The following is a 114,136-nucleotide window of genomic DNA, read 5'->3' on the forward strand; positions in this document are numbered from 1 at the left end:
GAGGGGAGAGGCTGAGTGTCACGTGGGAAGAGAGAGGAGGCAGCTGCTGGATTGGGGTGGGGGGGAAACAGAGAGAAGTATATAGAAATAAGTAGGCTGGACGGAGGGTAATAGAAGAAGAGCCTATGGATGGAAGGGGGAGGGGGAGAAGCTGGATAGAGATAGAGATGGAGTTGTTTGGCTATGAACATACTGGGTCCCTAGTGCCTGGCAAAACCCAAAGAGTGGCAACATCCCCCTCGGGGGGGGGGGGGGGAGCGACGGAGCTGTTCGCAGAGGCAGTTGGGAAGACGGACGTGGCCCAAAATGGGACAGTTGCAAGAGCTGCCCCGCCTCCTTTCAGTCACGTGACGGCCTTCTTGGCGGCTCCTGCGACGGTTGCGGCTCGCGCACAGCGACGGGGAGGCCGCGAGCGAGCATGGCGGCGCCTCTGGTGAAAGACCCGCTCACGCGCAAGGTTTCGGCGGCGACGGTGAGAGGCGGTGCGGGGGCGGCTGTGCGGGATTTGCTCGCTGTGTGTTCTCGAGACACGGTAAGGCTTGGCCTGGCGCCTCCATCAGCCCTTCATCCCAGGCCCCTACTCCCCACCCACAGATTAGCCCTTCCCCTTAACTGTATCCATGACATCCTGTCTGGTTAGATTGTAAGCTCTTTGGAGCAGGGACTGCGTGCGTCTGGTAGCGCTATACGAGATAGTAGTAGTGTGAAGAGTTTCAGTCTTTGGGAAGCAGAGCTGAGATTGTGATGTCACAATGCCTCATTCCACCAATAAGAGCCAACCTCATCAGTGATGTCACAATGGCTCGATTGTCCTGTACTCCCCTATGTCCTCCAACCCAGCCAGCAGATTAACCCTTCCCCTTAACTCTATCCATGACATCCTGCCTGCTTAGAGTGTAAGCTCTTTGGAGCAGGGACTGCGTGCGTCTGGTAGCGCTATACGAGATAGTAGTAGTGTGAAGAGTTTCAGTCTTTGGGAAGCAGAGCTGAGATTGTGATGTCACAATGCCTCATTCCACCAATAAGAGCCAACCTCATCAGTGATGTCACAATGGCTCGATTGTCCTGTACTCCCCTATGTCCTCCAACCCAGCCAGCAGATTAACCCTTCCCCTTAACTCTATCCATGACATCCTGCCTGCTTAGAGTGTAAGCTCTTTGGAGCAGGGACTGCGTGCGTCTGGTAGCGCTATACGAGATAGTAGTAGTGTGAAGAGTTTCAGTCTTTGGAAAGCAGAGCTGAGATTGTGATGTCACAATGCCCCATTCCACCAATAAGAGCCAACCTCATCAGTGATGTCACAATGTCTTGATTGTCCTGTTCAACCCAGCCAGCAGATTAACCCTTCCCCTTAACTGTATCCATGACATCCTGTCTGGTTAGATTGTAAGCTCTTTGGAGCAGGGACTGCGTGCGTCTGGTAGCGCTATACGAGATAGTAGTAGTGTGAAGAGTTTCAGTCTTTGGAAAGCAGAGCTGAGATTGTGATGTCACAATGCCCCATTCCACCAATAAGAGCCAACCTCATCAGTGATGTCACAATGGCTTGATTGTCCTGTTCAACCCAGCCAGTAGATTAACCCTTCCCCTTAACTGTATCCATGACATCCTGCCTGCTTAGAGTGTAAGCTCTTTGGAGCAGGGACTGCGTGCGTCTGGTAGCGCTATACGAGATAGTAGTAGTGTGAAGAGTTTCAATCTTTGGGAAGCAGAGCTGAGATTGTGATGTCACAATGCCTCATTGAACCAATAAGAGCCAACCTCATCAGTGATGTCACAATGGCTCGATTGTCCTGTACTCCCCTATGTCCTCCAACCCAGCCAGCAGATTAACCCTTCCCCTTAACTGTATCCATGACATCCTGTCTGGTTAGATTGTAAGCTCTTTGGAGCAGGGACTGCGTGCATCTGGTAGCGCTATACGAGATAGTAGTAGTGTGAAGAGTTTCAGTCTTTGGGAAGCAGAGCTGAGATTGTGATGTCACAATGCCCCATTCCACCAATAGGAGCCAACCTCATCAGTGATGTCACAATGGCATGATTGTCCTGTTCAACCCAGCCAGTAGATTAACCCTTCCCCTTAACTGTATCCATGACATCCTGTCTGGTTTGATTGTAAGCTCTTTGGAGCAGGGACTGCGTGCGTCTGGTAGCGCTATACGAGATAGTAGTAGTGTGAAGAGTTTCAATCTTTGGGAAGCAGAGCTAAGATTGTGATGTCACAATGCCTCATTGAACCAATAAGAGCCAACCTCATCAGTGATGTCACAATGGCTCGATTGTCCTGTACTCCCCTATGTCCTCCAACCCAGCCAGCAGATTAACCCTTCCCCTTAACTGTATCCATGACATCCTGCCTGCTTAGAGTGTAAGCTCTTTGGAGCAGGGACTGCGTGCGTCTGGTAGTGCTATACGAGATAGTAGTAGTGTGAAGAGTTTCAGTCTTTGGAAAGCAGAGCTGAGATTGTGATGTCACAATGCCTCATTGAACCAATAAGAGCCAACCTCATCAGTGATGTCACAATGGCTCGATTGTCCTGTACTCCCCTATGTCCTCCAACCCAGCCAGCAGATTAACCCTTCCCCTTAACTGTATCCATGACATCCTGTCTGGTTAGATTGTAAGCTCTTTGGAGCAGGGACTGCGTGCGTCTGGTAGCGCTATACGAGATAGTAGTAGTGTGAAGAGTTTCAGTCTTTGGGAAGCAGAGCTGAGATTGTGATGTCACAATGCCCCATTCCACCAATAGGAGCCAACCTCATCAGTGATGTCACAATGGCATGATTGTCCTGTTCAACCCAGCCAGTAGATTAACCCTTCCCCTTAACTGTATCCATGACATCCTGTCTGGTTTGATTGTAAGCTCTTTGGAGCAGGGACTGCGTGCGTCTGGTAGCGCTATACGAGATAGTAGTAGTGTGAAGAGTTTCAATCTTTGGGAAGCAGAGCTGAGATTGTGATGTCACAATGCCTCATTGAACCAATAAGAGCCAACCTCATCAGTGATGTCACAATGGCTCGATTGTCCTGTACTCCCCTATGTCCTCCAACCCAGCCAGCAGATTAACCCTTCCCCTTAACTGTATCCATGACATCCTGCCTGCTTAGAGTGTAAGCTCTTTGGAGCAGGGACTGCGTGCGTCTGGTAGTGCTATACGAGATAGTAGTAGTGTGAAGAGTTTCAGTCTTTGGAAAGCAGAGCTGAGATTGTGATGTCACAATGCCTCTTCCACCAATAAGAGTCAACCTCATCAGTGATGTCACAATGGCTCGATTGTCCTGTACTCCCCTATGTCCGCCAACCCAGCCAGCAGATTAACCCTTCCCCTTAACTGTATCCATGACATCCTGACTGGTTAGATTGTAAGCTCTTTGGAGCAGGGACTGCATGCGTCTGGTATCGCTATACGAGATAGTAGTAGTGTGAAGAGTTTCAATCTTTGGGAAGCAGAGCTGAGATTGTGATGTCACAATGCCTCATTCCACCAATAAGAGCCAACCTCATCAGTGATGTCACAATGGCTCGATTGTCCTGTACTCCCCTATGTCCTCCAACCCAGCCAGCAGATTAACCCTTCCCCTTAACTGTATCCATGACATCCTGACTGGTTAGATTGTAAGCTCTTTGGAGCAGGGACTGCATGCGTCTGGTATCGCTATACGAGATAGTAGTAGTGTGAAGAGTTTCAATCTTTGGGAAGCAGAGCTGAGATTGTGATGTCACAATGCCTCATTCCACCAATAAGAGCCAACCTCATCAGTGATGTCACAATGGCTCGATTGTCCTGTACTCCCCTATGTCCTCCAACCCAGCCAGCAGATTAACCCTTCCCCTTAACTGTATCCATGACATCCTGACTGGTTAGATTGTAAGCTCTTTGGAGCAGGGACTGCATGCGTCTGGTATCGCTATACGAGATAGTAGTAGTGTGAAGAGTTTCAATCTTTGGGAAGCAGAGCTGAGATTGTGATGTCACAATGCCTCATTCCACCAATAAGAGCCAACCTCATCAGTGATGTCACAATGGCTCGATTGTCCTGTACTCCCCTATGTCCTCCAACCCAGCCAGCAGATTAACCCTTCCCCTTAACTGTATCCATGACATCCTGACTGGTTAGATTGTAAGCTCTTTGGAGCAGGGACTGCATGCGTCTGGTATCGCTATACGAGATAGTAGTAGTGTGAAGAGTTTCAATCTTTGGGAAGCAGAGCTGAGATTGTGATGTCACAATGCCTCATTCCACCAATAAGAGCCAACCTCATCAGTGATGTCACAATGGCTCGATTGTCCTGTACTCCCCTATGTCCTCCAACCCAGCCAGCAGATTAACCCTTCCCCTTAACTCTATCCATGACATCCTGCCTGCTTAGAGTGTAAGCTCTTTGGAGCAGGGACTGCGTGCGTCTGGTAGCGCTATACGAGATAGTAGTAGTGTGAAGAGTTTCAGTCTTTGGAAAGCAGAGCTGAGATTGTGATGTCACAATGCCTCTTCCACCAATAAGAGTCAACCTCATCAGTGATGTCACAATGGCTCGATTGTCCTGTACTCCCCTATGTCCTCCAACCCAGCCAGCAGATTAACCCTTCCCCTTAACTGTATCCATGACATCCTGACTGGTTAGATTGTAAGCTCTTTGGAGCAGGGACTGCATGCGTCTGGTAGTGCTATACGAGATAGTAGTAGTGTGAAGAGTTTCAGTCTTTGGAAAGCAGAGCTGAGATTGTGATGTCACAATGCCCCATTCCACCAATAAGAGCCAACCTCATCAGTGATGTCACAATGGCTTGATTGTCCTGTTCAACCCAGCCAGTAGATTAACCCTTCCCCTTAACTGTATCCATGACATCCTGTCTGGTTAGATTGTAAGCTCTTTGGAGCAGGGACTGCGTGCGTCTGGTAGCGCTATACGAGATAGTAGTAGTGTGAAGAGTTTCAGTCTTTGGGAAGCAGAGCTGAGATTGTGATGTCACAATGCCTCATTCCACCAATAAGAGCCAACCTCATCAGTGATGTCACAATGGCTCGATTGTCCTGTACTCCCCTATGTCCTCCAACCCAGCCAGCAGATTAACCCTTCCCCTTAACTCTATCCATGACATCCTGCCTGCTTAGAGTGTAAGCTCTTTGGAGCAGGGACTGCGTGCGTCTGGTAGCGCTATACGAGATAGCAGTAGTGTGAAGAGTTTCAGTCTTTGGGAAGCAGAGCTGAGATTGTGATGTCACAATGCCCCATTCCACCAATAAGAGCCAACCTCATCAGTGATGTCACAATGGCTTGATTGTCCTGTTCAACCCAGCCAGTAGATTAACCCTTCCCCTTAACTGTATCCATGACATCCTGTCTGGTTAGATTGTAAGCTCTTTGGAGCAGGGACTGCGTGCGTCTGGTAGCGCTATACGAGATAGTAGTAGTGTGAAGAGTTTCAGTCTTTGGGAAGCAGAGCTGAGATTGTGATGTCACAATGCCTCATTGAACCAATAAGAGCCAACCTCATCAGTGATGTCACAATGGCTCGATTGTCCTGTACTCCCCTATGTCCTCCAACCCAGCCAGCAGATTAACCCTTCCCCTTAACTGTATCCATGACATCCTGCCTGCTTAGAGTGTAAGCTCTTTGGAGCAGGGACTGCGTGCGTCTGGTAGCGCTATACGAGATAGTAGTAGTGTGAAGAGTTTCAGTCTTTGGGAAGCAGAGCTGAGATTGTGATGTCACAATGCCCCATTCCACCAATAAGAGCCAACCTCATCAGTGATGTCACAATGTCTTGATTGTCCTGTTCAACCCAGCCAGCAGATTAACCCTTCCCCTTAACTGTATCCATGACATCCTGTCTGGTTAGATTGTAAGCTCTTTGGAGCAGGGACTGCGTGCGTCTGGTAGCGCTATACGAGATAGTAGTAGTGTGAAGAGTTTCAGTCTTTGGGAAGCAGAGCTGAGATTGTGATGTCACAATGCCTCATTGAACCAATAAGAGCCAACCTCATCAGTGATGTCACAATGGCTCGATTGTCCTGTACTCCCCTATGTCCTCCAACCCAGCCAGCAGATTAACCCTTCCCCTTAACTGTATCCATGACATCCTGCCTGCTTAGAGTGTAAGCTCTTTGGAGCAGGGACTGCGTGCGTCTGGTAGCGCTATACGAGATAGTAGTAGTGTGAAGAGTTTCAGTCTTTGGAAAGCAGAGCTGAGATTGTGATGTCACAATGCCCCATTCCACCAATAAGAGCCAACCTCATCAGTGATGTCACAATGTCTTGATTGTCCTGTTCAACCCAGCCAGCAGATTAACCCTTCCCCTTAACTGTATCCATGACATCCTGTCTGGTTAGATTGTAAGCTCTTTGGAGCAGGGACTGCGTGCGTCTGGTAGCGCTATACGAGATAGTAGTAGTGTGAAGAGTTTCAATCTTTGGGAAGCAGAGCTGAGATTGTGATGTCACAATGCCTCATTGAACCAATAAGAGCCAACCTCATCAGTGATGTCACAATGGCTCGATTGTCCTGTACTCCCCTATGTCCTCCAACCCAGCCAGCAGATTAACCCTTCCCCTTAACTGTATCCATGACATCCTGCCTGCTTAGAGTGTAAGCTCTTTGGAGCAGGGACTGCGTGCGTCTGGTAGCGCTATACGAGATAGTAGTAGTGTGAAGAGTTTCAGTCTTTGGGAAGCAGAGCTGAGATTGTGATGTCACAATGCCCCATTCCACCAATAAGAGCCAACCTCATCAGTGATGTCACAATGGCTTGATTGTCCTGTTCAACCCAGCCAGCAGATTAACCCTTCCCCTTAACTGTATCCATGACATCCTGTCTGGTTAGATTGTAAGCTCTTTGGAGCAGGGACTGCGTGCGTCTGGTAGCGCTATACGAGATAGTAGTAGTGTGAAGAGTTTCAGTCTTTGGAAAGCAGAGCTGAGATTGTGATGTCACAATGCCCCATTCCACCAATAAGAGCCAACCTCATCAGTGATGTCACAATGGCTTGATTGTCCTGTTCAACCCAGCCAGCAGATTAACCCTTCCCCTTAACTCTATCCATGACATCCTGCCTGCTTAGAGTGTAAGCTCTTTGGAGCAGGGACTGCATGCGTCTGGTATCGCTATACGAGACAGTAGTAGTGTGAAGAGTTTCAATCTTTGGGAAGCAGAGCTGAGATTGTGATGTCACAATGCCTCATTCCACCAATAAGAGCCAACCTCATCAGTGATGTCACAATGGCTCGATTGTCCTGTACTCCCCTATGTCCTCCAACCCAGCCAGCAGATTAACCCTTCCCCTTAACTGTATCCATGACATCCTGTCTGGTTAGATTGTAAGCTCTTTGGAGCAGGGACTGCGTGCGTCTGGTAGCGCTAAATGAGATAGTAGTAGTGTGAAGAGTTTCAGTCTTTGAGAAGCAGAGCTGAGATTGTGATGTCACAATGCCTCTTCCACCAATAAGAGTCAACCTCATCAGTGATGTCACAATGGCTCGATTGTCCTGTACTCCCCTATGTCCTCCAACCCAGCCAGCAGATTAACCCTTCCCCTTAACTGTATCTATGACATCCTGACTGGTTAGATTGTAAGCTCTTTGGAGCAGGGACTGCGTGCGTCTGGTAGCACTATACAAGATAGTAGTAGTGTGAAGAGTTTCAGTCTTTGGGAAGCAGAGCTGAGATTGTGATGTCACAATGCCTCATTCCACCAATAAGAGCCAACCTCATCAGTGATGTCACAATGGCTTGATTGTCCTGTTCAACCCAGCCAGCAGATTAACCCTTCCCCTTAACTGTATCCATGACATCCTGTCTGGTTAGATTGTAAGCTCTTTGGAGCAGGGACTGCGTGCGTCTGGTAGCGCTATACGAGATAGTAGTAGTGTGAAGAGTTTCAGTCTTTGGGAAGCAGAGCTGAGATTGTGATGTCACAATGCCTCATTCCACCAATAAGAGCCAACCTCATCAGTGATGTCACAATGGCTCGATTGTCCTGTACTCCCCTATGTCCTCCAACCCAGCCAGCAGATTAACCCTTCCCCTTAACTCTATCCATGACATCCTGCCTGCTTAGAGTGTAAGCTCTTTGGAGCAGGGACTGCGTGCGTCTGGTAGCGCTATACGAGATAGCAGTAGTGTGAAGAGTTTCAGTCTTTGGGAAGCAGAGCTGAGATTGTGATGTCACAATGCCCCATTCCACCAATAAGAGCCAACCTCATCAGTGATGTCACAATGGCTTGATTGTCCTGTTCAACCCAGCCAGTAGATTAACCCTTCCCCTTAACTGTATCCATGACATCCTGTCTGGTTAGATTGTAAGCTCTTTGGAGCAGGGACTGCGTGCGTCTGGTAGCGCTATACGAGATAGTAGTAGTGTGAAGAGTTTCAGTCTTTGGGAAGCAGAGCTGAGATTGTGATGTCACAATGCCTCATTGAACCAATAAGAGCCAACCTCATCAGTGATGTCACAATGGCTCGATTGTCCTGTACTCCCCTATGTCCTCCAACCCAGCCAGCAGATTAACCCTTCCCCTTAACTGTATCCATGACATCCTGCCTGCTTAGAGTGTAAGCTCTTTGGAGCAGGGACTGCGTGCGTCTGGTAGCGCTAAATGAGATAGTAGTAGTGTGAAGAGTTTCAGTCTTTGAGAAGCAGAGCTGAGATTGTGATGTCACAATGCCTCTTCCACCAATAAGAGTCAACCTCATCAGTGATGTCACAATGGCTCGATTGTCCTGTACTCCCCTATGTCCTCCAACCCAGCCAGCAGATTAACCCTTCCCCTTAACTGTATCTATGACATCCTGACTGGTTAGATTGTAAGCTCTTTGGAGCAGGGACTGCGTGCGTCTGGTAGCACTATACAAGATAGTAGTAGTGTGAAGAGTTTCAGTCTTTGGGAAGCAGAGCTGAGATTGTGATGTCACAATGCCCCATTCCACCAATAAGAGCCAACCTCATCAGTGATGTCACAATGGCTTGATTGTCCTGTTCAACCCAGCCAGCAGATTAACCCTTCCCCTTAACTGTATCCATGACATCCTGTCTGGTTAGATTGTAAGCTCTTTGGAGCAGGGACTGCGTGCGTCTGGTAGCGCTATACGAGACAGTAGTAGTGTGAAGAGTTTCAATCTTTGGGAAGCAGAGCTGAGATTGTGATGTCACAATGCCCCATTCCACCAATAAGAGCCAACCTCATCAGTGATGTCACAATGGCTTGATTGTCCTGTTCAACCCAGCCAGCAGATTAACCCTTCCCCTTAACTGTATCCATGACATCCTGTCTGGTTAGATTGTAAGCTCTTTGGAGCAGGGACTGCGTGCGTCTGGTAGCGCTATACGAGATAGTAGTAGTGTGAAGAGTTTCAGTCTTTGGGAAGCAGAGCTGAGATTGTGATGTCACAATGCCTCATTCCACCAATAAGAGCCAACCTCATCAGTGATGTCACAATGGCTCGATTGTCCTGTACTCCCCTATGTCCTCCAACCCAGCCAGCAGATTAACCCTTCCCCTTAACTCTATCCATGACATCCTGCCTGCTTAGAGTGTAAGCTCTTTGGAGCAGGGACTGCGTGCGTCTGGTAGCGCTAAATGAGATAGTAGTAGTGTGAAGAGTTTCAGTCTTTGAGAAGCAGAGCTGAGATTGTGATGTCACAATGCCTCTTCCACCAATAAGAGTCAACCTCATCAGTGATGTCACAATGGCTCGATTGTCCTGTACTCCCCTATGTCCTCCAACCCAGCCAGCAGATTAACCCTTCCCCTTAACTGTATCTATGACATCCTGACTGGTTAGATTGTAAGCTCTTTGGAGCAGGGACTGCGTGCGTCTGGTAGCACTATACAAGATAGTAGTAGTGTGAAGAGTTTCAGTCTTTGGGAAGCAGAGCTGAGATTGTGATGTCACAATGCCTCATTCCACCAATAAGAGCCAACCTCATCAGTGATGTCACAATGGCTTGATTGTCCTGTTCAACCCAGCCAGCAGATTAACCCTTCCCCTTAACTGTATCCATGACATCCTGTCTGGTTAGATTGTAAGCTCTTTGGAGCAGGGACTGCGTGCGTCTGGTAGCGCTATACGAGATAGTAGTAGTGTGAAGAGTTTCAGTCTTTGGGAAGCAGAGCTGAGATTGTGATGTCACAATGCCTCATTCCACCAATAAGAGCCAACCTCATCAGTGATGTCACAATGGCTCGATTGTCCTGTACTCCCCTATGTCCTCCAACCCAGCCAGCAGATTAACCCTTCCCCTTAACTCTATCCATGACATCCTGCCTGCTTAGAGTGTAAGCTCTTTGGAGCAGGGACTGCGTGCGTCTGGTAGCGCTATACGAGATAGCAGTAGTGTGAAGAGTTTCAGTCTTTGGGAAGCAGAGCTGAGATTGTGATGTCACAATGCCCCATTCCACCAATAAGAGCCAACCTCATCAGTGATGTCACAATGGCTTGATTGTCCTGTTCAACCCAGCCAGTAGATTAACCCTTCCCCTTAACTGTATCCATGACATCCTGTCTGGTTAGATTGTAAGCTCTTTGGAGCAGGGACTGCGTGCGTCTGGTAGCGCTATACGAGATAGTAGTAGTGTGAAGAGTTTCAGTCTTTGGGAAGCAGAGCTGAGATTGTGATGTCACAATGCCTCATTGAACCAATAAGAGCCAACCTCATCAGTGATGTCACAATGGCTCGATTGTCCTGTACTCCCCTATGTCCTCCAACCCAGCCAGCAGATTAACCCTTCCCCTTAACTGTATCCATGACATCCTGCCTGCTTAGAGTGTAAGCTCTTTGGAGCAGGGACTGCGTGCGTCTGGTAGCGCTATACGAGATAGTAGTAGTGTGAAGAGTTTCAGTCTTTGGAAAGCAGAGCTGAGATTGTGATGTCACAATGCCCCATTCCACCAATAAGAGCCAACCTCATCAGTGATGTCACAATGTCTTGATTGTCCTGTTCAACCCAGCCAGCAGATTAACCCTTCCCCTTAACTGTATCCATGACATCCTGCCTGCTTAGAGTGTAAGCTCTTTGGAGCAGGGACTGCGTGCGTCTGGTAGCGCTATACGAGATAGTAGTAGTGTGAAGAGTTTCAGTCTTTGGAAAGCAGAGCTGAGATTGTGATGTCACAATGCCCCATTCCACCAATAAGAGCCAACCTCATCAGTGATGTCACAATGTCTTGATTGTCCTGTTCAACCCAGCCAGCAGATTAACCCTTCCCCTTAACTGTATCCATGACATCCTGTCTGGTTAGATTGTAAGCTCTTTGGAGCAGGGACTGCGTGCGTCTGGTAGCGCTATACGAGATAGTAGTAGTGTGAAGAGTTTCAGTCTTTGGAAAGCAGAGCTGAGATTGTGATGTCACAATGCCCCATTCCACCAATAAGAGCCAACCTCATCAGTGATGTCACAATGTCTTGATTGTCCTGTTCAACCCAGCCAGCAGATTAACCCTTCCCCTTAACTGTATCCATGACATCCTGCCTGCTTAGAGTGTAAGCTCTTTGGAGCAGGGACTGCGTGCGTCTGGTAGCGCTATACGAGATAGTAGTAGTGTGAAGAGTTTCAGTCTTTGGAAAGCAGAGCTGAGATTGTGATGTCACAATGCCCCATTCCACCAATAAGAGCCAACCTCATCAGTGATGTCACAATGTCTTGATTGTCCTGTTCAACCCAGCCAGCAGATTAACCCTTCCCCTTAACTGTATCCATGACATCCTGTCTGGTTAGATTGTAAGCTCTTTGGAGCAGGGACTGCGTGCGTCTGGTAGCGCTATACGAGATAGTAGTAGTGTGAAGAGTTGGATTGACACTGGAGCTCCATAGATGGGCATGCATGGTTGCAACTTAGGCATCTACCATAACCAAATATGTGAACCATTGAGATTAGATGAAGGAATGTTTAATAGTGATATGCAAATACCTTCTAACATATTAATGTTAATGAAGCAAGCCATTGCGCTATATAGTTTGACAAGAGATGTGGATTTGGGAGCAACATCAGAATATATATTGTCAGAGAAAGGATGGTGTGGGGCAGTAAATTCAAGGGTCTGTGAAGAGGCAGCCAGAGGTTATCCGGGTCTGTGGGACCAAACTAGCAATTAAAAGGACAGTCTAGATGAGGCTTTTGCCTGTCTTTCATCACAGCCACATTTTGAGTATAAAAACTCATTTGTTGTGTGTTTCCTTTTGATTTCTAGGGTATTCCAGAGGCTAGTTTATATGTGACGTGTAATGGGCGACTGGTTGCTGCTGATCAAGACTTGCAGAATGGGCTGGTCTATAGTTTGGAGCCTAGACTGTGTGGTGGAAAAGGAGGTCTGTATATTATTTTTAAGTTCTCCATGGAAAACAAGATTTCTTCTTCTTTTTTTTTTGTAATTTCGTAAAATTTGATCTACTGCTTCTCAAGTAAAAATTATACTTCACGATATAGATACTAATACAGGATGTGGTACTAAAGTACTTACAAAATAAGTCCAGAAAGCAGTTGTAGAGGGTCATCATTCAAGTGGTGGTAGTCCCATGTAGTAACCTTTGACCTATCCTTCTTGAAACAAATGTCTTAATTGGCACATATAGTCGTAGTGTGTGCTTCGTGGAGCTATAGGCGTGGCCCAGGCAGCCTTTGTAACCTGCTCTCTACTGTGGTTAAAAAGATGGTGATTGTCAATAATAAAGAGCTGAATTACAAACAATACTGGACTATAGCAATCAAAGTCAAACCTGATATGGCTGCATCATTTTATAAATTTCTCTTAGTGTTAATAAATATTATGTTTCAGGCTTTGGATCGATGCTTCGAGCACTTGGTGCTCAAATTGAAAAAACTACAAACCGAGAAGCTTGTCGGGATCTCAGTGGAAGGCGACTTCGAGATGTTAACCATGAGAAAGAGTAAGCTGTTCTTCAAATTTCAATTAATTATAAAGTGCCTTGAGGTGCCACTTGCAGCACCTGCATTCAGTTTGTGTGTTCAGCTGTGACTACTATGGACCAGACCTTCTATGTATTCCTCCCCATATCACATCATGATCCCGTCCTTATCTGTGGCCAAGATAAATCTTCACAAGCCTGACTCTGTGGCCTTCCTTCAGCAGGGTCCCTCCGATGGAGTCAGTCCAGAGGAAGGCTAAAATGAATGATGATCTTCGTCATAAGGTGTATGAGGACAGACTTAAAGGTCTCAATATGTATACTTTGGAGGAAAGACGGGAGAGGGGAGATATTTATTTATTCAGATACTCAAGCCTTTTCCCCTGTGTGTCCTAGTGGGCTTACAATCTATCTAATGTACCTGGGGCAATGGGGGGATTAAATGACTTGCTGAGGCTGTAACCAATGCATTATGCGCTTCCAGAGGGCGTGATAGGACAGAGTACGGTTTTGGGGTTCAAGAAGGGATTGGATGATTTCCAGAAGGAAAAGGGGATAGAAGGGTATAGATAGAGGATTACTGATGGGCCACCATGTGAGCGAACTGCTGGACATGATGGATCTCTGGTCTGACCCAGCAGAGGCACTGCTTATGTTCTTATGTTCCCTAATATGATAAGAGATATTTAAATACTTACGTGGCATAAATGTGCATGAAGTGAGTCTTTCATTTGAAAGGAAGCTTGGGATGAGAGGGCATAGGATGAAGTTAAAAACTGATAGTGTCAGGAGTAATCTCAGAAAATACTTTTTTGCAGAAAGGGTGAAATAGTGTCTCGGTAAAGGTGGTGGAGACTGACTGTCTGAATTCAAGAAAGCGTGGGGCAGGCATATAGAATCTTTTAGGGAGAGGAGGAGTTAGTGGATGGCAGACTGGATGGGCCATTTATCTGTGTCATGTTTCTATGTTCCTATGTAAACTATATGTTCAAATGGCAATAGGTGAGACATTCTAGACAAGTGGGTCATGTCCCTATGGCCGCATGCCATCTGCAGAAGGAATGCACTCCGGATTTTTCTCTGTGCCTCTGTTGTAATTCACTGGGCTCCTTAGTTCCACCAAATTTAGCACCTCAAGAACATCCTTGCATCAAGTGGGGAGGGTCATTGGGATGGGCAGACTAGATGGGCCTGGCCCTTATCTGCCGTCTATTTCTATGTTTCTAAGTGTCATGTGGTGCAGCCAGGAGAGACGACACCGCCAAGCTTAGCCTCTCCCTTGATTAAGAAGGTGACAAAATGCTCAGCTAGCCCAGTGAGGTGGCCTTCTTTACTTTCAGGGCTTGGCACAGCTGCTAATAATAACTTTATTCTTTTATACCGCCATAACCAAAAGTTCTAGGCCAGGGTTGTCCAGCCTTTTGGCTTTCCTGGGCCGCATTAGCCGAAAAAAATGTTTCTGGGGCCGCACAAATGCGCAAACGCTGCAGCAAGACAGAGGAGGGAGCCGGCAAGACGGTAAACACCCAGGGGCAACAGAGGAAAACACTGTATCGCCCTCGACCGGGGCCACACAAAATACTTCACGGGGCCACATGCGGACCTCGGGCTGCAGGTTGGACACTCCTGTTCTAGGCGGTTTATACTATAAGAGCTGGACAATCAGCAAAATACAATAAAAAATACAAATATTTGTAAAATAGAATTTCAATAATAAAACTCACTAAGTAATAAACTTATCGAACAAAGTGGTCTTAATTAATTTCCGAAAACTGCAATAGGATATCATAGCTTGCTGAATACATTTACCTAACCAAGATTGTTGCTAGGGTCCTATCTAAGAAGGTCTTATATCCACACCCATTAATTTTTGGATAAGCAAATAAGTAGTAGTTTCTAGTTTGCATGAGTGCGAACCCTCCGCAGCCTAAGAAATGCAAAGTTCAGTCATCAAAGGGTGACTCTACGCCCCTGGAGCCGGAGGTTTCTCAGATTTTATTACACTTTTGTTAAATGTGTTTCAAAGTTGGCATTCTCCTATGCAGTACCACTCCACCTCTAATGCATCTCTGTGGCGTGTTGTTGCCTGCTTGATCTGGGAGATCCTTATGCTGATGACCAGGGGCAGGGCTTCCCAGGATGGGGGGTCCAGGGACTGTGTGCCAGATGTGCAGATCCCTCTGGGATTTTGGAATCTGGAGACAATCCCACAGTTCGGCATTTATTTAAGTCTACAGCTTTGCTGGGTCTTCTTTCTGAGTCTTTGCAGGAATTCCATCCATGACTTCCTCCTGGCTTTGTGGTGTGCGCTCGCAGTGTGCTACTTTCCCCTGGCACGCTGATACGAGCATTCTAATCTTGCTCATTAGGACTCTCCAACAGGTGCTCCTCTGATACCAAGAACCATGTCTCGCTTGTATCCTCCGGCCCAAGAGTGCCAGCGGCTTCTGGGTCAGCCTAGGATGGATTCTATGGTTGCGCAGGTGACTAAGCGCACCTCTCTACTCAGTGAAGGTAGTGTGGTACTTACAGATATGCAGGACCGCCGTGTGAATGTTGTCCTCAGGAGACTCTCTGATGCACCTGCTTTCGGCATAAAAGCTGCTTTGGCAGCATCCTTTGTCATATGCATCTCTGTCTCTCGGAGTGAGGCTGTGGATTCTCCTCCTTAACTGTTTTTTGACTGGGTCAGATTCCATTGCTGATGCATTGTATGACCTTATATGGGTTTTATCAAAAAGTGCCGGTGTTCTCCATTTCTGCCCGCAGGATGCTCTGGATCAGACAGTGGGCTGGTGATTCCTCTTCCAAGGCTGCTTTGACTAGATTTCCCTTTAAGGGGCAGTTATTGTTTGGCAAGGGCCTGGATGACCTCATGAATTCTGTGGGACTGTCACCCTAAGACCCTTCCTGATAGCAGAACCCAGGCCCTCTAGAGGTTCTGGTCGCTCTAATTTTCGTGGCTCCTGGCGATCCCATCTGTAGGCGAGTGCCATGTTGCAGAGATTTTCCCAGAGCTCCCAACCCAGGTATGCTGGCTACAGGTTATCCTAGCCCTCCCCCTCCCATTCTGCACCCTTTGCCGCAAAGGGACAATGACGCCAGGCCGGGGGATGCCCCTCTACAGATAGGGGGCAGACTCTTGGTATTTCTGCCTTCCTGGGCTCACATTTCATCCAGCCAGTGGGTCTTGGACATTATTCAGTCGGGCTATAAGCTGGAATTTGCCCGACCTCTGACTGAGTGGTTTGTGGATGTTCCTGCAGGTTGACTGGAAAAGGCGCTCAAAGTAAGCCACTATTCAATGCTTGCTATAGAGCTGGTGCCGCCCGAAGTTTCGGGCTCAGTCAGATACTCTATATACTTTAGTGCCACAGAAAGGCTCCAAAGATTGGAGGCCTGTTCTGGATCTTCAGCATGTGAATGTGGCTCTCGGGGTTCCATGCTTTTGCATGGAGACAGTGCGATTGGTCATTGCAGCGGAGGCCCCGGGAGAGTTCCTCACCTCTGGATCTCACAGAAGCTTACTTGCACATTCTGATATTTCCAGCCCCACTGCAAATACTTGTGATTTCATGTATTGGAGAAGATGATTCGGTGTATGAGACAGAGTTAGATTAGATCCTTACCAGTTCTTGACTCTGCCCTTTGGGCTGGCAAAGGCTCCCTGTACTTTCACCAAGGTAATGGTGGTCGTGACAGCTTACTTCTGAAAAATGGGTCTGCATGTACACCCTTACTTGGATGACTGACTGATCAGGATTCCCTTGGTGGCTGAAGGTCCTGGGCTGAATTATGACTTACAGAAAAAGTAATCTGACACCCACACAGTCTTTGGAATATCTAGGTGTTTTCTTCTGGCCACATCTATCTTGCTGAAGCACGCAGACAGAAATTGTGTGCCCAGATTTCTTCCTTTCTAGAACAGCCGGCTCCTTCGGCGTGGGACTATTTTCATGTCCTGAGGTCCGTGGCTGACATGTTGGATGTGTTTCCTTGGGCAAGGGCTCACATGTATCCTCTCCAGCATGCCTTCCTCTCTCTCATGACTTGATCGCTTCTCCTACAGTTGCTCTGTAAGTGCGTTCTGCAGATTGCATCTTGGATCGTGGTGATGGCAGATGCAAGCCTTCGGTGCTGGGAAGCCCACTGCAATCATTGTCCCATCTAGGGGTGTTGGACACCCTCTCAGAGGAAATGGTCAATCAACCAGTTGGAGCTGAGAGCCATTCGGCTGGCTTTGATATGGTTGCAGAAGACTGAAGGGCCAAGCAGTCAGGGGCTTCTCCGACATTGCATGGCAGTAGCTTATGTCAATCGCCAGGGAGGGACCAAGAGCACCCTTCTGGCTCTGGAAGCCTCCTGCCTTTTCTGTGGGTAGAATGCCACCTCCAGGTGCTCTCGGCAGCGAATGTGGTGGGAGTCGACAATGTTTAGGCTGACTTCCTCAGCAGACAGACTTTGGATCTGGGCAAGTGGGCCCTGTTCTCAGCGGTATTCCGAATGATAGTGCGGCACTGAGGTCAGCCCCATTTTGATCTCATGGCCATGGCAAAGAACAAGAAAGTGGATTGTTTATTCTGTCAAAGATCCAAGCCTGGAAGCGAAGGGTCTCTATGTTCTAGTGCAGCCGTGGCCTTGGGAGCTTCTCCTCTATGTCTTTCCTCCCTGACCCATAATATGCCAGGTCATTCAGTGGATCATGGTTCATCTGGACCGCGTCATTCTGGTGACTCCAGATTGATGTCTCAGACCATGGTACACAGATCTGATTCATCTTCGCAAGGATCGCAGCATTCGGCTGAGTCCCATCCAGACCTGCTTACACAGGGTCCGGTTTGTATGAAGGATCTGGGACACTTTGATATTAAGGCATGGCTCTTGAGCGCGCAGCCTTAGAACACTTATCCAGTCTGGAAAGTCTACAATTTCTGCTTACGCTAAGACATGAAAGGCATTCCAACATTGGTGCACTCGGGACCAGGTGAAGCCTTATTTGGCTCCTATCTCAGTGGTTCTTGCCTTTCTTCAGGCTGGTCTTGATAAAGGTCTTCCTGGGAAGATAATTGAAGCAATAATTAAAGATAACATTGTACAACACCTGGAAGATCACAACCTAATAAGAGCTAGTCAACACGGCTTCAGGAAAGGGAAGTCATGTTTGACAAATTTACTTCAATTCTTTGAGAAGGTGAACAAACACATGGATAGTGGACATCCAGTGGACATAATTTACTTGGACTTCCAGAAAGCGTTTGACAAGGTCCCGCATGCAAAGCTTATGAGTAAATTACTAAGTCATGGAATAGGAGGAGAAGTGCACAGATGGATCGGCAAATGGCTAGAGAACAGAAGGCAGAGAGTAAGCATAAATGGGAAATTCTCGGAGTGGGAGAAGGTGACTAGCGGCATGCCCCTGGGCTCGGTTCTTGGGCCCATCTTGTTCAATATTTTTTTAAATGACCTGGAAGAGGAGACAACATGCAATATAATCAAGTTTGCAGATGATACAAAACTATGTCGGGTGGTTGGCTCTCAAAGGGACTGCGAGGATCTTCAGAAGGATCTGAACCAGCTGGAAAAGTGGGCGATAAAGTGGCAGATGAATTTTAACACAGACAAATGCAAGGTAATGCATCTGGGAAAGAAAAACAAAGAACATGAATATAGGATATTGGGTGTGACATTAGCCAAATGCGAACAAGAAAGGGATTTGGGGGTACTAATAGACAGAACCCTAAAGCCATTGGCTTAATGTGCGGCGGCGGCGAGGAAAGCAAACAGGATGTTGGGCATGATTAAGAAGGGGATCACGAGTAGATCGGAAGACGTCATAATGCCACTTTACAGAGAAATGGTCAGACCACACTTAGAATACTGTGTCCAACACTGGTCTCCATACCTTAAGAAGGATATAACTCTGCTGGAGAGGGTGCAGAGGTGAGCCACGAAACTTGTCAGAGGTATGGAGAATTTGAGCTAAAAAGAACGCCGCAGAAAACTGGGACTGTTTACCCTCGAAAAGAGAAGACTACGAGGAGATTTGATAGAGACTTTTAAAATATTAAAAGGATTTGACAAAATAGACCAGGAAGCAGCATTACTGACATTTTCAGATGTGACACGGACAAGAGGTCATAGCCTGAAACTGAGTGGCAGCAGGTTCAGGACAAATGTCAGGAAGTTCTGTTTCACACAGCGAGTGGTGGGTGCTTGGAATACTCTCCCAGAGGAGGTTGTGGTGGAGACTACTGTTCCGAGTTTCAAGCGCAAGTTGGATGCACACCTTCTTGCAAATCATATCGGGGGATACGGGAAATCTGGGTCTCCAATAAGAAGCACCTAACTGGGCCTCCGCGTGTGCGGATCGCCGGACTAGATGGACCTAGGTCTGATCCGGCGAAGGCGTTTCTTATGTTCTTATGTAGTGTCTCTTTGGGTCCAGGTGGCCGGGCTCTCTGGTTTTAGATCCTGGGATCATAGTTCCTCTTTGGCGTCTCATCCTGATGTCGTTAGATTTCGGAAGGGGGCTCTTTGTATCAGATTGGTTAAGCTGCCATTCCCTTCCTGGGACCTCACCTTGGTGCTATTTAGCCTCATCATAGCTCCCTTTGAGCCCCTTTGTGAAGCTTCCCTCTTGGACGATGCTCAAGATCGTGTTTCTGGTCGCTCTTGCCTCTGCATGTCGTGTCTTGGAACACCAGGCTCTTGTAGGGAACTGTTCCTCTGCGTCTCAGAGACTGGAAGTTCCCTATGTACGGTTCCTTCCTACCGAAGGTGATTTTGGCTTTCCATGTTAATTAGAAAGTGCATTTGCCTGTTTTCCAGCCTACTGGTTCCAAGACACAAGATCGCCTTTTGAAGAAACTTGATGTGCGCAGAGTGCTTCTTCACTACTTGGAGGTCACTAATGGCTTTTGTCTCTCTGACCATCTGTTTGTGCTGACTCATTCTGTTAAGTGTGGCACTTCCAAGTCCCCGATTTCCAGTTGGATTCCTAGGGCCATTTCATCAACCTATATTCTTTCTGGGAAACGGTCTCCCATTTCAGTCAAGGTGCGTTCTACCAGGAGTGTGGCTTCTTCATGGACCGAAGCTAGAGCTATGTTCCCTGAGGAGATCTTCAGGGCGGCAACGTGGTCCTCTTTACACATGTTTACCAAGTTTTACAGAGTGAATATGGTAGCAAGACAGGACTCTGCCTTTGGGTCCTCGGTCTTATGGGCCAGCGCAGCAAGCCCATCCTAGCTTCTCGGGACTGCTTTTGTATGTCCCACTTGTCTTGAATGTCTCACCTATTGCAGTGGAAAAAGAGATTATGTACTTAACCTGGTAAACTCTTTTCCAGTAGTTAGGTGAGACATTCTAGACTCCTGCTCTATCCTTCCTGCACCTGCCTACTGTCTTAGTCTGTTTCTGTCTTTCCAAGTTGTTTCTTGGATGCATGTCAGCCCTTGGGGGCTGGGAAAAAAAATACTGTATATATGTTGCTTTTTTCTGCTGGAGTAGTTTCTAAGCTCCTTTGTGGCCTTTTTGTTGGCTGTTTGCAATTAATATTCTACTGTTCCTTCTTGAGCAGAACAGTTGCTAAGCTTGATTGCCATAGGTGTCTCTACTTTATGTTTATTTGGTGGTTCTCGGTGCTTCAATACTAATTGTAAGTGGAGCTAAGGAGCCCAGTGAAGTACAACAGAGGCACAGAGAAAAAAATCCGGAGTGGATTCCTTCTGCAGATGGCACGCGGCCATGGGGACATGAGCCACTTGTCTAGAATGTCTCACCTATCTACTGGAAAAGAGCTTACCAGGGTAAGTACACAATCTATTTTTCATGAGCACAGTGTGTGAGAAATAATGCAGTGATAGCTCAGATTTATTATCAGACAGCTTGTCATGTATGGACTGAGTGTTCCTAGAACAACCTATGGATTCAGAAGGCTGTTATGTTCTTGGTTTCACAATGCTTCTAGTATCGGTAAACATTTCACCCAAGTCAAGCAGTGTACATAGGTTGTTCAGGTTTGCAAGTGATTCTCCAAAGTTTCCCCTATGAACCATAATGGTGAAAGTGCAAAGAAAAACATAAGTTGACCAAAACCCAAATAGCAGATGTCAGGCTGCAGCAGTTCAGTGATTGTTTCATTCTCTGGAGAGCTCTCCTCCTTGGTTTTCATCTCCCTGCTACCTTTTTTTTTTAACAGAATGGCTGACTGGGTAAAGAAACAAGCAGACCGGGAAGCAGAAAAAGAACAAAGACGCCTGGAGAGATTGCAGCGGAAGCTCAGTGAGCCAAAACATTACTTCACTAATCCTGAGTACCAGCAGCAGTGCCTTGAGATGTCTGAACGCTTAGAAGATTCTGTCCTGAAAGGTAGGAAGATAGCAATGACTTATTTTACGGAGGGGGGAAGGGAGTACATTAAAAATTTATTTCAAAAGAAATTATCTGAATTGGTCATTGCAATGCAAGAAAACACTGGACTTGTTTAATGGCATAGTGACGATCCTACACTACTGTGCAGGAGACAGGTTTGATATCCAGCCGCTTAGCCAAGTAATAACTGAAGCTGTTGTAGAGCATGGTTCAGTCCACAAGTTTCAAGTTTTATTAAAAATTTGATATTCCGCCTATCAAGTTTCTCAGCGGAGTACAAATGAGTCTACATTAAAAGTAAAATCTTGGGGACAAGGACTATAAGACATACTGACATACTGGTACATCAATGTAAATAGTCCTCCCCTTTACCTTTGAGTTTCACAATACCAGTTCTTCACTTCCTCCTATTGCTAGCATATCTTTTTTTTTTTTTAAAGTCTTTGCTATTTTTCTTCCATTTGTATCTTTGCTTTCCTGACTACTTTACCAGCTTCTCTTTAGCTTTTCCAGATATTTTCACCTGTCTCTTTTCTAAGCTGAAATGCTCTCGTCACATTAGCCTTTCCTCATAGGGAAGTCGTCCCATATCCTCTTATTAATTTCATCACCCTTTTCTAATTCCCGCTATATCTTTTTTGAGATGCAGTGAGGGTACCAGAATTGTACAGTATATTCAAGGTGCAGTTGCATCATGGATCAGTACAAAGGCATTATAACATGCTAATTTTTGTTTCCCATTCCTTTCCTGATAATTCCTAATATTTTATTTGCTTTCTTAGCTTCTGATGCACACTGAGCAGAAGGTTTCTTTTTTTTTTTTTTTTTTTTTTTTTTTCTGTTTGTAAATCTTTATTCATTTTTTTGTGTTACAACAAGTGTTACAAATAAACTCAATAGAAACTTAAATACACACTTGACTAACTCATATATTAATATCAAGTTTAACATTAATATAATAATCCCCTGTCCCACCCTCCTTCCCAACCAATAATACATAAATCAATTTTATTGTACATTTTTTAAATATTAATTTAGTATGTAATAATCAAAATTGAACAGCCCACCCCATTCCCCTCTTTACAATTATCTTATCATGGGAAAAGTTCATTAGAGAAATAATGTTAACGGTCTTCAGATATTTCCAATTTTTATTTATAGGAAAAATTATCTTTCTTTACAAAAATCAGTTAATGGTCCCCATATTTTTTGAAATTTATTCATGTATCCTTTGTGTGTTGCAATAGCGAGTTCCATTTTGTATATGTGGCATACCGAATTCCACCAAAACATATAATTCAATCTATCATGTTGTTTCCAATTGGATGTAATTTGTTGTATTGCAATTCCAGTTAAAATAAATAAAAGTTTGTTATTACTAGATGAAATTTGGCTTTTTGCTCTCATGGTTGTTCCAAATAATATAGTATCATATGTCAAGGCTACCGGATTTTCTAACAATCTGTTAATTTGGGGCCAAATTGATTTCCAGAATGATAGGATAAATGGACAAAAGAATAAAAGATGATCTAGTGTCCCAATTTCAATATGACAGTGCCAGCATCTATTAGATCTTGAACTATCTATTTTTTGTAAACGAGTAGGGGTCCAAAAAGCTCTATGAAGAAGAAAAAACCAAGTTTGTCTCATGGATGCTGACACCGTACATTTTAGCCTCCAAGACCAAAGTCGTGGCCATTGAGATGCACTAATTTGGTGTTTTATCTCAATGCTCCAAATGTCTCTAAGACCATTTTTTGGTTTTTTATTTATATATCCGGATATTAATTTATACCACTGTGCGGCTTTGTGACCTATTGAGTCCATCTGGAAACATAAGAATTCCAAACTGTGATATTTAGCGAGATCTTTCCATTCAGGGAACCCTTCCTGAATAGATTGCTTCAATTGCAACCATTTAAAATATTGTGTTTTATTGAGACCAAATTTTTGTTGCAATTGTGAAAACTCCAGCAATTTATCATTTTTAATTACATCATCCAGAGTGCGGATGCCTGCTATCATCCAATGTTTCCAGATGACTTTAAAACCGCCAATTTTGATCTTGGGGTTTAGCCATATAGTTTGGTTGGTTGATTTACTAATTGGAATTTGAGTAAGATTACTTATGTATTTTAGAGTTTTCCAGGTATCCATAAATATTTTATGATCTTTGTATAACCTTGGCATCTTGATACTAACTACATGATTAAGACGTAATGGAAATATAAGCCTCCATTCTAGCCAAAACCAGTCTGGAATATTATCTGTGGGTTCTGGGAGGATCCAATACATACCATGACGTAAGATATAGGCTTGATGATACCTATAAAAGTTGGGAAAATTTACCCCTCCCTCCTTAATTGGTTTTTGTAATGACGCTAGAGCAATTCTTGGTTTTTTATTAAGCCATATAAATTTTGTCAAAGTCCTATTTATTTTTGTATAAAACGAATCTTGAAAGAAAACTGGTATCATCCCCATTTGGTAACATACTACAGGTAAAATCATCATTTTTACCGTTTGTACTCTTCCCCACCAAGATAAATGCAAAGGATTCCATTGCTCGCACATTTCTGTTACTTTTTGTAATAAGCATTTTTCATTAATTTTCATTGTTTCATCTACTGTTTTTGTTATCAAAATTCCAAGATATTTAATATATTCTTCCTTCCAAACAAAAGGGAATGTATCAAATAAACCTTTTGTACAATGTATATTTAGTGGAAGAATCTCTGATTTATTCCAATTAATTTTATATCCTGAAAAATTTCCAAATTTCTCAATCAATTCAAGTAGATGTGGAATGGTGGATTCTGGATTTTTCAGATATAGTAATAAATCATCTGCATAAGCAGATACCTTATATTCTTTATCTGAATGAGGTATACCCTGTATCTCCTTAGCTTGTTGGATGGCTAATATTAAGGGTTCTAAAACAATATCAAACAGCAAAGGGGATAAGGGACATCCTTGTCTAACTCCTCTCTGTAGATTAAATTTTTCTGAAAACGTATTATTAATATATAGTCTAGCAGAAGGGGAGCTATACATTGTTTGTATCATTTGTATAAATCCAGGACCTATACCAAACCATTCCATTGCTTGATACATAAAAGGCCATTCTACTCTATCAAAGGCCTTTTCTGCGTCTAATGAAATTGCAAAAGTAGGTTCATTCATTTTCTTTGTTAAATATAACATATGGAATGTTAATCTGGTATTGTGAGATGAATGTCTTTGAGCAACGAATCCTGTTTGATGCATACCTATTATATGGGGGAGAGCTTTAGCTAATCTTAGCGCAAGTATTTTTGCTAATAATTTTCCATCTACATTTATTAAAGATATTGGTCTATAGTTTGAGACCAAAGTGGGATCTTTATTGGACTTTGGCAAAACAATAGTCAAAGATTCTGCTATAGTGCCTTTAATACAACCTTTATTGAGCTGATATTGATAGAGATTTAATAAATAGGGTAGTAAAAAATTTTGAAATGTTTTATAAAATTCCACTGTATATCCATCACCACCTGGAGCGGATCCAACTCTAAGGGACTTCAAAGCTGTTCCTAATTCTTTTAGTGATATTGGTTCTTCCAAACTTCGTTTTATATGTTCAGGAATTTTTGGACCCTCTAACATTTTTAAAAATTCAAAACCATCTTTTTCTTTATTTGGATAATTTTCGGAAGAATAAAGAGATTTATAAAATTTCAAGAATTGTTTTAAAATAGGTTCAATTTGTGTATATGTATTTCCATTTTCATCTTTTATTGCTATTAATTTTGTTTTTCTTTTTTTCGCTTTAAGATAGTTTGCCAATATTCTTCCTGATTTGTTTGAATTACCATAATACAATGTTTGTTGAGAAAATAAATCTTTTCTAATCATCTTAGATGAGATCTCATTATATTTACCTTTTAATTTTAATAATTCTTGTTGAATAGAATATTCCCATTTTTCTATAAGTTTTGATTCTAAATTTTTAATCTCTTTTTCTAAGATTAAAAATTGTTTTTTAATTTGTTTTTTTAGAAAAGCCGAATAAGAAATTATTTGTCCTCTAATTGATGCCTTAAAAGCATCCCATAAAGTTTCTCTGTTAATATCATCATTATCATTTATTTGAAAAAATTCTTTCATTTTTGTTAGAAGATTTTCACAAAAGTTTTGGTCAACCAACAGTGTATTATCCATTTTCCAAATTGGTCTGTTATTATTTTGATCTGTAGTTTTAATTTTGATCCACACTCCACCATGGTCAGATAGAATAATTGGATCAATGGCTGCTTGTGTCACTTGATGTGCAAGATGATTTGAAGTAAAGATATAATCTATTCTTGAAAAAGAATTGTGAACATGAGAACAGAAAGAAAATTCCCGACCATCAAAATGAAGTATTCTCCATATATCTATTAAATCACAAGATTGAATTAAATTATCTAGTCCCATAGATTTCATAACTCTACTTGGGTTTTTATCTAATAAAGGATCCATTACAGCATTGAAGTCCCCTGCTACTATAAGATTTGAAGTAGCCAGTGGTGTGATCAGTTGTTGAAGAGTTTTAAAGAATTCATTTTGGTTCGAATTAGGGGCGTATATATTGATTAACGTCATGGTAGTATTTCCCATATTCATTTCCACCATTATCCATCTTCCATGAATATCTGAAGCTTTTAGTTTAAATGAAGCAGAGCATTTTTTATTAATTAAAATAGCAACACCTGCCTTTTTCCCTATAGCTGGTGAGAAAAAACACTGTTTGACCCAGCCTCCTTCTAACTTTTTAGATTCTATATGTGAAAGGTGGGTCTCTTGTATAAGGCATATATCTGCATCTTGCCTTTTTAAAAATGATAGTGCTTTTTTCCTTTTTATCATATGATTTAGACCGTTAACATTTAAAGACATAATTTTAATATCCATTTATTTTTAAATTTTCAGGTATTAAATTATGTATATTTTCCCAATGTTTTAAGTATTTCATTTCTCTTTTTTCCTTTATTCCCATGATTTCCTTATATATTTCCCTTTTATTCCCTCCCATCCCTCTTATCCCTCCCTTCCCCCCCTTATTAATTACGAAAACTTGGATACGCAGGTTGAGGTTAGATTTAGATAACTCCGACAAGCTATTAATAATTATCTAAAGTACTACCATTTTTTCATTCTTATGTATTGAAAGATTATTTTCTGTATTTGTATATTTTTAAATCCATAAGAATGATTATATTAAATCAATTATATCTAAGAACATTTCAATTACTATTCATTCCTTTTCAGGTGGTATATTATTTTTACTTTAAAGAGCTTTCCAATTTAGCCTTTTTCCTCAGAACTGTAACAAGAGTCTCTAGCACAGGAATCCTCCCGTCTCTTATATTCATTATTTTCTTATAATTCACGAGAGAGTTGTCAATTAAGAGAAGCTAACACTCCCATCAGTGTTTTGTAAGTTCTGTCTCAGTAGCATACTCTCTAGACATCTATGATTTTAAAGTATCTGAGGCCTGTGCAGACGAGAGTGAAGTCCTGTGCCAAAAACCCTTCTTTTATCTCCCATATATGATTCCCAGGTTGAACTATTGTGGATACTAAATTCAACTTAATAAATAAAAGAACATAATATTTGCGTTTCAGATTTATTCTTTTCATATATTTCGTATTTGAAATGCATTTTAATGTATCTGAAACGCAAAATTAAATCCGAATTACCACCTTCAACCGGAAATACAACAAACCAATTACTTCATTTTTAAAAATCTTCGTTGTGATTGAAGGATGATATTCTTTCTCACTATTACTCCGCTTTCAAAATTTCGCATTCAATCAGTACATTTTTAAGTTTGATGAAGAAACTTTCTTCGTCATCATTTGAGTTCGGAGATGTGTTTCAAATCATTTACGTTCCTGCCATTAAGTTTATTCTATTTATTCTGAGTAGAATTCTAGAATTTTTGTATTTTTAATATTTAATACATATTTGTACAAATGCTTCAAAGGTCATAACATAATAAAATAAAGAGGGAGACAAACGGAAAGAAACACCAAAGGGGAAAGATGGATACAAAAGGAACAGCAGTAAAGGATACATCAAATAAATTTTTAGGTGGGGGAAGGACAAACCAAAAGTTTCAAGTTTAATAAAGATTTGATTGATCGCTTAATCAGAATTCTAAGCGAAGTACATATTACTAAAATTACAAAATTTAGGGAACAATACAACAAATGACAAAACTAAGTCTTACAAGACTAATGAATAACTCTACAGACCCATGAAACACAAGGAGATGAAGGGGAAGGAAATACAATTTGCTTGATAGTAAATAAGACGTTCAAGGGAAAAACAAGAGGGATGGAAAAATCAGTATACTTCAAAGAAGCTATACAGTGAAGTTAAAATCTGGCCACAAGACTGGCTTACTGATTATAGGATAGAAAAGGCACATGAAGGGGCAAAGGGGTGAGCAAAGGGCCTCAAAAAAAAGGAACCACGCTGACAAATAATCATGGCTTGAAAACATACTTTAAATAATGAATGCATCTTGGAACAAGAAAGTTTTTAGGCCTGATTTAAATTTAGACACACAGTGTTCTTGTCTCAGATGGATAGGGAGGGAGTTCCACAGCGAGGGTGCAACAACGGAGGAAATGGTTTTACGTGTAGTATCGTGCACAATTTGACGCATGGAAGGGATTGCAAGGAGAGACTGCTGAGTTGAGCGGAGCATCCTTGAGGTAGAATAAGGGGTCAGAAATCTGTCAATAAAAGTAAGCGAGTGAACGGATTGAACTTTAAATTCCAGAAATAATGTTTTAAAGGTGATCCTATGCACCACTGGAAGCCAATGAGCATCTTTGAAGAGGAGCATTAGATCTCGTTAAACAGCAAAAGATATTGTGGACCTTGCTTTTCTGCAGGAAACGCACTTGATCTCTGATGAACATGAGAAATTTAAGTGTTGGTGGGTGGGTAAAGTGGTTGGAATAGCAGCCGTTCATCAAAAGGCCGGAGTATTTAATCTTATTTCGGAAGAACCTGGTTGTCACGGCGAGTAATGTCTAGGCGGATCCTTTGGGCAGGTTCGTTTTGGCTCATGTCATCTTAAACAGACAACCTCTTCTACTTTGCAATGTATACGCTTCAAATGTCTATGAGAAATCATTCCCCTTCTGTGTTCCTCCTTTGATCTTCTTTATGTATAACGTTTGCTTCATCCTGGTGAGAGAGACTATACTCACTTATCACAGGCTCACAGTTCCCAATCATGAATCGATTGCTAGTTGTTATCTAAGAGTTTGTTCTCTTGCACACGTTTGGCTGAGATAGGTCCTTATTGCGATTCAGATCACGCCCTTATTTGGTGTGCACTAGATGTAAGCCAGAGACCGTACCTATCGTTGGAGGTTCCTTCGGGCTTTATACAGAGATACTGGCTTCTTGGATTACTTACTTAATAGGTGGCGTGATTTCCAGGTCTACAACACGGTGCATATAGATGATCAAGGTTCTATTGGGAAACAGCAAAGGTAGTCTTAACTAGTATAAGCTATGATTTCCCCCCTTTTCAGAGGAGGGCTTGAGACCGTTGGATCCTTTGTTTGGAGAGGCTAGTGCGGGTGGACAGGATGTGGTACACCTGTCATCCCTGAATTATTAAATTCTAAAATATTGCCTATTATGGTCTCTACCTTTAACGCTTTCGTTCAGCTAGGGTCTTTACCATCCTCGTTACGAGAGGCCCACAGGCTGAGATCCAACTCTTCTATGCTTTTATTGCCTTATTTCGCTTTTGAATACAGAGGCGAAACTGTTTGTAAAGATCTTGGATAATCGCTTGGCCCGCATCCTTCCTCATCTAATTGCAGACCCACAGGTAGGCTTTGTTAGAGATCGTAAAGTACCGCGTAATCTTAGGAAGATACTCGCTTCTATAGAATATGTAGCGCATCATAGTCTGCCGTTTTTGCTCTTGAGCTTTAATGCGGAGAAGGCTTTCAATCAGGTTTCTTAGAGGTTTTTGATTGCCACTTTACAGAACTATGGTTTTACGGGACTCTTCTTGGACATCATTTCTGCACTTTATGCTTCCCCTTTGGCATCTGTTTGGGTCAAATGAGTACTATCTGATTCCTTCGAGATCAAACGGGGTGGTCACCAGGGATGTCTGTTGTCACCTCTCTTATTTTATTTTGATTTTGGATCCTTTGATATGTGATATATATATATATATATATTCTCTATTATCCTCCAGGTACTTTAGTTAGATTGTGAGCCTTCGGGACAGTAAGGGAATTTTTCAAGTACCTTTCTTATTTCTAATCTTAATGTATATTTTCTGTAAACCGCTTAGAACCTAACGGATGTAGCGGTATATAAGAAATAAATTACATTACATTACATTACATATATTACAGACTACCGATATTCGTGGGGGTTCGCATAGGTGCATCTAAATTCAATGTGTCAGCTTTTGCAGATGATCTGGTTCACCTTACTGACCTGGAGTCTTCTCTGTGCGCCTTGCTGGCGATAATGGAAGAATATGGAGATTTTTTTTTTTTTTTGGGGGGGGGGGGTCAAATTAAATCTGGATAAATCGCTGGCTCTTGTGACTAGCGGTGTGCCCCAGGGCTCGGTACTTGGACCCATCTTATTTAATATCTTCATAAATGACCTAGAAGAAGGAACAACCAGTGAGATCATCAAGTTCGCAGACAACACAAAGCTATGCCAAACAATCAGATCGCAGAAGGATAGCAAGGGACTTATGTCAGTTAGAGAAATGGGCAGAGAAATGGTAGATAAAATTTAATGTGGAAAAGTGCAAAGTAATGCATTTAGGCAGAAAGAACAAGGAACACGAATATAGAATGTCAGGTGTAACCCTGAGTAAGAGCGAACAGGAAAATGACCTGGGTGTACTGATAGATAAGACCCTGAAACCATTGGCACAATGTGTGGCAGTGGCAAAGAAGGCAAATAGAATGTTAGGCATCATAAAGAAGGGAATCACGAGTAGATCGGAGAGAGTTATAATGCCGCTCTGTAGAGAATGGTCAGACCACACATGGAATACTGTGTCCAACATTGGTCTCCCAACCTAAAGAAGGATATAAAACTGCTGGAGAGGGTGCAGAGACGAGCAACGAAGCTAATAAAAGGTATGGAGAACTTTGAATATGAAGAATAACTTAAGAGACTGGGATTGTTCTCCCTGGAGAAAAGGAGACTGCGAGGGGATATGATTGAGACTTTCAAGATACTGAAAGGAATTGACAAAATAGAGCAGGAAAACAAATTATTTACAATGTCCAATGTGACACAGACAAGAGGACATGGACTGAAGCTAAGGGGGGACAAGTCCAGGACAAATATCAGGAAGTTCTGCTTCACGCAACGAGTGGTGGACACCTGGAATGCTCTCCCAGAGGAGGTTATTGCGGAATCCACCATTCTAGGATTTAAAAGCAAACTAGATGCACATAGAGGCATAGAGGGATATGGGTGACTAAAATTACGCCAGGTGTACACCTGACTGGGCCTCCGCATGTGCGGATCGTCGGACTTGATGGACCGAAGGCCTGATCCGGAGATGGCAATTCTTATGTTCTTATAGATCTGTGCAGGAGGGTTGGGGTGGGCCATGTCTGTTGAAGTGGTCTGACCATTCCTTTCAATATCTTGGGGTTCAATTAACGCCTTCTACCTCACAACTTAAGGAGACTAACCTGACTTTGTTGATAAACTATGTTCCCAACATTTGGATAGCTGGACATTTCCTATTTCTCTCCATGATAGAATCCATCTATTCAAAATGATGATTTTCCCGAAATGGCTCTGTCTTACAACTCCTGCTCATCCATTTTCTCAGCCCCCTGCATCGAGAGAGGAGCGTGGGAGCCCTGCTCCGCCCCCCTCCCGACACAGGAAGCGGACCTTTTGAAGAAAAACTCCATCGGAGGAGCCTGTCCTCATTCTCAGCCCCCTGCATCGAGAGAGGAGCGTGGGAGCCCTGCTCCGCCCCCCTCCCGACACAGGAAGCGGACCTTTTGAAGAAAAACTCCATCGGAGGAGCCTGTCCTCATTCTCAGCCCCCTGCATCGAGAGAGGAGCGTGGGAGCCCTGCTCCGCCCCCCTCCCGACACAGGAAGCGGACCTTTTGAAGAAAAACTCCATCGGAGGAGCCTGTCCTCATTCTCAGCCCCCTGCATCGAGAGAGGAGCGTGGGAGCCCTGCTCCGCCCCCCTCCCGACACAGGAAGCGGACCTTTTGAAGAAAAAACTCCATCGGAGGAGCCTGTCCTCATTCTCAGCCCCCTGCATCGAGAGAGGAGCGTGGGAGCCCTGCTCCGCCCCCCTCCCGACACAGGAAGCGGACCTTTTGAAGAAAAAACTCCATCGGAGGAGCCTGTCCTCATTCTCAGCCCCCTGCATCGAGAGAGGAGCGTGGGAGCCCTGCTCCGCCCCCCTCCCGACACAGGAAGCGGACCTTTTGAAGAAAAACTCCATCGGAGGAGCCTGTCCTCATTCTCAGCCCCCTGCATCGAGAGAGGAGCGTGGGAGCCCTGCTCCGCCCCCCTCCCGACACAGGAAGCGGACCTTTTGAAGAAAAACTCCATCGGAGGAGCCTGTCCTCATTCTCAGCCCCCTGCATCGAGAGAGGAGCGTGGGAGCCCTGCTCCGCCCCCCTCCCGACACAGGAAGCGGACCTTTTGAAGAAAAACTCCATCGGAGGAGCCTGTCCTCATTCTCAGCCCCCTGCATCGAGAGAGGAGCGTGGGAGCCCTGCTCCGCCCCCCTCCCGACACAGGAAGCGGACCTTTTGATAAGAAACTTCTTCGGAGGTGCCTGTCCTCTACCTCAGCCCCCTGCATCGAGAGAGGAGCGTGGGAGCCCTGCTCCGCCCCCCTCCCGACACAGGAAAGCAGACCTTTGAAGAAAAACTCCATCGGAGGAGCCTGTCCTCATCTTCAACCCCCTGCATCGTGAGAGGAGCGTGGGAGCCCTGCTCCGCCCCCCTCCCGACACAGGAAAGCAGACTTTTATTGTTTGTTTAAAGACTACTTGTTAACCCTCACACAAGCTGCATGCTCTCTAACAAACACAGCAGCATACACAACTTACTATAATCAACAACAGTAACTCTCTCAATCCTCTTTAACTTAACTGATTGCTCTCTAGCTCCTTCCTTTCCTGTCCTTTGCTGTCTCCTAGCTATCTCCTTCTCTACTTGCTCCTCCAGCTGCCCCAATAACACTTCAGCTCCAAGCTCCTGATCTAATTTTATCAAAACTGACCCACCAAACTTTAACTCAACAATAGGACCAAACCAAGACTTGATAGTGAGTTTCCCTGATTCCCTCCAACCTAACGCCCCATTCTCCCATCCTGCCATGCCTCTAATTACCCAGGCCACCACCCCCCCCACCCCTCTGCCCACCACCTTACAATCCACCCTCCTGCCCATTCCCACGCCCAGCACTCCCACTACACTCCTTACAACACTATACTTCACCATCCCCATTATTACAGGCCAAGGCAGATACAGTGATATCTCCCCCCAACCTAAAAAAAGCCGCTCCAGAAACCCTGCCAACCTCATCCCCATCCTTCCCTCTCCACAAACCCCCTCTCACAACACACTCAAACTGGCACTCATCAATACAAGATCAGTCAACAATAAATCCTTCCTCCTACATGACCTCATCTGCGACAAGACTTGGGACGCCCTCATGATCACTGAAACCTGGCTCCAAGACAACGAGGGGATAACGCTAGGCGAACTATGTCCTCCAGGCTACCAAGCTCTAACCTGCTCACGTACCTCGGGGAAAGGAGGTGGAGTGACTTCCATTATCAAAACCTCCGCCACACCAAAATTAATAAACTCCATCAACATTCCCTCCCTAGAAGCTATTGCGTTCACCTTAGGCCACAAACAAAAAACCGCCCTCATACTCCTCTACAGATCCCCCAACTCCCCAGCAGATACCCTAGAAACCCTCCTCGAATTCATCACTGAACTAACCATCTCACACAAACACATGACAATCCTAGGAGATTTTAACTTCCCAGACTACCCCAACACCTCAGGACAAATTGACAACTTCCTCTCCTCCCTCTCCGACCTAGGATTCCACCAAGCTATAACCACCCCCACACACTCAGCAGGCAATATCTTAGACTTGCTCTTCACCCTCAGAGACCCAACGGCAGAGCCCCAGCAAACTTACACCTCCACACCTGTCCCATGGTCAGACCACCACCTCATTGAATTTGAACTCCCACTCGATACTGCCCTAACCCCACATAAAGATCCCACCCCCCCCACCCAACGTCAACTCCCTAATTCAGTCAACCCTCAAGATATGGCCGCAGGTATTCGCACCCTAAATAAATCTTGTACCCAACATCCCCTATCAATTGACCAAGCAGCCGCCACATGGCACTCTAACATCCAATCCCTCTATAACAACCTGGTCCAGACAAAAACAACCAAAATAATCACCAACAAACCATCTGCTCCCTGGTACACAAATGACCTCCGATCCATAAAACGATCCCTGAGAAAAGCAGAAAGGATCTGGGCCAAACACCCGGACAATGAAACCAAAACCCACTGGAAAAGCATATCCACCACATACAAAACTGCCATTCTAGAAGCAAAAAAGACCTACTACGCTCGTCTCCTACAACAAGCCCCTTCTAGATCTAAACAACTGTTCACCCTCACCAACCATCTCTTCACCAACGCCCAAAGGAATAATCAAACCAACCAAACAGAACTCGATAGCGAAACTCTCTCGGACTTCTTCCAGTCCAAAGTACAAAAAATCCGAGATAACCTCGACGTCAACACCAAACCCAATCCCACTCAGCTCCAGCCAATTCTATATACCCCTCCTTCCACCACTCTCTCCCAATTTCATCCTACCACTCATGCTGAGGTCCTCGAAACTCTGAGTGAACTCAAACCCTCCAACACCATCCTCGACCCCTGCCCGTCCAGCCTCCTACTATCTGCCGGAGACGCCATGGCAGAATCCATCCTCCCCATTATTAACACCTCTCTAACTACTGGAACTGTCCCCCTCAGCTGGAAATCAGCTATTATCAAGCCCACTCTCAAAAAACCCTCCCTTGATCCTAACGAACCTGGCAACTATCGCCCAGTCTCCAACCTCCCAATTGTCTCCAAACTCCTTGAACGACTTGTGCTCCACCGCCTACACCCTTTCATTGAAGAACAAGCTGCCCTATCCCCAGCCCAATCCGGCTTCTGTAAAGGCCACAGCACAGAATCAGTACTCCTTGATATCATCGACGACAGCTGGTCAATACTCGACAAAGGCAATGACGCCCTACTAGTCCTACTTGACCTTAGCGCTGCCTTCGACACAGTTGACCACCACCTACTCACATCTAGACTCCACGACCTCGGAATCAGAGACACAGCCCTCCAATGGTTCACCTCCTTCCTTCACCAAAGGACCCAAACTGTCCTACTAGGGACACATAAATCTAACCCTAAACCTATCAAATATGGTGTTCCTCAAGGCGCCCTTCTATCCCCCCTTCTATTCAACCTCTACATCAAACCCGTCATCGATATAGCGCAAAAATACAAAATCAAAATCCACTCTTATGCAGATGACATCCAACTGCTCCTCCCCTTAGGCGAAAACCGGCCATCCCAAATTGCCAACCTCGAACTCTGCCTCACTGACATGAAAACTTGGATGTCAAACAACAAGCTTCAACTTAACGCCTCCAAAACCGAACTCCTATGGATCAGAAACAAAAACACCAAATACCTACGACCTACACTAACATGGGATTCCACTCTACTAACAGCAACAGATCAAGTTCGCAGCCTAGGAGTAACCCTAGACGGACACCTATCCCTATCTGCCCACATATCCCAAGTAGTCTCCACCTCCTTCTACTACCTTCGCCAACTGAAAAGGATTAAACCCTACATCTCCACACCAGACCTCGCCCAACTCCTATACGCATATGTCCTCTCCAGAATGGATTATTGTAACTCCCTATTTAATGGACTAACCAAAAATAATATCAAACGCCTCCAACGGGTCCAAAATGCAGCCATCCGCCTCCTACACAACCTCAACTACCACGATTCCATCTCCCCGGCACTCCATGCTGAACACTGGCTCCCAATTAGCCAACGCTGTACTTTCAAAGCCCTGACAATTGCCCACAAGAGAATTTATTCCACCACCCCCTCCTACATAAAATCCAAGCTACCCATCTACAACCCCACTCGCACCCTCCGCTCAAAGTCAGAGACACGCCTATGCACCCCCCCCGGAAGATCCCTGCTCACAGAAACAGCCCACAAACGATCCTACAGCCACTTCATTCCACACCTTTGGAACCAACTCCCCCCCCAACTTAGACAACAGAACTCATTATTAACTTTCAGGAAATCGGTAAAGACCCTCCTCTTCAACTAAAGATCTCCTCTGTCTTCTCCCCCCTTACGCCCCCCTCCATTCCCCTTTCTCCTCCCAAAACTCCAAGCTAACCCTCTCTTACTCTCTCCACCAACAAATTGTATCTAAACGCATATAACTTTCCTTAAACTAAACTACTGTATTTCCCCCTTCTCTCTTTCTGCTATACTCTCCCTGTGCTCAATTCTCTCCAAAATCTATAAATCCAATTACTAAACCTGTTGTATTACTTATATATCTATTTACTCTCCACTATGTATGTTCATTGTAGACCGTTCTGAGCTACTGGGAGGACGGGATAGAAATCCAAATAAATAAATAAATAATAAAATAAATAAATTTGTTAAGAAAAGATCTTCTTGTTTTATATAGGCTTTTGTCTACATTTTTTGGAGGGAAAAGAAACCTCGCATGACCTTTCGTTTTTTGTTAGGATCATGATCCCATGACGGAATGAGTATCCCAGATATGAAGAAATACAATCAGGCCTGTTTACTTTAATATCTTGGGGGACTGTATTTCGGTTCAAGAGACATACACCTGCTTTGATTATGAATTGGCCTTTTATCATCCTTGGCATCTGAACTCTCTTCTACAGGCACCTAGGCCTTCTCTTTCTATTCACTTGCGACCTAGTTTACTGTTGGGTTCCCTGCAGGATGCCTAGAGAATTTGTGACCTTGATGGGGGGGGATATCGGACCAATTGCTTATTCAGGGTAATCTCCAATTTCTGCCAGGACATGAGAACCCAAGCTTCCAGAGGTGGGCCAAATTAAGCTTGACTTTATCTTGTAGCGTGGCCGGCCCTCAAGACTAGCGGTGACCGGCCCACGCTTATAATATTCTCTTAGCGTGCTTCCCCAAGAGGGAGGAAGACCCTGTTGTGGATAAACTATCCTGTATCCAAAAACAATATGGCTTCACACAGGTAGGTTTCAAAAGAAAGAACTCAAATTTATCGTTCATCCGAACAGGTCCAAACAAAAAAGGCATAAAAGGTAAAAGTCTCAAAAAGTCATGGCAATAATAGTGCAAACAAAATAATATTGTGCCTACCAGCCTGGTCTGGTTAATTCTCCCAGAGTTTTACTAATGTCCCAGGTAAGTTCTACTGGCAAGTAGTGAGAACAGTCCAAAGTATAGTAGAGTTTCTGGCAGCCTTTAACTCTCAAACAAAAAAAAACTTTGAGCAGTAAAAATGTAGCCGTGCTTCTCCCTTCCCTTCAAGCATACAGGAGCGGAAGGATATGAGCTTTACCAATACAGCTCCTTGGTACAGCAAAGCACAAATGAAAAATATAACCCCCCAATCATACTATCCGGCAGTCATGCAAACTTACTCCCAATCTTCAGGGTTTCCACAGTTCTCCCAGCAACGCTATGCCCATGTGGCTTAATTGTCCTTAAGCCAAGTTCCTGCAGCAAGTCACTCAGCACACAAAAAAGTCCATAACAAAACTCAACTCTGAAAAACACACTCCCAACCAGTTCAGCTTACTTCCATGGCTTCCGTACATAACAGCTCTGGAAGGGAACTGCAATCCATGTCCTCTGGTACCTGGGTCTCCTGTTCTTGCTGGTCTTCCGCTGGGTCAACCATTTCCACGTCTGTGGGCTCGAGAGAAGGTGGAGGTTCCTTCCACCTGGGAACTTCCTTTCCTTCCTTCCTCCTCCTGGACAGCCAGCTCTCCAAGTGTTCTAAGACTGCTGTGCCCCGCCCAGTCCTACTCAGGGGCCGGACTTCTTTCAGCTGAGGCTGCCTTCTGCCCTGTTTAGCCAGCCTCTTACAAAATGGAGGATTTAAAGGGGCCCTGCCAGTTTTCACCAGGCTATGTTCTAAAGCAGGTCTGAACACAGCCTGTGCTTCCTGGTCCTGTTCCTGTTCCTGCCTAACAGGGATAAAGTGGTTAGCCCGGACTAGTTTCAGGGGCTGTTTTTTAAGGGTCTTTACTAGCACAAGGCCGGCATTGGAATCGGGCTTGTGACAATCTCAAGTTCTCCGAGATGATGGATCGCTACAACCTTGGTTGGAACTATAGCAGACAGATGGGATCTTGGCTCAGGATTATTTCGCATACATGCAATTATGGCATTATGTGCGCCCTTTGAATGTTATTGGATTGCGATTTGGTTTGGGTATCAAGCTGAAGGGATTTTTTGATAGATTTGTCAATGAGGGCCTAACCTTTACTTTACAGCACAAAGCCTTGTATTCTCTTTCTCCTGGCAATCTTGGGAGGCCTTGTGTATCAGATGGACACCAGACATAGGCTTGTCACTGCAGGACTAGATGTGGGCTGTTTTCATCAGAAGTATTCCTATTCTTTCTGTGCCTACCAGAGGTTGTGATAAGAGCAGATAGCGTAGCTAGTTTTGAGAAAAGTTTGGACAATTTCCTGGAGGAAAAGTCCATAGTCTGTTATTGAGAAAGACACGGGGAAGCCACTGCTTGCCCTGTATTGGTAGCATGGAATATTGCTATACCTTGGGTTTTGGCCAGGTACTAGTGACCTGGATTGGCCACAGTGAGAACAGGCTACTGGGCTTGATGGACCATTGGTCTGATCCAGTAAGGCTAGTCTTATGTTCTTAGTTTACTGTTTCCACAGTGGCCAATAAAGGGCACAAGTACCTGGCAGAAACCCAGAGTAGCAACATTCCAGAACTGAGATTGAGAGCTTTCAAACTCATGCTGAGGGTGCTCCTTAATTTATAAATTTAAATTTAAGATTATTATGTTTTTAAGTGTGGAGGCTAGGAAACCATATTGCCTGTAATGCCCTAGGGCAGGGGTAGGCAATTCTGGTCCTCAAGAGCCGGAGCCAGGTCAGGTTTTCAGGATATCCACAATAAATATGCATGAGATAGATTTGCAATTCAAGGAGGCAGTGCATGCAAATCCATCTCATACATATTTATTGTGGATATCCTGAAAACCTGACCTGGCTCCGGCTCTCAAGGACCGGAATTGCCTACCCGTGCCCTAGAGCATACCCTGCTTACTTTATTGTGTCTTTTAAGTACCTGATTTTTTTCTTTGGGGCAATTTTTATACAGTTTTTACATGAACCAGGAGGTGCAACTCCCAGCCTTCACACCTATGGGAGTGAAGAAAGCAGCTAGTGTGTTGAAAGTTCTGGATGCACAATAAATTTTGATGTTACTTGGAGGTGACCAATGAGTTCCAGCTGTCTATTCACCTCTTCGTGCTTACAAATGTGACATGTTGGGAGAGATTGGCATCTAAAGTGACCATATCCAGGTGGAACAGGATGACCATATCTTCTGCCTATATTGGAAGTGGAAAGCAGTCTCCAATGGCAGTGAAGGTGCACTTCATTCACAGCATCACTTCATCTTGGGCGGAGTCTAGAGCAGTCTTACCTGCAGAGATTTGCAGGATGGCTATTTAGTCCAATCTCTACATGTTCACTAGATTTTATAGGGTGGATGTGGCTGCTGGACTGGACACCGCTTTTGGATTCTCAGTACTGGCTGCAGGCTCATCTATCCCACCCTAGGAACTGGAGACTGCTCTGATATGCCCTGATAGTCAAGACTACCAGTCCTGTTGCCCAAGAAGGAAAGATTAGGTTCTTACCTTACTAATCTTCATAGTCAGATGTCTTGTTTCTATTGCCTGCTTGATAGGGTCAGGAATGAAGAAGAATTCACTCATAAGAGCTACAGAACTATTGGTGCTAATGGCACACAGGTAGGTGGATCCTTTTTATTATCACCTTGTTTGTTTTGTTGTGGTTAATCAGCATTGTTCTTTAATGTTTGTATTTAGAGCAGAACAGACTTATGTAGTTTCAGGGAGTTTCCCTACACCTCTTAAGTTTGCACTCTAGGACTCACTAGAAGCTTTGCTACCGACTGGGGCCTAGATGCTCTAAAGTCAGCAATTGTCGCTAAACCAGTTTTGACTTGTTTAGCAATGATCACATTTGCCGACCTGTTGCAGAAAATGGCTCACCGTGTGGTTTTCTGCATGATCGTTCATTCTCCTATCCAGCCATGCAAATTAAGTCATTAATATTGAAATGCCATGCAAATTAGCAGAGTAATTGATGCTGTAACATTGCTTTGCGATACACAAAAAAAAGCAAACATTTTTAGTGATCCAAAAAAAGCAGTCGCTTAGGTGTCTTACTGATAGTTCAGCCCTGAAATTAATATATTTATAACCAGCACTGGGATCCCTTCCCTGCGCCAATGAAAATCAGCAGGAGGGATGCCTAAAGTGATGGGAAGTGGAGCATGAAAACAAAATAGTGGGCTCCCTACAATCCTCACGGTTAATGAGGGGTTTTTTTACCCGATGGTCAAGACTACCATTCCTGTTTACGAGAAAGATTAGCAAAGTAAGAACCTAATCTTTCCTTTCAGTAATTACAGAAACGTAGGATGTTTCTTTATGTACCAAATTAGCACTAATAGACCCCAACATATTTTTATTTAAAGTTTGAACAAAGAATATGAACAAAAAAATACATAAAATGTCAAATTTACCATATATTATAATGTTGTAAGTTTTTTTTTTAATTTTTTTATTTTGAAGCTGAAGTTAGGGATCAGTACATTTTTATTGACACAAACTCCACCCAAAATTGCTTCTGACCTCAATGCCAACTCCGCAGCCGTGGTTTAAAGCCCTGTTCACTAGGTTAGCCAGTCTGCTGTTGAAGATAACATCTCTGCTCAGCAGCCCATGGGAAATCCTTCCGTGATCCTAGAAGCTGAAATGCATGGATGTTAAGTGAGTGATCAAGGGCTCTGCCACACCCTCATTTCCTTACACAAAGGTGCATTGGCCAGAATTATCTCCCCCCCCCCCCCCCCGAGCTGGGTATTTATATTCCTCAGGTTTTGTTTTGTTTTTTTTTTTTTTCTCTTGTTGTGTTCTACTGCTGGAAACTGTCAGAACCTTCTATGCCAAGAATTCACAAACCTTATTTTTCGTAAAGGCACGCATAACTGCCAAGTACAATTTATATGCACCCTATGGTTGCATTTTAAAACTGTCTTGAAAAGTACCTTTGCATGGGGGGGCGTGGCTTAACGCGAACACAAGATGGAAGTGTGATCGCAACGCTCCTCTTCAACTAGGCAACGATTTAAAAATAATTTTATCCTCTTACTGCTGAATTCGGGGAAAAACAAGTCTAATTGAAACTTGAAATTGTGGCAACTGATATTGACCTCCTCCGCCGAAATCGGGACAGATCCTGAGAGAGGAGAGCCGAAAATAAGATTGCCGGTTTTTTTTCTCTCAGTGCTGGATCGGCGCGGCATCGGGCAGATAACTGACAGAGTGGAAAAAATCTATCAACGGAGACAATCTGATAATACAGCTGGTATTGAAGGAAGTCCTGAAAGGAAGGAGACAGTGAGGTTGTTTTTTGCCGGCTTTTCTCTGTATTGATGTGGCACGGAGGTGAGGAATGGCTGTTGAAAATTTGAACTGACAGAAGTTTATAGCTTTCTCAGTGCTGGAGCGGCGAGATATTGAAACTTATAAACATATCAGAAGAAATAATTTGAAAACTGCCGACACTGAAGAAAGGCTGAGGGGAAGGTAATTGCTTCTTTTACCGGCTTTTTACTGTGCTGATACGGCGAGGCAGTGAGGGCAGGCTGATAAAAATTGAATTGGCCAACGGAGGAAAAAGGAAAGTTTCAATGCCGTTTTAAAAACTAGTGCTGTCAATGCTACAACTGTGTAAGAAACTGAAACAGGAAGAAAATAAAAAGAAAATCTGTTTCTCAGTTACCGGTATTTTTTAACTGGAGTGACATAGCACAGAAGGCAAGTTACTGACAGTTCCACAATACTGAGGAGGAAACGGTTACAGTTTGAAACTACCTTCCTTCACAAAAACTGAAATAAAGTCCTGAGAGAAAGGAACCTAAAAAGATCTATTACTTCCTCACCGGATTTATATCTGTGCTGAAGACAAGCTCTTTCACTGGACAAAGTGGTTGAAAAAAAAATATATTTGCTGTGAAGAAGTAAAATCGGAAAAAAGGAAAAAAAGAGAATCAAGAAAGGTGCAGGAGAATGGCAAGCACCCGACAAGGAAAAAATGAAACCGGTATGTCTGCAAAAAGGCAGAAGCAGGATCAAATCACACCAAGTAAGATCCCGCTTCCTACTGAAGAATCTGAAGTACTGAGTAAAGCAGAAGTTATGGAGGAACTGAGACAAATTAAACAAATACTTAAGGAAAATGTGACCAATATGGCTGAAATGAAAGAAGAAATTCTAAATATTCATAGACAAATGGAAGTAAATAATAAAAGAACAACTGTCTTAGAAACTAAAATGGAGGTCATAGAAGGAGAAGCAAACAGATGTAAAAATGACAGTCTGGAACTGAATAAATTGAAAGATCAACTGGAAGACTATGAAAATCGAGGAAGAAGGAAAAATATTAAACTTTTTGGAATACAAGAAAATTTAGAAGGGAAAAATGTTATACATTTTCTAGAAAACTTAATTCCAAAAATACTACAACTGGATTTAAAACAACCACTGGAAATAGAAAGGGCTCATAGGATTCCAGTAAAAAATGTAGAAAATCAAGGCAGGCCAAGACCACTAATATTCAAAATGCTTAGGTACCAACAAGCATTAGAAATATTAAATGCTGCCAAGAAAGACAAAAATCTAAACTACAAAGGATCCAGAATATGGTTTTTACCGGACTTTGCTAAAAACACAGCAAATAAAAGAAAGAGACTATTAGACATGAGACCTCAACTAAAAGAAAAAGGTTTTAAATATGGATTATATTATCCGGCAAAGATGAGAGTATCATCTGGAGATAAATCTTTGTATTTCGAAGACCCAGAAAAACTAAAAGCCTTTCTTTCGAAATCAGAACCTATGATATTTTAACATAAAATATCAAGATTGGTTTTGATGATATTATGAAAAACTATAAAAATATGAGATATTGAAATACTGAAGAAAGAAAAACATGAACTAAAGAAAAGACAATAAAAATATAAGGAGAGAAAGTATAAGATATAGGAAAAATAAAAATATCATATTAAATATATGTTTAAAGATAAATCTTTATGATGTAAACTATAATACTATGGAAATATAAATTGATGAATGGATAAAGATACATTAATGAAATGTTAAAAGTAAGGAAAAGGAAAGAAAAAAAAAAAAAGAAAAAATGAAATGACTAAAGATATTAAAGGTTAATATAGATAGTTAAAAGGGGATATTGATTGAATATTGGTTGCCTAGAGAGGAGGGGAATGTTCGGGTTGCAGTTCCAATGTGTGATCTTAAGCAGTCATTATATTGGGTGGGAAGGGAGGGGAAAAGATGGTATTTATTAGAATGATTAAGGAGAAAGTAAATAAGGGATTGGATACTTCAAGGGTAAATATGTGTGTCATAAAGAATATTTTTTGGATTTTAAATATAAAAGAAGAAAGGAAAAAGATTATATTGATAAGTGTTAAAATATATAATGTCTTTTAAGATATATTCTATTAATGTCAATGGCCTGAATCATGTAATTAAAAGGAAAAAGGTATTAGCATTTTTAAAAAAGCAAAATGCGGATATTTACTGTCTGCAGGAGACCCATCTTAATACAAAAGAATCACAGAAACTAACGGGTGGGTGGGTAAAAGATTGTTTTTTTGCTCCAGCAGAGGGTAAAAAAGCAGGGGTAGCAATTCTTATAAATAAAAAATGTAATGCCAAGATTAAGGTAATAAATTCAGACCCACATGGAAGATGGATACATGTTGATATAGGTATGGGAAATAATGCCCTGATGTTATTTAATATATATGCCCCTAATTCGAATCAATCAGAATTTTTTAAAAAATTACAGAATATGTTATTACCACTGGCTACTTCTAATTTAGTGGTGGCTGGAGATTTTAATGCTGTAATGGATCCATTATTGGATAAAAAACCAAGTAAAAGTATAAAATCATTAGGTTTAGATAATCTGGCTCAATCATGTGATTTAAAGGATATATGGCGTATTCTTCATTTTAATGATCAGGAATTTTCATTTTGTTCACAGGTTCATAAATCATTTTCAAGAATAGATTATATTTTTGTTTCAACAAATGAAGTGCAACAGGTGATTAAAGCTTCCATAGATCCTATCATTATTTCGGATCATGCGGGAATATGGATAGAATTACAATTGGATAAATTGGAAAAGGGTAGACCTCTTTGGAGATTTGATAATGCACTGCTTGTGGATGATAAATTTTTGGAAAATTTTAAAACACAAATTAATGATTTCTTTCAAATGAATTTAGTAGAGGATACATCTATTGAGAATGTATGGGATGCATTTAAAGCAACTATGAGGGGTAATATTATATCATATTCAGCTTTTATTAGGAAACAGAATAAAATGCAATATATAGAATTAGAAAAAAAAATCAAAATATTAGAAGCTAAATTGATAAACAAATGGGAAAATGAGACATTGCAAGCTCTTTTGAAAGCAAAAGGTAAATATAATGAATTATCTTCAAAAATGATAAGAAGAGATTTGTTTTCCAAACAAGCAGTGTATTATGGAAATTCTAATAAAGCGGGGAGATTATTGGCAAATTATCTTAAAGCAAAAAAAAGGAAAACTAATGTTAATGGGATAAAAGATGATAATGGTACAATAACAAATCAAACAGATATAATTTTAAAACAATTTCTAAAATTTTATAAAGATCTGTATTCTTCCGAGCCTTATTTGGAGAGACAAAAAGATGGTAAAAATGTTTTAGATTTAATTAATGGACCTAAGGTTCCTGATCATATAAAACGGAGTTTAGATGAACCTATATCACTAAAAGAATTAGAAACAGCATTGAGATCTCTTAGAGTTGGATCCGCTCCAGGTGGTGATGGTTATACAGTAGAATTTTATAAAACATTTCAAAATGTCCTATCCCCATATTTACTAAATTTATATCAGACACAACTTATAAAAGGTGATATTAAAGGTACTATGGCTGAATCAATAATAATTGTTCTGCCTAAGCCAAATAAAGATCCTACTTTGGTTTCGAACTACAGGCCTATATCATTAATAAATGTGGATAATAAACTTTTGGCGAAAATTTTGGCTTTGAGATTAGCCAAAGCTCTCCCACATATTATAGATATGCATCAGACGGGTTTCGTTGCTAAAAGACATTCCTCTAATAACTCTAGATTATTGTTTCATATGTTAAATTTATCAAAAAAAATAGATGAACCGACTTTTACAGTTTCCTTGGATGCAGAAAAAGCGTTTGATAGGGTAGAATGGAATTTTATGTATCAAGCTTTAGAATGGTTTGGTATAGGTTCTGGATTTATACAAATGGTAAAAACTTTGTATAGCTTCCCGATTGCAAGATTAAATATTAATAATATGATATCTGATGGATTTCAATTGCGGAGGGGAGTTAGACAGGGTTGTCCTTTATCTCCTTTGTTATTTGATGTTATATTAGAACCCTTATTGTTAGCAATACAGCAAACCGGGGAGATACAGGGTATTCCATATTCAGATATGGAATATAAAATTTCGGCTTATGCTGATGATATTTTGCTTTATTTGAAAAATCCAGAATCTACCTTATCTTCTTTATTAAAATTAATTGATAAGTTTGGTAAATTTTCAGGTTATAAAATTAATTGGAATAAATCTGAAATTATACCCTTAAATGTTCATTGTGTAAAAGGATTATTTAAAGATTTTCCGTTCATATGGAAGGAAGAAGGATTTAAATATCTTGGCATTCAAGTTAAAAATACAATTGAAGATACCGTAAAAGAAAATGAAAAATTTGTATTAAAAAAAGTTACGGAGTTGTGTGAGCAATGGAACCCCTTACATATTTCTTGGTGGGGGAGAGTTCAAACTATTAAAATGATGATATTGCCTGTAGTTTGCTACCAAATGAGTATGATACCTATTTATTTTCAGGGGTCCTTTTATAAAAAGCTTAATAGCATTTTAACGAAATTTCTTTGGCTTGGTAGAACACCTAGAATAGCTTTAGTAACTTTGCAAAAATCAATTAAGGAGGGAGGGGTAAATTTTCCAAATTTTTATAGGTACCATCAAGCCTATATTCTACGTCAGGGTATGTATTGGATCCTCCCAGAACTTATAGATAATGCACCAGATTGGTTATATTTGGAATGGCGCCTTATGTTTCCCCCAAATTTAGTTCACCTTCCAAGTATTAACATGCCTAAAAGATACAGAGAAAATAAAATTTTAATGGATACTTGGAAAACTTTGAGATTTATAAGTAAATTAACACCTATCCCAATAAACAAATCAACTAATCAATCTCTATGGATAAACTCCAAGATCAAAATTGGCGGAGCTCAAATCCTTTGGAAGAACTGGATTATTGCAGGCATTAGATCTTTGGATGACGTTATTTCAGAAGGTAAACTGCTAGATTTTTCACAATTGCAACATAGATTTGGTCTTAATAAAACACAAAGTTTTAAATGGTTGCAATTGAAGCAGGCCATTCAGGTTGGGTTCCCTGAATGGAAAACATTGAATAATCAATATAGTTTAAAGTTCTTATGTTTTCAAGCAGACTTCCTAGGACATCAAGCCGCATTGTGGTATAAATTAATATCTGGATATATGAATAAAAAGCCAAAAAATGGTCTAAGAGATATTTGGAGCATTGAGATTAAGCATCAAATTAATGCATCTCAATGGCCACTAATTTGGTCTTGGAGAATAAGATGTACAGTGTCAGCATCTATGAGACAAACTTGGTTCTTTTTATTACATAGAGCTTTTTGGACCCCTACACGTTTGCAAAAATTAGACAGTTCTAAGTCCAATAAATGCTGGCACTGTAATCTAGAACCAGGGACTTTGGATCACTTACTATATCATTGTCCCTACATTAAAAGTTTTTGGAATTCAATTTGGCCACAAATTAATAAATTGATGGAAAATCATATATCAATATCATATGATACAGTATTATTTGGAATGATGATGAGGAAAAAAAGTCAAATTTCACCAGAAAATAACAAGCTTTTATTAATTATGACAGGGGTTGCCATTCAACATATAACCAATAATTGGAAGAATTATAATAACCTAAATTATACATTTTGGTGGAATACAATATGTCATATATTTAAAATGGAAAGAACAATAGCAATACAAAGAGGGACATATACTAAATTTATAAAAATATGGGGGCCATTGACAAAATACTACAATGAATAAAAAGTAAGATTTTTCTTCTTCTTTTCTTCTTTTAAATATCTTTTTTGTGACACACATAGAGGGGGGTAATGAAAATAATTTCTACATAATATGTTATAATATGTTATACAATAAGTAATGTATGAATGAAAAATAATAGAAAGATGGGGGGAGGGAGAGGGGATAAAAATATATATAGAATATGATGTATTAGATATAAAAGTGATATTGTGTATTCATCAATTGTTTTTTAATATTTTGTACACTTTATGTAAAATTTGAAAATAAAAAAAAAATATATGAAATATAATAGAAGGGTGGGGGGAGGGAGAGGGGGAAAAATATATTTAGAATATGATGTATTAGATACAAAAGTGATATTCTGTATTCATCAATTGTATTTTAGTATTTTGTACACTTTATGTAAAATTTGAAAATAAAAAATAATAAGGAAAAAAAAAGAAAAGTACCTTTGCATCATCCTAAGAAAAACCTTCTTTTTTTTCAGTTGTTCCAAAATGTCTAGTTTTTCTTCTGGCCTGTTTTTGTTTCCTGAGTTGTCATATATTCCCCAGCTGTCCTGAGAGCTGGAGAGTGAACCTCTCAACCCTGCTGTTGTGTCGTGAGCATTTGCAATAAAAGCAGCAGCTACTTTTCTCCAGCTCTGAGCTTGAGTGTGTTATTGCTATGACATGCCCCAGCTCCTGTGGACCAGAGTCTTGAGCCAGTATGTTCTAGGTCCTCGGTGGGGGGAAAAAAAGCTAGATAGTTTGGGGAGCTACCTTAGATTCTGAGTGGAGCCTGAATCTTCTAAGATGTTTGCTGGCCAGAACAGGATGGCATGGCAAATCTCTTATATTTGATGGGGTTATTGTGGCATACCAGAGCCTGTTTGGTGAGTTCTCTTAATACGCAACTAAGGCAGTGTTTGTTCTTCATTGCAAGGCCCTAATTTCCCTCCACCTTTTTCTTTAGTCTTGCTGCTGGCAGACATCCATAAGCTACTCTTGTTTTAATATCTGGTTCCTAGTGTGCTTCAGCTATGTTCTGCCTAAAATACCACTTTATTCTCACAAGTCTTAGGGAGCACCATGTAGTTCAAACTTACTGCAAGCTCAAAAGGTAGCACCACTAACAAGTCTCCAGAGAAGATAATGAAAAATTGGAGGGGAGGAGGGGTGAGGTTCACATGGTGCATGCCACTTTGCCTTGTGCCAGTCTTAGCTCTCACATTGAACTTTGCCAAATTGACCTGGGCATCAAGGAAATATATGACCTAATGAGACTGGAGTGAAGAAGAAAACCAATTAGTAGCTGTGCTGTAGTCTACAACTGTGACATCAGAAATGTTAACTTTGATAAACATTTGTATTCAGGTATGCAGGCATCTTCCAGCAAGATGGTATCACCCGACCCAAGCAATGGTCATAAACGCTTTAATGTATCCGAGCTGGAAGGAGTGAAGCCAGAGAAAAGGAAATGCATTTGGTAAGTGCTCTATAATCTCTAAATGGTCTGTGCATCCACAGGATTCATTAGGAATTTTCTGACAGTGTATATTTGCTCCACAAGGAGCTACCCTGAGATTTGAACCTGGGCCATCTAGTGTCCAGCTCTAATCATAAAATACAGCCTTCAGTTCCTGGTGAATGAACCGTAAAAATGCAATGTGAAAGTAAGGTTGAACCTATCTGTAGTCTCTTTGCTCTTGGCAGGTCAGGGGTGGAAGAACTGCAGAAATCTATAAGTTCTGATGATGGAAGTGACTCTGATGATGCTGAAGGATCAAGTTGTTCAAAAGATGTGCTTTGCTCCAGAAGTCCTGCTCAAAATGAGGAGGCCACCAAATCTGAGGTGTTCCCAAATGGTACTTCCACATTAGATACTTCTGAAAAGCAACAAGAATGTGTTGCAGACACGGTCAGTGACTCGCAGCAGAAAACAGAAGTAGAAGAAAATACTACAGACTTCCCTGCTGGAACACAGGTTGGATATAGAGTGACCAAAGTGGTTGAAGAGGGAACAGTGGAAAAGCATTCAGAGCCGGAGCAGCAACAGCTCCAGACCAATGTGAGTAGTGGGAGTTGGGGGCTCTCTCTGCTTGGGTTCCTTGCTTGTGACCTCAGTCTTCTGGTACCGTATTTCCCCCTGTATAGGCCATAGGAAATGCCAATTAAAGTTTTAAAACTCTTAGATAAGCTGCCCCATGTTACTAGCCGCAGCTTATCTAAGCGTTTTAAAATCTAAAACGGCCTATACATTCCCCCCCCCCCAGTAAATACCTTCGCTGGCTGCCTCCTGCCTCGTCGCAACCAGTGGTGCAGGGTAGGAGCATTCTTTTCAGCATCCAGCCAACGCCGCGCTGCTTCCTCAATGCCTGTGTCTGTTCTTCCCGCGAGAACTGGCGCAGGCATTGAGGAAGCAGCACGGGACCATCTGGATGCTAAAAAGATTGCTCCTGCCCTGTACCGCTGGCCGTGATGAGGCAGCCGTCCAGGATGGAGCTGCAGGTACGGGGGACTCCGCGGCTGATCTTCCAATGGGGCAGCTTATCTACGATGTCTTTAGATAAGCCGTCCCATATAAGGAAGCCGCACCCACTGCAGGGGATTGTAAAACCCGTGGTCTATACATGGGGAAATACGGTAGTAGTTTAGAATGGTTAGAAGCCTTGACAAGGGTCAAATGTGTATTTTATTTTCAAAGGTTACATTTGAGGAATGGGGAAATGCTTTTGCCCTCTATTTGATAACCTGGATTTCTACTGCGAAAGGCATACGAGTCTTGAACCAGTGGGTTATTCACCTCTGCTTGTGAGTTTATATAGAAGGTGTCATCTACATTTTACCGCTCCACCTCCCCTATGAGCACTGTGTTCTGCTCCTCAGTTTCTTCTTTTATATGCAACTTCTTTTATATGCAGTCTTTCTGACTGCTCTGCTTTCAGTTTATTTGGGGGGGGGGGGGGGTTGTCTCATTTTTAGAGACTTCTCGGTGCTACAGAGGTTCCCTGGGGCAGCTGTAAGACACAGACTGTCATAGGTCTGTAGCTAGGAGGGCAACCCTCTTTTTAAGGGCATCATTAGAGATGGGCTCCTCAGGTTGTTTTACCCCTGATTCATGCCAATTTGTGCTGGATGGCTGGCTGAGGAGTGTCCTTGTGCCACGGGGCACATGAGTGGGGAGCAGGAGCCAAGTACATGACTTTAGCAGACTTCCTGTAATATCTCTGAACCCAATTTATCTCGTTGACCGCATAATATAACAATCTCCACTTCATAGAATTACATAGGTTCTATAATTCATCTCTTCTACTTTTATTACTTTGCACTAACCTATGCTACCGATCTAGGGCAAGCAGTGGCTTCCCCATGTCTTTCTCAATAACAGACTATGGATTTTTCCTCCAGGAACTTGTCCAAGTGGATGTCTTCTCTCCTTCCTGCTCCTGACCCAATAACTTCCTTCCCCCGCGCAGGTTTGGCCTCTCTGACTGACACCCCCCTTCCCCCCCCCAAGTGGATCCAGTATCTCACCTACCTGTGGGCCTTCCCAAAGCAGCAGCGGAAACCAGCCAGCCAGTAGAAACTGCTGTGAACAGGCTGCTTGCAACCGGCCCTGCTAGGGCCTTTCCTCTGCTGCATTATCTGTTTTTGATATCATTTCTATAGACAGATCCTGACTTAGGGTGGCCGCAAGCAGCCTGTTTACAGTGCTGCCTCTGCCGGCCAGCCACCACTGCTACTTTGGAAAGGCCCACGGTAAGAGAGATGTTGGATCCACATGAAGAGGAAGGTCGGTCAGGGTGAGGAGTGAGGTGCGAGAGGCCAGACCCATGGAAGAGAAGGAAGGTAAGGGACATGGATGCTGGACCTGCACATGGGGAGGTGGAGAGAAAGGAAGTGACCCAGACTAGAAAGGGGGATAGGAAGGGAGGAAGAGATGTTTGGCCAATGGAGAGAAGGAGAAAGATGCCAGACCTTGGGGAGCGGGAAAGGAATTTGGGGAGTGAGCAAGGAATTTGGGGAGTGAGCAAGAGATTTGGGGAGTGAGCAAGAGAGGCTGTGGTTGGGTGGGGTGAGGTGAGGGGACGTGGATGCTAGACCTGCAAGTGGGGGGTGAGGGGGGTAGAGAGAGAAAGAAAGGGTGACCCAGAAAAAAAAGAGTGGGAAGGGAGAAAGAGATTCTTATCCAGTGGAGAAAGGGAGAGAGAGATGCCAGACAATGGGGACCAGGGAGGGGATTCAGGGTGCAAGAGAGAGGAGTGGGGTTTAGAGGGAGACAGAACCGCAGTTGGAGTGAGAGAGGGAACTAAGGAAGCTGGAGCCTGAGAAAAGAAAAGTCAGCAAGGGATTTCAGGCTTTAGGATGGTAGAATTCTACACAAAACACTTCAAATAAACTTTATAGAATTTTCAAATTTTTTGCACAGAATTCTCCAGGAGTACCCACCCATTCTCTATTTGTGTATAACACTCTCATCCTCTGTCTCATTAGCACCTTCTGGTCATCTTTGATTCCTCTCTCTTTCTCTATACATGTCCAACAGACTTCTAAAGCTTATTTCTTTCTCTCTAACATCATCAAAATTTGGCCCTTCCTTTCTAAGGACACTACCAAAACCGTTATTCACACGCTTTTCACTTCACACTTGGATTACTACAACTTGCTTCTCACAGGTATTCCACTAAACCATCTCTCTCCCCTTCAAGCTGTTCAAAATTCTGCTGCATGACTTATAACATAAAATGTTATTTATATACTGCAATACACCATGAAGTTTGATGCGGTTAACAGGGGTTAGAGGATCATACACAACGACAAGTAACATTGGAGTGTAAATAACAAAGGATGGTGGCAGGTCAGAGTCAAATACAATACAGGTGAGGCAATAAATGAAGAACTCAAGAAATAAACAGATTGGATCTCGGGACAAATAAAAATACGTCTTGAGGAGAATGAGAGATATACAAAGAGGGCACAGGGTTTAGTGCTCTACAATAATAATAATAATAACAGTTTATATACCGCAAAACTGTGAAGTTCTATGCGGTTTACAAAAGATTACAAGAGGTACAAAATGAGTGACTTGAAGAGAGAAAAGAGTGAGAAATAGATCAAGAAAACAGTTGTTGAGAGTAGAGAGTGGGTCAGTTGTCTAGGTACTTCAGGAATAGGTATGTTTTTAGGCGTTTCCTGAATTCCTCGTAAGTGGAGGGCGAGAGCAATTGTTTTAGGTCTTTGCCCCATAATGCTGCTTGATGTGAGAGAAGGAATTTATTGAATAGATTTGTTTTTAATTTTCGCCTGAAAAGCATGTATGACGAGGGAGTAGTTCCTGGCTGTAGTGAGCTGGTTGACATGATAGTAGTTTAGTCACATAGGCTTTTTTTGGTTTTCCTAGCAAGGAGGGGTAGGCGAAGATAATAATAATTTTATTCTTATATACCGTCAAAGCCATAGTAGTTTGAGGCGGTTTACAATAAGAGCTGGACAATCAATGAAATAATTACAAAGAAAGTCGTCGAATACATGTAGGTAGGTTAAAGAGGTAATTGGTGAAAGGGAGAAAGTCAGCATAATAGTCACAATGTAGGGACATCGAATACATGTAAGTAGAATACAGAGATAAGGCAGTGGCTGCTGCCAGAAGGATTCTGGGCTGTATAAAGAGAGGCGTAGTCAGTAGAAGGAAGAAGGTGTTGATGCCCCTGTACAGGTCATTGGTGAGGCCCCACTTGGAGTATTGTGTTCAGTTTGGGAGACCGTATCTGGCGAAAGACGTAAGAAGACTTGAGGCGGTCCAGAGGAGGGCGACGAAAATGATAGGAGGCTTGCGCCAGAAGACGTATGAGGAGAGACTGGAAGCCCTGAATATGTATACCCTAGAGGAAAGGAGAGACAGGGGAGATATGATTCAGACGTTCAAATACTTGAAGGATATTAATGTAGAACAAAATCTTTTTCAGAGAAAGGAAAATGGTAAAACCAGAGGACATAATTTGAGGTTGAGGGGTGGTAGATTCAGGGGCAATGTTAGGAAATTCTACTTTACGGAGAGGGTGGTGGATGCCTGGAATGCGCTCCCGAGAGAGGTGGTGGAGAGTAAAACTGTAACTGAGTTCAAAGAAGCGTGGGATGAACACAAAGGATCTAGAATCAGAAAATAAGATTAAATATTGAACTAAGGCCAGTACTGGGCAGACTTGCACGGTCTGTGTCTGTATATAGCCGTTTGGTGGAGGATGGGCTGGGGACGGTTTCAATGGCTGGGAGGGTGTAGATGGGCTGGAGTAAGTCTTAACAGAGATTTCGGCAGTTGGAACCCAAGCACAGTACTGGGTAAGGCTAAGAAGAAAAAATTAAAAAATTTAAATTGAATCAGGTTGGGCAGACTGGATGGACCATTTGGGTCTTTATCTGCCGTCATCTACTATGTTACTATGTAAGGCATTAAGAGTGCTTGGATAGGATGAGGAGTGCAAAAGGTGGGTCGGGGAGGGGTGAACTCAATAATTCAGTCGCCTAGTTTGGTAGGAGGGTATAGAGAGCTTTGTTCATGAAGCAACCTAGTTTGAATATAGATCAGGCCTCGATCGGGGAGCCAGTGTAGTTGCTTATATTAAGGCCTTCCACCGATGTCACTATACTCACAGAACCTCTCTTCAGTCACTTCATTGCCTCTCTATCTGCTTCTATATGCATTTCAATTCCTCTAACTGACTTACAAGTGCATTCATTTTTCAGTTTCTTGGTGTCCCTCCCTGAGAACCCTTCTTCATGACCACCTCTGGACTCTGTTCTTTTTAACTTGGTGTGCCGTCTACTTGGAATAGACTTTATCCCAGGACAAGCAGGCAGCATATTCTCACATATGGGTGACATCAACCACAAAGCCCCGATGCGGACAGCTTCATAAGCAGACTTGCTTGAAGAACTTTCAGAAAGTTCACGACTGCCGCACTGCACATACACGAGTACCTTCCCTCCCGATGTAGGGTGCACATCTCCTCAGTTCTAAGTTTTCTGTGGAGCCAAGAAGCCCTCATTTCGACGCTCTGCGTTAAGAGTTAGTTCTAACTCTTCACCGCGGCTCATGTACTTAGTTTATTTTATTTACAGGGTCGCTGCGTTGCACGTGGTTATAAAAAAAAAAAGTCTAATTTTTTCGGTATTGTCACAGCAGGGCCTGGTCCGCAGCCTCAGCATGCGAGCTTCGATTTCGCCGCTGCCGTGCTTCATTTATGTCCCGGCCGGTCACGGGATTTAAGAAGTGTAGCCGGTGTCAACGTGCAGTCTTCATCACTGACCCACATAAGTGGTGTGTACAGTGTTTAGGACCTGACCATCTTCCGGAGTCGTGCACTCGTTGTGCTACACTTCAAAATTGAGCTCTTAAACATCGTCAAGTTCAGATAGAAAAAATCTTCGGGGGAATGGATCTTTCTTCATCTAAAGCCTCGACCCCGATTGCGGCCTCGACTCCGTTGAAGTCTTCTGTGGGGGCCAAAGCTTCAACCCCAACCTCGACCTCACTGAAACCTTCCTTGATAGGAAAGTCCTCTTCCTTGGGGAAGTCAGCCATATCCTCTCCGGAGGGGCCATTATCCTCAGTGTCTCCATCAGGTAAGCTATCTAAGTCAACCCCTCAGGAGTCCCAGGCCATTCCAACAGCGACTCTGGTGGACCCGGTCACTTCGAGTCTTCCCAGGAAGTGTGTCTCAAAATCAAGGCAACACTCTTCCTCGAAGTCGTCTTCCTCGACTTAGCCACACCAAATGTACCAGCTCCAGTGGTCTCGGTGTCGACTTTGCAGAATATATTAGAAATTATTCTGGATCAGGAGTTTGATAACATGCTTGACAAATTATCTCCTGCCTTGACCCTGCTTCCTACAGTCCAGCCTGAGCACTCAGCAGTAATACAAGGATTCGAGTCCTTGAGAGTGCCTCGAGATCAATCTACAGACTCTATGCAAGGAGTTGAGTCCTTGAGAGTGTGCACAAGGGGCTGAGTCCTTATCAGTGTCTCGACTTCAATCTCCAACCTCCAGTCCTACACATAAGGCATTACCTTCTTCGAGGCACAGGGCGAGGACTCCTCGACATTCTTCATCAAGGCTGGATTCGAGATCACTACTTCGTTCTCCGAGGCACAGTTCATCTCCACACCATCTGTCGAGGCATTCACCGAGGCCCAGGTCCTCTTCTCGAAACAGACCTCGTTCGTCGAGGCATCAAGACTCCTCGAGGAAACCAGCTTCCTTGTTGAGGAAATCTACTTGCCAGTCAAGTTCTTCTGCGAGGTTTTCTTCACCAGCTGGTTCTTCTAAACGAAAGCGTTCTGCTTCTCCAGCTCATTAAGAACATAAGAATTGATGCTGCTAGGTCAGACCAGTGGTCCATCATGCCCAGCAGTCCGCTCACGCAGCAGCCCCCAGGTCAAAGACCAGTGCTCTAAATGAATCCAGCCTCACCTGCGTACATTCCAATTTAGCAGGAACTTTTCCAACTTTGTCTTGAATCCTTGGAGGTGTTTTCCCCTATGACAGACTCCAGAAGAGTGTTCCAGTTTTCTACCACTCTCTGGGTGAAGAAGAACTTACTCAAGTTTGTATGTCTACTTCTTTGCCTATGGATTCTGATCTGCACTATCAATATTCCAGAGAGGCTTCACTTTCTTTCTCTGCCATGAGGGGTACTTCGAGGGGGCTCTCGATCACCTTCACCTCAACAGGGCCATCCCTCTTTTGATCCGGTGTCCTTTTCAAAATTTCTATGCTAAATGAGTAAAGACCTCAACATCACTTTGGAGTCTGATTCAAAATACTCTAAGGAGTACTTGGAAGAACTGGGTATGCCTAATCCTCCTAGGGATTCCTTAAAATTACCCATGAATGGCATTCTTTCTCAAACTTTTAAAAGAAACCTTGATACACCATATTCCATTCCTGCTGTGCCAGCAAAAATGGAGTCTCGATATAGGATGGTCCACTTCAAAAAGAACTAATCCGGCCAAGGTTTATGCCACAGTCCCACCTGGCCGAGAGGGCAGGACCATGGACAAGTTTGACGTTCGGCTGTATCAAAATTCTATGATGACAAATAGGATTTTAAACTACAATTTTGTCTTTACATCATACCTCAAGCATTGGGTCAAAGCTGTGCTTACTTTCTTCAAGTATCTTCTAGAACATCGCCTGCCAGAGTTCCAGCATATGCATTCCACTTTTGGTCAACTTCGCATGCAAATGGTTCAGGCTGCATATGATGCTTTTGAGATGTCCTCCAGGGTCCCTGTGTTCTCAGTGGTGATGCGCCGTCTAGCCTGGCTCTGCACCATAGATATGGATCCAAATCTGCAGGATTGACTGGCTAACATCCTATGTCAAGGGAATGAGCTGTTTGATGACTCGATTGAGGCAGCTACAAAATGCTTATCTGAGCATGAGAAATCATTTGCTTCTATAGTTTGGCCAAAACCGAAGCCTTCCACTGCTAAGAGTTACAGACCTTCTCCATCTTATCAGAGGCTTTATCCTCAGAAGGCCTCCTTAAGAAACAGCAGCAGAAATAAAACAAACAGCGTAAGCCTCAGATTCCTGCTGCGCCCAAGTCTACTCAGCCTTTTTGACCATCTAAAAAAGAGCATAACTTCAATCAGTCTACCTCTGTCCTCTCCTCTTCCCATAAGGGGTCATCTCCATCATTTTTATCAACGATGGGAACTGATTACATCCAACCTCTGGGTCCTGTAGTAATCAGGGAAGGTTACTCTCTTCACTTCCTTCAGGTTCCACCAAATCTCCCCCCAAGAGAGTATCCTTCCAATCTGTCACAGACCACCATTCTTCTTCAGGAAGCTCAAGCTCTGCTTCGTCTCTGTGCCATCGAGGAAGTTCTTCTGGAACAGCAGAGCACGGAGTTTTATTCCCGTTACTTCCTTGTCCTGAAGAAGACGGGCGATCTACGACCTATCTTGGATCTCAGAGCTCTCAACAAATTTCTTGTCAGAGAAAAGTTTTGGATGCTGTCCCTATCATCCTTGTATCCCCTTCTGGATCACAATGATTGGTTATGCGCTCTGGATCTCAAAGAGGCTTACACTCACATTTCCATTCATCCAGCCTTCCGCAAGTTCCTCAGATTTCGAGTGGGAAATCATCATTTTCAACACAGAGTGCTGCCTTATGGCCTGGCATCATCTCCCAGAGTTTTCACCAAGTGCCTAGTAGTGGTGGCAGCAGCTCTGTGCAGCCATGGTCTCCAGGTTTTCCCGTACTTGGACGACTGGCTCATCAAAGATTCAACATCTCAGGGGGTTATTGTAGCACCCAACGGGCTATTTGGTTCCTCCAACATTTGGGATTTGATATAAACTTTCCACAATCCAAGCTACAATCCTCTCAAAACCTACAGTTCATTGGAGCGGTACTGGATACTGTGCAACTCAGAGCATTCCTTCCTCAACAGCGTCAGGATAGTCTCATGCAACTTTGTCTCAAAGTATCATCCCTCACTTCACTCTCAGCGAGACACATGATTGTTCTCCTAAGTCACATGGCCTCACGTGACTCCTTTTGCCAGACTTCACCTCAGAATTCCTCAGTGGGCCCAGGCTTCCTATCCACTCTCTCAGTACATTACAATGACTCCTTCGTTGAGACAGTCTCTCCACTGGTGGATGCTCTCTTCCAATCTCTCCAGAGGTTTACTGTTTCAAATGCCTCCTCTTCAGAAGGTCCTCACGACAGATTCCTTGACCTATGCTTGGGGGACTCATCTCGATGGTCTCCGTACTCAAGGGCATTGGTCCAGCACAGATCGTCGGAGCCACATAAATCTGTTTGAATTCAGAGCGATTTTCAATGCTCTCAAAGTTTTCAACATCTTCTTCACGATCAAGTAGTCCTCATTCGTACAGACAATCAAGTAGCCATGTACTATGTCAACAAGCAGGGAGGAACAGGATCCCTCCCTCTTTGCCAGGAAGCTCAGAAAGTTTGGAATTGGGCAATTCTTCACAATGTCTTTCTGAAAGCAGTCTACATTCAAGAAGAGAAAAACTTTCTGGCGGACAAATTGAGTCGTTCTACAACCTCACGAATGGACGCTCAATTCATCACCTCTCCATCACATTTTTTCTCAGTGGAGAACTCCTCAGATAGATCTCTTTGCATCTCCCCACAACAACAAGTTGCCTCAGTTTTGCTTCAGGAACTACTCTCCTAAACGCCTGGAGGCAGATGCTTTTCTTCTGGAATGGATTGTCAAATTCCTGTATGCGTTTCCTCCATTCCCTCTCATTCTGAAGACACTCGTCAAACTCAAACATGAACATGCCACCATGATTCTCATAGCTCCTCGGTGGCCCAAACTACCTTGGTTCTCCCTTCTACTTCAATTCAGCAGCAGGGAGCTACTACTTCTACCAGTTTTTCCGTCTCTGCTTACACAGAGTCGGCATCCCAATCTGCAGTCTCTGCACCTGACAGCTTGGTACCTTTCAACATAACTGCCAATCTACAGTTCTCTCAATCTGTCAAGGACATTTTAGAGGCTTTCAGGAAGCCTACCACTAGGCAATGTTACAATCAGAAATGGACTAGGTTTTCTGCTTGGTGCGCTCTTCATCACAAGGAGCCTCAGTCTTCCTCCTTGTCTTCAGTTCAGTTCATTTATCTCAATTAGGCCTCAAATCAACATCCATTAGAGTCCATCTCAGTGCAATTGTGGCTTTTCACCAGCTGTTGGAGGGGAAACCTTTATCATAGAAACATAGAAATAGACGGCAGATAAGGGCCCACGGCCCATCTAGTCTGCCCACCTTAATGTCCCTCCCCTACCTTTGCCCTGTGAATAGATCCCATGTGCCGATCCCATTTGGCCTTAAAATCAGGCACGCTGCTGGCCTCAATCACCTGTAGTGGAAGACTATTCCAGCGATCAACCACTCTTTCAGTGAAAAAGAATTTCCTGGTGTCACCTCGTAGTTTCACGCCCCTGATTTTCAACGGATGCCCTCTTGTTGTCGTGGGACCCTTGAAAAAGAAGATATCTTCCTCCGCCTCGATGCGGCCCGTAAGATACTTGAACGTCTCGATCATGTCTCCCCTCTCTCTGCGCTCCTCGAGCGAGTATAGCTGTAATTTGTCAAGCCGTTTTTCGTATGGTAGATCCTTGAGTCCCGAGACCATCCGGGTGGCCATTCTTTGCACCGACTCCAGTCTCAGCACATCCTTGCGATAATGCGGCCTCCAGAATTGCACACAGTATTCCAGGTGGGGCCTCACCATGGATCTATACAATGGCATAATGACTTCCGCCTTACGACTGACGAAACCCCTTCGTATGCAGCCCATGATTTGTCTTGCCTTGGACGAAGCCTGCTCCACTTGATTGGCAGACTTCATGTCCTCACTGACGATTACCCCCAAGTCTCATTCTGCTACCGTTTTTGCTAGGATCTCGCCATTAAGGGTATAAGACTTGCATGGATTCTGGCTGCCCAGGTGCATAACTTTGCATTTTTTGGCATTGAAGTTGAGTTGCCATGTCCTAGACCATCGCTCCAGTAGGAGTAGGTCGTGCATCATGTTGTCGGGCACTGAATCTTCGTCTGTTGTGCATTTGCCCACTACATTACTCAGTTTGGCGTCATCGGCAAATAATGTTATTTTACCTCGAAGCCCTTCTGCCAAGTCTCTTATAAAGATGTTGAATAGGATTGGGCCCAAGACTGAGCCCTGTGGTACTCCACTAATCACCTCCGTCATTTCGGAGGGGGTGCCGTTCACCACCACCCTTTGGAGCCTACCTCCAAGCCAGCTCCCAACCCATTTCGTCAATGTGTTACCTAATCCTATAGAACTCATCTTGCTCAGTAACCTGCGGTGTGGTACGCTATCGAATGCTTTGCTAAAGTCCAGGTACACGATGTCCAGGGACTCCCCTATATCCAGCTTCCCCGTTACCCAGTCAAAGAAGCTGATCAGGTTGGATTGGCATGATCTCCCCTTAGAAAATCCATGTTGTCGGGGAACCCGTAGATTCTCCTCATCCAGGATCTTATCTAATTGGTGTTTGATTAGAGTTTCCATTAGTTTGCTCACTATCGATGTTAGACTCACTGGTCTGTAGTTTGCTGTCTCCATCTTTGAGCCTTTCTTGTGGAGTGGAATGACGTTAGCTGTCCTCCAGTCCAACGGGACGCTGCCTGTACTAAGGGAGAGGTTGAAGAGCGCGGACAGTGGCTCCGCCAAGACATCACTCAGCTCCCTAAGCACCCTGGGGTGCAGGTTGTCCGGCCCCATTGCTTTGTTAACCTTGAGCTTTGACAGCTCACCGTAGACACTGCTGGGCGTAAACTCAAAGTTACTAAACGGGTCAACTGAGCCAACCCTTGTCTGTAGCTGAGGGCCGAGCCCTGGCGCTTCTCGGGTAAAGACTGAGCAGAAGTATTCATTTAATAGTTAGGCTTTTTCCGAATCCTTTTCCACATAGTCTCCGTCTGGTTTCCTAAGACGTACAATCCCGCCTGAGTTTTTTCTTCTATCACTGATATACCTGAAGAAGGATTTATCTCCCTTCTGGATGTTCTTTGCTAGAGACTCCTCCATGAGGAATTTAGCCTCCCTGACTGCTGTTTTGACGGCTTTTGATTTGGCCAGGTAGTCTGCTCTAGAGTCCTGCTTCCCTGATTGTTTGTAAGAGATGAATGCTTTTTTCTTCTCCTTGATCAGGTCTGAGATCTCCGCAGTAAACCACTGTGGCTTATTGTTCCTTTGCCGTTTACTTACTGATTTTACATAGCGGTTTGTTGCTTCTTGTATGGTTGCTTTCAAAGTCGACCACATGTCTTCCACGTTATCGGTTTCTTCTTGGCTTTGTAGCGCCTGGTGAACGAAGTCTCCCATTTCTTTGAAATTTGTGTCCTTGAATTTGAGGACTTTGGTTAGTGTAGTAGATTTAGTGAAACCTTTCCTGATATTGAACCATACCATGTTGTGGTCACTGGAGGCAAATGTGTCGCCCACCGAGACCTCTGTGACACTTTCTCCATTGGTAAGTATCAGGTCCAGTATTGCCTGATCCCTTGTCGGTTCCAACACCAGTTGCCTGAGGCTTGCTCCTTTCATAGAGTTTAATAGCCTCCTGCTGCTGCCAGAAGCAGAGGTAAGTGTAACCCAATCCACATCAGGCATGTTGAAGTCACCTAGCAATACTGTGTCCCCACGCAAGGTGATATTTTCTATATCTTCGATTATTTCCATATCCAGGTCATCCTGTTGTCTTGGGAGTCTGTAAATTACGCCAAGATACAAGCATTTGTCCTTCCCTCTGGCCAAATTAACCCAAAGGGATTCCCCAGTATACTGGACATCTGAGATTCTCGTGACCTTAATGTCATCTTTAGTATATAATGCTACACCCCCTCCCTTCCTACCCTCTCTGTCCCGTCGAAGCAAGTTGTAACCCGGTATGACCATGTCCCACCCGTGGGAGTCTGTGAGCCAGATTTCGGATATCGCCACCACATCCAGGTCGGCATTCCTTATTTCTGTTTCCAATTCCAGGATCTTGTTTCCTAAACTGTGTGCGTTGACATACATAGCCCTCCATGTTATATTTTTGTTATGTCTCAGTGGGGATATTCCTGTTTGAGCTATTTGAACACCTTTAGCATTGTTTGTGTTATTTGTGCTTTCCTGAGGCTCAGAACCACAATGTGTACTCCCCATATACCCAGAACTACAGTGTGTACTCCCCCTAGACCCGGAATTACAATGTGACCCATAAATATGATGTGACCCTACTCCCAACTCAAAAGTGTGTGCACTCACCCCTGACCCAGAATTTCGGTGTCTACTTTCCTCAGCCTCATAAATGTATTGGCATTTTAGTTCGCCTGGTATGTTGTTTGTGCCTGTACCCTCCCCCGACTTACCTAGTTTAAAGCCCTGTGGAGTAGGCGGGCTAGGCGGTGTCCAAGGACATTCTTCCCTCTTCTGGTTAGGTGTAGCCCGTCGTGTCCCTGTAGTCCTTGCAATGCTTCTCCATGGTGCAGAAACCCGAAGTTCATCTCCTTGCACCATCCTCGCAGCCAGTCGTTCGCCCTTTGTATTCGATCCTCTCTGGCTCTGCCCTTGCCCCTCACTGGGAGAATCGAGGAGAAGACTACCTGCGCATCCATCCTCCTCAGCTTCTCCCCCAGGGCCCTGAAGTCTTCAGGTATGCTGTCCGGGCTGCTCCTTGCGGTGTCGTTGGTTCCGAAGTGGATTAGAACCATGGGGAAGTGGTCTCGGGGCTTGATGAGTCTGTCAATGCAAGCATCCCATCCTGTGGCTTCCAGATTTATGAAAGGATTTTTCAATGTCAAACCACCTCCAGTGGTTTGGGATCTCAATATTGTTCTTGCAAAGTTGATGAAGCCTCCATTTGAACCAATGTCTTTGGCTCATCTCATATATCTCACTTGGAAAGTGCTCTCGCGTCTGCTCGCAGAGTCAGTGAGCTACAAGCTTTGGTAGCAGACCCACCTTTCACAGTATTCCATCACGACAAGGTGGTCCTCCGTACTCATCCTAAATTTCTTCCAAAAGTTGTTTCAGAAATTTCATCTCAATCAATCCATTGTACTTCCAGTGTTTTTTCCAAAGCCTCATTCTCACCCAGGAGAAACAACTCTTCATACTCTGGACTGCAAGAGTGCTTTGGCTTTATATTTACAAAGGACTAAGCCGCAGAGATCTTCTCAACTTTTTGTCTCCTTCAATCCAAACAAGTTGGGACATCCAATTTCCAAGAGAACCATCTCCAACTGGTTGGCTGCTTGCATCTCTTTCTACTATGCTCAGGCTGGACTGCATCTAGAGGGTCGAATCACAGCCCATAAAGTTAGAGCATGGTGGCATCTGTAGCTTTCCTCAGATCCACTCCTATTGAGGAAATCTGCAAAGCTGCCACTTGGTCCTCGGTTCATACCTTCACTTCTCATTATTGTATGGATTCTTTTTCTAGACGTGATGGCCATTTTGGCTAGGCAGTATTACAAAATTTATTCTCCTGAATTGCCAACACTCCCACCATCCCATTCTGGTTAGCTTGGAGGTCACCCATATGTGAGAATACCTGCCTGCTTGTCCTGGGATAAAGCACAGTTACTTACCGTAACAGGTGTTATCCCGGGACAGCAGGCAGATATTCTCACCACCCACCCACCTTCCCTGGTTGGCTTCTTAGCTAGCTATCTGAACTGAGGAGACGTGCGCCATACGTTGGGCGGGAAGGCACTCACGCATGCGTGGTGCGGCAGTCGCAAACGTTCTGAAAGTTCTTCAAGCGAGTCTGCTTGTGAAGCTGTCCGCGTCGGGGCTCCGTGGTTGACGTCACCCATATGTGAGAATATCTGCCTGCTGTCCCTGGATAACACCTGTTACAGTAAGTAACTGTGCTTTTTGAGTCAGTACATCATGCTCGATTTCTGGCCCTGTTCTAATCTAGGCTAAAAGCCCACCTTTTGAAGCTGCTTTTAACTCTTAACCTCTTATTCACCTGGTTATTATCCATGTTTGTTAATCATTCCCACAATAAATAACTCCCTGATCCTTTATTTGTCCATCTTGAGGAAATTGTAATCTCTGTCTCATTCATGTTTAATGTAAAGCATTGCATGTGTCTGGTAGATGCCTAATTTTAGGCTGTGGAGGTCAGCATTAATCATTTTGATTGCCATTAACATCTGCACTTTGTAATTAGATATACTGTATATTTATTGACAAGTAATTAGTTTTCTGTTGCCCGTTATCCTCTGTAGGAGCCAGAACCATTGGATTTGATGAATTTCAGCTCGGCTGCAGCACTGTCAGAGCTGGGACCAGAGAACCTCAAGCTGGAACTGATGTCACGGGGACTGAAATGTGGGGGCACATTAGAGGAGCGTGCAGCCCGGCTGTTTTCTGTCAGAGGCCTGTCCAAAGAGCAGATCAGCCCAGCACTATTTGCCAAACCTTCAAAAGGCACAAAGAAATAAAAGTGACCAACTGTCAATTATCTTTATGGGTCATACTTTGACAAAAGCATTTCAAGATTATACTGTGGAGCCAGTAAAGGTTTCAGCTCTAAACAGCTGTTTTAACATGACAGAAAATGGAGAGGCTTTTTTTTTTTTTTCTTTCTTTTAAGCAGAATATTTCCCTTTTCTTGTCAGTTTGCTTACACATATGTCTTTCCTTCTACCGGCCAAGCCCTAGACAGGATTTCTCAGTAGGGTAGAGGGTATGAGATGCTCCGGTTTCAGTTGTAGACTAGCTGTTAGCTATTGAATCTAATCCATAAACTAAAGGCAGCCTAGGTCTGTTAGAACAATAATCTGATGTGACCCTCAAGGAGAAATGCGAAGGTGCCAGAACAGGGCTCCTACTGCCCGAATCAAAGGCAGGATTTGAACTGCCACGTCAACATTTTCAGTAGTTTTCTAACTTCCTAAGGGACACTGAATTAGGAAGAAATAACCCCCTTCATTTTTAATTCAAGGTTCATGCTATGAAACCCATTGTCATGTAGAGGTCGAGAGAAAAGAAGAAATCAAATCATCAAGCTAGTTCTAAAACTAGCAGTCGGACCTAGTGGTCCTTTTTAATATATACACCATAGATTTCTAAAGTTGTGATTTCTAATATGAAGACTGATTCTATTACATTACATTGATGTCTTCTGTCCCGCCAATACCTTTCAGTTCTAGGCGGTTGCACTGAAAAATATATAAAATCTCTTTTCAATGTTTCAATTTAACGGATATCACCCCCTCTCCCCAATTCGTCTGTTTAACTGAGGGTTGACTGGATGAAGTTCCTAATAAACTTGTCTGTGCAGGATCGATCTATACGAATCTGTATTGCGTTCTTCGCAAGGCCCTCACGGTAAGATAGACATGCTCTGTAGGTCTTAAGAATGGCCATCCTGTGACAGACCGAAGGTCCATCAAGCCCAGTATCCTGTTTCCAACGGTGGCCAACCCACGCCCCAAGCACCTAAGTAGTACCAACAGATTTTATGCTGCTGATCCTATGATTAAGCAGTGGATTTCCTCAAGCCATTTTAATAATGGCCTATGGACAGGCAATGAAGTTACAGGGAAATACTTTTAAAACCAATAGGAGGAAATTTTTTTTCACTCGGAGAATAGTTAAGCTCTGGAACGCGTTGCCAGAGGATGTGGTAAGAGTGGATAGTGTAGCTGGTTTTAAGAAAGGTTTGGACAAGTTCCTGGAGGTAAAGTCCATAGTCTGCTGTTGAGAAAGACATGGGGGAAGCCACTGCTTGCCCTGGATCGATATCATGGAATATTGCTCCTCCTTGGGTTTTCGCCAGATACTAGTGACCTGGATTGGCTACCGTGAGAACGGTCTACTGGGCTAGATGGACCATTGGTCTGACCCAGTAAGACTATTCTTATGTTCTAGAGTAGAGCTGCAACTTGCCCAGTCTTTCCTCGTATGAGAGACCCTTGAGTCCGGAGACCATCCTAGTGGCCATTCGCTGGACTGACTCAGCTCGAAGTACATCTTTACGGTAATGTGGCCACCAGAATTGCACACAGTACTCCAGATGAGGTCTCACCATGGTTCTGTACAGTGGCATTATGACTTCAGGTTTACGGCTGACGAAGCTTCTATTGATACATCCCATCATCCACCTTGCCTTGGATGAGGCCTTCTCTACTTGTTTGGCAGCCTTCAGGTCGTAGCTAGTGTTTCTCCATTCAAGGTGTATGTTCTGCATGGATTTCTGCTGCCGAGATGCATCACCTTACACTTCTTTGCGTTGAAGCCAGGCTGCCATGTTGAGGACCAGTTTTCCAACTTGATCAGATCCTGCACCATACCATCCGTGAGATCGCTTTCACCTACTATATTACACAGTTTGGCGTCGTCTGCAAACAGCGCTACTTTTCCCTGAAGCCCTCGGGTCAAGTCCCTTATGAATATGTTAAAAAGGGATGGTCCCAGGACTGAGCCCTGCGGCACTCCGCTAGTCACCTCCGATGTCTTAGAGAGGGTGCCATTGACCACCACCCTCTGAAGTCTTCCACTCAGCCAATCATTGACCCATGCCATTAGTTTCTCACCTAACCCCATCGATTTCATCTTGTTTAATAGTCTACAGTGTGGGACACTGTCGAACGCTTTACTGAAATCCAAGTACACTATGTCCAGAGACTCTCCCGAGTCTAGCTTTCCTGTAACCCAGTCAAAGAAGCTGATAAGATTGGATTGGCATGACCTGCCCCTAGTGAATCCATGTTGACAGGGATCCCTCAGATTCCCCTCATCCAATATCGTGTCTAATTTCCCTTTAAGTAGAGTTTCCATGAGTTTACACACTATTGATGTGAGACTTACTGGTCTGTAATTCGCAGCCTCCGCTCTGCAACCCTTTTTGTGCAGAGGAACAACATTGGCAGTTTTCCAGTCCAGGGGGACTCTCCCCGTACTTAGAGAGAGATTGAAGAGCATGGCTAACGGTTCCGCCAAAACATCGCATAGCTCTCTGAGCACTCTTGGGTGCAGATTGTCCGGTCCCATGGCTTTGTTCACCTTGAGTCTTGACAGTTCTTTGTAAACATCAGCTGGTGTGAACTCAAACTTCTGAAATGGGTCATCCATGCTTTGCTTTGCATCCAGCCGAGGCCCGTGCCTTGGTGCTTCGCAGGTAAAGACTGAACAGAAGTAATCATTCAGTAGTTTGGCTTTATCGGAGTCAGTTTCCACATAATTCCCATCTGGCGTTCTAAGGCGTACTATCCCGTTTGTGTTCTTTTTCCTGTCGCTAATGTATCTGAAGAAGGATTTGTCCCCTTTCTTGATGTTCTTCGCTAGAGTTTCTTCCATACGAAGTTTGGCCTCTCTGACTGCTGTTTTGACCGCTGCAGACTTTGTCCTGTATTCAATGTTTGCTTCTTTTTCCCCGGTGCGTTTGTATGAGAGAAATGCTCTTTTCTTCTCCTTGACGAGGTATGATACCTCATCTGTGAACCATTGGGGTTTCCTTTTTCTTTGTTGTTTGGTTACCGATTTTATGTAGCGGATAGTTGCCTCATGAAGGGTCGATTTCAAGGTTGACCACATAGCTTCCACATTATCAGTTACTTCTTGAACCTGCAGCGTCTGGTAGACGAAATCTCCCATGCGTGCGAAGTCAGTTGCCCTGAAATTGAGTACCCTTGTTTTTGTTTGTGATCTAGGGAAGCCTTTCTTAAGGTTAAACCATACCATGTTATGATCACTGGTGGCTAGCGTCTCTCCCACCGAGACGTCCGAGACGCTTTCCCCATTCATAAGTACCAGGTCCAGGATGGCCTGGGCCCTAGTGGGTTCTGCTACCATTTGTCTGAGCCGTACTCCCTTCATGGACGTTAATATCCTCCTGCTATCACAAGTTGTCGCTGATAGTGTGTTCCAGTCTACATCAGGCATGTTGAAGTCTCCTAATAGAACAGCCTCCCCCCCGTAAGGTGATATTCTCAATGTCTTCAATTAATTCTGCGTCCTTTTCCTCCGATTGTCTCGGAGGTCTGTATACCACACCAAGGTACAGCCATTTTTCTCCACCTCTGGCCAAGTTTACCCAGATGGATTCCCCAGTATACTTGACATCTGTGATCCTGGTTGTCTTAATGTTCTCTTTGATATAAAGTGCTACCCCACCACCTAACTTACCCTCTCTATCTTGTCTAATCAGGTTGTATCCTGGTATGGTTATATCCCACCCATGAGAGTCTGTGAACCATGTTTCAGATATTGCTACTATGTCTATGTCTGCATTAACTATTTCTGTTTCTAGTTCTAGAAATTTATTCCCTAGGCTGTGTGCGTTAACATACATAGCTCTCCACTCTTTCTGTTTGCTAAGCTCCTGTTGTGAGCCCATTTGAGTCAAATTGTCTCCTAGCAATTTGTTTGCAGTAAAGGTACTTACCTCAGACCTAGAAGCGTAATGTTGGTTTGCTACATCAGGATTGTTACTTACTGCTCCGACTTACATATAATGCTACGCCTTCACCAATTTGATCCAATAGTTTGTACCCCAGTATGACAGTGTCCCATTGGTTATCTTCCTTCCATCAGGTCTCGGAGATGCCTGTTATATCCATCTTTTCATTTAGTGCAATATATTTTAACTCCCCCCATCTCGTTGCTTAGGTTTCTGGCATTTGCTTACAGACATTTCAAACAATGTTTATCATATTTAGGATTGCTTAGCAGTTTGCCCGGATCATTTGCAATCTTTAAAATCAGCCTGCTCTGTATTTAAGGAAACCTGGTCTCCCATGGCCTATAGTGCAATCTTGGTATTGGGATGCTCTGTCTTCCCGTTTATGATACCTTGTTCTGAGCCACTGTCAGCCTTTCCCTAGTTGTTCTATAGTTGGTTACTATTGATGTGTGTAAGTGTCCCCCCTAAATCAGCTGTGTTGTATTTTTTTGTTACTTCAATAAAATAAGTTGTTTTAAAAAAAGAAAGCAGTGTACAAAATTGAAGGGAGTCCTAGGCATAAGACCAAAGGAAGACTCTGTCAATAGGCAAGTTTTTTGTTAGAGACTCAGGCTAGTATTAGTGAATTGGCAGCTGTTGTTGAATTCTGGAGGTGGCAGCCAGGGATAACATGACACTGTGCCCCCTTGCCAAGTGCAGCCTCTAGGTATCCCAGGAGCCGCAAAGACCGGCAGTGATGAAAGAAAGCTCTCAGAAAGCACAGACCCATTTTCACTATTTCAGATTTATTTAGTGTTTAAAATTGTTTATTTAAAGCTTTTACACCACTAACTAATGACTATGCAGTCAATTCAGAGGTAGGTCTTGTCATACAGATCTGATCAATTTCTTTGACTGGGTGACCAGAGAATTAGATAGAGGGAGTTCAGTAGATGTGGTGTGTAATAAATAAACGGAGTGCAGTGACAGGCTGGGTCGGGAACTGGTTAAGTGGAAGACGACAAAGTGAATGGAGATCGTTCTGAGGAAAGGGATGTACCAGTGGTGTGCCTCAAGGTTCTGTTCTTGGGCCTGTTCTTTTTTCACATTTTTATAAACGATATTGCTGAAGGGTTGTCGGGTAAGATTTGCCTCTTTGTGGATTAAATCAAAATCTGCAATAGCGTACACATGCTGGATGGTGTGAATAATATGAAGAAACTTGAAGAATGGTCTTAAATTTGGCAGCTAAAATTTAATGCTAAGAAATGCAAGGTCATGCATTGGAGCTGCAAAAACCCAAGGGAAGGGTACAGTTTAGGGGATGAAGAATTTATGTGCACGACAGAAGAGCGGGACTTGGGTGTGATTGTATGTGATGATCTTAAGGTGGCCAAACAGGTTGAAAAGGTGATGGTGAAAGCTAGAAGGATGTCAGGGTGCATAGGGAGAGGTATGGCCAGTAGGAAAAAGGAGGTATTGATGCCCCTGTATAAGACTCTAGTGAGACCTCATTTAGGATATTGTGTACAATTCTGGAGGCAGCACCTTCAAAAAGATATAAAAAGGATGGAGTCGTCCAGAGGAAGGCTACTAAAATGGTGTGTGGTCTTTATCATAAGGCGTATGGGGACAGACTTAAAGATCTCAATATGTATATTTTGGAGGAAAGGCGGGAGAGGGGAGATATGATAGAGATGTTTAAATCACAAAAAATGCTACAAGCCAGAGATGAGCTTGCCTGGAGAGATATCAATTAATACAAAAGTGGAGACAAAGCCTCAAATATCACATATACGGACAGCAGTCCAAAAGGACTTCAAGCTGCCACACTGCTTGTCATTGGCATGGACACCCAATTTAAAACTTTATCTTAAAACGGGCAACCACCACCCACCACTGTGCACGGATGGAAAAAGGAAAAGTTTAACCTAGCTGAAGTAGAAGAATGGTGGCACTGTCCAGGAAGAACACAAGCTTAACTGCTTGAATTCACCAAACATTCTTCACGCACCTCCAACAAGAGCCTGGTTTCACCGTTAACCGGCTACCTCAGGGATTTAATACCAGCTAGTTTTCCTCCAGTCTTGTGGAATAGCCAACAGAATTGAGAAAAGTTTAAAATCACATTATTTTAAGCAAGCCATCTCTCTAGACTTACTCTGAATTCATAGGTATTGTCTGCATATAAATGTTCCTGATATGTCTGATTGAGCTTTCCTAGCTGAATGGAATTCTTTTATTACTATATTATTTTGTAAACCACTTTATTCTTATTTATAGTTTAAGTGGTATAGCAAGAATTTTCATAACCATAACCATCCTTCTAGGTAGGACAGGTTATGAATGAGTTTATACTTCCCTATAGTGCTGCCCGATTCACTTTCTGAGAAAAAAAATCTGATTCAGTGATTCCGACACCTCCAGGTCTCCTAAAGCAGCAGTGGTGGCCAGCAGGAAGAGGCAGTGTTTGGAATAGGCTGCTCCTGGCCTGCCCCACCAAGGCCTTCCCGCTCCTGTGTCACTGATGATGCGGCAGAAGGAAGCCCTGGTGGGGCAGGCCAGAAGCAGTCTGTTAAAGCGCTGCCGACCATCACCACTTTGGAAGGTCCGCATCTCAGATCTCGGTGCTGCACAGGGGGATGGGAGGGATGGCAAGCTACTACCTAGGGGGGATAAAAAGCTGCTGTGCATGGGAGGAGAGAGGAAGAACTGTTGGACACAGGGTGGAGGAGAGGGAGAGGTAGAAAAGGGTGAGAGGGAAACACGCATGGAGAAGAGAGAGAGAAATGTTGGACACAGGGTGGAGGTCAGGGAGAGATGATGCACACGATAATAGAGGGGAGGAAGAGAGAGGTCTGACCCAGGGCACAGACTGAAATATTGGATATGGCAGTGGAAGGAAAGGTACAGAGTTGGAAGATGGATGGTGAGCACAGAGGAGACCCTGGTGAGTGCGTTTACAGAAGACAAACAGAAACCAGAGCCTGGGGCCAACATGATTTGGCCAGACAACAAAAAGTAGAAAAAATAATTTTATGTTCTATTTTGTGATTACAATAAGTCAGATTTGAAATGTGTCTTAGACAGCGAGCAAGAGCTAGAACCTAAGAGAGAAAGAAGACAAGTCTTTTTTTATTTTGTTTACACCACAGCACTGGGGTGGGGGGTGAAGAGGCTACAAAATAAAACCGCCAGGACATGTTTCTAATTCCTCAGCTGAGCATCATAATTGGTTTGATTGGTTCAGTTTGAAAGAAATGACCTTTACAAGGTATTTTTGTTTTGTTTTTCCAAATTGCCTAAATTATAGCATTTGAATGCAATGAAATGATTTAAACACTGCTCACTAGTCTTTTTTTTCCCTAGTGCTTCACCTGTTGCAAAACACTATGTCCTTCTCCAGGTGAAGGCTTTACTTGCTCATCAAAAGCAGCATGTTTCATCCAGATGCTGAGTTTCACTTCTCTGCCTGCCCTGTGTCTCCCACCTGGTATTCTGCTGGTCCCTGGCTCCTTTTGCCCAGGGCTAGTGTCATCCTTTGTTTAGATGTGGATTGTGCGTTTACTTTCCCAGTCACAAACATTTTTAGCAGAGGAGCTTGAAAGGCTCCTCGTCAGACATTCTTTGCACCCCTGTGTGAGATGGACTTTCTGTGTGCCTGTGGCAACACAGATACAAACTGCAGTGCCAGTAAAGTTTCTTGAATCTGAAAGGTCCGTCAGACTGCAGGTCTCTGCAGAATGGTAAATGGGAGCAGGCTAGCCTCTGCAGATATGAGGGGCTTTGAAAGGGATTCCTTACTGAGTTTAAACAGGTCTTGTTAGATTGCAGACCAAACGCAGCAGTCTAACAGCACTGGCACAGAAAACCTCTGCAGGGCCCTGAAAGCAAATGCAGTATCACATAATTGTACAGCAGGACTGGATCAACGCTATACTATTTATCATTTATATAGCTCTGAAAATAGTATGCAATAGACAGTCCCTGCTCAGAAGAGCTTACAATCTAATTGCATATATAGGGTTAGGGAGTTTCTTGCAGAGAGAATGATAGGATGGACATAGGTAATTTTGTGGCGAGTGGGAGTTAGGAGTTGAAAGCACCCTATAAGAAGTGGGCTTTTAGCTTGGATTTGAAGACTGCTAGAGATGGAAGCAGGCATATGGTGCAGCAAGATAAAAGGGACGGAGTCTAGAGCTGGCAGTGGAAGAAAAGAGTATAGATAGGAGGGACTTGCCCAATGAACAGAGTTCATGGAGAAGTATGGAGAGATATTAAGAGACTGCAGAATGAGTGCACTTATAGGTCAATAAGAGAAGTTTGAACTATATTCAGAAATGGATGGAGAGCCAGTGAAGTGACTTGAGGAGAGAGATAATGTGAGTGTGGCGGCTCTCACAGAATATAAGTAATGCGGCAGAATTTTGCACAGATTGAAGGGGGAGAGATGGTTGAGCAGAAGACCTGAGAGAAGCAAGTTGAAGTTATCTCAGCGAGAGATGAGAGCTAAGATAAGGTTTTGGTAGGTGCCATTGACTTGTGTTTGAGTCCTAGAAACTTGATGAATTACAAATCTAAAAAGAGATTGGTTTTGTGCTGGTCCAGTAAGGTCCTCCAGCATCATCCCCATGGTTATTTTCAACATGTCCAGTCATCTGATTGTAGGTCGGCCTCTTCACCTGATTCCTTTGATCTTCCCAAACATAATGTCCTTCTCCAGTTATCTCTCTCTTCTGAAAGTGTGACCAAAATAAGACAATTGTAACTTCATCATTTCGGCTTCAAGTGGCATAGACGGTTTGATCTCTTCCAGAATCGATTTGTTAGTTCTTCTGGTGGTCCATGGCACACACAAAATCCTTCTCCAACACCAAAACTCAAATGAGTCCATTTTCTTTTGGTCTTGTTTCCATAGTGTTCAGCATTTGCATCTGAAATTGATCTTTATCTTGTTTATATTCAGTTCTAATCCCATATTATGATTTTCGGCTTTGACTTTTCTCAGTAAATACAGAATGTTTTCTTTGCTATCACCTCTTAACTTCATCCTATGCCCTCTCATTCCAGAGCTGCCTTTCAAATGAAAGAGACTTAACTCATACGCATTTACGCCACATAGGTATTTAAACGTCTCTACAGTATAATCTCATTATAACGGACTTCAAGGGACCTGGAAAAACAGTCTGTTATATCCAGAGTCCGTTATATTCAGAGTTGCATTTTTTTAAAACTTTATTTAGGTCAACTGAAACAACGTACACTCAGTGAACAACAGTCACTGCACAAGCAAATCAGCAACATCAATAACAAAATTCAGCAAACATTGATATGGCCCAAAATGATTGCAAAACCAGAACACTAAAAGATGTTCTAAAGCATTAGGTCGTACTGTCCTGGAAAGAAAAATAATCTGTCATTTTCTTCTATACTGCGTTTTGATTCTATATCACCAGCACGCCACGCACCTTGTAGATGGAGCCTGCATGTCCATTATAGCCTAACAAAACTACAGCTAAAAGCGGCTCTGGGGACCAAATTGGTTGTCCGTTATATCCGAGTCCTTTATATGTGATGATTTTCTGCATGTTTATAAAGGTGCACGGCCGGGACCATCAGACCTTGTCCGCTAAAGACGAGGTTCCGTTATAAGCAAGTCCGTTATAACGAGATTATACTGTATCATATCTCCCCCTCTCCCGCCTTTTCTCCAAAGTATACAGATTGAGATCTTTATCCCCATACACCTTATGATAAAGACCACACACCATTTTAATAGCCTTCCTCTTGACAGACTCCATCCTTTTTATATCTTTTTGAAGGTTTGGCCTCCAGAATTGTCCACAATATTCTAAATGAGGTCTCACCAGAGTCTTATACAGGGGCATCAGTACCTCCTTTTTCCTACTGGCCATACCTCTCCCTATGCAACCTAGCATCCTTCTAGATTTCACCGTCACCTTTTCAACCTGTTTGGCCACCTTAAGATCATCAAATACAATCCCACCCAAGTCTCTCTCTTTGGTCTTGCATATAAGTTCTTCACCCCTAGGGGCTTAAGATGATTCAGATTTTGTCATTCTATAATGTAAGCATTTTTTACAACTTGAGATACCTTATCTTACACTCACTGTATAACTCGGTGACCTGTCAAATGCTCGCAGGACATTGGCATGCCAACAATTCCACCCTGACATTTACGTGCAAGACAGATATGCACCACCCTATACCTTGCTGTTTGTGCTCTGAGGGGGTGTGGGGGGAACCTCCCCCCCCACTACACTTTCACTCGTTCAGGGTGTGTGTGTGGGGGACCTCCCACTACACTGACAACTTGCGCTCCTTCGCCCTATGCCTTTACACGTCACCTGGTTTGCACTCTGAGGGGGTGGGGGGGACCCCCATTACACTCGTGCTCTTGTTGAGGAGGGTGGGGGGAATCTCCCAATACACTTACAACTCGCACTCCTTCGCCCTATGCCTTGCCTTCACAAGTCCCCTCCCTTTATACTCGCACTTGTTGGTGTGTACAATTGACAGCAGAATTGTGAGTGCGTCAATATGCTGCACACTACTGATGGAGTCCCATGTAACTATGTAGCCTGAATTATTCTAGGTCATGATATGCCGTTTGCAACCTGCCTAGAACTCCGATTTGCGAGGATTCAGCAGGAAATATGATAGCACATATTGGAAGGTTCAGTTCAAATGTGCCAATGTAGTATTTAAGAGTCTATTTCTCCATTATTTCCCCTTTCTTTCTACTCGAGGCATACATCAATTTAAACTAGTATTCCCTTCTACTAGAGGAATTCAAACTTTAGGTAGACTTTCCCATTCTCTGGTGAAAATCTGGAATGATCTCCCTTCAGAAATGAGACTTCTTTCCTCTTTGACATGTTTACAAAAACCCTGAATATAGAGCTAGAGAAACTCGGATTTTGTGAAAAACTCAATAGTATGTCAAATACACTTTCACAAGAAAAATATAGAATGTCAGGTGGAACATGAACAGCACAGCTTAGGTTTGGATGTAATGTCTGAGGAAAAAGCCTCAGACTAGGACCCTCCCACCTCCACAAAGGTGGTTAACAGGTGGTTAGACGTTAACCTCATTGGCAAAAAACCTCCGTTGCACTCCAGAAAGTAAAAACCTTAAGAAGAGCTGTTAGTGCTGAATGATAGGAGAAATAACTTTCAACTTATCTTCTGTTGATCAGTACACCAACGGTGGCCAGCGTTTCACAAGTCTGCTGCCTCAGGGTGTAACGTATCCGATCAAGCTTCAATTGGGACGCCAAAACGCATCTCCTGCGTCAAAACCCTGAAGACATATCTGTTCAATAAATTTTTAGATGACAAATAAGAGATGAACTTTCCTGTCCAACTATTGTTCCCTAATATTACTTTGAGTAAACTTTTGTTAACCGGTTCGAGTCCCTCTGGGGAATGACCCGGTATATAAGACTAAGGATTAGATTGGATTAATAATTTGACATTAGTAATTGTAAATGTTATTGGAAACTAGTCTCAGCCATTGTGCAACAGTGACATCTAGTGATCTGATTTAGTACCTGCAATTGAAGAGTTCATGGTGCCCCACCCAGGGCTGTCACTATCATAGCACAGATAAATATGACTGGATGGGTGGGCATGAAGCTCTTGGTGGCAGGTCCCAGCATTAGTTCCAATGGCTATAGAAACACAAACACAAAGAAGCAAGAGGAACTGCGGGTTCAAAACTAGGGACCTGTGGGCTCACACTAGTTTGATGTGTTTCTGCACTCCCAGAATCCAAAGGCACAGGGTGGCAGCAGGGAGTTTGGAGAGGCAGGTGTGTGCATACAGAGTGGGAGGGGGAAGGAAGAGATGCCAAACGGGGCATCCTGCCAGTCTGACATACAAAATCCACAGCACAGCCCCAGTCAAAGGAAACATTTGGACAAAGAAAACAGTTCCTCTTTTGTGTAGTCAGATGCAGAGAGCAGTCCATTTGACCATTTTTAACACCTGCTTTTCAGACTCTGCCTTTCTGTCATTTCCATTCAACTGTTTGCAGGCACCTCACAGCTTGTGGGCCCCTTCCTCATTCAACATCACAGAACGTGACCGAGCATGTCCTGAACCTCCTGACTTGAGCTTTGTAGGCTCCCGTTTAAAAGCTCTTAAACAGAACAAAAGTAAGATATGCTAGGCTGGGTCAGCTCAAAAGTCCATCAAAGCCAGCAGTGGCCAATCTGGATCATTAGGAAGACGTCAAAGATCCTGTAACCATGATGGCAAATAAAGGACAAATGGCCCATCTAGTCTGCCCACCCATTAACCATTATGTCTTCCTCTCTCTGAGAGATCCCATGTGCCTATCCCAGGCCCTCTTGAATTCAGTCTCTGTTTCCACCACCTCTTCCGGGAGACTCTTCCACTCTTCTACCGCCCTTTCTGTAAAAAAGTATTTCCTCAGATTACTCCGGAGCCTCTCACCTCTTAACGTCATCCTATGCCCTCATTGCAGTTTCCTTTCAAACGAAAGAGACTCGACTCATGCGCATTTACATTACGTAGGTATTTAAACATCTCTATCATATCTCCCCTCCCCCGCCTTTCTTCCAAGTATACAAATTGAGATCTTTCAGTCTGTCCCCCATATGACGAAGACCACACACCATTTTAGTGGCCTTCCTCTGGACCGACTCCATCCTTTTTATCTTTTTGAAGGTTTGGCCTCCAGAATTGTCCACAATATTCTAAATGAGGTCTCACCAGAGTCTTAAACAGAGGCATCGATACCTCCTTTTTCCTACTAACCATACCTCTCCCTATGTTACCTAGCATCCCTTTAGCTTTTGTCATCACCTTTTTAACCTGTTTGGCCAACATAAGATCATCACATACAGTCACACCCAAGTCCCGCTCTTCTGTTGTACACATAAGCTCTTCACCCCCTAAACTGTACCATTCCTTCAGATATTTGCAGCCCAAATGCATGACTACATTTCTTAGCATTAAATTTTAGCTGCCAAATTTCAGACCATTCTTCAAGCTTTGCCAGGTCTATCTTCATGTTATTCACACCATCTGCGGTGTCTACTCTATTGCAGATTTTGGTATCATCCGCAAAGAAACAAATCTTACCCGACAATATAATTTATAAAAATGTTAAAAAGAACAGGCCTAAGAACAGAACCTTGAGGCACACCACTGGTAACATCCCTTTCCTCAGAGCGATCTCCATTGATCACTACCCTCTGGCCCAGCCCGTCACTTTAGGACCCATCCCGAGGGCACTCAGTTTATCAGATATCTGTGTGGAACACTGTGAAAGGCTTTGCTAAAATCTAAATACTGAACACTACATCTAGCATACAGATCCATTCCCTTCTAGGAATGAGCAGTAGCTTTCCAAGGTCTATTTGGCCGATTGTTTATAGACATCCACTCTAGGGATGTCTCCCACCTAGGCTGAATCCTTTGACCACTTCCTCTGGCGACACATCCCCAGCCTGACTTTTCATTGAGTGAATTAAAATATTTATATCGGCCTCCTGTTCATTTCAAGGAGTGTCCCATAGTCCTGGTGCACTTTGATGGCATAAGAACCGTTCCCTATCTGTTCCATCTCATTTGTGATTTGATAGAGCTCTATCATATCGCAGATAAAGACCCTCACGGTCCTACCAGTTTGCCCAGCAAGGTGGCCAGAGCTGCACCCGCCACTATAGTCATTCATGCTTAAACACTGGTTAGCAATTTGCCATCATGCCAACCACTTAAATATGAGCAGTATAGATTAGGGTTACCCTACGGCTCCAGAAAAGGGAGGACGGATTGAGATATTGATTTATTGAGACGTTTAAATTTATCACCGGCCGTATCGAGGTGGAAGATGATATTTTCTTTCTCAAAGGACCCTCGGCCACAAGAGGGCATCTGCTCAAAATCAAGGGCAGGAAATTTCATGGCGACACCAGGAAGTATTTCTTCACCGAAAGAGTGGTTGATCATTGGAACGAGCTTCCGGTGCAGGTGATAGAGGCCAACAGCGTACCAGATTTTAAAAGTAAATGGGATGCCCATGTGGGATCCCTAAGAGGGTAGCGTTAAGGAGATGGGTCATTAGGAGTGGGATCTCTAGAAGAGTAGACATAGGGGGGTAGGTCAGCAGAGTGGGCAGACTTGATGGGCTATGGCCCTTTTCTGCCGTCATTTTCTATGTTGTTGGGTTTTTTTTCTATGTTTCTATGTGTTTTACTTCCATTGTTTTCAATGTCTCAATCCGTCCTTTTTCTGGAGCTATAAGGCAACCCTAATTAAGATGTCTTCCCCCACCCCCCAAGAAGCACAGCACCCTCAGTCATGGCATATGATAATAAAGTGTTTACAATATGCAGACTTGAGAATGACAAATTTGTCCCCGCAAGTTTTGTCGCTGTCCCTGCCCCATTCCTGTAACCGCACAAGCCTCAAACATTTATGATTTTAAAGTGTTTGAGGCTTGTGCAGATGAGGACAGAGCTTGCAGGAATGGGGTAAGGACAGAAAAAGAACTCGCCAGGATGGAAAAATTTGTCCCCGTGGCGTTCTCTAATGCAGACTTACCCGTCTTTTGCCATTTGGCCTTAGTTACCAAAGCTCTTGCCCAACATAACACCTCAACAGCCATATTTGGTTTTCATCCTTTCTCCATTGAAGCCTCCCCTGTGTTTATCCCACACATTCTTTAATTCCCTCACTGTTTTTGTCTCTACCACCATCCAAGGAAGGGTAGTCCAGGCATCCACTACCCTCTTTTTCCTGGCATTACCCCAAAGCCTACCTCCCTGCAACCTCCATTCATGTCCTTAATTCAACCACCTCCACGTCTCTGGAAGAAGCTTGTTTGCTTATTTAATACCTTTGAAAAATGTATCTCTTCTTTATTCTAAGAAAGCAGTTCTCAAGTTTATTAGTTCTTTATATATTGCCTGTCAACGGAGGCTGTCTAAGTGCTTTTTACCTTCAGGTACTCAAGCATTTTTCAAGCAATGTGTTAGGATACATTAGTGTGCCATCAAGAGTTAGAAGGTGTGTCACCAAAGATTTGACATCAAACTTGTCTTAGCACCCATGTGTGTGGCAGGTTGGGGAGCGTCGATAACCTAGAAGTCAGGATTTGAAATCTTCATAAGTAGTCCTTATTTCTGCCCCCAGCCCCAGATGGAATTGTTGCAGGCCTCCAATCCATCACTCCTTCTTCTCGTAGTCACTACCATTGCTTCTATATAGCAGCAATGAAATGATATATAGGAAGTTAGGGATCAACTGTGAATGGTACAGTTCAGCATGTCACGACAGAAGAAAGGTTGAGACAGACAAGGGGGAAGCCACTGTTTGCTCTAGGATCAGTAATATGAATCTTGCTACTCTTTGGGGATTCAGCATGGAATGCTGTTACTCTGTGGGTTTCTGCCAGATACTGACCTGGTTAGGCTACTGCTGGAAACAGGACACTGAGCTTGATGGACCATTGGTCTGACCCAGTAAAGCTATTCTTATCTTCTTATGGGAGCCAAGTCTAGGACAGTGACGCCATTGTGACATCATTGCTGAGGTTGGCTCTTAGGCATTGGTGGAATGAGGCATTATGACATCACAATCTCAGCTCTGGAATGTTGCTACTCTTTGGGTTTCTGTCTGGCACTTGGGACCTGGGTTGGCCTCTGTTGGAAACAGGATACTGGACTTGATGGACTATTGGTCTGACCCAGTATGGCTGTTTTTATGTTCTAACCATTGCTCTAGGATAGCGTTAACAGATGTCTGGGTTTTCTCTTTTTGAGGACTGTGCCAGGAGTCTGGGCGGCTTTTTAATTTTTAACTTTTGGGAAACTGGACATCTAGTACCCTCTACACAGGTCACACACTTATCTGGAATCCTCCCCCCCCCCCCCTTGCAGGATCTGGTGCTTGCTTACCCAGCACTGCTGTAACTCTTCGGGCCATCAGCAGCGTTACTGAAGCAAACACGCTGCCTTTGGCTACCTGGAAGCTCCTCCTCTGCTGCTGCTTCCTGTCCCCACATAGGCAGAAAGCAGTAGTAGAAAGAAAGCTTTGCGTTTACGCTGCGGACAGCCCGATAGCATAAGGAGTCTTACAATTGCCCTGTTTGAAAATAGCCCCTTAGTTGGAGGTCTCCAGAATTGCACACATTATTCTAAATGAGGTCTCACCAAAGTCTTATACAGGCCATACCTCTCCCTGGCCATATAGATCATCAGATATGATCCCACCCAAATCGAAAGTTCTTTTTTGTAGCCCAAATGCACGACCCTGTATTTTTTAGTATGAAATTTTAGCTATGAAGTTTCAAGCCATTCTTCAATCTTTGCTAGGTCCCCCCTCCTGTTACCCCACCTTCAAGGATGTCTACCCTATTGCAGATTTTGGTATCATCTACAGAGCTGTCTATAGTATATGTTACCTAGAGCATTCTGCATACGGGGCCTAGTGTTATGCGCTATTTCTATGCTGATTATTTGATGTGGCAAAGCAAAGTGCCAAAACAGACCAAACACGGCAGATCTGCACGGAGCTACACTTTTGCGCCCAGTTATAGAATAATGCTGTGCAGATCTGAAAAGGGGGTGTAACAGTGGGAGGGACATAGGAAGGTCAGCAGCGTTCCCCTCAAATGTGGCATTAGGGAGATCCTTGACTGGTTTGCGCACAGGGAGTTATGCTTGGTTTCAGCTGATGTAAATCCTTGTGCCCCAAAGTTGGACACGGATTCCAGTGCTATGCGCCCATCCTTGGGTGCCCTTTATAGAATTATCAATATAGCAGCATATTTTTTCAAGTAATCATCGACAAAATTAAATTGTTTCTATGGTGAAAAGTGCTCAGACTTCTGCAAAAGGAGCTGCTAAGAGAACAAATTTTTTCCCAATATTGATATTTGCATACAATATGTTACTTCTGAATCGCTGCTACCTTAGTTGAAACAGAAACTGAAATTTAGTAGCACTTATCTCTGGTCGTGTTGTGAAAGTGTAACTGTGAAGCGGCTCACCAGGATATTTCTATTTTGCTTCAAAAAGTGATTCGTGTTCATAAAATATACATAACTCGGCTGCTCCTCTACTTCGACCCAAGTTTCGCCTGGTATGGCTTCCTCAGGAGGAGAATTAATAGTGCTGGAGCAAACTAACCGAATCGGACTCAGCGGCCATCACACACGTTGAGAAAATTGAGTGTCGGATCAGCTCGTAACAGAGCCCGACTCGGTTCACAAATAACTAAAGACCAGAACACGAGAAAGAGAATGCTAAAGTTAGTTCAGTAGGTCAGCCATGTAGATATTGTGTAAACAGCCTTTGCGAAATTGTTGGAGCTGACCTATCAATCTAATAGAGTCAGGAAGTCTGTTCCAAGTTTCTACCAGTTGGAAAGCAAAGGATTGGCTAAGCTTTGAGCGGTATGATGGTCCCAAATTTGTTCTCTTAGCGGCTCCATTTGCAGGAGACAAAGAGCATTGAGCACTTTTCACCACAGAAACAATTTAATTTTGTTGATTATTACTTGAAAAATATGCTGCTATATTGATAATCATATTTAGTGAAGCAGATTAGATACTGGCTTATACTCCTATTGATATCTAGCCCTTTAGCGCCAATCTAGCCTCATATCCACAGTACGGAAACACTGAGGAGGCAAAGCCATGATGTCAATGTTACAGTCGATTGCTTTACTAGTAATCTCCATATATACAATCAGAAACAAAAAAAACAACCCACGTCAAAGTTTGCAGGGCTGATATAGAAGTAAAAAATCAATCTATTGGACTACACTTCTCCCTCTATTCGCGGTTTCAGCAATTGCGGTTTCGATTATTCATGGTTTATAGCTTGCTGGCTCCTCACCCCAAATTACATCAGCATGCGTAGAGAAATCGCTGATTCCCAGCACTTTCTTCCCCGTGTTTTGCCTCTCTTTCAAGAACAGGCCAGGTCTCCCACCATGTTATTCACAATGGTTTTTAATAGAAAAGAGCAAATAACATTTGAAAACGTTATTTGTGCTTTTTCTATATTTGCGGTTCTGTTAATCCCCTATCACAGCAAATTCGGAGGGAGAAGTGTATTATGCTTTTGTCAACATGGCACGAGAATTGAATGCAAAAATAATATCCATCTTTTATTTATACTATGTACAAGTAAGTGCTAGGAAGAGCCCGATTCTGAAGCTAAATGCGCAGGAAATGCTGGCGATGCCTTCCGTCTTGATCATCAGTCGTGGGATCTCACCTCAGTCAGAATTACCGGCCCACTAGTTTTGCCTCCTATCAGCTTTCGATGCTCAGTGTGAACAGACTACATAGGATGAGCGATTGCTTCCAGATCCCCTCGTAGGGGATGGTTATACCACCGAGATGTTGTCCATGGTGCAGCCGCACTTTTCTACAATCATGTTTGGAAACTCGGCCACTTCAATTTCGGTGTAGTCTCCTTTCTTCACCAGGTACATCATAGGCAGGGGAGCACTTTCCACTACAGTGCAGGTCCTCTCCCCATAGCCAAAATGGCGTAGGGAGCTTTTGGGTTGCTTGCAGCTACCCACGCAGCGGAAGGCTTGGTATCCGGCGGGCTCGATAATCCAGTACTGAGTCCAGGTCAGTTCTCGAAAATTGATGAAATATTCCTGCCTGCAACAGATGTTGTCTTGCTGGGCTGCTTTCTCCTCACAGTCTCCACGAGCACTGCAGAAAGATAAAAGGTCCATGAAATGTCTGGGAATGGGAGAGGGAAAGACTCAGTTTCCAGCAGAGTTAAGTACAATGTATTCCTGCCTCCAGGAGCTTACAACATTCAAAATGACACAAATGAAGTATGAATCTCTCAGGCCACAAGAAGCTGTTTCTGCAGTCACACGATCATCGCTGGATATGTTCAGCACAGTTTGCAATATGTTTTAAGGATCCACTGTGAAAGGGTTACCAAATAACTCCAGAGGCATCTGGGTTTTGCTTCCATTCAAAGCAGGAGGACAGATTGAGATATCTAGGTTTTACTTTCACAATGGAAGGTCTCAATCTGTCCTCCTTTTTCTGGAGCACTAAGGTAGCCCTACACACTGAGGGTTTTAGTTAACTATGGTGAAGGGCTCTGCCCAGGGATTTTTCTATATTTAGTTACAATTCAGGTGGCAAATGCCTCACGTGTATAAAGTTGGGGTTTTTTCTATTCTGTTTCTCTTTTTTATCAGTCCTTTCCTTTTCTTGACATTTTTAATATTGTACGCTACCTTCCTATCATAATCCAATGCAGAAATGTTTAATAAGCCATAAATGGACAAATCTGATACAAATAAAAAAAGGGGGCTGGCAGGGGAGCAGAGCAAAGGTGGAACCAGCACCTGCACAATCTGGACAATGCCTGCGCAGTCTTGGTGATATTTGGTCTGCCCTCAGAATAACTTCCAACAGCACTAAGCCTGAAACTCACCACTATACGAATAATGTTTCCGGTGCCCTGCATCCAGACAACTCGGCACCAGCACTGAACATCAAAATTCTTTTACCCACTGGGACTGATGCCTTAAAGCAGGGGTGTCCAACCTTTTGGCTTCCCTGGGCCACATTGGCCGAAAAAAATGTTTCTGGGGCTGCACAAATGTGCAAACGCTGCAGCAAGACAGAGGAGGGAGCCGGCAAGACAGTAAACACCCAGGGGAAGCAGAGGAAAACACTGCATCGCCCTCAACCGAGGCCGCACAAAATACTTCACGGGGCCGTATGCGGCCCTCGGGCACAGGTTGGACACCCTGTCTTAAAGGAATGCTGCTAATGGAGGCTGAGCACTGACCCTTATGTATTCAGCAGCTAACTGGATAAACCAAGAGTGTAGCCATTGCCCCCCCCCCCCCAGAACTCTACTACCACCTTTTTTCTTTACTGGAGAGGATGTTGAGCGGCGCCCCACCAGCCAAATAACTCCAGTGTCACTGCTCCCGGCTGTTTCCTTTCTGCTCCAAGCATGCCGGAGCAGAAAGGACACAGTGCAAAATGGCAGCATTGGAGTTATTTGGCTGGTGGGGCTCAGCATCCCCTCCAGTAAAGGTACTGTTAGCGCACCTGTAGGGGGGGTGTGAGAGAGGAATATGTTGCTCCTCAATCCATCCTTGGACCCCTAAATTGCAGGGTTGGCTTTGCTACTGGGATAAAGTGCGGGCTACTACCCTTAGTGGTCTCATGCCTTACCTGGCCTTTTGGCCTAGTGGCAGTACTGTGACATTACTACCAGGGGTCACCAGCACCATTTTGAACCCTGTGCTAGCACAGTAGGAATGACTGACTGACTGCTGCTTCCTGGGTACCCCAAAGACACCAAGGATTTCTATAGGTAGTTATGGGGGGGGGGTCTTTGGGGAAGGATTTGTTGTGGGGGAACCTTGTGGAGAAGGGGAAATGCATCTCTTAATGCCCAGCCCCCTGAGGGTGTCATCTGATGTGGGAGTCACTAACCCGTGGAACCGAGATACCACAATTAAGTTACTCCTGCAGCAAACTAAAGCCTAATTTTTATTATACCTTAATAACTACCATTTTGAGTCCAATATGAATAACTCGAATCATATATAATAGTGACATAGGAAAGGAGCCTCCACATAACATCAAATAACTAGCATAAGAACATAAGAGCTGCCCTACTGGGACAGACCGAAGGTCCATTAAGCCCAGTATCCTGTTTCCAACAGTGGCCAACCCAAGTCCCAAATACCTAGCCAGATCCCATGTAGTCAAACAGATTTTGTGCTGCTTATTCTAGGAATAAGCAGTGGATTTCCCCAAGTCATCTCAAAAATGGCCTATGGACTTCTCTTTTAGAAAATTAGCCAAACCTTTTTTTAAACCCCGCTAAGCTAACTGATTTCACCACTTTCTCCGTCAACAAATTCCAGAGTTTAATTGCACGTTGTGTGAAGAAATATTTTCTTTATAGAAAACTGTCAAAATAAACAATACAAAAGCCATGCCTTAAACAGCTAAAAATGCTAAAATTGAACACTAATCTCGGAACAGAGCCTTGAACTGAAAGAGAGAGGAGAAACCCTGGCAGCCCCAGATAGTAAGACAGAGAATAACCCTAGTCTACCAACATTCAAAGACCCTTGTCTGGGCAGCAGCACTGGGAGCTGGAGCAATACCATTGATCAGGGCTGGACACTGGTTTGCAGACAGTTTCTCTGAAAATCCTTACAGACTGCAGGGTGTTCGATGGTTCTGAGGTGACATTTCATCTGTCTGAAGTAGGGGGATGAATAAGGCTGCCACCCTGATGGCCAGTGCCAGCCACTCTCTGGGGAGCAATGCTGAATATCCAATCTTTTATCCATCAGTGAGCCACCTTATTCTAACTCTACAAATGGAAAAAAATCAGAAGAAATCAATTTTAGAAATATTTTCTGGGGTAAAGAGGCTGTTGGATGGAATTTCAGCCTTGCTCACTCATTTATAGGGCTGCAAAACTACAGCAGAGTATAAAGATCGCACCAAACAACCCTAAAACAGACACAGAACACTGCAGGAGAATACACCAAATAAATTATTTGACATCATGTGACTGTTATATATGATTTGAGTTATTAATATTGGACTCAGAGGGGGGAAATTATTAAGGTGCAGGAGTTTGGTGTTCTAATGCACCCCCTCCCTCCCTTCCGAATCTCAACACACCCTTCTCTCTCCCTTCCTCCATTCTGTGCCTCAAGTATGAGCCTCCCTCCCACGGGTGTTTACTGTCTTCTGGCTGGCCCTCCTCCTTCCAGCCACAGTCATTTCTCTGCACAAATCCACAGACAGCGGCTCCTATGCGCATCCTTCAGATGTCAGAGGGAAGGCTTCCGGCTCAACCGCGGGACACACATAGGAGCCACTGCCCGCAGCTTTGTGCAGAGAAATGACTGCAGCTGGAAGGAGGAGGGAGCCGGCCAGAAGGGCGGGAGGCACATACTTGGGGCACATTGGGACAAGGGAGGGAGGGAGCACAAACTTCGGACAAAAGATGGAAGGAGGGAGTGAGGGGAGCATGAGCCATAGGATGGCAGAATGGAGGGATTGAGGGAAAGAGATGCTGAGGTGGGGGAGAGAATAGAAAGGGTGAATTGGGTGTCAGAGAGGTGAATTGTTGGGCATAGGGAGGGAGAAATAAATATTGGACATGGTGGTGGGAGAGGCATGAGGTACAGATACATGGGGAAGAGAGATGAGAGGGAGTAATGTTGGATGTGGTGGAGAGGGAAGAGTGGGATGAATGGAAAAGGATGCGAGAGGGGCTCAAGGAGGTAGAGAAGGTGGGAAGAACACGAGGATCCGAGTTACGTTCAAATTCAACTTAAGAACGGTTTAAAAGACAGAACCCGTTCTTAACCTGGGGACTGCCTGTAACTTAATTGTGGTATCTCGGTTCCACGGGTTAGTGACTCCCACATCAGATGACACCCTCAGGGGGCTGGGCATTAAGAGATGCATCTCCCCTTCTCCATAAGGTTCCCCCCACAACAAATTCTTCCCTAAACAACCCCCTTCACAATCCTAAAACAGATACGCAACACTGCAGAAGAATGAAGGGTTTAATTATCTATTTGAACTATCATTGAGGCAGGTTATCTGACCACTAACTTGTGCTATTTTCGTACAGGTCCCTTTTTATGCAATGAGACCTAGTTACTAATAACGGGTTAACAGTCAAATAATACGTCCTAACAGTAGGCCACATTGATAACTTTCCCTCCTTAATTACTGCCATGTCTAGGACAATCAAGCCATTGTGACATCACTGATGAGGGTGGCTCTTATTGGTGGAATGAGGCATCATGATGTCACAATCTCAGCTCTGGTTACGAGACTGAAAGTTATCAACGTGGGCCACCATTTCACGCAATGAGACCTAGTTACTATTAACTGGAGTTAACAGTCAAATAACATGTGCAAATGCTAGGTACATTCAGTTCCTTTGAAAGCCTTCAAACTCTCGTTTGGTCAAACTCTCGTTTGGTAGTCACGTTAACCTAGACTTTAACGTGTATATTTGATTTGCACATGGATAACATGTGGCCAATATATTAACCCTGAATGTGTGAAACAAATTTAAAAAAAATCCACCCCTGAATTGCACCTCCCCACCAAACAGGGACACCTACCCGTGTGCTTCCAAGTTGAGGGTGTAGAGCACCAGCTCGGGCTTCCCCAGGGTTTTATCCGAAGGGTCCTGGGACGTGAATCGCACCGACTTTGCCATGTCAGAAGCGTAGCTGCCGTGCCTCTCCCCCTCGATCCTGACCTCCAGGTGCAGAGCAGATTGGCGCGTGTTCTTCAGCCACGAATGCACGGCCTGGGTCACGTCAAAGCTCTTCCACCCGGATTCCATAATTGGAACCAACCTGCAAAAGAACGGAGAGGAATCCCTCAGTACCCTCGTTCTGCCAGCCTAGGACACAGCAGACAGACCTGCCTTAAAACTGCTATTTGGGCTTGGAATAGTGAAAGAACCAGGGGGAATAAAAAGGAAAAGAAAATCCACTTAAAGAAATTGAATTAATCGGATTAAACAAGCAGAGGTTAAGGTCAGCACATAAGCTGTAGCTGAGACCTTGTTATTGGGCTAAATGAATACATGTGAAACCCAATTTTGTCTGGGTCTCTGCAATTGAAGGCAGTGAGAGGCTTCTCCAGGCACTGATTTTGCATTTGAGCTGCTCCATCACTTCGCCACACCCACAGTTCAAACAAATAGAGACTCCAGAGCTGGAAAAAGCCTCCCAACACCCCCTTCACCTTTTCAGACCCCTCCAATTCAGACCCCCACCCCCACCCCTTTGTCTTATGTGATTCCACCTCATCAGCACTTGACTCCCCTTTTGTCCTGTGTGTCTGTCATAATTAGACTGTAAGCTCTTCTGAGAAGGGACCGTCTCTTACATGCACAATGTGCAGCGCTATAGAAATAATAAATGGTGGCTGCAGACGGTGCTTAGCCCTCCCCCAAATTGCCTCCTTTCCGGTGCTAAGCTCAGACTTGGGAGCCCTGTGCAAATGAAGCAACTCTTCCAGACAGATGGGGTCGTTTTCTAACAAAAGGAGCTGGAAAGGCAAAGTTGAAACCCAGACAAAGCCAGGACATTTTCCAATATGCGATTCAAAAAATCATGGCAGATGTGGAGGCCTGTGGGGACACATGCAAAGAAAAGGCTTCAGACCACTGGCCGAAGTGCTCTGGGGTACCTGGAGTCGATCAGGGATGTCTTGTTAGCGCCGTCCCCCAGGACCTCCATCCAGTAGATGCTGACCCGGGCGTTGTTGACTGGTCTATGGTGCCTCCTGTCAGGCAGGCTCAGGCGGTGGGGGGGCTTCTTGAAGAGCTTCAGTTCGGCCATGGTCACCTCGCTGTTTTCGGGGATCCTGCCCTGCATGTCAAAGTAGAGCTTCTGGCGGCTGGAGTCCGAGTATAGCACCTCCCCGGAAATGTCTGCACAAGAAAGGGAGAAAGATGGGGGGGCCGTGAGCGTTACCATAGGAAGAGGGGCAGAGGCCACCCACCCCGGTACCAGCTAAATATCTGTCTTATCTTTTTTTTTTTTTTATAATTTTGAATACATTACAAGATCCAATACTTCGAAAGAAAAAGTGAAATCCCATAAAACAATACATAATCAAATCATACATACATAATTCCCTTTAAGCCCACATTAATGGGGAATATACCTTGCTATTTCTAATTAAATAAAATTCAAACAAGTAAAGGACAATAATTCATGGTTCACCTATAGAACCCTGGATCATTCCTTAAACAATGGGATACTTTTATATTAATTCTCCTCACAATCTCAGCAGGGTGAAACAAATCTCATTTCTATTTCTATTTCAATTCTCTTGCCACTAAAAATTGTTGTAATTGTATAGGATCCCAAACTGAATACTCAATATCTTGTAACTTAATCAAACATTTGCATGGAAATTTCAGGTAAAAGGATGCATCCAGTGCCAACACTCTCTCCTTCAATTTCAAAAATTCTTTCCTCCTCATCTGAGTGCTTCTGGATATTGTCTTATAAACAGGACATCTCTTTCTAAATATTCTAAGTTGCTCCTTCTCCAAACACTCTCCTGCTGCTCACCTGCGTTGCCTGGGATGCCGCGTAGGATGCCCGCCAGGCTGGGCACTGCCCTCCTGCTCCTCCGTCGGTGCAGCTGCAGCAGGCTGGCGTACTTGCTTCTCAGGTGCCGGGGGATGATCAGGTTCTCTAGGTCTCGCTTCTGGAAGGGGGGCACCTCGGGGAGCCCCAGTTTCTTCAGCAGGGCATCCCGCACCTCCTCGGGCGTAAATCCAGCCACTGGGGCCAGGCAGAAGGCACAGAGCAGGTAGAAGACGTTCAGTAGCATTCCTGTCCTCATCCTGCTCCCTCTCAGTGGTTTCAGCCCGATGTGCTTCCCCAGACCCTTCACCTTGGCCTCTTATAGACGTTCCCCTCCCCCTCTGGGGACACGAAAGGTCACACCCCCACCCCACAGGGACTTGAACAAGCAGATCAACCCTTTCTGGCTGTGAGGGGCCCAGAGCAAGCTCATCAAAAGAAATGAAACAAAGAAAAGAAGATGATTGGACTCACTCAGTACCTTTTTCAGGAATTCAGAAGAGAGCAGGGTGGAAAGCTACCCAGGACTTGCCAGAAATGTCCTCTGCCTTGAAAAAGATATTGAAATGCCTCTAGGATATACAGTACTGGTACATAGTATATGATACTAGTATGAGTATATTGTGGTATAAATAAGTAGGATGGCTGTATATGTAGAGTGTGGTGCAGTGGTTAAAGCTACAGCCTCAGCCTCCTGCAGTTATGGGTTCAAATCCTCCCTTTGCCCCAGGTATATTAGATGGATTGTGAACCCACAGGGAAAATGCTTGAGTACCTGAATAAATTCATGTAAACCGTTCTGAGCTTCCCTGGGAGAAAATTGAATAAATAGTATGAAAAATTTCTGGTAACCAGAGCTGGTATTGTGATGTCATAATGCCTCATTCCACCAATAAGAGCCAACCTCATCAGTGATGTCACAATGGCTTGATTGTCCTAGACTTGTCTGACTTTAACTCCATTTTGATTTCTAGAGTGGTGCAGTGGTTAAAGCTACAGCCTCAGCACTCTGAGGTTGTGGGTTCAAATCCTGTGCTGCTCCCTATGACCCTGGGCAAGTCACTTAATCCCCCCATTGCCCCAGGTACATTAGATAGATTGTGAGCCCACCGGGAAAATGCTTGAGTACCTGAATAAATTCATGTAAACCGTTCTAAGCTCTCGGGAGAATGGTATAGAAAATGGAATAAATAAATATCCCGAGAGTTTGGTGTCCAAATTAACTGGAATATTGCCCTGATTCTGTGAATCAGAATGACTTTTTATAAGAACCAGAGCATTTTTTTAAATGTAAAATTTGTTTTATTAAAGAGAAATCACCAAAGAACAATGCAAGAGCATGGAAAGTATATATGAACCCCCCTGCCCCTCCCCCACCCCTGGTAGAATGGATGTTACAAAAAAAGCATGAAATAGAAGATAAAAACCAAAGGTCGATACCAAAATATAAAGCAACAAAATAAAGTTTCCAAATCAGCAACACCATCTTCCATATCCCCCGAACCCTCCCACTAGTACCAAACCCAGAGTCTAGAGAAGCATTTTGGAAATAGAACAAAAAAAGGGGATCACAGCAAAGTTAGAAGATAACAAAAAGCAGAGGGGGGAGGGGGGTCACAGGTTGACCAGAAAACTGAAAACTCAAGATCCATTGAAAACAAGACAATATTCAATGCATCTCCCGGCTTATTCAGTATTTGACCTTGAGATCTCGGTGCCAGGGATTGCAAGTCAGCTTCCCAATTAATCAGTTTATAAAGAGGCGCTCTCTAGGTCCAATGAGAGGGGGGGTTGTGAGGTGGCCCAGACCTGCAATATGCTTTTGTGACCCAATAGACTAAGTTCCGAATCCATGGTAAGGTTCCCTTCCTCCTTAGAGTAGACGCTCCTGGCAAACCCAATAACAGCTTGGCTCACATAACAACATAGGAGCTGCCATACTGGGACAGATTGAAGGTCCATCAAGCCCAGTCTCCTGTTTCCACAGTGGCCAACCCAAAGAGTAGTAATATTCCAGAGCTGAGATTGTGATTAGAGAATGACATGGGGAAAAAAATCTGTCCCCGTCACTGCCCTGTCACCAGACCACCGTCCCCTTCACTGCCCCGTCCCCTTCACTGCCCCGACCCCATCCCCACCATCCCCTTCACCCCCCGCAGCATCCACCCTTCCCTCTTGCCCTTCAGCAGCCCGAGAATCTCCCTCCCTCTCCCTTACCTTCGCGACATAAAGAAACTTAAGGGAGGGAAGGCGCGCGGTCCCTTCCCTCCCTCCCACCTCCAGCCAAATCTATCTCTCTCCCTCCCCCTTACCTTCGCAGCACTTTAGAAAAGAAACTGATACTGGCGAAGCCTGGCTGTGCCGCCCTGCAGTCACGTGTGTGTGGGCAAAAGTTTCTCCTCTGACAATTGTCATTTTATAAACACAAATAAAGCAGAGCAAGGTTCAACAAAACCCATCTCCCCTCCCTTTCACAAATATCCCCTCCACTATTGTGAAAACTGAACAAACCAAATTACTACAGAATGCTACATAAAAAATCAAGCTAACAGAATACTTCAGTCACACGGCTGGAATAGTGTTAGGGGAGTGCAACTAAGGCAACTGCCCCCTGATCAGAGAGAGAGCCCTAAGCCAGCTGGAAGCTAAAGAAGCACAGCCTGGGCTTTGCGTACCCCAGTTATGCCTAATACCAGCTCTAGCTAGATACATATTTCAAATCTGAAATATTCTAATGCACAAAATATAAAATACATTTTTTTTTCGACCTTTTGTTGTCTGGTAATTTTATTTTTCAAATCACATTGTTCGCAGGCTTTGGTTTTAGGTTCCTTCTGTCTTCATTGTGGCATGGCTAGCTCCTGAAGGTAAAATAGGTGCAAGAGGAGCTGGGGAGAAGATACCGTCTGACATGGGCGCAATTTTTTTTACCACAGGAGTAAGACTTTTCACTGCTCCCACGAAGCGGTAAAAAGTCTTGTCCCCATTCCTGTGGGGTGGCAAAAGGTCTTGTCCCCATTCCCACTGGGCAGTGAAAGGTCTTGTCCCCATTCCTGCGGTAAACCAGTTGCAAATGTCTCCATTCCTGCGGATTTACTGCGGTGACTCGCGGTTTACTGCGGTAAATAGTCCCCGTGTCATTCTCTAATTGTGATGTCATAATGCCTCGTTCCACCAATGCCTAAAAGCCAACCTCAGCAGTGATGCCACAAAGGCTTGATTATCCTATACTTGGCTCATGTAAGAAGATAAGAATAGCCATACTGGGTCAGACCAGTGGTCCATCTAGCTTAGTTTCCTCATTCTAACAGTGGCCAACCCAGGTCACAAGAACCTGGCAGAAACCCCATGCTACTGATACAGGGCAAGCAGTGGTTTCTCCCATATCTGTCTCAGTAGCGAACTATGAACTTTTCCTCCAGGAACTTATCCAAACGTTTCTTAACACCAGTTACTTTATCTGTTGTTATCACATCCTCTGGTAACGAATTCCAGAGCTTGAAGAAATATTCCCTCCTATTGGCGAATAGCGCAGTAAAATCTGAAGCCCTCCATCCCCGCCCCGCTCTGCTAGGCCCCAGCTCCACCCTTACCTCTGCTCCCAGCCCTGCCCCAGCTGCCCCTTCCCAATGCAATTGTGCCGGGTTTTGAAAAGCCATCCGGACCCCTGAATATGTCCTCAAAAGGAAGACATGTGCAGAGAAATCCGGATGTCGGGTAACCCTACGAATAGCTCCTTCCAACCATATTCTGAGGTTTCAGCTTGATTTAAAATTTGATTGTATTGCTTATAATGTACAGTTTAAAAATTTGGGATATAATATTACAAATCAATAATTATACCAGACCAGCAAAAGGACCATCATTCTAGGATAGAAGAAGCAAGGGAAGCTTCCTTTTACCTGCAGAAAGGGAGAACAGGTTCAGTGGGGTGGGGGGGGTTCACCAAGGGCACCCTCTGCCTTCTGCAGTGGCCTTTGTTCCTCTTCCATTGAAGCTAAACTAAAGCTTTTCAATCGGACAATTTGCATCTCTTTGGCTACACATTGGCTGAAATTGGCCTCTCCAGACACCACTGGGGTCTGTCTTGTTTACATGACCCTGCCGGCTTTCGCTAGATGTTGCCAAAGTAAAGCCGGACTAGTGTGCCAGTGGACGGCTGAACCTGAGACCTGACTCTGATGCCCTTTGCTGTGTATTCGGAAGCAGATTTAGGAGCTCTCTTAGCAAAATAAATTGAATGAGCAAACAGGCAAGAGAAGCTTGGCAGAAAAAAAAGGGAAGAGATGTGGATTGCAGACTTTTTCACAGGGTAGTGCTTATCTGTGCCAATTGCAGCCCTTCTGTGGCTTGTGGATTGGAAGCACATGGGGCATTGAGCTTGCCAGACGGAGATTAGAGGCTGGGACTGACAGTTTCAGTAGAAATGCTCTTCTATGAAACCTTGAGGGGCACCGATTGCAACGTTTGATCTTCTTTTTCACACCAGTTTAGGAGATTTTCTTGATTCTAAATGTAACACTGCATTACTTAGTCCCACTTGGATAAATGACAGAGCGGCCATTTCAAAGATTCGTTTTCTCTTAGGTTATTCTTTCATATTTCCTCTTCCCTTAAGTCTGTCCTTATGTGCTTTATGAGGAAGGCTAACCGTCGGCACAGTGCGCAGCGGCCTCTGAGAAGGCGAACAGAATGCTGGGTACTATCAAGAAAGGTATTACAACCAGAACGGAAGAAGTTATCCTGCCGTTGTATTGGGCGATGGTGCGCCCGCATCTGGAGTACTGCGTCCAATATTGGTCGCTGTACCTTAAGAAGGATATGGCGATACTCGAGAGGGTTCAGAAAAGAGCGACACGATTGATAAAGGGTATGGGAAACCTTTCATATGCTGAAAGACTAGAGAAGCTGGGGCTCTTTTCCCTAGAGAAGCGGAGGCTTAGAGGGGACATGATAGAGACTTACAAGATCATGAAGGGCATGGAGAAAGTGGAGAGGGACAGATTCTTCAAACGATCGAAAACTACAAGAACGAGAGGGCATTCGGAAAAATTAAGAGGGGACAGATTTAGAACCAATGCTAGGAAGTTCTTCTTCACCCAAAGGGTGGTGGACGCCTGGAATGCGCTTCCAGAGGGTGTGATAGGGGTTCAAGAAGGGATTGGATGACTTCCTGAAGGAAAAGGGGATTGAAGGGTATAGATAGAGGGTTACTTTACAGATCCTGGACCTGATGGGCCGTGAGTGGACTGCTGGGCATGATGGACCTCTGGTCTGACCCAGCAGAGGCACTGCTTATGTTCTTATGTTAGGAGCTGGACTGGATTGGAGTCTTTGATTTACCACTATTGACATAAGTATTTAGTGGTGTACAGTACAAATCTTCTTAAAATATAATACAATTACATCCCAGTCAATAAAAGAATGAAACAATCATTCAAATGAGAAGAATCAGGTCAACCATTGCAAGAACAGTTCTCTTCCACAATATTGCTGAAATCATTTGGTTTTTGATAACAAGTAGGACAAAGCATGCTCCCTGTAGTTTCATACAGCTCTTACTAGCCAGCGCCCCCTCCCTCTCTCCCCATATCCATAGCAAAAGCTGTTCACCCACTTGAGTTCTTCTTTTTTGCCAAACTACCTTACCATGATTATATTTGACACTGACCTTGTCTTGGCCCTAAGTTATTTATACTTTACCCTCACCTTTCAAGTACAGTCTTCTATTTAATTCCTGTTGACCACATCGAACTTCACAATGTATTGCAGTATACAAATACAATTTTATGTTATGTTATATTATTATAGAATTTGTCAAACAAAAAATTCCATATCGCAGGACCTACATAACATAAAGCTCTACTTCTCCTGAGAGACAACTTTATAATACCTAGGCCCAGGATTACCAGACATCTGGATTTCCCCGGATAGCTTTTCAAAACCAGGCCCTTTGTCCGGGTTTTGGGAAGCTTGGAAAAAATAATCACAACCAGTGGGGGCGAGGTTGGGGACGGGAAAATCTGGTAACCCTACCTAGGCCTAGGAACAGAAGTTCTTTGCTAGAAGAACACAGAGATGTCTATTGACGGTATCTGACCAACTTATTTACCAAATAAAAGGGAGATTTCAAATGCCATGCTTTCAATACTATACACAATAGGTGACCTCTAGACCAAGGATCCTCCATCCAGTCCTCAAGCCATAACCAAACAGTCAAATGTTCAGGCTACCCACAATGAATAAGTATGAAAGAGATTTGCATAACTGAGGTAGGGCATGCAAATTTATAGAAACATTGAATATGACAGCAGAAAAGGGCCTTCAGACCAACAAGTCTGCCCACTCAAATAACCCACCCCCCTAAGTTCTTCTTTGAAGTGAACCCACATGTTGATCCCATTTGTTCTTAAAGTCAGTCATGTTATTGGCCTCAACTACCTGAAGTAGAAGATCATTCCAATGGTCAACCACCCTTTTGGTGAAGAAGTACTTCCTAGTGTCACCATAAAATCTCCCGCCCCTGATTTTTAGTGGATGCCCTCTTGTTGCCCTAGGTCCTGTAAGGAAAAAGATGTCTTCTTCCACCTCAATACGGCCAGTAACGGATTTGAACGTCTCTATCATGTCACCCCTCTTTCTGCGTTCCTCGAGAGAGTATAGCTGCAACTTACCTAGACGTTCTTCATATGGGACATCCTTGAGTCCTGAAACCATCCTGGTGGCCAACCGTTGAACTGATTCTATTCTCAGCACATCCTTCTGATAATGTGGCCTCCAAAATTGCACACAGAATTCGAGATGTGGTCTCACCATCGACCTGTATAGCAGCATTACCACTTCGGGCTTTTGGCTGACAAAACTTCTCTGGATGCAACCCAGCATTTGTCTAGCCTTGGCTGAGGCTTTCTCCACTTGATTTGCTGTCTTCATATCTTCACTAATCTGGCCATCTGGAATACTGTATTCAATTCTGGAGGCCACATTACCGTAAGGATGTGCTCAGAGTTGAATCGGTTCAGCGGATGGCCACCAGGATGGTCTCGGGGCTAAAGGGTCTCCCGTACGAAGAAAGACTGAGCAAATTGCAGCTCTACACTCTCGAGGAGCGTAGGGAGAGGGGAGACATGATTGAGACATTTAAGTACATCACGGGACGGGTAGAGGTGGAAGATGATATCTTTCTTCTCAGGGGACCCTCGACCACAAGAGGACATCCGCTCAAGCTCAGGGGAGGGAAGTTTCGTGGAGACACCAGGAAATACTTCTTCACGGAAAGAGTGATTGAGCATTGGAACGAGCTTCCAGTGCAGGTGGTCGAGGCACGCAGCATCTCAGACTTCAAGAACAAATGGGATACCTATGTGGGATCCCTACGAGGTCATGCCAAGGGTTAGGGTCACTAGGACTGAATGAGCGGGTCAGTAGAGTGACAGTATAATTACAATTATTCTTTAGGGGGTCAGTAGATTTAAGAGGGTGGGTAAATAGTGTGGGCAGACTTGATGGGCTATGGCCCTTATCTGCCGTCATCTTTCTATGTTTCTATGTTTCTAATGATTACTCCCAGGTCCCGTTCTGCAACAGGAGGGGCCTAAGGCTCCCGGGCCTATTCTGATTGGCCCAGGTGCCTCAGGCCCCACCTGTGGGCGGGGTTTCTTCTGCCTGGGCCAATCTGGCCCCATTCTGGACCCGGCTGGCCTGCCGGACGGGCGGGCTTGGCACCCGTCCGTCTGGCTAACGTACAGGTACAGGGAAGGGGTGGGGGTGGGGGGGTCGTGGAGTCGGCCGGCGGGGTTGCGGGTCAGCGGGGGGGGGGTCCGATCAGGGGTTCTGGGAGGGTGGTCGTTGGGGGAGAGGGGTTGTGTCGAGGGCAGGAGGGCTTGGGATCCCTCCTGCACTTATTGTAGTTGGGGGTGGGGGGTAGGGGGTCGCCGGGGCCAGGGGGCTTGGGCTCCCTCCTGGCCCAATCCAGTAGGGGGGGGTCGCCGGGGCCAGGAGAGCTTGGGCTCTCTCCTGGCCCGTTGAATCGGAGGGGGGTCGCCGGGGCCAGGAGGGCTTGGGCTCCCTCTTGCCACAATGCCATCAGGGGATCGCGGTTCAACGAGACAAGAGGGCTTGGGCTCCCTCTTGCCCCGATGTTGTCGGGGGTGAGGGGGGTGTTCGCGGTTCGACATGGCAGGAGGGCTTGGGCACCATCCTGCCTGGATCATTGTAGGGGGGGATTCTATAACCGGTGTTGTTTTTGACAGACACCGGTTACAGAATCCAGCTTTTAGGCGAAGGATTGGCTCCTCCTTCGCCTAAAAGTCCTTCTGTTGGACGTTTGGGGCTTAGGCGTTTTTTTGGTCCATTATGGCCAAAAAGTGTAGATGTCGTGGGGGGTGTACTTTTAGACATAGTGGTGATCTGGGTGTTTAGTAGAAGCTGGCCATAACCAAAACAAGACGTTTGTTTTGGTTATGGACACTTTCCCTGCTTCTGCTTTGAACGTTTAAGGACTTAGGCCAAAAAGGGACTTAGACGTTTTTTTTTATTATGCCCCTCCACGTTTCTAGGTGTTTAAACTAGAAGGTGGGGGTTGTGTATGTATGAAGGACAATTATAGAGACACCCCCGGCAAAAGACAAGATGTGATGGTACAGTAGTAAAGATTGCAACACAAACAATATTAGCAACTCACTTCTTAGCATTGCAATGGAAAGTGAAACAAGACAAAAATCTATATGAAAAAGGAGATTACCGCTGAAAAATAGCTGGAAAGCGATGACCACAAATGCTCGCAGTCTAAGCAACAAAGTTCATGATCTGCAAGCCCTGATGTTAGAGACAGATCTAGATATTGTCGCTATCACAGAGACATGGTTCAGTGATTCCCATGGATGGATTCAAACATATCAGGATATGAATTTTTTAGGAAGGACAGAGATAGTTAAAAAGATAAGGGGTAGCTCTCTATGCAAAAATCAATATTCAAGGAATTGAAATGAAGGGGGGGGATCTGTGGAGAGGAAGAAGCGATATGGATCGCTCTGAAAAGAGAAGATGGAATTTCTATCTACATGGGTGTAGTCTACAGACCTCCGACTCAATCACAGCAAATTGATGAAGATCTGACTGCAGATATCTAAAAGTTCGGAACGAAAGAGGAAGTGCTGCTGTTTGGTGACTTAAATCCGCTGGATGTGGAATGGAATGTTCCATCTGTGGAATTGGAAAGAAGTAGAGAGATTGTGGATGCCTTTCAAGAGGCTCTGCTCAGACAAATGGTGACGGAACCCATGAGGGAAAAAGCAGTACTAGATCTGGCCCTCACAAATGGGGAGAGTATCTCTAATGTTCGAGTGGGTGCCCACCTGGAAAATAACGATCATCAAATGATTTGGTTTGATATAACGGCTAAAGTGGAGGGCGGCCACAGAAAACTGAAAGTCCTAGATTTCAAAGGTACAGACTTTAATAAAATGGGAGCATACCTGAAAAAAGAGCTGTTAGGATGGGATGACATAAGGGAAGTGGAAAAACAATGGTCTAAGCTGAAAGGAGAAATAAAAATGGCTCCTGACCTTTATGTGAGGAAAAGGAAACCAAAATGGTTCTCTAAACTTGTGGAGAAAAAAAGGCAAAAGAGCTGGCATCAGTGAAATATAAAAATACCCAAGAAGAGGAGTACCGAAAGGACTACCAGGTGAAACGGAAAGAAGCCAAGAGAGAGATACGTCTGGCGAAAACGTAAGCGGAAGAACAAATGGCAGGAATGTACAAAAGAGAGACAAAAATTTTTACAGATATATTAGTGAAAAGAAGAAGAAAAATGGAATTGCGAGACTAAAAGATGATATGTATCGATATGTGATGAGGAAAAAGCAAACATGTTAAAGAAATACTTCTGTTCTGTTGTGTTCATGGAAGAAGATCCTGGAGAAGGACCGAAATTGTCTGGCAAAGTTACACACGAGAATGGAGTAGATACCGTGCCGTTCACGGAAGAAAGTGTTTATGAACAACTTGAAAAATTGAAGGCGGACAAAGCGATGGCACTGGACGGGATCCATCCCAGGATACTGAGGGAGCTCAGAGAGGTTCTGGCGGGTGCATACTGTCATTGGTTAGAGGATGTTTCTGGCAATGTAGAGTTTAGGGGGAACGAGCAAAGCAATTGTCTAGAGCAGTGGTTCCCAAACCTGTCCTCGGGGATCCCCAGCCAGTCAGGTTTTCAAGATATCCCTAATGAATATGCATGAGAGAGATTTGCATATAATGGAAGTGACAGGTATGCAAATCTCTCTCATGCATATTCATTAGGGATATCTTGAAAACCTGACTGGCTGGGGGTCCCCCAGGACAGGTTTGGGAACCACTGGTCTAGAGGGTTCAGAACCACAAAGGGTCCCTTAGCACAGCCCAGAGGTGTCACGAGGGAGAGCCTCTGGTGTCTGGCACTGCCTGCCCTGCAGGTCCCAATGCTGGCTCTGGCTGCAGAGAATGCTCAGAGGGCACAAGCAGCAGAGAAATCCACCCACCAGAGATCAGCGCTAATCTTCTTTAAATGTAGGCAAACAGATATAAAAGAGGTCATTAGGTATTCCCTCCCAACGATCAGAGGAACAGTGCACAAAAAACCTGCTTCCAGCTCCGAGGTGGCATTAGGCTGATCTGTAAGTGAAACCGACAGCAGACTTGACAGGGAGGAAGGGCAGACTCACAGACTCAGGACAGCCTTTAGCTTCTGGGTCCGATTCATTTTGTCTTGAATCTGCGCCTGCTGTGAATCGCCTACTCCACCAAGATCCTGCTGAAGTTGGATCAAGGTGAGATGATCCCTGGCTTGTCAATGTTCCCTGGATAAGGGAGCGATTGGACCCCTATGGATAGGAGTGACTGCAGCATTGGATGGTTGCTGTCTGCTCTAGCGCTGGAGTTCTGAGCATCAGCTCATAGTTTCTGCCTTAGGCCTATTAGCCCTGCAACATCATTCGCTGCTCATTCTTTTGTGGGAAGTCATTGATTTTCTTTGCTAGTTTGGGAAATGCGACTCTCAGTCATCTTTCTCACAGGTTGCACTCCGATTTTTACCCAACCAAAACAGAGTGGGCCCGACACTCAAAAGTCCACGTTAAAATCCTGCGTGCTGGTAAATTTTCCAATTTCTAAACAATGAGCAATGATCAAAAAGCTTTGCATGCAAATGAGATTCATGGAAATTCCATTAGGCTGGTTGTTGGAGAAAGCGATCGACACAAACGCAGAATAGTTCATGGAAAAAGACACAAATGTGTGCATGAGCCAGGAAAAGCTTTAACTAGGACTTCAGCAGAACGAGATTTAGGAGTAATCATCAGTGCAGACATGAAAACTGCCAATCAAGTGGAGAAGGCTTCATCTAAGGCAAGGCAGATATTGGGTTGTATTAATAGAAGTTTCGTCAGCCGAAAGCCTGAAGTCATAATGCCGTTGTACAGGGCCATGGTGAGACCTTATCTGGAGTACTGTGTGCAATTCTGGAGGCCACATTACAGTAAAGATGTGCGCAGAATTGAATCGGTTCAACGGGCGGCCACCAGGATGATCTCAGGGCTCAAGGGTCTCTCGTACGAAAAGAGACTGAACAAATTGCAGCTCTACACTCTTGAGGAACGTAGGGAGAGGGGAGACATGATCAAAACATTTAAGTACCTCACGGGACGTGTCGAAGTGGAAGATGATATTTTCTTTCTCAAGGGACCCTCGGCCACAAGAAGGCACCCGCTCAAACTCAGGGGCGGAAAATTTCATGGCGACACCAGAAAGTATTTCTTCACAGAGAGTGGTTGATCATTGGAACAAGCTTCCAGTGCAGGTGATCGAGGCAGACAGCGTGCCAGACTTTAAGAATAAATGGGATACCCATGTGGGATCCCTACGAGGGTCAAGATAAGGAAATTGGGTCATTAGGGCATAGACAGGGGGTGGGTAAGCAGAGTGGGCAGACTTGATGGGCTGTAGCCCTTTTCTGCCATCATCTTCTATGTTTCTATGTTTCTATGTAGGCACACAGGAGCGTCAATCAAAGGCGAGCCTTATTGTAGTCCATCATAGGTCCATGTGATTAGCACCATGGGAGGCAGAGAACTACCAGGAAACCATGCAAATGTGAAAACACAAGATATTTATGCTTTTTTTTCTACACTGATGAATGTACAGGCAGTCCCCGGGTTAAGAATGTCTGACTTATGTTGGACTCGTACTTATGAACTGGGGTCCTGCCTTCCTGTGTCAATATGCCCCCTTTTCCTCCCCTCCTGTCCCAATGCGACCTTCCTCCTCCACTCTGTGTCCCAATGCACCCCTAGTCGTCCTTCCCTCCATTCTGCATCCCAAATTCGTGCTCCCCCTCCCTCCATGGGTGTTTACCTCCATTGGCTGGTTGCCTTCTCCTAACCCTGCACTGCTCTTTGCAAAGCCACAAGCAGCGGCTCCTGCATGTGGCCCACAGCTGAACTGGAAGCCTTTCCTCTGATGTCAAAGGGAAGGCTTCTGGGTTAGCCATAGAACATGTGCAGGAACCACGGCCACAGCTTTGCGAAGAGAAGTGTGGCTGGGAGGAGAGAGTCGGCCAGAGGAGGAAAACACTCATAGGAGGAAGGGAGGCATGAATGTGGATTGCAGAACAGAGATAGGGAAGGACTACGAGGGGTACGTTGGGTCACAGAAGGGAGAAGCTGGTCATGGGACAGGAAGGGAGGAAGAGGAGGTGTGTTGGCACAGGAAGGAAGGGAGGAAGCACAAACTTTGGACAAAGGATGGAAGGAAGGAGGGAGGGAGCATGAGATTGGGACACAGAATGGAGGGAGGGGATCATGAACTTGGGACATAGGATGGAAGAATGGAGGGAGTGAGGGAAAGAGATGCTGAGGTGAGTGGGGGGGGAGAATAGAAAGGGTGAATTGGGTGTCTAAGTGAGATGGAAAGAAATATGATGCACATGGGGAAATGAAGAAAGCCATGAATTGTTGGGCATAGGGAGGGAGAAAGAACTATTGGCCATGGTGGTGGGAGAGGCGTGGGGAAGAGAGAGATGAGAGGGAGAAATGTTGGATGCGGTGGTGGAGAGGGAACAGTGAGATGGATGAAGAACAAACAAAAGCAAGTGTAAACCTCCTCTCTTTCTTTCTATGTAAACTACAGTACTTGATATTTTTTAAGACTGTTTACTGTACAGGATCTGAGTTACATACAAATTCAACTTAAGAATGGTTCTTAACTCGGGAACTGCCTGTATCCACCTCTCATGCAGTCCCAGCCCAAACAATAGTGAAGCAAAACAATTGAACACAAAAGGTTCATAGAACAAACATTGATGCATCATATTCAACACAATATCAAGTATGTACAGGAGATAGTAACAGCAACAAACCCCCCCCTCAAATTGACTCATGGCAAGCGAGGCCAGAGTCGGCAGAATGGCCCTCCGAGGCCCTGGACTCTGATGAGCCCCGAAGAAGCCACTCCACCTCCCCCCCCCAACTCATCCCCAATACATAAATCTATGACTAAGTGCTAGAACCATACGACCCCCCCTTCCCTCCCCCTGACCCCCCCAACTCTCCACCCCACCCGGTATACACACTTTTAACACACACGGTTCAACACTAGCAGCACCTCCGGACCTGCCGGTCATTTTGAAACGTTAAAGGTCAGTGCTTCATTTTGGGCATCGCCGGGAATGCTCATATTAATAGTATTCTTGGAGGCTGCTACAAGGCACGGAAAAGACCGCACAGAGCCATTATGTGCATTGGAAGCTAAAGTGCTTGTACGCTCAACCGGTTCGAACCGGTTCGTGTCTCACTTTAAAGGCATCGGGGCCCTGTGTCGTTTAAAAGGAGACCACACAATAAATATATGTACCTGGAAGTTTTGCAACTGTGACAGGGCTTGGGAAGGGAGGAAGGGGGTGTGTTTAAAGGTAAACATGAAGGGCTTGCCCCAGTCCCCAGCCACATGGGGAGACCTTCTGAAGAGAACAAAGGCAAGGTGAAGGTGTTAGAGAGCCATTACTTAGTGGTTTACAAAATAAGTGTGAATGAACATGTTAAGATCTGCAATCCAAATCCCAGCAGAAGCTGCCTTTGCAAACAGGTCCAGGCACAACACAGGAATGGGAGACTGCTTTCTACACCTCTGTGCTCTTTCCCTTTGTTAGACTTTAGCTAGAGCTGTGTCAAAAAGGAAGTTCTACACAACAAGATGGACACGGGAAGCAAACACAGGCAGGGTTATTCCATTTTGACACTTGTTAAATAGCTCTACTGCTGATTCCTTCCCCAAACTTGTCATTGTGAACGACAGAATCTGCTTCCATTAACCCAACACACCGAAGGGTCTCTCTTCTTTGCTCCCTCCATTTGCAGATCCTGTTCGCTGAAAGTCATGGAGGATAAAGGGAAGGAACAGAACAAAGAGAGACTGAATGAAGTTTGAAAGATGAGAAATCTTCTCCTCACCCTCCCTGTGGTCCAGCATCTCTCCTTTCCATCCTCTGTTGGCGATCCGGCATCTGTGCTGTCTCCCCTTCCTCCACGCCCATACCTTTTACAGACTTTACGTCAGAAGGTCGCCAGCAGTCAGACGCACTATTCACAGCGGCCCAGAACTCCTGCCTGGTTAAATCCTGCTGAGCTAGCTAATCTCGGACATTCAGCGACAACACTCCAGCAGGTATCGCCATTACATATTCCCACAAACCAGCCATCTCCTGATGAGATGATATTCGAGAAGTCCTAACTTTATGCACTGAGTTAATTGGGCACCAGCCTGAATATTGACCAGTGCCCAGTTAACTGCCCAATCAGTGCTAGGAGCCAAGCATGCCTCGACATGGAAGATCTTACTTACTTACCACTATGAGCTGAAATTTATCCCCATTATATTTCTGTCTCAGAAAGTGCAAAGTGGCAGCTCAATGTTCCCAAGGGGTTGGTGCTTACCATGGGGACTTATTCCCTCTCTCAGGCTGAAATACGCCTCATAACGCCCCCTGCTCGTGCCCTGCAACTGCAAACCACCAAACGATGTTCCTACTCCCACTACATACCAAGCCATTGCAATCGACTGCCCCTTCAGATCAGATCCCTTGAAGGACTCCTCCTCAACTTACCCAAGCCCTTGACTGATGGGCTACAAAGAAATGTACATTGATACCAGAAAGCAAATCCAACCTATAAACTGTCTGTCTGTCAATTAGGATAAAACTTGTACCGTAGAATAACCAGGGTAAATTATAACCATGTAAACTATATCTCCACAAGACTCATTATTCAAAAACTACACTTACAAACAAGTGTAATATAAATCTAAGTGCTCAGTCATATCGTTGGAAAGAGGGACCATCCGCCCTCATTCCAATGCTTATGTGCAAATGATTTGTTTAGAATTTATTATCTAGTAGTTATTAAACAGTAACTTATCTGTCGTTGAAGTCAATACATAAAAGAGCAGGAGCTTGGCAGAAAATGATCTTAGTGATCAATTAGTCCATTTCAAGTGCTGTGAAACTCGTGAAAACTCTGTTCAGAAAAGCTAAAGGCCTCCCTTCGACTCGAGTTTCGCTCGAAGCGTCGTCAGGAAGGGGGCACCGAGGAGGTCTGCCCTTTTATGCATTGATAATAGATAATACATTCTAAACAAATCATTTGCACATAAGCATTGGAATGAGGGCGGATGGTCCCTCTTTCCAACGATATGACTGAGCACTTAGATTTATATTACACTTGTTTGTAAGTGTAGTTTTTGAATAATGAGTCTTGTGGAGATATAGTTTCCAAGTTTATTGTTTAACACAAGCAATTTATAGTGGGACAGACCGAAGGTCCATCAAACCTAGTATCCTAAGCACTTAGCTAGATCCCAAGTAGTAAACCAGATTTGATGTTGCTTATCTTATGAATAAGAGGTGGATTTCCCCAAACCATCTCAATAATGGTCTATGGACTTCTCTTTTAGGAAATTATCCAAACCTATTTTAAACCCTGCTAAGCTAACTGATTTCATTACATTCTCCGGCAACAAATTCCAGACCTAAATTACACATTGAGTGAAGAAATATTTTCTCCTGTTTGTTTAAAATCTACAACTTACAAGGGCATTAGAACATTTTCATCCCTTTCCTGATAATTCCTAACATTCTATTTGCTTTCTTAGCAGCCGCCACACATTGAACTGAGGGTTTCAACGTATCCTCAACAATGACACCTAGATCCTTTCCCTGGGCAGTGACTCCTAACACAGAACCCAGCATCACATAGCTATAGTTCGGGTTCCTCTTTCCCAAATGCATCACTTTGCACTTGCTCACATTAAACATCATCTGCCATTATCACGTCCAGTCTCACAAGATCCTCCTGCGATTTTTCACAATCCTCTTGCGATCTAAATACTTTGAACTTTGTGTCATCTGCAAATTTAATTGTCTCACTAGTTGTCTCCATCTCTAGATCATTGATAAATATGTTAAAAAGCAGTGGTCCCAGCACAGACCCTGGGGAAACTTCTCCAATGAGAATATTGACCATTCTATTCTGTCTTTCAACCCGTTCTTAATCCGTAATAGGACATTACCTCCTATCCCATGACTTGTCAATTTCCTCAGAAGTCTTGTGTGCAATTCTAGTCACTGCATCTCAAAAATGATATAGTAGAACTGAAAATGGTACAGAGAAGAGTGACCAAAATGATTCTGGGGATGGAGGACTCTCGTATGAGGAAAGGCTAAAGAGGTTAGGGCTCCTCAGCTTGAAGGACACAATTGAGGTCTACAAAATCTGGAATGGATTATGAATCAATTGTTTACGCTTTGAAAAAGCTCAAAGTTGAGAGGACACTCCGTGAAGTGACATAGCGGCACATCTGGCAGTGAAGGAATCGATTTGTTGGAATGAGCTGCCGGTGGCACTTTGACAAGCTACAGGAATTCTCCAATTTCGTAAGATGTGAAAAACTTCACTCATGCGCTCTTTTGTGAAATGAGAACGATTGACACCTGCTTTTATACTTTCGTTTGGGTTATTTCTGGCACGCATGTTATGTTGGGCTTCATGTAGGGGTTTTTTAATGTTAGTTTTACAATGTTTTTTTTGATTGTTCATTTAAATTGTATTTTTTTGTATATTATATATGTTGCTTGTTACCCGAATCGAATTGTTGGATAAGAGGGATAGAAATTTTGAAATAAAATAAAAAAATAAATTTAAAATCAATAGGGAAAGTATTTTTTTTGCCCTCAATTAATAGTTAAGCTGTGGAATTTACTGCTGGAGCAAATAGTAAAAGCAGTTAACGAAGTTGGATTTACAAAAGCCCAGAACTGTTATTAAAAAGACCCAGAGAAAGCTACTGCTAATCCCTGGGGTTAAGCATCAGGGGAACTGCAGCTCTTTGAGATTCTGTCAATTACTGACTAAATGGACCCTGGTCTAAAACACGAGCAACTCTTATGTTCTTTATTCTAAAGGTAGGGAAATGGAAGATAGGAGGGAGAGAGGGGTGAGAGTGAGAAGGATCAGAAGAGTAAAGAGAGGGCAGAGAGAGAGAGAGAGAAGGGTTGAAAAACAAGAGGATGGGCAGAGCATGAGATCCAATTCCCCCAAGATCCTGTCCAGTTCCCTGACTGTCCATTTTCATGTTTTCTCATTCCACACAAACCCACTCTTCCATAAACAGAGTGGCATCTACCCCACTGCCATAGATACCCTTACCAATCACCCCCCAGCCCTTCTCTCTTTTGTTTCATCCAGCCCCCTTTCTAATTAGATTGTAGGAGTTATTTTCATAGGATTTCTTTTAAGAACAAGCTCATATTTTTAGGTCATATTAAAGATATTGATTACTCTACGAAAACCACTTTGCGTCTTCTTCAGAATAGGATCACATTGAAAAGGGTCAATTGATGACATCTAGAAGATGCTTCCAGAATATTATTTCTTTTTATTTCATAAAAGGCAGGTGAATCTACAAGTCTAACTGCTGGACAGACTGAAACAATGCAGGCTGGAATGTGTCAAAAGGGTTATGAGGGGGTGCTGAAAAGTCAGTCCAACCAAGAGAATGACGTGAATCGATGATCTGAAACATAAGAACATAAGCAATGCCTCTGCTGGGTCAGACCTGAGGTCCATCGTGCCAAGCAGTCCGCTCACTCGGTGGCCCAACAGGTCCAGGACCTGTGCAGTAATCCTCTATCTATACCCCACTATCCCCTTTTACAGCAGGAAATTGTCCAATCCTTTCTTGAACCCCAGTACCGTACTCTGCCCTATTACGCTCTCTGGAAGCGCATTCCAGGTGTCCACCACACTCTTTTCAGCTTCAGGGGCATAATACTCAGAATTTTGGAAATGAGATGGTTGGGCTGAGAACTTTTCAGCACACCCTCATACTATTTGGTTTCTTACAGGTACTTGTGATCTAGATTGGCCACTGTTGGAAACAGGATACCGGGCTTGATGGCCTTTCAGTCTGTCCCAGTATGGTAACTGTAATGTTCTTATATGAGCTAATTATAGGACAGTGAAGCCATTTTGATATCACTGCTAAGGTTGGCTCTTAGGCATTGGTGGAACGAGGCATTATGACATCATAATTTCAGCTCTGGAATGTTACTACTCTTTGGATTTCTGCCAGGTACTTGGGACCTGGACTGATCACTGTTGGAAACAGGATACTGGGCTAGATGGACCATTGGTGTGACCCAGTATGCCCAGGGAAGAGGTAGGTGGGGTAGTCAGGAGCTAGAGAGGTCATGAGAGGAAACAGTGTCGAAGAAGGGAGGAAGGGAGCTGAGAAACAGAATGGAAGGAGGGAGAGAGGGAGGGAGAAACAGCATGGAAGGAGGGAGAGAGGGAGGGAGAAACAGCATGGAAGGAGAGAGGGAATGAGAAACAGCATGGAAGGAGGGAGGGAGAAACAGCAAGGATGGAAGGGAGAGAGGGAGAAAGCATAGGGGGGACTGGAGAAACAGCATGGATATAGAGAGGGAGGGAGAAGCAGCATGGAGGAAGAGAGGGCTGGAGAAAGCATGGAGGGAGAGAGAAAGCATGCAGGGGACTGGAATAACAGCATGGAGGGAGGGAGGGGGCTGGAGAAACAGCATGGAGGGGGACTGGAATAACAGCATGGAGGGAGGGAGGGGCTGGAGAAACAGCATGGATGTAGAGAGGGAGGGAGAAAGCATGGAGGCGACTAGAATAACAGCATGGAAGGGGACTGGAATAACAGCATGGAGGGAGGGGGCTAGAGAAACAGAATGGATGAATGGAGGGAGAAACAGCATGGAAGGGGAGAGGGCGCGAGGGAGGGAGGGCTGGAGAAAAAGAATGGAGTAGGGTAGTGCTGGATGGGAGTGGAGAGACAGAATCAACAGGAGAAGAGGCTGGAAGGAGAGGGGCACCTGGGAGGGGTGGAGTTGGAAGGAGAGAGAGAGAAACACCTGTGGGGGAGGAGGGTTGGAGGAAGGGAGAGAGAGAGAGAAGCACAAGGGGTGCAGAGGATGGGAAGAAGAACCAAGGAAATGGGTGGAGTTTGGGAGGGGTCATGTGTCCTTTTTTTATCTTCACAAATATGGTAATTCTACCAATGCCCTTCTATCATTCCATGTATGAGACTCATTTCCAAGCTCCTAGCTCCCATCTTTCACTTGCTCAGCACCACTAAATCCACAGCAGAGTGGGAAGCCCCTTTCTTCACTCCAGCCACCCTGGCTGCCAATACCATGCAGGAGTCAAAAGCAGAGAACAAGGACTTCCTGTATTGCACCTGGCACATAAAAGAAAGTAGATACTCTTTCATTTTAGCAGCCAGAGTGACTGGAGCTTCCCCCCCAGATCAGTTAAAAGGAGCAGCTGGCATAAGTATTGGTGGGGCAAGGGCCGCTTGGCCAGGGCAGGGGTCAGAAGTGTCAAGAATGGCCCATCCTAAATGTTGCAGAGGTTTCAGCAGGGTAATGATTTGAACTTATTTACAGTTGGGCTACACCAGAGGGACAATGCTCGTACCAGTGGTGTAGCCACAGGTGGGCCTTGAGGGCCTGGGCCCACCCACTTTAGGCTTGGGCCCCTCCAGAACTGTAGCACCCTTTTAAATAGCTGGTGGCGATGCCGAAGCCTGCCAGCCAAATATATACAGTAGTGCCCGAGTTGCTTCCATCTTCTTGCGCTACTTTCTTGACGCAGAAATCGGAGGTATGCCTTCAGCTGCCAATGCTGGGATGTCTCACACATGCTCTCTGGGGGGCCTTGGCATCTCTGCCAGCAAAGGTGGTTTAGCATGTGTATGGAGGGGAGAGAGCAATGTGCTGCTCCCCCAATCCACTCCTGTGTGCCCTCAAAACTGGAAGGCACAGGTGACACAGTAACACAGTAAATGACTGCAGAAAAATCCTACATTGTCCATCCAGTCTGCCCAAGATGACCAGAGCCACACCCGCCACTGTGCAGGCCCTGGTCACCCATGTTAAAATGCTGGTTGTCAACTGTCCACCATGCCAACCATATAGGCAGACTCCAAATATTGCCGACAGTATTCAACTTAGCAGTCATAATGTCTTCCCCTAGGGTTACCAGATGTCCAGGAAAACCTGGACATGTCCTCTTTTTAGAGGATTGTCTGTGGGTTTTGGACTCATTCTCTCCAGTCCAGCCCACACCCTGGAATTGGGTATGACTTTTGTGAGTCTCCCCTGTCTCCTGCGCTGCAATTTTAAATCTTCGGGCAGCTGGCAGTGTTAGCGACATGATTCATCTGCCATTGGCCTGTCCAAGAAGCCTTCGTTCTGCAGCATCCCACCTACACGGGAATAGGAAGTGCTGAGGAGTGAAGGCTTCTGGGGAAGCCAATGGCAGAAGGATCACATTGCTAATGCTGCCGGGTGCTCAAAGTTTTTAAATTGCAGCACTGGAGAAGGTACTGGGGACGGGGAAATTCACAAAGGCCATACCCGGCTCCAGGGTGGTTTGGTGGGGAGCTGGAATGAGGCTGTGCTGGGGGGTGGGGCAGTTTAGGGACGAGCCTAGAGGAAGGCAGGGGCGGGGTGGGGCACTGTGGGTGGGATAGGTAAGGCCAGGGCTTGGTCAGGTATCCTCTTTGTTTAACTTAGCAAATATGGTAACCCTACAATAAAACAGTGGAGTTGCCAAAGATTCATTGTCTTCAGCCATTTGCAGGGGAAGTCTGTCCAGAAGGGTCTCAGCTCCCCCGTGCAGTTTATGGCTTATCTTCTTTCTGCATTTTGCTATTTGTGAGACACAGGCCATTGAATACTGTCTGGCACTGGCCTCAGTTCCCAAGATATCACCTGCACTGCCATTCTCTTTCTATTTAAGAACATAAGAATTGCTGCTACTGGGTCAGACCAAAGGTCAATCGTGCCCAACAGTCCGCTCCCGCGGCAGCCCTTATGTCAAAGACCAGTGCCCTAACTGAGACTAGCCCTACCTGCGTACGTTCTGGTTCAGCAGGAACTTGTCTAACTTTGTCTTGAATCCCTGGAGGGTGTTTTCCCCTATAACAGCCTCCGGAAGATTTAGGCATCCCCTGTGTCTATCTCACACATTTTTTAGGACTCTACTCTCAAGAGGGTATTCCAGGCACCCACAACCCTCTCTGTGAAAAAGTAGCTCCTGACGTCACTCCTAAGTCTATCCCCCTGCAACCTCCATTCATGTCCTCAAGTTCTATCGTTCCTACATCTCTGGAAGGTTAGATCTAGAATTGCTTTGCCTCTTGTCAGTTCCCACACCAGCTGCTCCATAAAACAGTCATTGATTCCATCCAGAAATTTTGTCTCACTAGCATGCCCTCTTTCTCCCAAAACATGGGGACCAGCATCATTCTCCACCTTTCATTCCAGTAGTAGTAAAGGAGGAAATGAAAGCAATTTGCCGCAGTTCTTGAAAACACCAGGCCATCAGTGTGAAATATTTCCTTATGTTACACCTACGACTGCCTGGGTTGGCCACTGTTGGAAACAGGATACTGGGCTTGATTGGCCTTTGTCAATCCTTATGTTCTTATGCTTTCAGCTCTAGTTTTCAATTTCCTTTCCAATGAAAGGTCTCTATAAATTGTGAATGCTGCTTAGATATTTAGATATCTCTGTCATACTCCCATGTCTCCCTACTTATTCATATCAGTGTCCCAGGCCCAGGTGAATTTGAGCTGAGGCCCACCCAGCAGCAGTATGTCCTTGCAGAAGCTGGCAAGGATCACCAAGCTTTACCAGCTGAAGACCTCTTCCAAAGGTACCCAGTACTCCCTGCTGACAAACTTGGAAGGTGGCAGTTAAGCTGGGAGGGGGCAGAGAAGATATTTTATGCTCACCCATTTTTCCCAAAAGCCCACTCCCAAATTTGTCATTTGGCCATGTTATTGGGCTATATATATTTAGGTCTTTAAGTCTCATATCTTAGAGTTTACAGTGTAGGCCCTAAACCATCTGGCTAGCTCTCTTATAGACAACAGCATTCTTTGCACACTTTGACACACTTTATTGAAGCAACATAAGACTCTCAGTTAACCAGCACTCATGGGGATTGATAGATGCCGGATAAATTTTGTTTGTGGTTGCTTGAGAGTTACTCTTAAAAATAGGCCTAACTAATACTATACTCTAGTCTATACTATGCCATACCATAAACTGAAACTGTTCCAGACAAACTACCAGACATGTGGTAGACAAAATGTGGGTGTGCTGAGTTTACACTAAACTGTTCAAAGTTGTTAAAACGCAGGCGGACCTTAGGAAATTGGAAGATTAGAAACATAGAAAAAAGCAGCAGAAAAGGGCTATAGCCCACCAAGTCTGCCCATTCCAAGAATCCCCTCCCCTGAATTTACTCCCTTAAAGATCCCACGTGAGTATCCCATTTTCTCTTAAAATCCGTCACGCTGCTGGCCTTTATCACCTGGAGTGGGAGTCTGTTCCAATGATCCACTACTCTTTCAGTGAAGAAGTACTTCCTGGAGTCGCCATGAAACTTCCCTCCCCTGATTTTCAGCGGATGCCCTCTGGTGGGCGTCTAAATGGCAGATGAAATTTAATGTGGACAAATGCAAAGTGATGCACATTGGGAAAAATAACCCAAATCACAGTTACCAGATGACAGAGTCCACCTTGGGAGTTAGCGCCCAAGAAAGGGATCTGGGTATCATCTTAGACGGTGGCCAAAAAAGCAAACAGGATGCTATGAATTATTAAAAAAGGGATGGTTAACAAGATTAAGAATGTTATAATGCCCCTGTATCCCTCCATAGTGCAACCTCACCTGGAGTATTGCGTTCAATTCTGGTATCTTTATCTCAAGAAAGATATGGCGGTTCTAGAAAAGGTTCAAAGAAGAGCAACCAAGATGATAAAGGGGATGGAATTCCTCTCGTATGAGGAAAGACTAGCAGCACCCGACACCATCTTCACTCCTCCCCCGTTCCGAAGGGACTGCCTCTGAGGATTTCGCATCATGTGCGGCCGTGGTGGTGATTACCTTGCCAGAGATGTCGCCTGTTCTTGGAGGAATCTCGGGACCCCAGATGATAGCCATCGGAAGAACTGGGGTTGATGGCTTGTAATTATTATGATCATTTAACATCAGATCTTAATGCTTTTTTGGAATATATTTCATTTTTATTTCTCTCTATACTTTTTTATCTCTATTTTTATTCACTTTAATTATTATTTTTAATTCTATCTTTAACTTATTTATTCATTACTTGTTAGAATATTCATTTCTATCTCTATCTTTATATTTTATCTTTATTTTTTATAAATTGTCTCTTCAGGTACTTTAGTTAGATTGTGAGCCTTTGGGACAGTTAGGGAATTTCCAAGTACCTATCTTATTTATTTTTATTTATTGTATCTTTAATGCATCATTTTTGTAAACCGCTTAGAAACCTCTTGGTTATTAGCGGTATATAAGAATTAAATTAAAATTAAATTAAATTAAATTAAAAAGGTTAGGGCTCTTCAGCTTGGAAAAGAGAAGGGTGAGGGGAGATAGGATTGAAGTCTACAAAATCCTGAATGGAGTACAAGTGGATCGATTTTTTACTCCGTCAAAAATTACAAAGACTAGGGGGACACTCGATAAAGTTATAAGGAAATAGGAGGAAGGTTTTATTTTCACTCAGAGAATAGTTAAGCTCTGGAAAGCATTGCCAGAGGATGTGGTAAGAGCAGATAGTATAGATGTTTTAAGAAAGGTTTGGACAAGTTCCTGGAGGAAAAGTCCGTCGTCTATTATTGAGAAAGACACGGAGGAAGCCACTGCTTGCCCTGGATTGGTAACATGGAATATTGCTACTCTTTGGGTTTTGGCCAGGTACTAGGGACCTGGATTGGCTACCGGGCTTGATGGACCATTGGTCTGACCCAGTAAGGCTATTCTTAAATTCTTATGTTCTTAAATTTCTGCCAGAAATTGATTTTATTTTCATTTTTAAGTATTATAGTATTTCTTAGATTTTTTTTTCTGGTTGCTTGAGAGTTCCGATTAACAGAGAGTCTGCTGTACTAAAAGATGTTTCATTATATTACTTTCCAGAATAAAATAGTTCTTTTTCAGATATAACCTATAGAGCTTCAAAAGACTGGACAAGTGAGGCTCTTTATATGTACCATTTGTTTAGTCTAGTAGACTCATATAATGTGAAGAGGAAAAGAATTCAGTCTTAATTTAACACACTGTCTAGTCCTAGCTGCAAAGCCTAGAAGATATGTGCAGCCCAGACTAATCCTAATCCAGTTAGCCCCAGGAAACTAAATTAAATCCATCCAACAAAATCCGCTTCTGATGAGAGAGGTCCCCTGAACTGTCACATCAAGCGTCTGCATTCCTTGGGTTATTCCAGGCTTGTTGATCAACGCCAACGATGTGATAAAAGAGATATGAACATCTCATGATACCCAGTTCCCCTTTGTAAATGAACCTTTATTATTATGAAGGTCACAAAGATGACTATAATCAACTGATGACAATGTGCTCTCACTAGCTGAGAGATT

The 114,136-nt window shown here is 44.1% G+C and overlaps 2 protein-coding genes across 2 annotated transcripts; one reads left to right on the forward strand and one right to left on the reverse strand.

Moving 5' to 3' along the window:
• The first annotated feature begins 332 nt into the window (after positions 1-332).
• On the forward strand, positions 333-64,017 carry SDE2 (SDE2 telomere maintenance homolog). Its single transcript, XM_033939242.1, has 7 exons — positions 333-532; positions 12,194-12,311; positions 12,779-12,890; positions 21,070-21,239; positions 48,344-48,455; positions 48,683-49,037; positions 63,782-64,017. Exons 1-7 carry the CDS (start codon positions 419-421, stop codon positions 63,995-63,997), a joined length of 1,197 nt encoding a protein of 398 aa, XP_033795133.1. The 5' UTR covers positions 333-418; the 3' UTR covers positions 63,998-64,017.
• An 18,124-nt stretch (positions 64,018-82,141) lies between these two features.
• LOC117357309 (left-right determination factor 2-like) lies at positions 82,142-89,365 on the reverse strand. The gene is made up of 4 exons (XM_033937680.1): positions 89,089-89,365; positions 88,196-88,439; positions 87,115-87,354; positions 82,142-82,672 (listed from the first exon to the last, which is right to left on the reverse strand). Exons 1-4 carry the CDS (start codon positions 89,363-89,365, stop codon positions 82,333-82,335), a joined length of 1,101 nt encoding a protein of 366 aa, XP_033793571.1. The 3' UTR covers positions 82,142-82,332.
• Between the last annotated feature and the right edge of the window lie 24,771 nt (positions 89,366-114,136).

This window comes from Geotrypetes seraphini, chromosome 3 (genome assembly GCF_902459505.1).
Source record: "Geotrypetes seraphini chromosome 3, aGeoSer1.1, whole genome shotgun sequence".
NCBI lineage: Eukaryota > Metazoa > Chordata > Amphibia > Gymnophiona > Dermophiidae > Geotrypetes > Geotrypetes seraphini.

Bases quoted from the DNA above. Each gene is read 5' to 3' on its own strand.
- SDE2 (XM_033939242.1), top strand. From the start codon at position 419: ATGGCGGCGCCTCTGGTGAAAGACCCGCTCACGCGCAAGGTTTCGGCG. The intron at 12,312-12,778 runs GTCTGTATATTA...ATTATGTTTCAG, and splicing joins ACTGTGTGGTGGAAAAGGAG to GCTTTGGATCGATGCTTCGA. The intron at 49,038-63,781 runs GTGAGTAGTGGG...TATCCTCTGTAG, and splicing joins AGCAACAGCTCCAGACCAAT to GAGCCAGAACCATTGGATTT.
- LOC117357309 (XM_033937680.1), bottom strand. From the start codon at position 89,365: ATGAGGACAGGAATGCTACTGAACGTCTTCTACCTGCTCTGTGCCTTC. The intron at 88,440-89,088 runs GTGAGCAGCAGG...TTTCTTGTGCAG, and splicing joins CGGCATCCCAGGCAACGCAG to ACATTTCCGGGGAGGTGCTA. The intron at 82,673-87,114 runs GTAGGTGTCCCT...ATCTTTCTGCAG, and splicing joins CTCAACTTGGAAGCACACGG to TGCTCGTGGAGACTGTGAGG.